The 130,050-nt window shown below is 38.3% G+C and overlaps 1 protein-coding gene across 3 annotated transcripts; it reads right to left on the bottom strand.

The window, feature by feature from the left end:
• Window positions 1-11,698: 11,698 nt before the first annotated feature.
• Window positions 11,699-111,401, bottom strand: CEP162 (centrosomal protein 162). Of its 3 annotated transcripts, none has more exons than XM_032339133.1 (27): window positions 111,133-111,399; window positions 109,983-110,098; window positions 97,671-97,785; window positions 94,242-94,388; window positions 93,702-93,885; window positions 91,495-91,559; window positions 80,948-81,063; window positions 79,412-79,442; window positions 73,112-73,231; window positions 67,818-68,009; window positions 67,154-67,235; window positions 62,014-62,296; window positions 60,842-61,100; window positions 55,912-56,024; window positions 55,436-55,663; window positions 54,764-54,904; window positions 52,613-52,725; window positions 50,804-50,909; window positions 43,760-43,886; window positions 42,416-42,579; window positions 41,555-41,659; window positions 37,712-37,924; window positions 33,802-34,454; window positions 30,121-30,262; window positions 27,530-27,628; window positions 21,976-22,110; window positions 11,699-13,623 (listed from the first exon to the last, which is right to left on the bottom strand). In XM_032339133.1, exons 2-27 carry the CDS (start codon window positions 110,037-110,039, stop codon window positions 13,423-13,425), a joined length of 4,191 nt encoding a protein of 1,396 aa, XP_032195024.1. In that variant the 5' UTR covers window positions 110,040-110,098; window positions 111,133-111,399; the 3' UTR covers window positions 11,699-13,422. The 3 variants fall into 3 exon arrangements, with proteins under 3 accessions (XP_032195024.1, XP_032195023.1, XP_032195025.1); XM_032339132.1 differs by having other exon boundaries at window positions 11,700-13,623; window positions 55,912-56,045; XM_032339134.1 differs by lacking the exons at window positions 11,699-13,623; window positions 21,976-22,110 and adding an exon at window positions 24,176-24,758 and having other exon boundaries at window positions 55,912-56,045; window positions 111,133-111,401.
• Window positions 111,402-130,050: the final 18,649 nt, after the last annotated feature.

The raw sequence follows: 130,050 nt of genomic DNA, 5'->3' as shown, positions 1-130,050 counted from the left end.
CCTGCAAGCTATTGAGTTAGCCTGGCCTGGATTTTTGGAAACTGGCAAAAGACATGAGATTCCCAGATCAGAGACAAAGAACTTCACAACAGCGCAGTCACCTGGGTGGCTCAGAAGGTTAAAGCCTCTGCTTTCGGCTCAGGTCATGATCCCAAAGTCCTGGGATTGAGCCCCACATGGGGCTCTCTGCTCCTCGGGGAGCCTGCTTCCTCCTCTCTCTCTGTCTGCCTCTCTGCCTACTTGTGATCTCTGTCAAATAAATAAATAAAATCTTTAAAAGAAAAAAAGAAAGAAAAAAAAAAGGGGGAGAAACTAGAAGAAAAAGGAGGAGCACCAATCCCAAGCAATTTTGAAATTCAACTGGGCTGACTCCATTTGGTTGCAAGTCCTGGAAATCATCCTCTGTGGCTCGTGGCTTCTCCTTGGGCCTGCAGCTCTGTCCTTGCAATTATCCTCACTCCTTCTTCCTCTTCTTCTTCTTCCTCCTCCTCCTCCTCCTCTTCTTCTTCTTCTTCTTCTTCTTTTTCCTTTTTCTTAATAAATTTTATTTTGATAATTGTAAAAAGAAAAATCAGGCAAATTAAAGTGTTCAACTATATACTCCTCATATAATAGAGATTTGTAATTCCCAGGCCCTCTAGGGGAAGGCAGGCCCAAAAAGCAAAGGGGAAGGCAACAATGCCATCACACAATTCAGTCACTCAATCAGAAGGGACTTTGGTAAGAAAGATCAGTGGGCCTCTGGACGTGATGAATGGGAGAAAAGAGCAATAGTTTTGTTACCCACAACTCAGTCCATCTTGAGGTTAACATAGATATAACGGATAGACTTTAGGGAAGAAAAAAAGGAGTTGATGCCTAGCGTGAGGAAGAAGACATAACCAGTGACTAAGGAGTAACCACAAAAAACTCTACTGTTTGTACCGCCCCTGACATGTTGAAGTGCGGGGCATAGTAGAAGACGGAGTAGAGGAAGATGAAGAGCCCAGTGGAGCCAACACTCAACACAGATGGCCACCACCAGCGGTAATCCTCCCCAGACAACTGGAAGTAGGTGAGCGCAATGGAGATGCACGCCCCAATGCTCAGCAGGATGGCGAAGACAAAGAAGAGGTTGCCATACAGAGCGTACTGTTCCCGCCCCTAGACCGTGCCAAAGAAGTTGTAGAGCTTCACAGAGAAGGCACGGGTGGTCACTGTGGAAAGTGGGTCTGGTCCACTCCCAGCCCTGGAGTGCCTGGCTCCATGGGGACTCTTCTACTCATGACTTGCCATGCTCATTTCAAGGACATCTGCCCTCACTGGTTGAGAGCAAGCATCCTTCCTTTTTCTTGAATGCATTTATCATTGAGTAGTTTATCCACCTGTTTCCTGCATGTAGAATTTTGGGGGTCTGACAGCCTTCTTTCATCTTGTCTTCTCTCTGGCCCTTAAAGCCCAGGTTGACAGTGTTCCAGCAGGTGTCATCTTCTCAACCCACTGTAAGCTTCTTCAAAAATGTCCCATGTATCTGTTGCATCAGACAGGAGGCACAGATTGCACCACAGAATCATTCCCTCTTGAGGTAAGGACATGACCTTTCATAGCTCCAAGCTATTCAGGAGCAGGCGGCTTTTGCTTTGACCAAGGGCCATTCTCTAGAGAAGGGAGCACAAGTGGGCCAATGCCCCTAGCAGCTGGGAATGACACACAGCCTAGTAAAGGAATCTGGGTGGGACACTACCAGCACCCTTACAAACAGTAACAGATGACCTCTTTGGGGCACTAAGCAGCCTCTGTGCTAACTTAATTTTTGTAATGTTCCTATGAGAATGCTCAACACAGAGGCTTAAATTTTTGATCCTGTTAAATATAAGTCAGTCTGCTCAAAAACCTGCAATGGCTTCCAGTTTCACTCCACAAAGAAGCTAGAGTTACAGTGACCTCAAAGCTTTCCACCCCCATCCCCCAGCTGATCTGATCTCATCTACTGTTCTTTTCCTGACTCACCCTGCTCCAGCCACAGTGGTCTCCCTTGAAGACATTAGACATTCATCTGTAACTGGGGGGCCTATTGCCCTAGCCGTTCTATCTGGAACATTCTCCCTCTACATATCCACCTGGCCCACTCCCTTATCTCTTGAAAGTTTCTCCTCCAGTGCCCCCTGTTTGGGGTCAAATTGTAACCCCTCCAGACCCGCCAAAATCACGTGTTGAAGTCCTAATCTCCCAAACCTGAGAATGTGACCTTATTTGGAAACAGGGTTTTGCAGATGTAATTCGTTAAGATGAGGTCATGAGGGTGGGCCCCCAGCCAATATGACTTGTGTCCTTATAAAAACAGAACATTCAGACACAGAGACACGCATAGGAGGAAGATAACGTGAAGAGAATTCGGGAGAGTGCAAGCCAAGGAGAGAGGCCTGGAGCAGATCACCCCTCACAGCCTCTAGAAGGAAGCAAGACGAATCTCTGGTGTTGAAGTCACCCACTTGTAGAACTCTGTTGGTGTCCTAGCAAAGTAAGAGCCCCCTCCTCAGCGTTCTGAATGAGGCTGACGCTGGCCACCCTTCCAGACGGGGCACCGCATTCCCCTTGTTTCTGTCCAGCACCCCCATCTCCCTGATCACACCGTTTTTCTTTCTCTACAGTATATCCAGTTTACATGGTTATCATGTCTGTGGTTCTCTGTGATCCTCCTGCTACAACATGGGCTCCGCAAGGGTAAACCAGTGCCTGAAACACAGTAGGCAGTCCATAAAAATTGGCGGGAGGGAGCGAGGGACTGTTCTGTAGATCTGCTTTACAGGCAGAACCACCAAGGCTCTGGGCAATCCCATATATTGTTCAGATGCAGAGCTGCCGAACGAGGGACCAAACTGGGTTCTAAGAAATTGAGGACCTGTGGAAGGCTTGAATGATCCCCTTCCTAATGGTTACTTTTTATCTGTTCTTTTTTTTCTGTCTCTAACTTTTGACCTCTTTATGCATTCTTTTTAACCTTCAATCTGTTTTCAATTTCAATTTTGCTTTATTTCAGGGAAACGGATGAAATCTATAAATCTATCTTTTAACTTGCTCATTTCTTCCATCTAAACATGTTTTGATTATGGATGATGTTTTATTTCTAGCATCTTATTTTGTGATTTCTATTTGCTTTGCTCTGCTTTTCTCCTCTTTTGCTTTATCTCACACAGCTGTGGTCAAGAGCGTGGGGTCTAGAAATAATCTTTTTGGGCTTGGTTCCATTACTTGATAATTAGCAAGTAATTGTGCAGTCGTAACCAGGGTACCTAACCCATTTGAGACTGTTTCCTCATATATAAAAAGGGATAGCATCCACCTAAAACTTTGTGAGCTTCAAGTGATAAAACATGGAAAGCACTTAAAATTGTGATTGGTCTGTTCTACATGTTCCATTCTGGCTCATTTGCTTTTATTCTCTCTCTTTTTAAAATTTAATTCCAGTGTAGTAGTTTTTACTCTTTTTAAATAAGTATTTTATTTTTACATTCGTTCATTTGTACATTTATTTAAAGTATTTTAGAGATTCTTCGATTTTAATGAACATACTTGATACTGAAAGTTAAAATTTGTTGTTTAAGCACTCACTGAATTAAATTTATGGATCAAGATGTGGGTCTCCATCCCAGGACCCTGGGACCATGACCTGAGCTGAAGGCAGATGCTTAATGACTGAGCTACCCTGGTGCCCTTGTTTGGCTCTTTCAAAAAAAAAAAAAATTGATCTGTTCTTTTCTCATGAGGTCCTGATTGTTTCATTACATTTACTATTATATATATATATATATATATATATATATATGTATATATATATTTATATATATATATATTTTTTAATGATTCAGTCATACTCATTTTATACTCTCTTTTAGGTTGTTTCATAACTTCAGGCTTGGGAATACTAATCACTCTGGGGTATTTTTGGATTTGCTACTTCTTGCTGCCAATTGTTTCCAGCTGTTCTCTTGTGTGTGTGTGTGTGTGTGTGTGTGTGTGTGTGTGCAGTTGCATGAGATTCCTCTCATTATTATTTTTTTTCCTATGATTGATTGTCCCACACACCCTGGTTTTATAAAAATTCTCCTAGAGAATTTTTATAAGTTTATGTTTGTGTTCCTATCCTTAAGCCCTAAGTGATTTGATCAATCTAGAATTATGTTATTTTTGAACTTTTGCTTGGGGATTTTTGCCTCTTAAATGGAGTATGAATTTGGATCCCACCTCCACATGAAGCACGGGCGTAGAGTTCAGATGTTTTCAGAGAGCCTTTGTTGTCTTAGAGACCCTGGTAGAACCGATTTCTTCATCCCTTTCCTCTGTCAGTGTATAGAGTTTCTTATCTTTCAGTGAGGGTCTCGTAAAGCAGGAAGGGGTCTCTACATCTTGTATGAAACCCTTTTTTCTGAATGGGTATTTTAACCCACTTCATGATGCACATTAAAACCCTGTCCCCCAGAGTGCTGTGGCATTAGCTCACAAACTTACCATTCTGGCTTGAAATTTCCTATTTATTTGTGCCATCTGAAAACTTCTCCTATCTTTGGTAAAATCTCTTTTCATGTCTTTGGCCCATTGTCTTAAATAGGGGTGTTTGTTTCTTTATTGACTTTTGAGAGTTCTTATGAATATAAATCCTTTATCAGATATATGAACTGCAAATAGTTTCTTTCAGCCTATAGCATGTCTTTTTCATTTGCTTGATAGTGTCTAGAAGAGCAGAAGTTCCTTATTATGATATAGTCCAATTTATCAATTCTTTTTAATACAGGTCATAGTTTTGGCGTTGTGTCAAAGAAATTGTCATCAAGTTTAAGGTCATAAATATTTAATCTTATTTCCTATAAGTTTTATAGTTTGAAGTTTTATATTAAGGTCTATGATCCATTTTGAGTTCATCTTTGTGTATGTTGTGAGGTATGGATCTAAGTTCAACTGTTTTTTTTTTTTGTATTGTTTTAAGATATGTTATTATTTCAGCACTATTTGTTGAAAAGAACCTTTCTTACTGAGTTGCCTTTGCACCTTTATTAAAAATCAGTTGTCCATGTATGTGTGTTGGCTTATTTCTGGATAGTCTTTTCTGTTGCATTGTTCTATTTGCCTATTTTATGCTAGATCATACTTCTTGATTACTGTAGCTTTATAATTAGTGTTGAAATCAGATAGTGTAAGTCCTCCAACTTTGTTCTTCTTCCTTGAAGTTGCTGTAGCTATTTGGGTCCTTTGAATTTCTATATGAAATTTGGAATCAGTTTTTGGAATTTTCTTTCTTATATCCCGTTCTGACAAAATTCACCCATTACTTAAGATACACCCTCAAAACCACATTTTCCAAAAAAAGCTTTCCAGATCCCAGGTGAAAGGAATTTCTTTTTCTTCCATACTCCACTCACACTTCATAACTCTTATCACTTTTATTCATATTTGGCTCTGTGTACTTTCCTGAAATTTCCTGCCATCTAGTAAACCCCACCAGGTCAGGAATCTTGATTTGCTCCCTCTCCCTGGTGAAAAAAGCTAGCTTTAGACTTTGCAGGAGTGAAACCCACATTAAGAGAGATCTGCAGAAGACATCTACTCATCTCCTGCATATTGTTAAGGAGTTTGACAGATTTAGAATTTTTTTTTTTAAATCATATCTTTAAGTTCTCTCAGGCTTCATTACTCCTATTGCCAGTACTGCACTTTCAAAGAACAATGGGATATTGTCTGAGAGTTGAAACATATTCTAGTTGACTTGTGATAATTATGCAGCTGTGTCTTAATCTATAGTTCACATGCTCCCTCATCATTGAACTCCTGGGTGAATGTTGTATCTTTAGGGATATCAATGATATCTTTGGCTCCTAGGTCAGCAATGCCTTGACTCAGACTTACGCTATTTCCACTGGTCCCTTCTGGCTCTCCTCTAGCCTTCCACTGCAGGGAACTTACCCTCTGAAAGCCCATTATTCTCAGGAAGAATTTTTCTAGGAGTATAATCATCTCCTTCTTATGGGGGAAATTAAGCTCAGTGATCTGGCAGTATGGGGATATATTTAGTCTGATTTTGTAGAGTCTAAAGTGTTCCATACTTATTAGGAACAAATACAATGAGGAAACTGTTTTTGTACCTAAGAAATTAGCAGCATAATTATATGAGTAGGGAAATCAGCTTTCTCATCACACTCAGGCATTACATCGCTGTGATCCTCACCTTGGAAAATGGTTTCTCCTGTGAGCAATATGAGGTTCAAATTCACACTTATGAATGGCTTTTTGGGTTTTCTCCCTTTGTCTTTCCATATTCATGACACCTGGTGAGATTATGTAAATCCTGTTTATTTGTGGCACAGCGCTAATGTTGCTTAAAGCATCATGTGTTTAAAAGGCTAGTAGACAATTTGTTAGAAGATAGAAATCCCCTTCGTTTTTTTTTCCTAAAATAGAATCTTTGCTTGTAGTTAAAGAAAATTCACATTAAAATCTGAAATACAGTGATATAAAGTTAAAACAACAACAACAATGAACTGTTAGATTCCATACACACTAGAGCAATTATTTACTTCTCAGCCTATTTCTGTGGCAGCTTTGCCATGATTCCTTCTTTATCAAAGTTCTTGAGTCATTGGTATCACTGTCATCATGGAACTGATTCCCCCAGGAGATCCTAGGAAAATAAAGAGTTGGACAGGGAGGTATGTATGTGAGTGTATGTGTGTGTATACAGTGAAAAATATAACCAGGCATCAGATGCCAAATATATGTTCAGTTTAGAGAAGAATGTGGTCTTGAAAACCTGGTGTAGTGAGCAAAGGATGTGGTGGGGGACAGGATGGTCAAATAAAAAGGAGGACATAAGCCAAGGTGTTAGCATATGCGGCATGGTTAGATTAGGAGATGGGTTTGAATGAGAGGAGTGTGGTAGGCAGAATCATGCTCTCTGCTAACCATCTCCCTGCAAGGTAGCCACCTAGGGGGCGTACATGTCCTGTACATGCCAAAAGGGACTTTGCAGATATTGTTAAGGATCCTGAAATGGAGATGGGAAGAGCATCCTGGATTGTCCAGGACCAATCTAATCTTAAGGGTCCTTAAAAGCAGAGAACGTCTCCCAGCTGAGTTTTGAGACAGTGGTAGGGAAGAACGCTCAGAGAGATGCAAGGTTCTGTGAGGATGAAGGGAGGGGGGCAAAGCTAAGGAATAGAAGTTGAAAAGGAGAATGAAAGGCTGGAAAAAGCAAGGAAACTTTTCCTCCCTCCGAGACTCCAGAAGGAATGCAGCCCTGCTGATACCTTGATTTTAGCTCAATGAGAACTGTGTTGGACCTCTGATCTACAGAATGGGAAGATGATAAATCTGTGTTGTTTTAAGCCATTAGTTTCTGGTAATTGTGGTCATTGCAGGCACAGGCAGCTAGCACAGGTAGTATTTGTGTGAGAGAATTAGTCTGGGATGGAGTGTGGAGAGGAAGGCTGGGTCAGAGTGAGGAGTGCCTTGGAGGCTTAGGGTAAGGATTCTAACATTTACATCTGAAAAACAACTGGCTGAAGCAGGAAGCAGGTATACATGCATGAAGGAGAGTTTCAGGAAGAACTATCTGGCATTGCTGTTCTGCAGGCTATTTGGATTGAGGAGAGCCCAGGGGCAGAGGCGTCAATTAAACCTCTACAAGAAAAGGAAGGAGTAAAATGGTGACCGGGTCAGTGGTGGGAGATACTGTAAGGGCCTATTTAGCCAGAGCGGCCCCACCCTGGCTGAACTGCCATTTTGTTGTAAAACTTAAATTGACCCTGCCTCCCCCTCCCCTGCCCCAGGGGAACTTATTTAAAAACCTGTCCCAGGTAAATACAAGGGTGGGTCAGGCCAGGTGGAGACATCCCATCAGCAAGAAGGGCTCATACTGTCTCCCCAGTTACCAAGGAGTATAGGCCCTGCCCTTTGGGCACCTTTTAGGCGCCAATTCTGACCAAGGTGATAGGCTGGTTCAAATGTCTACTAGGGTAAATTGTAATTAAATTGGTCACCTAGCATGACTGTGCAGCTTTCTCTGTCTGTTACAACTTCATTGGCCACCTGTGTGTGGCCAGGCCCAACCACATGGCCTTTGCTCTATAAAAGATAAACTCAAAATGGATAAAAGACCTCAACGTGAGACAGGAATCCATCAGAATCCTAGAGGAGAACATAGGCAGTAATCTCTTCGATATCAGCCACAGCAACTTCTTTCAAGATACGTCTCCAAAGGCAAAGGAAACAAAAGCGAAAATAAACTTTTGGGACTTCATCAAAATCAAAAGCTTCTGCACAGCAAAGGAAATAGTCAAGAAAACAAAAAGGCAACCCACAGAATGGGAGAAGATATTTGCAAATGACAGTACAGACAAAAGGTTGATATCCAGGATCTATAAAGAACTCCTCAAACTCAACACACACAAAACAGATAATCATATCAAAAAATGGGCAGAAGATATGAACAGACACTTCTCCAATGAAGACATACAAATGGTTATCAGACACATGAAAAAATGTTCATCATCACTAGCCATCAGGGAGATTCAAATTAAAACCACATTGAGATATCACCTTACACCAGTTAGAATGGTCAAAATTAGCAAGACAGGAAACAACATGTTTTGGAGGGGATGTGGAGAAAGGGGAACCCTCTTCCACTATTGGTGGGAATGCAAGTTGGTGCAGCCACTTTGGAGAACAGTGTGGAGATTCCTCAAGAAATTAAAAATAGAACTTCCCTATGACCCTACAATTGCACTACTGGGTATTTACCCCAAAGATACAGATATAGTGAAAAGAAGGGCCATCTCTACCTCAAAGTTTATAGCAGCAATGGCCACGGTCGCCAAACTGTGGAAAGAACCAAGATGCCCTTCAATGGACGAATGGATAAGGAAGATGTGTTCCATATATACTATGGAGTATTATGCCTCCATCGGAAAGGATGAATACCCAACTTTTGTAGCAACATGGACAGGACTGGAAGAGATTATGCTGAGTGAAATAAGTCAAGCAGAGAGAATCAATTATCATATGGTTTCACTTATTTGTGGAGCATAACAAATAGCATGGGGAGTTAGAGAGGAGAAGGGAGTTCGGATAAATTGGAAGGGGAGGTGAACCATGAGAGACTATGGACTCTGAAAAACAATCTGAGGGGTTTGAAGTGGCGGGGGGTGGGTGGGAGGTTGGGGGAACTAGGTGGTGGGTATTAGAGAGGGCACAGATTGCATGGAGCACTGGGTGTGGTGCAAAAATCATGAATACTGTTATGCTGAAATAAAAAAAAAATAAACTTATTCTTTAAACTCAAAAAAAAAAAAAAAAGTTCGTCTGGGAAGCAGGGAGGGGTTGTCCTCTCTGTAAGGGGTGGCCCCGACCAGTCTGTTTGACAGTCGGTTTGATTCTTGATGCTTGGTGCAAAATAAAACTTTGCTTGACCTTTGCTTTGTATCAGTCTCGCTCCTTTAATCACGACCCATTATTGAGGGACCCAACATTGGGGACCCAACAATATGGGAATGAAAGGAGACATTAGAATAGAAGAAGACAATAGAAACAGTTTTGAAGAAACTGGCTACAGGATGGATGACCACATGTTGAGAACTCTTCAGTACAGACTAAACGTTCCTGTCTCCTTAGAATGCGTATGTTGAAACCCAGCCCCTTGGTGTGCTGATACTAAAAGAGAGGGCCTTTGGGAGGTCATTGGGATTAGGTGAGGTGGTAAGGGTAGCGCCATCATGAATGAGATTAGGGAGCTTATAAGAAGTCCCATGAGAGCTTGCTTCTCTGTTTTCTACCTTGTGAGGATCCAAGCAGACAGACTGCTTCAGGTCAGGAAGCAAACCATCTCGTGCCCACCTTGATCTTGGACTCCCCAGCCTCCAGAACAGTGAGAAATGAGTTCATTGTTTAAGCTGCCCAGTCTTTGGTAATTTAACACACCCCAAACTGACATTTGAGAATGCTTAAAGTTTAGAACTGTCTGGGCAAAATGCTGAAACAGAGGATTGGACAGCTGGTTTCAAACATGCTAAATACTTTGAGGACAATGGGTAATTCCAGCAGGAAATGGCAATAGGGGGGCTGGCACTCAGGAGAGAGAAAAGGTGGAGAGAAGCAGGCCCAGTTGTTACCCTGTTATATCGGGAGTGGTGGAGTGTAGATCTAGGCTCAGAGCCTTAGAGGGAAGAGAGGGTTGGATTTGTAGATGAAGGTCAAGGGACAAAAGAAGGCAATTAATGTACTGATACGATGTATGAGGGACTGTGCTGCTGTGAAGGGTCTGATCCCAAACCGGGAATGAGCATCTGGTGGCTCTTATGAGGGCTCCTTGCAGGTGACCAGAATAATGAGCTTAACAGGTAAGACCTGGGCATGCAAATGTGTGGTTATTTACACTTACTGCCAGCAGCTGGGGTGAGTTAAAACCACCCACCCCACCACCAAACATGTCTCTCTACTATTTTTTGTCCCCTGCATCAGGATTTTCTAATTGTCATATCAGTACCCTGAGGTGGGGACCACTGGCAGGCCACCATTAAGGGTTCAAGTGCAGGGAAGGCTCAATGGGAGTAGCTCCACTGGGTCAGACTCCTGCTATGTTCTTGCCTCTCTGCTTTTGTGCTCCCGGGATGCTTACCTGGTACAATTGCCCTATTTTTTTTTTTTTTGTCCGCTTCTCTTGTTCCTGAATTTACTAATGATTCATTTTGTTCTGATGAAACTTAATGCTTCCCTTCCTTCTAGAGAGTAGTTTCCCCTCTGACACCACTCTTCAAACATTTAACAATCCTACAAAGTGAGTGTGGGTGGGAAATACATTTCCATTTGTATTATTTATGTGGTTGTGATTGAAGCTTTCAGCAAACCTGGAGACAAATGGACCTACTATGGTTTAGACTACAGGGGCATAAATAGACTAATTAGAGCTGGACAAGTGTTGAGAAAGAATCCATGTGCTTTTCATTTTAGACTTTTCTACAGAAACTGGAAAGGAAGGCTCTAATTCATGGGTCTGAATACCAAAATAAAATTACAGTCACTTGGGAAGTTTGGAAAATTTTCAAACTTCACTCTTCTCACCATTAATTGCTAAGGAGCTATTCAAAGCAGGATAGCGTGAATAGCTAGGTAACTGTAAAGTGTCTTTTTCTGAGATTATGTCTGTTACATCATGTTCCTGTGGATCTGACCTAATTAGTCCTTAGTAGTATGGGTGGGGAAAAGAGGTGTTTTCACCATCTTGGCATTTAGTCACAAATCTAGGATATTTGTAATACAGAATGGGACCCTAATACTGAAGCCTGTAATTCGCAAGTTTGGTGGGTTGATGTGGTTATGGTTCAGAGTAACAGATCGAATCAGAAGTCTCTCTGCTTGTCAACAGCAAGCACTTTACCCTGATAAGGTTCTTGCCCTTGGATGCAGGTGCCTTATGACATTGTTGGGGGGATGGAATTGGTAGGAAGGGACTGATAATTTTTGGAACTTCATGAAAGCCTTCCTATTCAAGGAATGCCTGGGTGGCTCAGTGGTCAGTTAAGCATCTGGGATGGAGCTCTGTGTCAGGTTCTGTGCTCAGTGGGGTGTCTGCTTCTCCCTCCTCCTCTGACCATTCCCCAGCTCTCAAGTCTTTAAAAAAAAAAAAAAAAAAAAAGCCTTCCTATTCAAGATAGCCTAAGTGCTGTCCATCTCTGTTCTCATCCTAGACCCTCAGGACAATGACTAAGGAATGGAGTATGTTTCCTGACGTTTATAGTTGTAACTAATAATTCTTATACTTAGGGATCTTTACTCTATAAACAGCAACGAACACCTGGTATGTGGCACTGCTTATTCCAAAAGAGAATACAGAATCCTCATCAAAATAGGATGTATTTTTTTGATATTAATAGAATATTTGATGTTTGTTATCAACCACCAAATATTTGGTGTTTCAGAATCAACCATGTTTGTGCTTGTAATGAATGGCTAATGGACAGTCAAAAGGGAGGGATGGGTGTAGCAATAAATTAATAGGTTTGCAGATAAAAAATACACAAAAGTACACTCAATTTAATAACCAAAATAGTTTATGTTATAACTTAAAATTCTTTCACATAAAAAATAGCTCCTTTTAATTAATGCTTTTTCCACCCTCTTAAAGGACATAAAAAATGTTGAACATTAAAACATTAATTGAATTCCTTATACTTAATTTCCACATTTCACTTTTGCTATCCATAATTTCACCAAGATCTGTTTCACCTGTCTTTTACAGTCTTTCACCCTTTATTATTATTTCAGAATTGCACTTAACAGCATATGGTCCTGAGCACTTGGAATGTGGCTAGTGCAAATCAAGTTGTGCTATAAATGTAAAACACCAGATTTTGGAGACTAAGTATGGAAAAAAATGCAGAACTCAAGTTTTATATTGCCATTTTAGATAATTGGATGATATAAATTAACCAAATTAATTTAATTTGCCTCTTATCTTTTTAAATGCGGCTATAGGAAAACTGAAAATTACATGTGCCTCATATTATACTCCTACAGGACAGCACAGGGCTAGAACGCTTAAAAACAAGGTGGCTACCGCTTGAACTTAACAATATTTTATACACAATCTGCTTTTGGAAATGGGGATTGTAAAAAAATAACAATCTGGCTACTTTCATGCATGCTTTTCATTTTTTCTAATGAACATATATTACTTTTTAAATAAAGATGTTATATTCCATTTATAATCTAAGACTTATAAAAAAGGACTAGTATTTAAGACACAGAGGCATAGAAGATTAAAACAATGAAGAAATCAAATTTCCCTATTACATGTGAAGTATATTTTGCACCTTGTATCAGGTGCAAACCTGAGGCACTCAGAGGTAAGAAGTGGCAGTCCAGGAGAACATGGAGCCTTCACTGTTTGCTGTACAAAGTTCTAATTCTTGTCAGTTACTGCAGAAGCTCTGCTACTCAGGGGACTGCCGCTGTGACTGTCCAAACCTCCATGCTCACATTCTTCTCTAAGTTTCAAGGAGAAAGAGGAGCTGTTTTTCCGGCATCAATGATTTGGAATACACACTTAGTCAAAAATGGCAGAATATGAACAATTTTTTTCTTTCCACATCGAGACCATAAGTTAAGACCCTTTACAACTAATATCACTCGTTTTAATCATCCGACACAAAGGGACTTGCCCATAAATTACTTAACATGTGCCTGGTTAATGATTTTCAGTAAAATACAGCATTGATATTTTTCCTTACTGATTTAGGGCAATTTAATGTGAAATGTTGCTTTTGCATTGTTTCCTTCCTGGACACACACTGGAACACTTGTTTTCAAAAGCCGCCTTCTGAGAGCGGCACAGTCCCATTCACCCTCCATCTTCAGGCCTTTCCAGGAGGTCCTGGGAAATGCCAGCTTCTAGTAATACTATGGTGCACTCACTCCATCCGCAAAAGCCACAGGCACAACCACCCCCTGCCGGTGCAGCTCTCGAAGAACATCTAGTATAGAGTCTAATTCTGTGCGGAACTTGTCCAATTCCCGATTCTTCAACTGGGCAAGTCTTTTCCATTTCTCAATTTCTTTGTTTTGCTCAGTTTCTACTACTTGGTGTGTTTGCTGTATTATCTGAGGGGAAAAAAAAAATTCACATTACGGTCACAGTTCACAGCGGGGATGAAGACTGAACCATCTCAAAGAGCTCGAGTGGCACAATGCTGACTATGGTGGAGGGGAGGGCGCTGGAGTGGGGAGCCTTACCTAATGGGCTCCACTGTGTCAACCAACAAGCTGGTGGGTGAAGAGGGTAAGAAGGGGGGAATTGTAATTCTGATAGGGAGTTAGGAAGCTTTAGTCTTGTTTTTTCCCCCTCTCAATCAAAACTTTAAAAGGTAGCATTTTTAAAGCATCAGAAATTTCTAATACCTTGGTATGGATCCAAACCACCCCCTGCCCCACAATATTGTTCCTCTTAAGACCAACACTTGAGGGGCAATCAAAATAGTTCTAATATACACCACACATTAAAGCAGGAGAAATGATAAATATACACACATTGTACATATGTTAACTCATCTAATCCTGCTAATACATGAGGAGGTGAATTCTATATATTTATACCCATTCAGCAGGAGGGAAATGGGGGCAGAGATTAAGTAAAAAATAATTTGCCCCAGATTCAGAAACAGCTGGTTCGAGGCAGAGTCAGCACCCTGGCCTGAGTCCCTGCTCTTAACTACCACCCTAGACCATCTTGCTCATGTGGATGAATTTTTTCAACTGTGAAATGGGGGTACCCTGTCCAGTAACTTCTAACACAGTTCTTATCATTTCAAAAGGTCTTACCCTAAGGGAAACATTAGTCACAAGTATTACAAACCACAAAAAGTTGGACATATAAAAACAACTAGATAGAGCAACAAAGCAGTGTTTCTGACTATTAAATATGTTGGACCTCTGCAAGAGAATTTTTATAAATCTCTGGTTATAGGATAATTTCATAATTCTAAAATCAAAGCATTGGAGAAATACTGTGTAAATACTTAAGGGAAACACGAAATGCTGTATGAATTTCCAATTCTAAGTTTAAACATACTTTGAAAATTATAGACATCTATTGACATTTGGCATTTAACCACTTTTTTCCAGTTATATTGCTATAACTGACAAATAACATTGTGTAAGTTGAAATTGCAAACACATACATCGTGATGCATGCAGACGCTGTGCAAAGGTTACCACGATAGTTAACATCCATCATTCACAGTTTTAAAATTTTTTCCTTGTAATGAAAACTTAAGATTTACTTTCTTAGTAACTTTCAAATATACAATAGACCTATAGACCAATGGAAGGGTTAAGAGCCAAGAAATAAATCTACGCCTTTATTATGTTAAGGTATTCCCTTTTTACCTGATTTTTTGAGTTTTCTAAAAAAAATCATGAATAGATATTGAATTTTGTCAAAAGCTCTTTCTGCATATCTATTTAAATACTCATAGGATTTGTATTTTTGTTCATTAATGTGATGCATCACATTTATTGCCTTGCGAATGTTGAACCCTCCTTATCTCCCAGGGATGACTCCCACTTAATCACAGTGTATGGGAATTTAATGTGCTGTAGAATCTGGTTTGTTAATATTTTGGAAAAATTTTGCATCTTTATCAGGGATGCTGGCCTCTAGTTTTTCTTGTAGTGTCCTTATCTGGTTTTCTTGTCAGGGTAATGCTGGCTTGTGAAAACGAGCTTGGGAGTGTCCCCTCGTTTTCTACTTATTGGAAGAGTTTGAGGAGGACTGGCATGAATTCTTTGAAAGTGTGGTAGAGGGATGCCTGCGTGGCTCAGTCTGTTGGCTGTCTGCCTTTAGCTCAGGTCATTATCTCAGGGTCCTAGGATCAAGTCCTAGGGGGACACTGGGGGACTGTGGTTTTGGTGGTGCCTCTAAAAAGTCATCATCAGGATGCTGGGTGGCTCAGTTGGTTAAGCATCTGCTTTGAGCTCAGGTAATGATCCCATGATTGAGTCATGCACTGGTCTCCTTGCTCAGTGGGGGGCCTGTTTCTCCCTTTGCCCCCCCCCCCATGCCTGTGCCCTCTCTCTAAAACAAAAAAGAAAAAAAAAAAAAGAAAAAAAAAGAAAAAAAATGTGGTACAGTAAGTCAACTGATTGGTCCTGTGGATTCTGTCTTATTAGTAATGGGTCCATTCCTATTTTCTATTTCTTAGTGATTCAGTCTTGGTAGGCTGTATGTTTCTAGCAATTTATTGGTTTCTTCTAGGCTGTCCAGTTTGTTGGCATATAGTTGCACACAGGAATTTCCTACGATCCTTTGTATTTTTCTGGTATCAGCTGTAATGTCCCCTCTTCCATTTATAAATTTAAGTCCTTGTTTGTCAATTTTATCTTTTCAAAGCATCAACTCCTAGAGTTTTGTTAATCTTTTCTATTGTCTTCCTATACTTCATTTCATTTATTTTTGTTCTAATCCTTCGTTCTTTCTTCTAACTTTGGGCTTATTTTGTTCTTTTTCTAGTTCCTGTGCTGGTAAGTAGGGTTGTTTGAGAGCTTTTTCTTGATGTAGGCATTTAACACTATAATCTTCCTTCTTAGAACTGCTTTTGCTGCTACCCATAAGTCTTGGTATGCTATGTTTCCAATCATCTCAAGATATTTTTTTGATTTCACTTTTAGTATTTTATTTGATCTGCTGGCTAAGGTATGTTGTTGAGCTTCTATGTATTTGTTAATTTTCCAGTTTTAGTATTGATTTCTAGTTTCCTATCATTGTGGTCAGAAAACATACTTGCCATGATTTCAATCTTAAATTTGCTAAGACTTATTTTATCGCCTATTATATTAGGTATCCTAGAAAATTGTGTGCCTGCAAAGAATGTGTATTTTGCTGTTGTTGGAGGGACTGTACTGTGTATGTCCATTTTGTCTATAGCACTGTTTAAAACCCACAGTTTCCCTATTGATTGTTTGGATGACCTATCCACTGATAAGCATGATGTATTAAAGTCTCCTATCAGGACCCCTGGGTTTTGTATTCTGCAACTTTACTGAATTCTTTTTAGTTCTAACAGTGTTTTTGTAAAGTCTTTAGCGTTTCTTATATATCTTATCATGTCATTTGCAAAGAGTGACAGTTTTACTTCTTTTGCAATTAAGAGACATTTTATTTCTTGACTAATGCATCCTTGTCTTTTATTTTTTTTTAAGATTTTATTTATTTATTTGACAGAGACAATAAGATCGTAAGTAGGCAGAGAGGCAGGCAAGAGAGAAGGGGGAAGGAGGCTCCCTGGTGAGCAGAGAGCCCGATGCTGGGCTCCCAGGGCCCTGAGATCTGACTGAGCCCAAGGTAAGAGGCTTAATCCACTGAACCACCCAGGCGCTCCTTGTTTGTGATCTTACAGGAAAAGCTTTCAGCTTTTCACCAATGAGTGTGGATTTTATTATGTCAAGGTACATTCCCTCTATATTTTGTTTGTTGAATTTCTATCAGGAAAAGATGTTGAATTTTGTTAAATGCTTTTTTTGCATTTATGGAGATCATCTTATGATTTTTACTCTTCATTTTATTAATGAGGTATATCACACTTATTTGTGGATGGGAAACCATCCTTGTATTTCTGGAATAAATACAACTTGATGCTGTATGATCCTCTTATAACATTGCTGAATTTGACTTAATAATTTGTTCATGATTTTTTACATCTATGTACTCGAGGGATACTGCCTTGCGTTTTCTTGCACGGTTTTGGTACCAGGGTAATGCTGGCCCTGCAAAAATAAGTTTGAAGAGTTCCCTCCTCTTTTATTGTTTGCAAATGTTTGAAAAGCACTGGTACTTATTCTTCATTACATATTTTTAGAACTCAGCAGCAAAGCCCTCTGGTCCTGAACTTTGTCAGGATGTTTTTGATTACTAATTCAATCTCCTTACTAGTAATCAGTCTTTTTCGATCTTTTATTCATGATGCCTTTTGGTAAATTTTATGTTCCTAGAAATTTATCCATTTCTCCTAGGTTGTCCAATTATTCATACCAGTCTCATCCTTTGTATTTCTGTGGTATCAGTTGTAATGTCTCCTCTTTCATTTTGATTACATTTATTTTAGTTTTCTCTCTTAAGAATTCTTGCTTAGTCTAGCTAAAGGCTTGCTAATTTTATCTTTACAAAGAATGAGCTCTTAGTCGCTTTGATCTTTTTAGTCTTTATTCCTGCTCTGATCTTTGTTATTTCCTTAATTTTGCCATCTTTGGGCTTCATTTATTCTCTAGTTCCTTGAGGTGTAAAGCTGTCTATTTGAAATCTTGTTTCTTGACACAGGCACTTAATGCTATGAACTTGCCTCTTAAAACTATTTTTGGTGCATCCCCTAAGTTTTGGTATACTGTGTTTCCATTTTCAACTGTCTCAAAATATTTTTTTTCTTTTTATTTTTTTTAAAGATTTTTTTTTTTATTCATTTATTTGACAGATTACAAGTAGGCAGAGAGGCAGGCAGAGAGAGAGAGAGAGAGGAAGGAGGCTCCCTGCCGAGCAGAGAGCCAGACGCGGACCTCGATCCCAGGACCCTGAGATCATGACCTGAGCCGAAGGCAGAGGCTTAACCCACTGAGAGCCACCCAGGCACCTTCAAAATATTTTTATATTTCTCTGTCGATTTGTTCTTCACCCTATTGGTTGTTTAATTTGGTTTCATTACATACATTTGTGAATTTTCCATTTTTTCCCTTTGTAATTGATGTCTAGTTTCATATCCCCATGTTTGGGGAAATTGGCTTGATACTTCAGTCTTCAATTTATTAAGACTTGTTTCATGACCAATATATGATCCATCCTGGAAAATGTTCCATGTGTGTTTAAAAATGTGTATTACTACTTTTGGATGGAATGTTCTGTATATGTTAATTCCATCTTACCTAATGTGTTGTTTCAGCCAATGTTTCCTTAAAAGGTTTTTTGTCTGGATGGATGTCTGAGGAGACATATCAAAAAAAAAAAAAAAAAAAAATCGCCAAGACTGATTCCAAGAGTTTACTATTTGTTTTTTGTAGTTTTATGGTTTCAGGTCTTACATTTAGGTCTTAATCCATTTAGAGGGTTTTTTTTTTTTTGTATATGGTGTAAGATAGTGGTCCAATTTCATTCTTTTGCATGCAGCCATTCAGTTTTTCTAGCACTATTTATTGAAGAGACAGTCTTATCTTCATTGTGCATTCTTGACTCCTTTATCTTAGATTAATCGACCATATTAAGCGTGGGTTTATTTCTGGGCTTTCTATTCTGTTCACTGATCTATGTTTTTCTGCTAGTCCTAGACTGTTTTCATTACTGTAGCTTTGTAGTACAGTTGGAAAACTGGGAGTGTGATACCTCCAGCTTTGGCTACTCGGGGTCCTTTGTGATTCCATATAAACTTGAGGAATATTGATTCTAGTTCTATGAAAAATGCTACTGTTGGTATCTTGATAGGGATTGCACTGAACCTGCACACTGCTTTTGGGTACTATGAACATCTGAACAATATTCTTCCAGTTCATGAGTATGGTGTATCTTTCCATTTATTGTGCCACCTTCAATTTCCTTCAACTAGGTCTTAGAATTATCAGAGTACAGGTCTGTTAACTCTTAGGTTAAATTTACTCCTACATATTCTATTCTTTTTGATGCAGTTCTAAAGTCATTGTCTTAATTTATTTTTGCTAATTTTTAGTATACAGAAATGCAACAGATGTCTGTATGCTGCTTTACTGAACTAATTTATTCTGATTTTTTGTGGAGTCTGTAGGGTTTTCAATATACTGTATCATGCTATCAGTAAATAGCAACAGTTGTACTTCCTTATCAATTTGTATGCTATTTCTTTTTTTTTTTAAGATTTTATTTATTTTTTTTCACAGACAGAGATCACAAGTAGGCAGAGAGGCAGGCAGAGAGAGAGGGGGAAGCAGGCTCCCTGCTGGGCAGAGAGCTTGATGTGGGGCTTGATCCCAGGACCCTGAGATCATGACCTGAGCCAAAGGCAGAGGCTTTAACCCACTGAGCCACCCAGGTGCCCCTGCTTTTTATTTGTCAGATTATTCTGCCTATGAATTCCAGTACTACCTGGAGTAAAAGCAGTGAGAGTGGACATCCTTGTACCGGATCATGAAAAAGCTTTGTTTTTCACCACACAGCAGCATCACGTTAGCTATGGGGTTGTTGTACGTAGCCTTTATTATGTTATGTTCCCTCTGTAGCCAGTGTGTTGAGCATTTTGATCATGAATTTATGTTGAGCTTTGTCAAATGCTTTTTTGACTGATATCTGCTGAGATTATATGATTTTTATCTTTTCCTTTGTTAATGTGGTGTCTCATGTTGAAGATGCTCAACCGTCCTTGCATCGCTGGAATAAATCCCCCCATATTGTGGTGAATGATTCTTTTAATGTAGTTTTGAATTCAGTTTGCTAATAATTTTGTTAAGGATTTTTACATCTATGTTGATTAGGGGCAGAGTCTGATTTCTTCTTTTTTTGTTGTGTCTCTGTTGTTGGTATCAGGGTAATAGTGGCTTTTTAAGAATGACTTTGAAAATATTCCCTCCTCTTCAATTTTTTTCATATTAGTTTGAAAAGGATTGGAATGAATTCTTTACAGGTGTATTCTTCCAACATTTGAAGCCATCTGTTCCTAGACTTTTCTTTCCTGGGAATTTTTCGGTTACCAATCCAATTTTGTTATTGGTAATTAGTCTGTTCAGATTTTCTATTTCTTCCTGATTCAATCGTGGGAGACTGTATATTTACAGAAATCCATTTCTTCTAGGTTGTTCAATTTGTTGGCATAGAACTTTTCACAGTAATCTTTTATAAACCTTTATATTTCTGTGGTATTAGTTTAATTCCCCCTCTTTCATTTTTGAGTGTATTTATTGAAGTCCTCTCTTATTTTCTTGATGAGTCTGTCTTTACAAGTTTATCAGTTAATGTTTATAATTCAAAGAACCACCTCTTAGAGACCAAAAAATAGAAAAGATGAATGAAACTATTTCATTTATTTTTTTTCTTGACCTTTATTACTTCCTTCTTTCTCCTACCTTGGAGCTTTGTTCTGTTTTAGTTTATTTAGGTGTGACAGATTAAGGTTTTTTTTTTTTTTTTTTTTTAAAGATTTTGTTTATTTGAGAGCAAGCAAGCACAAGTAGGTGGGGGGAGTGACAGAGGGAGAGGGAGAAGCAGATGCCCCACCGAGCAGGGAGCCCAACATGGGGCTCAATCCCAGGACCCAGAGATCATGACTGACATAAAGGCATAAAGGCTGCTTAACCGACCAAGCCACCTAGGTGCCCTGATATATTTCTTGTTTCTGTTTTGAAAGATTTCATTATTTGTCAGAGAGAGAGAAAGCACAGAGACAAGCAGGGGAAGCGGTAGGCAGGGGGACAAGCAGGCTCTCTGCCGAACAGGGAGCCTGATGTGGGGCTCCATCCCAGGACTCTGGGATCATGACTTGAGCCGAAAGCAGACACAATTGTCTGAGCCACCCAGGCACCCCTATTTCTTGTTTCTTGAGGTACTGTAGAGCTATGAAAAATTTCCCTCACAGAACTGCTTTTGTTGTGTCCAAAAGATTTTGGAATGTTGTGTTATGTGTCTCAAGGCATTTTAAAATTTCCTCTATGATTTTTCCCTTGACCTATTATTTAGTAGCATCTTGGTTAGCCTCCATGTATTTGTGGGGTTTTTTTGTTTTGTTTTGTTTGGTAATTGATTTGTAGTTTCATACCATTTTGGTTGGAAAAGATGCTTGCTTTGATTTCAATCTTACTAATATTCTGAAACTTATTTTGTGGTCTCATGTGATCTATACTAAAGCTCATTCATTTTTAATTTCTATTATCTGTAGTTGAGTAATTATGATATTACTAGTGCCGGGCATCTATTTTAAATGATTTATCTTTTAATATAATTCTACTTCTTATAAACATTTATAAAATGAATATGGACTATGGATTTCAAAGACTCATTCTTTTTAGGCAGCCATCAGTAATTAAGAACATGAGGGGCACGTGGGTGGCTCGGCTGGTTAAGCACCCGACTCTAGGTTTGGGCTCAGGTTATGATCTGTGGGTCATGAGAGCAAACCATGCATTAGGCTCCATGTTCGGCTTGGGACCTGCTTGAGATTCTTTCCCCTCCTCCCTCTTCCTCCCCTTGCTTGTGTTCTCTCTAAAATAAATAAAATCTTAGAGAAACTTGTATCATTTTTTTTTTTTAATTTGAGAGAAGATAAACCAGTCTTTTAGGCATTTGAAATTTAAAGTTTTATATGCTCTTAAGAGCTGTATTTTTATTCTTAATATCAATACACAATGAAACACTTCAGGAAGTAAGTGTTGCTAGAGATGGCAAAACTATAGCAAATGGGAGGTACTTAAAAGTGAAGAGCTATACAAATGTGTAAATATAATTTACTACTTTACCTGTTGAAGTTCCTGCTCTCTTTGTTGATGTCTCATTTCCATCTGTTTAATTTTCTTTTCTAAGCCCATGAAATGTTTCATCTCTGGGGTATGGTTTTCTCTGGCTTCTCTCAGTTCTTCTAGGAGTTTTGTAATCTAAAATTGAGGAATGAAATAAATGAAAAATTGATAAGAAAAAAAGCTTTTACCAGGTAGTTTTAAGAATATTTACTACATTTTCTTTGTATAAAATTTATCTAGAGAAGACGCTTCTAACTTTTTAGTAAGAAAAATACCTTGTGTTGTTAGGCTGAGCCAGAATTAAAACTATTATTCTAACTCTGAAGTGATCTCAAAATCCAAAAGGTTCCAGATGACTGGATCACCTCCTCCCATGTATGCCAGGCTGATTACAGCATTCATAATAAAGGTGGGCACTATCTTTGGTATATTCAGCTTTGCTAACAAAGTATCAATGTATTTAATAGGTTGATTACTTTTAGGATTAAGTAATACATTTCAAGCATCCTACACAGTATAGTACCCAACACAGAGAAAGAGTTCAACCTCTTTCTGAGATAACATACTGAATTCTTTCTGTCCTGGCTGTTATCTTAGGTCCTGAGAATACAGACATGAGAGATACAGTCCATCCTCATAGAGGTTACAGTCTAGTGTGCTACCTCCCTTTTCATACCATGGTTCACAGAGCAAAAGGTCATTTTTTCATGGTGCCAGTGAGTAAATAGAGGGGTCTGAGAGAGCTTTATTTTGGGCTTGGTGAAACAAATGTATTTTCTTTATACCACATAATTATGATAATTTACTGCTAGTATCAAAAAAACAAAATAAGGGCGCCTGGGTGGCTCAGTTGGTGTGAGTGACTGCTCAGGTCATGATCCTGGAGTCCTGGGATCGAGTCCCACATTGGGCTCCCAGCTCTGCAGAGAGTCTGCTTCTCCCTCTGACCTTCCCTCTCATGCTCTCTCTCTGTTTCTTTCAAATAAATAAAATCTTAAAGACAAAATAATAAGCAAGTGAAAAAGACTAAAATTAAAAATTCAATCATGTTTCCAGGGACACACTCAGTACCTAATAACACTGATAATGCTATAAAAAAAAAATCCAAAACACACCCCCCCGACCCCATACAATTATGTGAAAATACAAGCCAATGAAATCAGAAGCAAATCTAAATATTTAAAAATGTGGGACATCCCTAATATCACCGGTGACCAAAAAAATTTGCACACTTTAATTTGGGATGATTGGCACTGTCATATTTGTTAAATATCACTTCAACTTCTGTAAACTTTTTAATGACTGAGAAATGATTCTGAGTTTGTAATGAGACAACATTTTCATGATCTGCAGGGGACCCATTTCTGGTATTATGCTAAGTGAACTAAGTCCGAGAAAGACAAATACCATATGATCTCACTTATATGCAGAATCTTAAAACAAACAAACAAAAAACCCCCAAACTCCTAGAAAGAGAGATCAGATTTGTAGTTATCAGATGTGGACAGGAAAGGGTGGGGAAAAAGGGGAATTGGATGAAGCGATCAAAAAGGAACAAACTTCCAGTTATAAGTAACTATACTAGGAATGCAATGTACAGCATGAAGACCATTGTTAACACTGCCGCATGGTATATATACATACATACATACATACATGAGTAAATCCTAAGAGTTCTCAGTGTTAACTGTGGTAAGAAAAATCTTTTTTTTCTTAATGGATGAAAACTAAGCTTACTGTAGTAATCATTTCATTATATATATAAGTTAAATCTTTATGCTGTACCTTAAACTTATACAACAGTGTATGTCAACTATATCTCAATAAAATTGGAAAAAAATGAGAAGGTATATACTGACATGGGAATATATTTATATACACTGTTAGGTAAAAAAAATTATCCTTTAAAATCCTATATATGCAAACACACATAAACATGTATTTTACACGTGTATGCATAAGCACACACCCTCACAGTATTTGTAACTATATATGAATAAAGAAAATCTGAAAGAATAAATAGCAAAATATGCTCTGGGTAATGGGATTATGGATGATTTTATACTTTCTAATTTCTCTAATATATATTAATCTTAGTATAAAAATGTTAAATAGTCTTAAATATTTAATAAAATATATCAAAAATTATTTATAAACAAATCCATACTCACCAGGGATAGAAGTATGTAACATCAATAAAAAGAAAGCATATATTCCTAAATGAATATAATTCTTACTGTCTTACTAGTTTATTGTTTTACTGAAGTGAAAGAGGGATTCGCCCAGATCCTATTACTCAAGGTGGATTAACATGTTTTCCTACTAAAGGAGACAGACATCATGGACCACTAGCAGGAGGAGGCTCGGTTAAGGGAATTCAAATGATCCATACACAGCCCAAAGACTTCTTCCCAGAGAAGACATATGTACTGTCCCTTTATAGGCTGGTGAGTAGATAATCTTACAAACTACAAATTTCAATTCAGAATGAACCATAAAATTACTGCTATTTTTACTCCTTTAAATGACCATGACCTGCTGGAGTCTGTGTGCTTCCAACCATCCCATGTGTCTTCCTACCCTGCAACTTACTGGCTGATGCATTTCCCTGGCCACATTGCTGGGATGAACGCTAGTGCTTGTGAACACTTAATCCAGTGAGTCTAGATTCCAATTTGGTCTAGAACTGAAGGAGATACTGACCTTAGATTTAAGCCCATTGCTGCTGTCCACTGTCTGTCCTCTGGCAACGCCTGGTTTGGAGGTAGGCATGTGACTCAGTTCTGATGCAAAGAAAGTAAGCTGGGGGACCTTAGTTTATATGTTGGTTTATTTCTTTGTCCCACTCACTAGAATACAAGCCCTTTGAGGGTGATACCTTCAGGTGTTCTACTCATTTCTGTATCCCAAAAGCCTATTGATAGTGCCTGATACCTAAACACTTTTTCTAAAAGCTAAGAAGTAGACTTTATTCCATTTAATAGCTAAAGCAACCTGAGACTAAGTTTAAAAACACTAGTACACAGCTGAGGGTAATGGGTAAATATAATTCTTCCTTCTGTATGAGAAACTGGCCTTGGCTTGAATTCTCTTTCTAGCTTTGTTCTCTTGATAAAGGTACACTGCTTGTGGTAAGGCCCCAACTGGTGGAACATCATCTGGGCTTGGAGGACTTGGCATGAACTGAAATACCTGGTGGGAAGTGGTAGGTCTGGGCTCTCCTGGAGGTGGTGAGTTTTGCACTGGGCATGTCCCCGTGGGATCCACTGTGCATGACGTGTTATGAGACGCTCGTTCTTGTGGAATGTGGGGCGTTCAAGCCTGGGTGATTCCTCTAACTGCCAGATACGAGTCTTACTCCCTTGTACCCCTGTGGTCTCCAGAACAGCTCTGTGGACTGCTGTGGGAACTACTCACACCAAAGAGCAAAAGGCCTGCTGCTGCCTTGCTGTTTCCTGGTTTATATCCAGAGTACCAAGTATGACTCTAAATGTTTACATGACCTGTCACCCTAAGGCTCACTAACATTTTGAAGAATTTAAGCCCAGACCTTATCATAACCCCCCAAATTATTCCTACTATTCATTTGTAAATAGAAGCTGCTAGCTGTAGACTATTTGACACAAATTACAGTAAAAATTCTGATAATTTTTAGGAGTCACTATTCATAGTCCTTGAGTTCATATTAGGGGTCACTCTTGAATGGTTTCTAAAATTTGAATAGACTATACAGGTAAAACAAAATCCTACCGATGAAAAACTAGACCAATAAAATGCATATACTAACTGCAGAACATGGAAACAAGCAATAATAGCAGCAGGCCTCTCAGTTGTCTACGTTTAAGGAGTCTGAGATTAAGATTAAGATTCAAGTCCTTTCTCTTCAACTTCGGGGTGCAAGGAAATAAACAGATTGTTGGGAGTCAACAGTGAGTGGAAAAATAAGACCAGAAATCTATGATGAGTGCTAAAATATGAAAGATTACCTTTTTCATTATAATATTTTTAAAAAAAGATTTGAGGAAGTCATGCCTGAGTTAGGATTTTAAAGAGATGTGGTTTACCAACACTTGAGGTAGCATAGGCATGGAACAAAATGCAGAAATGAGAAAAATCTTTTCAGGTTTTGATGGTTCACCTCCCAAGGTGTTGAACTATGTTGGAAAGTTTCATTTCATTTTATTTTTTTTTTTATCTATGTTGGAAAATTTTAGATCACTGTTTTCTCTAGAGATAGAATAACAACAAAGCAGTCAAAAATAAAAACAGAATTTACTCCTGTTAAAAACTGTGTGTTGTGCTTTTTCTTGTGGTCCGAAAGAGACTGGGATTTACCCATCTTCTTAAACAACTGAGAAACTAGATGACCTGCGAAGCAACTGTTTTCAAACCCCAGCTAACAGCACTGCGGGACTGTGAGGAACAGGCAACACACCAGATGAACTCTAGGACTGCCTAGCTGGCTGCCCAGAGGCACCTTTGAAGCCAGTAGAAATAGCCTGAATAATTCTGGGAGCTCCTGCAGGGCTGGGAAAATGAATTATTCCTACCAGCCCGAGAGAAAAGTCCCTTGGAAGGCTCTCAGGAGGTTATCAGTAGTGGGAATAAATAAGCTGTTAAAACAGCTATTATAAATGTACTGCCCATTAAAAAGGTAGGCTGTCTTTATTTTATTTAAGAGATGGAGTGTTTTCAGTTTTTCAGTAAATAGGCTTCAAAATCATGTGTTGCCATCTTTGCCATTTTCAAAATAGTTTAGCTATTCTTAAACTAGGAACACTGTAACTGGACTAAAACTGACCTTTATCTTACAAACACTAGAACATACTTCCTTTTATTACTTTTCCCCAAAAGTTTACTTTAGGTGTGTGAAGTTCTGCTAAATTACTGCTTACTCAACAATGTTTATGTACATCTTAAACAATGAAAAGAATGCATATATGATGAACTACAGCCTTTCAATTAATTTATACCTAAGTGTGGAATGTTTTTACATTAATCTTTTCATAATGCCATTAGTTATATGTAAGCTCTGCTTCTATGGTTTAATAAATTCTTGAATAAAAAGTGGTGTACATGCGTCAAAGAATCCAGTTTATCTTTTTTTTTTTTTTTAAATAATTTCTAGAACCAAAAGGATTTTAGAGTAATAAAAGGGTGAGTTTCCAGAAAGATCTATTTCCTACAATATTGTCACTGGGGATCCAGCATGACTATAATGATTGCTTTATAGTATTCATACTTAATGCAGAAATGGCTTAACCATCTAGTTTTATCTCCTTTAAAAAAAAAAAAAATCCAAATACCCCTCCACTCTATTTCCTCACTGCCCAGGAAAATGTCAACATCAACTACATAAGAAACTTAATATTTGAGAGTTCCATCTGGGGAAAGCAGACTTACCGTAAACAAGTTATTGATATATTTTGACACATGATATATATTTTCAGGATATTTCTATTTGCACATTTGTTAAAAAATTTTATATAAAAGTAGTATGATTGAAATGGCTAAGAAAAGCTTATGTTAGCCCAATACTTTTGTTATTTCTTACCTCTTTCTGTAGGATTTCTTCTCGAACTTGAGAAACTGCAAGAGACTCTTGTTTACCCTGCAGCTCATTAACTTGACTTTGGAAATGTTTTAGAAGTACCTAGGGAATTATGTCAGAAGTGCTAAGTTAAGAGAGTGCTTCCCCAAACATCATTTGAAAAATGTAAGAAAACCAACTAATGTCTTTTGTTTGTACTAAAAAAAATTCCCAATATTTTAAAATTACCAAATTCTAACATGGAAATAAACTGCCACAGGAATTAAGTTCATAGATTAAGTAAGCTTATTGAATACACTCATTATTTTGTTTTCATATTTAATATAAAGCATAACACATAATACAAATTAATGGCTATATAACTGCGTGGCTTCTTTACCTCTACTTTTCTCCTGGAGGCCTGAAAAACACCTTTTTTTTTTTTTTTAAAAAAAGATTTATTTATTTATTTATTTGACAGATAGAGATCACAAGCAGGCAGAGAGGCAGGCAGAGAGAGAGGAGGAAGCAGGCTTCCCGCTGAGCAGAGAGCCCGATGCGGGGCTCGATCCCAGGACCCTGGGATCATGACCTGAGCCAAAGGCAGAGGCTTTAACCCTCTGAGCCACCCAGGTGCCCCTGAAAAACACCTTTTAAAATAAACCTCTATTATAAAGTCAAAGGGTTCTGAAGAAAGTAGCCAATATCCTCTTTATTATTTTGTGATTAAGTAGGAGAATAATTTTTAATTAAAGAGCTAATGACAAAGACAGCACAAGCCTAGTATTAGCATGAAATAAATGTCACATATTTTTGGCAAACAAGTACATGAATACTTTCATCAAGAAACTGAAAACTTGTATCTCTTAACCTCTAATGCTTTACTTTTACTGTTTTCCTCCTCAGACTATGCTGACTTCCACTTAACTCCTAATTTATAGTATTAGATTTAGAAACCCGGGAAAGTAACAGTAATGGCACTATGTATGGTGCAATGACACCACCTCATCCGCCTCTCCCAACTACACACTGATCTGCTATTACGTTTATACTGCCCACAGACAGCCTCCTCCTGTGGAGGGAGAAAGCCAGAGGAGTTATCTGCAACTGCTATATGCTGACTACCTTTGAAAAGCACTCTAAATCATTCTCCTTGATATTATTAAAATAGGCAAAATTCTTTGTTTCTGAGCTATATGAACTTAAATTATAGACCTCATTACACTTCACCCAAATCCCCCAAATACTTCAACATGCTTCTCCTTATAAGGGTATCTTCTCACAAAACTATACTAGCATTTTTAATAGCTGAAATAATGCCCAATAGTTTCATAATATCCAATATCTGGCCCTACAACCAAATAAAATTGCTCAACTGGGAAGTTTAAGTGGGCTCTACGCTGGGCAGGGCCCAAAATCATGACCCTGAGATCAAGACCTGAGCTGAGATTAAAAGCTGGATGCTTAAATGACTGAGCTACCCAGGCCCCCCTGAGTGATTTGTTTTTAATCAAGATGCTATTAAATAATTATTGATGGGAGAGGTGGTGGCAAGATAACATTTCCTGGTTTCCCCCCATATCAGCTTGTTTTTTTTAAAAATTAAAACCAAAAGAAGAGAGCACAATGGACATTTATATATCCTTCAATTTGATTTATCAACTGCTAACATTTTTGCCATATGTGCTTTCTTTTTTTGGGGGCATAACTATTCTTTTCTTTCTTTCTTTTTTTTTTCTTAAAGACTTTTATTTATTTGACAGAGATCACAAGTAGGCTGAGAGACAGGCAGGGCAGGGGTCGGGGGAAGGAGGCTCCTCGCTGAGCAGAGAGCCTAATGTGGGGCTTGATCCCAGGACCCTGGGATCATGACCTGAGTCAAAGATAAAGGCTTTAACCCACTGAGCCACCCAGGCACCCCGGGACATAACTATTCTATCTTAATGTTGTGTTTTCAATTTTCTAACACCATAGAAAATGGGCCATAAACTAGATATTCATGGATATTCCACATAGATGTACATACTAACCAAGAAGGAAGATACACTTTTTTGAAGAAACATGGACGAACTTTCAGCATACTCTGTCATAATTCTAAGAAGACTATGCTTCATAATGACTAGGGTTGTGTGTATCTCTCTGTTGATTATTTTATCCCAGTGCCTGATTGTCTATAGAGCTCGAATCATTATTTGCTTAATGAATGAAAGACCCTTGGGCAAGAAGAATGACTAGGAGAATTACTTGTCAACCAGGACTTGGGCAGAGGGAGATGGTTCAATATTCAGGTTCAAGTATTCCAGGTCTCAATCACATAATGTGATTCTATCATTCCTTCTACCATCCCTTACAACTGCCTTAGGAGAAGAACTATTTGAGAAATGTTGGGACAAAACTGAGAAACCCCTGTTTTAAGAGAGAATAATCTTAAAGTAGAATAGTTAAATGCACAGTAATGGCACTGTCTCCTACAAAAAAAAAAAAAAGATCAGGTCAATAATTTCTCATTTCTATCAAAAAGCAAAGTTAACGTATTTCTGAATTAAATAATGTTCTGTTAACAGTCCTGAAAAAAATAATTTTAAAGCCAAAGAAAGTGTGTTAAAGTCATCTACCTCTTGAGTTGCTATTTTACGATTTAGTTCAGCTACTTTGGAAGAAGAATTTTCTACTGCATTTTGGCAAAGGAGTTTCTCTACTTCCCTCTGATGAGATGCTTTGAGAGATGCAATGTGTGCTGCCGTATCTTCCTTGACTCTGCAGAGCAAATCAAAGAAAATCACGCATAAAAACAGCTCTTCAGCTCAGAGTTAGCACACAAATAACATATGAAGCCTGGAAATTAAACAAAGGGAGAGAGAGCACCAATACTGCACTCTGACAGGTGCTTTATATAAGATCGCCTGTGAGATCTTACAACCATGCCATGAGCTAATATTTACTCAATTTTATAAGGGCAAACTTGAGTTTAGGAAAGAGTTATGTCTCTAGAGTTCATTAGTAAATGCAGACCTGGGGTTTAAGCCCAGCAGAGTTGGAGCTCAAAGTCTGGGCCTTTCACTCAACCCCCAGCCTGGGGCTGTACTTTCTGGTAGAATCAAAGGTTCTAAATGTTCTGTCTGGATTAAAGCAGAGGCCTCATCCTCATATTTTATCTTTTAAGAGAAACTCAGATTTTTGCCCAGATTCTTATTTTGATAATCATAGTTCCTTTTAGGATCTCCAAAGCTTTGTCTCTAGGCAACATGTTTTTGGTCCATGCATGTGACTCCAGGGCTAGCTGCCATGTCATAAAAATGAAATAACCTTTATGGTAATTCTTTAGGACCCACAGTAACCTGCACCTAGTTTTTTTTTGCTTGTTTAGTGTGAGAGACTGATTTGTCCCTTTGACAAAAGTCACGCATTCAGAGGCAGTTTAATAAGTGGCGAAGTTCTGATAAACACTTGATACATTTCTTACAGACAAACATTCTCTCTCTTACTGGAAAAGTTATTAAAAAGTGACAGGATTTTACTCAAAGCAGATACTGGATAAATCTCAGTCGATACATATTAACGTGGCAATTCCCAAACTATAAACAAATTTATCAGTTGCTTATTTGACTTATATGAATATTTCCTCATGGAAAGGGTGTGATTAGGGTCTTCGGAAAAGCATAAAAACCTAAAGCACTTATGATATAAACAAACTAAAGTAAAAAACAACTGAACAACAACAACATAGCTAAAACAGCCTAAATCTGGGATTGGGAAAGGTTATTCCTCACTTCTCAGGCCCAGGGCTATCTGATAAGCAGGTTAACGATACCAAATTATATATAGAAAAATGCACAGGAAAAATTTCAATTTTAAATTATTTCCTGAAAAGAATATGATTCTTTTCAAATAGCTTCATTTCTAGTATCACATTCAGGACTTGAGAAACAAGGTTTTAGTTTGGAAGCATTTATGGTTGACAGGATGATTCAACCAGACACAGCTGCGAATCAATCAATATGCATTCGTCTAGGTGCTCGCTCCTTCTGCTCCTATGCCAGGTTGCAAAAGAAGGATAATCTTATATCAGTTCTCAAGGAGTTATAAGGCGGTGTACGACTAGTGCTTTCTTGGTACTTAATATAGGTACTTGGTACACAAGTTATAGAGGAGCTAGGAGCAGGGAATTTCCTGGGAGGCTCTAGGAAACAGTTTGTGAAGGAAGCAGTACTTGAAGCATGGATGAGCAAAAGGCAGCAAAGACATTGAGCAAGTCAGGCCCACAGAGAAGGTTCTGGCACCTGGGAACCCACGTAGAATAATTTAGTCTTGATACTTCAGGAAGTGGGAGTTATTAGAGGGCAGTGTAACTCAGATACAGGAATATTTAAGGAATATTAATGATTTTTAAGTGAACTGATTGGGGGAGACAGAAACGAAAATCAGGGATATTAGGGTGGGGAAGCTGTCTAGTAAACCAGGTAAGGCTACTGTCTACAGGAAGGTAGAAAGCAAAAGGACACGTATTTATAAGGAAGCACCCCATAAACTGTGAGCCCAAGAAATAAAGGAGGTAAAGCTGGACTTCGCATTGAAAAACCATGGTCATAGACAGAAATGGGAAAGTTTTGAGGAGGAGCTAGTTTATTGGTAAACATGGGATAAAATTTGAGATACTACTGATTCCGAGAGGAACAATTTGGAAAATAGTAGATTTAACATCTGTGCTCCGGGAAGAAAACAAGCCTTGAAAAGTAAATTGGAGTTATGGTTTGTAGAAGCCACAAGAATGGATGAACTTGGGAAGCCTGGGTGGCTCAGTTGGTTAAGCAGCTGCCTTTGGCTCAGGTCATGGTCCCAGCGTCCTGGGATCGAGTCCCACATCGGGCTCCTTGCTTGGCGGGGAGCCTGCTTCTCCCTCTGCCTCTGCCTGCCATTCTGTCTGCCTGTGCTCGCTCTCTCCCCTCTCTCTCTCTGGTAAATAAATAAAATCTTAAAAAAAAAAAAAAAGAATGGATGAACTTAGCAAAGGAGAAAGAACTGAGAATAAACAGAAAGCTGAAAAATGAACCCCAGTAGAAGTCTGATTTTTGAGGAAGGAGAATGAAAAGGAGCCAGAGTTAGTTAAAAGACACGGAAGAGGAGTGTTAGTCATGGAGGTTACGGGAGGAAACCCCATATTTTCAGGAAAGCCAACAATGTCCAGGAAAATGAGAACAGAGACAACATCACTGGACCAGGAAAGGTCACTACTGAGAGATGAGATTTACAAGAGTGGTGAGGAGGAGAGCCCCGGTTGAGAGGAGCTGAGGTGCAAATAAGAGGCTACTCGTGGAAAACTGGTACCGACAGAAAGGTAACTAGGACTTGGTTTGATGACAGTGAAGAAGATCTGAACATGTTAGAGGGCCTGGAGGAAAGAAAGTAGACAGTACTGAGTGATTCTGAGAAGGAAAGGGATGAGCACAAAAGTTCAAGGCATGAATGGATGTGAGCACTAGATTATTTTGAAGAGTTACTTTGGAAAAGAGGAACTTTTCCTTTTAGAATGTCAACTAGTTTTTTTTTTTAAAGACTTATTTATTTTAGAAAGAGAGAGGGAGAGAGTGACTGCATGAATGAGGGCAGGGGAAGGGGCAGAGGGAGAGAAACTCAAGCAGATTTCCCACTGAGCGAGGAACCTGACACAGGGCTCAGACCAGATTATGACCCAAGCCGAGGGAGGACGAGCTGGACGTCCAGCTACCCATCTAGGGGATTGGAATACATGCTTCTGTTTGGTCAGTGGAATGCTAATGCTGAGCTGAGGTACCCAGGTGCCCCAAGAATCTTCAGCAGACTCCATACCCAGTGCAGGCACAGGGCTCGATTTCATGACCCTGACATCATGACCTGAGCTGCAATCAAGAGTCAGACGCTTCACCAACTGAGCTACCCAGGCGACCCTGTTCAACTAGTTTTAGTAACAGCTGTTTTCTGCAGTCTGCCTAGGAGTCATCAATGATGACATTCATTTACAAGAAGGCCCCCATGGGTCAGCTTATTAACACAACCTAGATAAATGTGGAGACAGGATTTGTCAGCCTGAGGACATGGTTGGGGTTGACATGGAGATTCAGGTTTATCAGAATCTGGCTTCCAACCGGTAGAGGATCCTACTCTGAGAGAGATCTATGCTTGGCAATGTAATACAATTTCTTAAGATTTGGTAATGAATTCAGTTCAGGGTTAAAACTAATTACCAGAGGAAATACATCTTACAATTCTGATGTTTTTATCTTTGTATGTCCCCATACAATTCCAGATTCACATTTTACCTTTTCATGGAATTTTCAAATTGGTTCACTGCAGCTTCAGATTTCATCCTCAGCTCATTCCTCTCCACAGTTAATCTCTCCAGTTCATTTTTCAATCTGCAGTTTTCTTGTAAAACCTCTGAAACATGGGAGTCAGTGAAAGTATGTGGTTGGTAAAGTCTGCCATCCAGGGTTCCAGGGAATGAGTTTGCACTTCCTTTACCTGAACGTAAACCATCTTTCTTCGCCCTTTTTGCAGTCACTTCCTCTCTACCCTTAGAGCTCTGATTAGACAGCATCATCCTTCTCTCCTTTTGAAGCCTTTCCACGGTTTTTGAAAGGTCTTGTATTTCTCGCCCCTTCGCAGCCAGCTCCTCATTAAGCCTCACCAGTTTAGCTTTAGCATGAGCCTGTTCTATCTGGAATTCGATAGACTGGAAATCTTTATCCTCTTTATCATTTTTCTTGAGTTCCAATTCGGCATTTTGATGTTTAAGAGTGTCTATTTCGGCTTCAAGTTTTCTTACAGTGATTTGATGGGCGTCCTTGATGTCGTCGAGCTCCTTCTCTAGTGCTTCGGCCCTGCGGGAGCTGTCGGACTGGTTCTGCGATGCCTCCTTTAATCTGCAGGCAAGTAGCTGCTCTTGCTCCTCCAGTCTCTGTTCGTACTGAATCTGAAGACAAGAATCCTTGTTAGGTCAAAACCACTGCTAAATAGGACATTGGTTACTGAAGCCCTGCAGTCTGCTGGGTCCTCCCTATTCCTTCATTCAGACACTCACTGTGCATTCTGATGCCTCCAACTCTGAGTTCTCTGAGTCCGACACAGGTACTGAAGTCCTAATCTTGAAAGGGCATAATGTTTTATCTTCTCAGTATGTTGCATCATCTCACAATTAATATGTTTTTTTATAAACGAAAATTACATGTTTCTGTACACCCCAAAATTTATTTTAAGTATCACAACTGAACCTATTATTGTGTACCCGTCTCTGCAAACTGACAAACTACGCTTTCAGGAGAAATAGGGAAAGCAATTGGGGACACTGAAATCTTTAAGAAATAAGACATTCTCAACTTCTTAGTATCAATTTAGGAATCTCATAAGGAGTAAATCAGCTTGGATTTGTTATACTGGAGCTTCAGTATTGCAAAAACAAAAAACAAACAAACAAAAAACCTAAATAGGTTCCTCTGTGGAGGGAGGCACTACAGTTTTTGTTCATTCATTCAATGAATATTTATTGAGCTACTGCTGTGTACCAGGCTCTGTGCCAGATTCTGAAGGTAAAGAAGTGTAGCCTTCCAACAGTTCACAGCCTGGTCAGGAGAGTGACATGGCAAGTTTCACTGTCCTATGACAACTGTGGTAACGGGCCTATGAATATGTGCAACGGGGACGAGGCGCCCCAATGTGCGTGGAAGCCTGAGAAAAGGTGGGAAGACCATAGCAGAGGGAGCACTTGAGAGAGGAGTATGAATTTGGGGATAAGTGGAAGGAGGGACATTTTGGAAATAGGAAGAATACAGGTCAAGGCAATCTAATGCTTGGCGTGTACTGGGAACTGGAAATGAAAGGAAAAAGTGACAGAGTTAGAAGGGACAGGAAGGAACTGCAAAAAGAGAAAAGTCAGGGTAGGTAGATTTACATGTTAAAAATAGGCTAGAGGATTGGAATTTATGCCTCTATTTGGACAGTGGAATGCTAATATTAGTTGTAATTATTATAATAATTTATTGAATACTTGCTACCCTCCATGCAAAGCAGTAGGGCTTTACATATACTTTGCTGCTTGATTCTCCAACAGCCTACGAATTAGGGATCAATTAAGTAAAATATTTCAGCATTTGCTTTGTGTCAGGAGCCTTGCTGAATGATGGAACACAATGGTGAGTAAAGGCAGAATAGGCCCAGCCATCAGGTCTAGAAGCTAGATGGGGAGAGCGATCACTCACGATCCAATCAAAATGGCCGGAAATGTGGTAGATGCAATGGAGAAGTGCCTGGGACTAGAGTGCTGTGAGATAATTTGTCTGTCAGAGAGTCCATGAAGGTCTCATGGGGTAGCAATGCCTGGATTGAGAGCTGAAGGAGAGGAACACCTTAGCTGTGAATGAGGTAGGCAGAGCACACCAGTCAAAGGCAAGAGTCTGCCAACATGTGTGGTTACAGGAAACACGGCAAGTAGGAGAAACATGTTAGTATAACGGGACAGAAAATGCATTGTGGGAGAACACACTGGACAATGAGAGGGGTCTGGCTGTACATGGAATTATATACCATTTTTGAGGAATTTATTATTGAGGAAGTTATTGAGGGATATAAAGAAAGGTGTGTATGTGTGTAAGACAGAGGGATATGGAAATATAATATTGGCTTTCCTGTCAACAGCTGATTAGAGGATGGGGTAAAGTGAGTATGTGTAGACTAGTCAAATTACAATAGTTATTACTACTCTTTTATTAATAATAGCCGTAGAGTGACATGGTGATAAAAAGGTACAGAGGAACTGAAAGAAATTTGGGAGTCTAAGTGGCATAATTGGCACTAAGTCAGTTATTATCTTTTACATATGAAGAGAGGGAGACTGAGCTGAAGTAACTAGTGCAAAGTCATGAAGTCCTAAGGGTTAAACTGGGCCTGGAGGAAAGGCTGGTCTGTGTTTTCCATTGTACTGCATCTCTTAAAAGTACTGTCGGGTCAGAGGAACCTGATAGAAGGTCTGGCTGGAGTGAACGTTTAGGAAAACAGAAGACACTGATAGCTACAGCAATAGGCTTGCCAAGTAGCACTGGGGGGAATTCGCAACACCAGACACCCACACACCTGTGACAGCCCTACTCTCACAACTGTGCCATCTCCTCAGATTTGTGTGAGAAGAGGAGTGGAGAAAGAGATGGGTGAACCGGAGCAGAAAGCAAGGAAGGTAAGCCTGGTTGGAAACTGAGTGCTTAAAATGGAAGTCCACCTTGGAAGTCGGGAGAGTGAGAGAAGAAACAGAACCAGGCAGTGGGCTGAGAGATTTGAAAAAGAGGGCGGAATAAACCAACTTTCTTGACAGGACCTTAATTTACTAGCAGGCCGATGTACTGGATGAGGCTTTCAACCTTCTACTGTTTCTGGAATCTAATAGTCTATCGTCTGTTGCTTCTCTCAGGATAAAATCTGTGGAGAATGACATCTGCTTCCTAGAAGCAGCATGGCCTAGGATTTGAGGCCTTGGTCTATCGCTCACGAGCAGCAGCATCTTGGGCAGGACGTTCCATTGTGAACACCTCTGCTCCCGTCTGTAAAGCAAGGTAGCAATATCTGTTTCTCACCAGTGATGAAAGGATGATGCAAGATGAATTAAAATGTCTGTGAAACATCTAGCATGAATTACTGCAGAACTGTGTGCTCAACAAATTTTTAAAGTAAATGAAATATCACATCTTCTTTCATACTTGGTCATCCTAGCACTTGTAGTTTTGACTTCATTCCTCATGAAGGATCAGAAAACTCAGAGAAAATAAGACGTTTTCAACAGGCATTGCCTGCCTCCCTGTTCTACCCCACAAGACGTATTCTTCTGTCTTACGGTCTTCTCCCTTGTCTAGGGAAATTTCAAGAAAGTATTTTCAACCATGGCAATTAAAAAACAAGTTTTTATTGACTATACATCAGAGGTGTTTTACTCTGCCTTTCCATGACTTAATTCCCACTAATTCTGATATCACCAAGAGGGGACCCTGTGCTTGTTTCTCCATGCTTGAAACATAAAAAGGTGCTGAAGGAGAACAAAAGACAAGATGGTCTAGATTTCTTTTGCATCTGCTGACATTCATGGTGAAGGTTTTACAGGGAAGGATGTTTAGTGATTTGTCAAAATGAGACCTGAGAAGTGCCCAGCCCCCATGGTATTGAGATCCCGAGAGTCTAGCTGGCTCTTACCTTCATTTTCTGGAACTGTTGTTCCATGGTCCGAAGGCTTTTCTTTGCTTCTTCATCTCTGCCTTCCAAATCAGCCTCTAGTTTTTTTATCCTTTTTTCCATAAAGTCCACTGTATTTCTGTCCACTGTATCACCAGCTGCTGATGCAGCCAAAATTAAAGCAGGTAAAGAATTGGGATATCTTCTCTTTATAATTCCTTCCATTTCCTTAACCTTTTAAAATAGTTTTGCATATATGTAAGGTCACAAATATATTAAAATCAAGCAGTTCAATGTATAAATTTAGATTATGCTCTATCATTCACATCTAGCTTTCAAAGACAGGTTTATATCACATCTTAAGACTGAATCAAATGCATAAAAAATAGATTAATTTCAAATTTTATATCCTTAGATGATCTGATTTTAAAACCATACAGTATAATGTATAGTTTAGTACTGGTTAATTTACAGAAATCCTCTTACATTGATTTGAAATAGATCTTGGGACTTTCTATTGTGCTAGTAATAGCCAATCTTTCTGAGGACAAATGGTCTTTCCTTTTTTCCCCACAGACTCCTTTCGATGATCATGTTTATACTATCTATTGATTGAAAAATGACTTAAATGACATCAATGTATAGAACTTCTGCAATAAACACAAGCTTCCTAAGCACCGGCCCCTACCTGCAACAATCTCTACGTGACCTCATCCCTCCTACAGATATCCCCCTCAAAATGCAGTTTGATCTATCTTAAAGTTACTTCTTTCAGTTAGAAAGCAAAGAGGATTAATAATATTTAATGAGGTCTTCACAAAAGACAACTTTTCATTTGGTCTATTAAACAATAATATATTTTATGGTCTTTCTGTAAGAAAGAACAGTGCTAAGGCTCACAGATATTATGTATGTGCATGTGTGTATACTTGTTTTTGTTAAAGGTATTACAGTTAAGATATCTTAGAAAAATATATTAAAGCACAAAATTCTTTGTTGAGCAGTTTTCTACCCTCTGAGCATACAATACAATAAAATAGCACATGAGAGGTAGTCTAGTGCAGTGGTCAGAGCATGTCTAGAGTTAAAATTGTGCCACCCAGCTTTATGACCTCTGTCAACTCCTCCATCTAAACTTCTTTTGCCTGAGTGGTAAAGTGGGAATGACAACAATACCAATTTCATGGCACTGATATATTTAAGTGAGGATCAGTTGACATCTACCTTGGTAAAGTGCTTAGCAGAATGCCCAGCATACAGTAAGGGCTTGATAATATTGGTTTTTACTATCATCTGATCTCAGAACCCACCCTTCCTAAGGCACGGTAGGTTGCTGGTACTCAAAATTGTTTACAGATTAAATACTGTTCCTGTTTAAGTATTCAAGGATCTCATCATTTGCAAAGTTAAAAGCAAATATTTCCATTCATGAAGACTGCTTGCATATTCATATATGTACCATAAATTGAAATATATCCAGATAACAAATATTGATAATTTCATCTGCAACAATTTTCAAAACTTTGTTTTCTCTGGTATTAAAAATCGAGTTATTTGGAGTAGATCTAAGCATATAAAAGTATATACATACATATAACACACCATGTATATTGAAAAAAGAAGATCTCGATTTTTAAAAATGGTGTATATTATTTATAATTAATGTTTTCACTTAAAATTTTAAGAAATGTTTTAATCTAATTTGACTTCTTAAATGTTTATTATTTTTGGAAAATTAGATTTTATTTATATTTTCTTTAATTTTTTTCTTTTTTTTTTTTGATATGGTATGTCTTTCTTTTCTTTTTTTTAATTTCTTTCCAGCATAACAGTATTCATTGTTTTTTGCACCACACCCAGTGCTCCATGCAATCCATGCCCTCCCTAATACCCATCACCCGGTTCCCCCAACCTCCCACCCCCCACCCCTTCAAGACCCTCATGTTCTTTCTCAGAGTCCATAGTTTAATTTTGCTTTTTAATATTATTCTTTGGTAACTAATACCAGTGTGGCTCTCATACAAAGTAAACGCTTTTTAAAAATTCTCACTAAATTAAGCTATGGAATATCCCACTAAATAAAAGCATGAGTAAAAAACCACACATAATCTGAAATTTTCATTATTGCACGCATCTAACTAATCAGCCCCATTTTTACTTATGTACTATTTATAAAAGATTATTAATTATTATTAATTATGCTATAATTGATCTATTTCAGAATATGGCTCCAAAATGATTCTGAATATACTGTGATATACCTTGACTTTAAATATATGTTAAGGTTTAAAATCATTAGGATAGAAATGTTCATGGGAACAGAATAAAATCTGAAATGTATATGCAGCAAACTATACAAAATACTATAAATGAGCAATATTTTAGAAAGATATAGTTTAAAATGATAAACCAATGAACTTTTAATGAAACCATTAATAAAAGAGAAAGGTAACTTGTATAAAGTGCTATATTCCTAGTCAATATGGATCATTTCAATTCTTAATTTTGCTCTTAAGCATGTTTCAGTTTTTCACTCTCACACATTTAGTTCTACATTATTTCTCTTAAATTCATCAGGTAGAGAAGAAGTTTCTTTGGTCTTCTCTCTCACAATTCTGGATGGCTTCATCTACATTAGCTAATTTAAATCTTGAGCACTGAAAAATAGCCAAGCAATCCTAGATTACAGTTATTTCAGAATATTTGTAGCTCTATTCCTTTCTTGTCTACTGAGCCCAACTACCAAATCATACCTTTTTTTTTTTTTAAGATTTTATTTATTTATTTGACAGAGATCACAAGTAGGCAGAGAGGCAGGCAGAGAGAAAGAGGAGGAAGCAGGCTCCCTGCTGAGCAGAGAGCCTGATGTGGGGCTCGATCCCAGGACCCCGGGATCATGACCTGAGCCGAAGGCAGAGGCTTTAACCCACTGAGCCACCCAGGCACCCCAAAATCATACCTTTTAATATAAGAACAGGTCCTGTAAAAGTAACAAAGTTAATTTTTTGCTTAGTTTTCCTTCTCTCATAAAACTGGGAAAATACTCAGCCCGGTGATGACCTCACAGTTTTGTGTTTGTGATGGAATAATAGCCGTACATTTAAGGATCATGACTTGACTACAGATTCAGGCTCCCTTATGAACAGGGTTGGAAATTCTTATTTTGTTTTGATAGTGCGTTATGAAGTGTAATGCAAAACATTATGGAGTTTTAAAAACAGAAGGAGAAAGTTAATATTCCACCCCACAAAACAACTACTTCAATGAAAAAACTTTATCCTAATAAGTATCATTGTATGATTTTTGAAAAGGTCTCCCAGCTACAGACACCATGAAAAGAGCATTTCGAAGCCTGACAGTGAGCAAGAACTCAAAATTAAGGCCAGCTTTTTGGAAGGCTAAATGTTCTGTTTCCAGGGTGTTTCACAACATTTCCCAAGCTTTTCTTACATGTTTCCAACTCAAGGATCTCCTTTCCTATAATCCTTGCTCACCAAACTTTCATCAGGAGAAGGAATCCTAACTCCATACCCAGAGTTTTAAAATGCTGCTTGTTTCCAGATGTCTAACAGAGCTAGAATGCACAATAACCTTTCATCCACAGTTACCTGCAATGAGGCACAACAGCCTACACATTCTTTAGGCAGAAAGCCACAGACTACATAAAATGATTTTGTTTACTACTTTTATTTCTGTCACTTTAAATTGCATATCAAGAATTTAAAGGGCAGTTCTGTATTAAAATAAATGAATAAAACCAACAATTTTCAGGTCAATTATATTTTGTAGGAACTACTGAAACAAGAGAAACAAAAATGCACTGTATATAAAATGCCTTAATGAAAATTTGCCCTGAACACATACTTGTCGCTCTAGATCCTGAATTTTTTTGGCATCAGCTGCTTTCTCTTTTAAACGTATCTTCTGTGAAATAGATGGATTTCCAGACTCAGCTTTCAGCTTCTCAACCTATCAATAAGTAAAGAAAATGTTTAGGAGCATATTTAAAACACACCAGAGAAACCCCAGGAGAGACGCATAATGTATTCATTCACTTATTTATTAATTCCCAGATAGGGCGCTGTGCTGGAGATTTGGAGGGCAAACAAGATAAGCCTGTTTTTACAATGCTTGTACTCTGGTGGAGGAGACATATGATAAGCTAATAAAGTATATCAATGAGTAAATAAAATAACCCCAGAGAGTGACAAGTGCTAGGAAGAAAATAAAACAGAGTGACAGAATGGGAAGAAAGGTCTGAAGGGGCAGGACTGGTAGCTCCATTAGATGAGCAGATCAGAAAAGGTCTTTCTGGGGAGCAGAAACTGGAGCTGGGACTTGAATGAGAAGTGAGACATGGAAGAAACTAGGCCAAAGTAATCTAGACCAAGGCAACCCATGGAACAAGCATGGCATGTTCAAGAATCAGCGGGAGGTTTGGTGTGGCTGCAGGAGAATGACTCGTGGAGTATGATACACAGAGATAAGGCTCAAGAGGCAGGCAGGGTTCAGACGATATGCAGACATGAGGTTATGGTAGGGAGCTTAGATTTATTCTCAGTCTAATCTATAACAGCCTACACATCTAAGAGCAAACCAAAACCCAAACCAGCTATTTGCATCAGCAGTGTTTATGGTACTGACTCAATTATACTTACAAGGCTAAGAAGAACTAATGCTGAATAGGGTTCATCACAGAAATACTTTCTAAAATGATCTTACTACCTCAAGTTTGAGCTTCTCAATTTCTTCATTTGCTTCTTTAAGCCGAACTGCATCTTTATCCAGAAGCTCCTGATTTTCAGCATACCACTGTAATCTTTTTTGTAGACGACTGATTTCTTGCTTATGTGTTTCTTCTAAGATTTTTATTTCATATAATTTTTCACCTATAAGATAAAGGAACTCCTGGACTTGATTGTAATTTTCCAAAATATGGAAATAAACTAAATTACATGAAAACCAATGCCTACCTAATGAAAGCATTATGAAAAAACAAGAAAAAAAATTATCTTTGCAATGTAATATCCAGTTTAATCTATTAGTAAAGAGAGATAAAGATTGTTTTTATAGTCCAAATCCTCGAATTCATAGCAAAATTGGCTGTGTATAAATTATCATTTTCCCATTTTCATTATAAAAGCAAAGTTGTTTCTTTAAGACAATAAATATTAGATCCAAGAGATAATAAACATGAAGAAGTCCTAAAATTATATTAAAAAACTGCAATGAGAAACATTAAAGAGTGCTTAGCATGATTTTATTTAATACAATAAACATATGATGGGCACTATTATAATTCTATTTTACAGATTAGTAAAGCAAATGCAGGTAAGGGGATTTTACTGTACATATCTTACGCCGAAGATCATAATATCACAAGAGAAAGACCCTCACAAGGGCTCCTCTGATCCACTTTCTAGCCCTGGGTTCTGTCTTCCTAAACTCCACTCCATAGGTGCACACAAGAACATGCTTAAGAAACACATCCCAGAAACCTCCCTCCATCCCTTCACTTCTACCTCTTTCAATCTGTCAGACCCAGCTCAAATGCCACTCTTCCCTAAAACCCCTACGTAGTACCATAGTACCACATTTCATGTTTATTTGTAATTTTTAAAATATTAAACTTTTCTGCATTCTTATCTTTCTTTTGTCTTCCTGGTGGGGAATGTCACAATTATCTTGTGTTTTCTATAAACACAGTGCAGTGTTATTTTTCATCTGGCAAATACTTGAGAGCCTAGGTTTCAGACTCAGGGATAAAAAGGCAGACTGTGCCCTCAGGAAGGTCACAGTCTAGCTAGGGTGACAAACATGAACATGAATAAACATAAGATGCCACAAATTCAAAATAATCCTTGATTCTTTTTCCTGATCCTGCAATTATTCCTGCTAAAGCCAATCAAATCTGCATGCCTATTAATAACTAGTTTTTAAAAAATTTTTCTAAAATTACAATATACTTTAAGGAATATGATTCTGATTCCGTAAGTAATAACAGCAATTATTACTTAAAGTCAAGAACACTTACGAGTATAAAGGTAAACTTTCAGCTCAGCATTTTACCTGTTGCATAAGCAATCTGATCTTTGGCTTGGTCTCTCTCTTTCTTCATTTTTTCCAAGTCTACTTCAAGAGCTTGTTTGTCTTGCTTCAGTCTTTTGATGTCTTCCAATAAACTGTTTTTTTCTTTCTTGATGGTCACAGAAATAAAAAAGCAAAATATTTCTGGCCCCCCAAAATTGTGGTATAGGCTCTCTTTTACCCCATCCATCCTTAATTCTACATATGTATTTTTATAAATACATGTATTTTTTTTATAAATACATAATTATTTTTCCTAAATTTAGTTCTGGTGTTATCACTTTCTTCCACCCCACCAAATTACAGTATCTCCCCATAGCCTACTAGATCAATTCCAATCATCTAACTCAATACAGCCTAAAGACCTTTCAATGAACTGTTCTCACTTCTGGATTACTGCAATAACGTCCTAACCGGTGTGCCTCTTCCACTTTCAGCAGCTAGTCTATTCTCACACTAGCCAAAGAAATTTTAATTAAAAAAATACCTTAGTCTAACTGACATACAATAAATATCCTGTTAGTTTCAGGTGCACATCATAGTGACTTGATACTCATATATATTATGAAATGATCCCCATGGTAAATCTAGTTATGATCTGTCATCACACAAAGTTATTACCTTATTGACTAGATTCACTATGCTGTCCATCACGACCCTATGTCTTATTTTATAACTGGTAATTTCTCCAACCCCCATCTCCCCTGGCATCCCCCGCTTCTGGTAACCAACAGTGTTTCTGCACCTACCAGTCTGTTTTGTTTGCTCGTTTATTTCACATATAAGTGAAATCACATGGTATTTGTTCTCCTCTGACTTATCACTTAGCATGATATCTTCTAGATCCATCAATGTTGTCACAAATAGCAAGATCTCATCCTTTTTTATGGCTGAGTAATATTTGGTGTTCATCTATCAGTGGATGTTTACGTTGCTTCCATATTTTGACCAGTATAGATAATGCTGCAAGGAACACGGGCTACACGAATCTCTTCGGATTGGTGTACCCGTTTTCTTTGGATTAATACCCAGAAGTGGAATTGCTGGATCACAGTAGTTCTATTTTTGATATTTTTGAAGATCCTTCATTCTGTTTTCCACATTGGCTGCACCAATTTATATTCCCACCAACAGTATATGAGGGTTCCCTTTTCTCCACAACCTCACCAACACTTGTTATTTTTTGTCTTTTCGACCATATATGTGACAGATATGAGGTGATCTCATTGTGGCTTTGACTTGCATTTCCCTGATGATTAGAGATGTTGAGCATACTTTCATGTGTCTGTTGGCCATGTGTCTGTCTTCTTTGGGAAAATGTCTACTCATGTCCTCTGGCTATTTTTTAATCATGTTATTTGTGTTTTTGACATTAAGATATATAAATTCTTTACATATTCTAGATATTAATTCCTTAACAGATAAATCATTTACAAATATCTTCTCCAACTCTACAGACTGCCTTTTACCTTGTTAATGGCTTCCTTCACTTGTGCAAAAGCTTTTCAGTTTAATATTATCCCATTTGTTCATTTAAGATTTTGTTGCCTTTGCCTGAGGAGACTGGTCTGGGGATGGGGGGGAATGCTAAGAGCGATGTGCAAGAGCTTACTGCCTGTAGTTTCCTCTGGGAGTTTTATGGTTTCAGGTGTCATATTCAAATCTTTAATCCATTTTGGATTTTTTTTTTTTTTTGAGAGAGAGAGCATGTGCTCATGTATGTGAGCGGGGGAAGGGCAGAGGGAGACAGAGAATCCCAAGCAGGCTCCATGCCCAGTGTGAAGCCTGACTCGAGGCTCGATCTCACGACTCTGAGATTATGACCTGATCCAAGATCAAGGAATAGATGTTTAATTGACTGAGCCACCCAGGTGCCCCTTGAATTTATTTTCATATATGGTATAAGATAGTATCCCAGCTTCCCTCTTTGTTATGTATCTGTTCAATTTTCCTAACATTATGTATTGAACAGACTTTTTCCCCATTGTATATTCTTGCCTTTGTCACAGATCAATTGACCATGTGTGTCAATTGTGGGTTTTTTTTTTTTCCCACAAGCTCTCTATTTAAAGAATTGTTTTAAAGAGGTGGTGAATTTTGTTCCTCTGTCTGAAATTCTCTGGTGGCTCCCATCCCTCTCAGGGTAAATCCAAAGTCCTCACCATGAGCTTCAGTGCCCTGTAACCCAGCCCTGCTCCTGCCTCTGACCATATCTACCCTAAATCCTCCTCTTCCAACTTCATTCCAGCATGAGAGACTTCTAGCTGCTCTATGAACAGAACCAGCACATTCCCACCGCAAGGTGTTGGCATACTGTTTCTCTGCCTTCAATGCTCTGCCCCCAGATAGCCACATGGCTCACTTTTTTACTTCATCAAAATTTCTGCTCAAATGAAACCTCAGGAAGATCTTTCCTGATCCTCTTTATAAAATAACCATCCTCATCCTGACTTTCAGGTATGATGCTTTATTTTCTTGTCACAACACTCATCACCACCTGACATATGTTTACTGGAAAACAGAGATTTTATTAATCTTTGTATGAAAATTGCATAAAAACGCTTAGCACATTGAAAGCTGAATGAATGTTCAATACGCCCTACTTCATTGCCCCCAGTTCCTCCACTCAACAAAATCATGCTTATCCTTCAAAGCCTAGTTCAAAGGAAGCTATTCCTATCAGCCCCTCCTCTGTGTTCTCCAAAACTTTCACTGCACCTCTAGCACAGTGGTCATTACTTTCTGCGTCATAGGACATTGATTTGTGTACATGCTTCTTCTCTTTAACAGGCTGAGAACTCTATGGGGACCAAGACTGATTTATTACTAATACCTGTATTCTTCATGGCACTAAGCACACAGCTGGTACTCAATAAATGTTCACTGAACCAAACTCTTAATTGCTGAAGAAACTCTTGGACTCACAGCAGGACACGCAGCATAGTTAAGTTTCAAAACAAAATTCTTACACAATAAAATTCTTACAAATTCTGTTATTACTCTACCTTCTAATCCCAAATCCAGTCTTATGGAGAAAGTAAATTCACTCATAAAAGCACTTGTTATAACCGTGGTTTCTAGCCGAATCACAGATTGGACAGCATCATTTAACTGTTTAGTCTCCTGTGACTTTCTGTAGATGTCTTTTTGGGAGAGCAGTGAGTTTCACGTTTTTGAATGCTCAGTCTCTTTCTACAACTACCTTCTGCTTATTTAATTCAATCAATTTAGAGGTGCTCTCTAGTAGAGTCTTCTTCACGGAATTACAGAGTTTTAGGATTCAAAAGAACTTTTAAACATCTTGAGTTCAGTCATGCAATTGACACTTAAATAAATGTTCACTCTATGCTTGCATCTTTCCAGGGAAGTATGACTTCCTACCTGAAGAAGGCCAGTAATGTTCCGGGTCAATCTTGTGGGCACAGGACTCCAGGCTGGCAAGTACTTGTACTCCCTTGTAAGTTACCATGCAGACTTTTGGAGAGGGCCTCTGCTCGCCTCGCTGGCCTTGTCCTTACTTACCCACTTCTGCCTCAGAGATCTCTATTTCTAGAAAGTAACAGGGCCCTTCCTGGTGTAGGGGCTTATGCTTTTCTCCCGGCTGAAAGGACAAAACTTTCTCAGAGGGTCTCCTAGACCACACTGTAGACTACTTACTGCCCTGCCCTCTGCCCCAGCCACCCTTATTTGCTATTTTTATATTCTTCGAAGCACCTCTTTCTATTTGTAATTATTTCCTTTATTTACTTAATTCTCTTCCCTACTAGAATACATGTTCCTAACCAGCAGGGTCTGTGTGTGTCTTGTATACTTATTGCATTTCAATACCAGGATGAGTGCCAGGAATGTGGCAAGTACTTCATAAAGGCTGATGGAATGAAAGCTGTGCTTAACATCATTCCTCTTCCCACCTTGGGATACTAAAAAGAGTGAGCTCACGACCTGTGCTTTTGCTGTGCTTCTATCTATGCTTTATAGAGAACCAACTTGTATTTTAATACTACACTAATAAGTATTAATTTTTAAGGTACAAATTAGATTGTACACACATAAAATCAGTATGAATATTATTATACTATAGACTTCTCTCAGGATAAATTTTTGCTCTAAAATCAAACCCAGAACATCGAAGTAAATGAAAATAAAAAGTATATTTACATTATATCTTACAGTATTTGCAGAAATAAATACCTGAAGAATTTTTACTATTATCTTGACCTTTTTTTTTTTTTTTTTTAAAATTTCTTTTTAGGGCGCCTGGGTGGCTCAGTGGGTTAAGCCGCTGCCTTCGGCTCAGGTCATGATCTCAGGGTCCTGGGATCGAGTCCCACATTGGGCTCTCTGCTCAGCAGGGAGCCTGCTTCCTCCTCTCTCTCTCTGCCTGCCTCTCTGCCTACTTGTGATGTCTCTCTGTCAAATAAATAAATAAAATCTTTAAAAAAAAAAAAAATTTCTTTTTAGGTTTTTCCTGCCTTTGGTAGTGTCACCATTGGGGTCTGAGACGTAGATTTTTATCCTGAGCCTGGTCACTGGGTTTCTTGAATTTGAGAAGTCATCTCTTTTACCATTTCTGGGAAATTCTCAGCCACTACCTTTTAAAAATATTTAAATATATCTTAGCATTTCATATATCTGATATTTTCCATTTTTAGTCTATTTATATTATAGTCTATCTAGTAATCCTATTGAGGTTCTGATGCTGCTGTTTATTAAATCATCCAGTACCTGCTCATGGTGGATGATTTCTCTGGGTTTTATAATTTTGTGTTGTGAGCATATATTGTCAGTGGGTTTTTATCTGTAGGAATACTGTGTGAGCTGGGTTAAGGGTGTATACTTACTTCTAACTAAGAGCTGTTTTGCATTTGTTTCTTCTAGATACACTAGAGGTTATCAACGACTCAAGACCACAGGGCATTATCTTTTTCAGTTTGGGGATGACCAACCCTCGCAGGTAGTGTAAACTCAAATACTAAAACACACATGAAAGCAGAAGGGATGACATTTGTATTGAACAATCAGGGAAGCGCTAGCAGAGGAGACCTTCTCTCCCTCCCATCTAGTGATCAAATTAAAACAAAAAATCTTCTTGACAAATCAGCCCCATGCGAAGGTGGGTAGATGTTTTCCTAGTCTGCTGCCATACTGAAGGATACGGCCTGTTGAACTCCCACGTGTCCTGTCTCCACTTTGCTATTAAAGCTCCAGCCTGCCCGTGGCTACTGAACTGCTGGCCTGGGAGCAGATGTTTACTGGTAGGTTTTTATCCCTCCTATATTTCTGGCCTCTGGAGAGTTCCCTTACTTTCTTGAAAGCTTTTATATTATGCATTTACAAGATGTTTATTCTATTTTATCCAGCATTTTCTGATGTTTTTAGTGGAAGTTTTAGTTTCCTATCTGTCAGAAAAATATTTCAAAACAGCACTTTTAAAAGGTCGCTAATAACAATTTGAATAAAGCTAATGTTTGGGTTGAAACCACCGTCTTCTTTTTTAATTTTTTTCTTTTTAAAGATTTTATTTATTTATTTGACAGTGAGAGACACAGTGAGAGAGGGAACACAAGCAGGGGGAACGGGAGAGGGAGAAGCAGGCTTCCCGCCGAGCACGGAGCCAGATGACGGGCCTGATCCCAGGAACCTGGGAACATGACCTGAGCCAAAGGCAGGTGCCCAAAAACTGAGCCACTGTGGTTTTCCAAGCCTTCATAAAACACAGCGATACTAATTTCTCTTTTCACTTGCTATTTTTGAGGTCTACTGGCAAGGGAGTTAGGGGGAGTCCAACCATACATTCATTCTTCTAACCTATTATGCCTAACTACCTACCTAATCATGCTATACATGCATACGTGCACCTGAAGAAAGTTGCCAGAAGCTGCATTTTATATACCACAAAAGCCTACTAAACATGTTATTAAACTGGGGTATGTTTAGACTTCCATGTAACAAAACTTTATATAATTTCTTGTTAAAAAGTGGTATGTAATTGGTATTTTTCTAATTCATGCAGTCATTCAAATAGGTAAGAAGGGCTTTTTAGTCTCGTGCCAAGGTTCTTCATGGGAAGAAGTGGAGAGAATTAACTACGCTTCCACAGGGGACAAGTCTGGAAATGCAGCAGTGCTTTTGATTCTTATAATCACTGGTGAGTGCTATGAACATGTGTTTCCTGGGGACAGCGAAGACAAAAACTGCAATACATGGAACAGTTCTGCTTCAATAGAATTAACCTGCCCAAAATTCCAAAACTTTTCCCACTGGTAAATACCACTTTAGAAAATTCTAAGCCATATCCTTTATAATACGATTCAATAAAAATAAAGAAAAAAGTTATGGAGCAGCTACTGTATCTCCTATCAGTGTTTGGTACATGGGATAAAATATTTGTAGACACAGTCTGCCTTCCAGAAGTGCAGAGTAAAAAGCCAACTAACGTTTTAAGGTGAACAATCACCTTCAAAGTATTTTCCTATTTTAGCTTATATTTCCAATAAGGAATTTCTTTATATAAGGTATATGCCCTAAGTAAGGTTATGCCTCCAATATGGCTCCATGTGATGATCACTAGATGAGAGGCTGGATTATAAAGAGGATGCCACTGAAAACCAGTATTATGTCACTGTCTCTACTAAGGTCATGTGTATATTAAATGGTAATTTTATTTCTTTATTTAAAAAAAATTTTTTTTAAGATTTTACTTATTTAAGAGGGGGAGAGAGAGAGCACGCATGTGTGCATGAGTTGGGGAGGGGCATAAAGAGAGAAAGAAGCAGACTTCCCATGGAGCAGGGAGCCCAATATAGGGCTCGATCCCAGGACCCCGGGATGAAGACCCAAGACAAAGGCAGACACCTAATGGACTGAGCCACTTAGGCACCCCTAAATGCTAATTTTAGATATACCTTCATTTTTTAATGGTATGAAATTTGTAACAGATTTTACCTATTCATAAATTACAAAAAAGGATTTTTTTTTCACATGTAGAAATTTCAATAAATTATTTACTATCGTTATGCAACTTACCTGTGTCGCCCGTAGTTCTGCTAACAGATCTGTAAAATTCTGGGTTTTGGTGGGTTCTGAATCTTCAGCTACTTGAGACAGGAACCGACTTCTGTGCATCTGTTCTCTGATTTATTTTGAAATTAGAAAGATTTTTTTTTAAAACAAAGTACTTGTTTCAATGCAAAATATATAATTCTTAAAATTAAAAAAATCTAATGGACATTGCAACTATTTGAGCCACTGAAGAGAAAAAGGTTATTTACTTTAAAGATTAAAATACTAAAAGAAGTACACTCTAAGGGAGATGTTTTATCAATTTAAAGGAATCGAAACCTAACATCTTCCTTTATTTATAATATAAAGATACTTTTTAATTCTTGGAGGAAAAAATTCCCAATGTCCCAGAAAGATGTGCTGCATTCTTCCTGTGGTATTACCTCATCCCTGCCTCATTGTTCTAGATTCCTTTAGAAGAAACACAAATCACAAATGACAAACAAAACTAAACACAGTCTATTATTTGAAGTCAGAAACAATTTTTCTGGTTTTCCAGAAATATTATATAAGGAGTTTAGGAATGCATTTAAAATCATCTAATCCTAACATAAAGAAACCATCTATTTCATCATGAAAGTGCCTTTAAAGGTGCAGTTTGGAATCCAGGAATAGATCTTTTCTTTTAAACCAACATAATATGTGATATTTCAGAATACTTTGTGGCTTGAAAAGAAATCAGATATAAATGCTTTCATGCATCAGTACTGTGCAGATTATCACAACTGACTTGGAGTCATAGAGTCAAGGCCAAAGAAGCTTCTTCTAATAGCAGTCCTATCTAAGTGATTAGGTGTCTATGTGAAGGGACAGAAAACTGGTCAGCCATTTCCTAAAAGAAGATAGTACCCCAACTTGCCCATGTTTATGAGTTCAGCTTTTTCACTTAAAAAAATATGTTAAAGCTGGATGTAGTCATATCTAAACAATCTTACAGCCTGAACTCTGGTTCCTGAGTAGGTCCTGGTGCTCCCTGAGCCTGCCATGCTGAGTGCCCATTGATAACAACTCACTAGTTCTTCTCCGGAGAAATGCTCTCAGCCAAATAACAGCCTCTGCCCCCCTGGCCTAGAGGAGATCCCTCACCCACTCCTTTCCCACGGCATACCTCAGCCAGTGACTGACTAGGTTGAGAGTATAAAAAGTTGCTCCCCTTGCCCCAAACGGGACCAACTCTGTGATGCAATCTGTTTTCCTCAGCTTTCTCGTTAAGAACAGAATAAATACAGCCAGTCTCTGGCTAAGACCACGTTCCTACTTAGCTTCCTTCCCCTTATCCATTCTTGCTTCTCTTGTTCCCCTTCTCCTGAGAGTTATCCTCAGAATAACAAGAAATATTATTTAGAATAAGAAAAATAAGAAGAAATCACCTCCATAAGGATCCCTACCTCAGGCTCTACTTCTATGGAACCTGACCTACAACATTAAGTGAGAGTTGTAGGATACATGTATTTTTAGTAATATTAACCACATAGTTTCTTAGGAAATGGTTAAGCATCTCAGGCTTAATGACTCGTCAAGAGGAATACTGTGTATTCAATTTCCTAAAACTGATGTCAAACTCAAATATGAGTATGCTGAAAATACTAAAATATGTACTACTAGTCATCTAGTATTAAAAATACACTGAATATTAAACCTATAAAGTTACAAACTATAAAGAAGTGTAAAACTTTTTTCAGTTCTAAGTAATAATGTATTTTTAATGTAACAATAAAATGATTAGAAATAGTCTAAATATATTTTGATTTTACAAATTCAGAAAGGACTTACTTTAAGGAAGCTAACTCACTGAATAAATTCTGGTTTTCCTTGAACATTCGCTCCTCATTTTTCTTGTTTTGTTCTTGGAGATCTTTCACTTGATTATACAATCTTTCATTTTCCTTTTTGTAATCAGAAAATTGCATTTTAGTTAAAAGTCATTAGTACTTATATAGCTAATATATAGCTTATATAGTATATATGCTCAGAACAGATACATCCTTTACATATTTTTAAAGTCTTTTAAATTTATTCAGTTTTGAATAAGCAAAACCTTTTTAAAACTCTTTATATCATCTCAGAAGAAAACCTGTTATCTGAGAACAATTCTTTCCAAATGCTTACTTGAAAAAAAAAAAAAAAAAGTTGCAGAAATTCCCAAAGCCATAGATCCTAATATCAGTACAAACTGTTGTCCCTCATAGGAGCAAGGAGGCGAGTGGCTGTAGAAATAACCACAGCACAACTGTGTGGACCAGGGGCAGAAGGGTCCACTGTGACTGTCTGCATCCTCTTTTTTCTGATTCTAACCCAGCTCCCTGCAATAAGGTAACAGGACACAGGTAGCCACAATGGCTTGTTCCGTGCTTGTTTCTGGAACTTTCTATGAGCCGGGAGTTAGAGAACAGGTGTTTCTGAAAGTGTAAGGACAAGGCAGAGCACAGACTAGAGCCAGTTCTACACCAGCCTGGGACTAAAGAGTGACTCAAACCAATCTGTGATTAGGTGCTGTGGCTTATTAACTTTTTTATAAAATTAAGAATCTGATGAAAACGAAGGACCTTTGAGAATTTAATAAAAACTATGGACTGTCTCACCACATCTGGCCTACTGCTTGGTAAGATGGTCCGTGCTTAAATACCTGCAACGTAAGTTACACAGATATGCAAGTTTTGTGTTATATTTGTGGGAGAAGGTAGCTGGCACCCTTATGGGTCTATGAAATACTCCTTAAAAATGTGTGCTCTCAGGGTGCCTGGGTGGCACAGTTGGTTAAGCAACCAACTCTTGGTTTTGGCTCAGGTCGTGATCTTGGGGATCATGGGATCAAGCCCCAGGCTGGGCTACATACTCAGGGAGGAATCTGCTTGGGATTCTCTCTCTCTCTCCTTCTGCTGCCCTCCCCACCCCCACCCCGTGCTCTTGCTCTAACAAATAAATAAGTCTTTAAAAACCAAAAAAATAAAAATAAAAATGGGTATTCTCTACAGCAAGATCACAATGGCAGGCAAAGGATCTGGAAGGTTCTCACTAACTCTGGGGCAGTGTGCCCAACAAAATCAGTATTTCATCTATAGGAAAGTTGCAAATCACTGATAAGACAATGCTTTCTCCGGTTATCCTCAGATGATAATGCTTATTATTGACAGGCTTGATGCTTAAAAGTCAAAAGACAAAGAGGTAATGAGTGAGAAAGAGATGAGGGGAAGTCAGGGAAAAAAGGGGAGGAAACTAAGATGAAGTTTTGTGCTGGGGATTACTAAACCCGTCCTGGCTGACTGGCTGGTCAGCATCACCAAGAATCTGTCACACATGGCAAATATCTGCCTTCTGTAGGACCCACAGATTTTTCTCATCTCATTCAAATTTTTTCACTGTCAGAACATTGGCAATTAATTTCAGATTTGTGTTTTTGAATAAAATACCCAAACTAGTCAATATAATCTACTGAAAACAATTGCAGAAAACTAAAGAAAAATAGGGCAGTGTCTAAGGAATATGGCTATTAAAAATAGTAATAAGGGACATTTACTAATTGGTTACTGTGTGCCAGGTAACTAAGAGGTTGGTCTGCACTTTCTTATATTTTATTTTTTTGCGCTATCTTATTTTAATTTCATAATCATCATATGAGGCAGCTACTGTTATCACCATCCCTACTCACAGATGAGGAAACTGGCTTAGAGAGGTGAAGTGATTTGCCCAAGGCTGCAAAGCAGTGGAGGGAGGACTAACACCGGATTCTCCGAATCCAGAACCCATTCTCTTAATTACATACCCACAGATAATGTTCACACTAGTCAAATTATTACTTACTCATATTTGCCAGAATTCCTGTTACCACTACATGAGCACAGAAATATCTTAATATACCTTATTTTTTTTAATAATCAAAGGATCTCAAGAACAAATTCACAAAGTGATGAAAAATCACCATACCTGTTGATATCCTTGAAGAAGTGTCTCTTGTTCCTGTATTTCTTTTTGAATTTCCTTCAATTTTTCTTCAGTGACAGGATCAGTTGTTTCTCCAAAATGTAACCATCTTTGCTTTTTGTTTGTTTCTTCAAAGCTACTTAACTTTGAGAAAATAGAGACATTTTATTTAGGAAAGGAGATGATAAAAGTGAGAAAGGAGGAAGAAAAATGGAAACCTCAACGTGCACAGATCTAAAACTGTCCTATAACTACAATGTTATTAACACCAACTAGCTAAATCATTACAGTGTGATGTTTTGTGCTAATAGTTCTGGTGATGAGAGTAACTGAGAAATGCTACACGGTGCCATTCTCTGAATCTAGGCCTTCTATAGCAGTTCTTTCTGAAACTGTCTTCTTTGAAGGTCATAGTGAACTAAGGGATTTGCTTTCAAAAAAGACTGCTAACAGAAGAAAATTATCAAAATGAGTAAATTTAAATTTTGATTTTTTTCCCAGTGGCTTTGATTTAGGCTCTATTGTGAGGAGGCAGTCTTGGGATCCATGTTCATATTTTATATAGCAAATACATCAAGTCAAATAGCTCCAGGAACAAAGGATGACAATGCATTTGCAGTGAGTACAAGTTCTTTTTAATCAATAAAAAGAGAAATATGACAATGTATCTAGTACCTTGGCTTGAAGAATGTAATTGTCTTGGTTCAGTTTGAAGAGTTCCTTTTCCTGTTGTCTCTTTAGTTCTTCCATCTTATTTTCCAGCTCTCTCTCTTTTTCTGAGAATGTAACTTTAATTTGCTCAATTAGGGCTTGTGCACCCCTCCATTTTTCCTCTGCTTCCTGAACTCTTTTAAACATAATAAACTCGGTCTCCTTGTTCTCACCACGGTATCCTGAAGAATCCTTTAAAGGAGAAGCATTACTTCATTATAGTATATTTACATACTAGATTTGAACACAGGTGGTTAGGGAAAAAAAACCCACAATGAATAAAAATGACATGGTTAACGATGTTCTACTATATAAGGAAATCAATAAATGTTTCAGTAAGATTAGAACATCATGCTTGATGCAAAAATTTCACTATTATTTAGTTTTAATATAATAAAACAAAAAAATTAACGAATGTGATTTTGAAATTCAATACCTACATTCTGAAACTGAAGACAGTAATCCGTTTCTATAGAATCTTCGGCCTTCTTAGGAGTAGCCAGGCAACTTTCAGTTTTGGAAGCTGCTTTACCCAAAGCTGCAGGCTTGATGACTTTTGTTCCAGAAAAGATTTCTAATTATTTTAAACAATGGACAGAAGCACCACAAATGCAAACAAAGTTGAATGTGTATTCAGCAATTATGTAACAGTAAGTACTAATACAACGAGAACACTAGGATAGAAGAGGATCTGGAAATTGGCTGAGGTCTAACACTGTTAACACAGCTGCTTCACTGTGCTCAGAAGTGCTGCCATAATCAACATTTCACTCAATTTGACAGAGAAAGCTAACTGACCCAAGATTCATGTCAAATGATAAATGGAGCAACAAAACAGAAAACAAAAAAACAAAAAAAAGTAAGGAGAATGTGGACAGGGATAATTTCAGGTTCCGTAATTTTAAATAAACTCTTCTTTAAAACAGTCACAGATGGGACGCCTTCGTGGCTCAGTCGGTTAAGCGCTGCCTTCAGCTCAGGTCAGGATGCCAGAGTTGTGGAATCGAGTCCCACAACGGGTTTGGGTTCCTTGCTCAGCGGGGAGCCTACTTCTCCCTCTCCCTTTTGCCCCTTTGCTCATGTGCACGCATTCTCTCTCTCTCCCTCTCTCTCTGTCAAATAAATAAAACCTTAAAAAAAAAGTCATAGCAATAATAAGAATATCTAAGTGATGAATCAAAGAGAAGCTGATTAACTGTATGAGGCACTTTAGTTCAGATTAAGTGTGCTTTCAGAGTACACTTTTCACAAATAATGTGTTTCAAGATATGGTATCAATGGAATAATATAAATTGCATGGAAACTTTCTAACAGCTAGTCTAAATTTGACTTAAAAAATAAAATTATAGGGCGCCTGGGTGGCTCAGTGGGTTAAGCATCTGCCTTTGGCTTAGATCATGATCTCAGGGTCCTGGGATCTAGGCCCACATCAGGCTCCAGCCCCACGTTGGGCTCCAGCTCCACATCAGGTTCCCTGCTCAGTGGGGAGTCTGCTGCTCCCTCTGCCCCTCTCCCCAACTTGTGCTCTTGTGTTCACTCTCTCTCAAACAAATAAAATCTTAAAAAAAGAAGAAACTTATTAGTCCAAAAATAAGAACATAATAGCCAAAGAAAATTAATTTAAAATAAAAAGAAAAATAACCACACAGCAGATACTGCTAGTTGCCAATCTCATCCTCTTCTCTATTAATAGAAACCTCCCTATTAATCTGCTCTGGGCGGCAATGTACCAGTTGAAAATACTCATCTGCCTGGACTCTAGGCAACTGAGGGTGGCCATAAGATCAAAATTCAGGCTAATAAGATGAAAGCAAAAGTTTTGTAGGCTTCCAGAAAAGTCACAACTTTCCATAAGAAGAAGTTGAGAATTAACTGGCATGGACCTTTTACCTTTCCTCCTGACTGGGCCTGGAGGCTGAAATAGCCACCTTGTTATAATGAAGATAAAAGTGACAGATAAAGGATTTTGTAGCAGGACAGAAGGGATCTGGTTCCTTGCACAGTGGCACCAGCTCTCAACCGCCTATTCCTGTCTTCTTTCATTTTTTTATTCACTCATTCATTCATTCATTTCCCTTCTTGTTGCATGAAAGAGAGAAACTCTTGAGTAAGCCCCAGCAGCTGGCTTCTTTTTCATCTTAGTCAGTGTTGATTCCAAGTGCATCCTCTAGACTTTCTGTACACTAATCTCTATCTCACAAAGTCTGCTTGTCCGAGAACACAACCTGTGAAAAGTAACAGCCATCCCTAAGGAATTAAAATTCTGAATAAAACTAAAACTGTGCTGGGGGAATTTTATAATAAAAAGGGAGAAAAAATCATATTTAATATTCTAATGAAAAAAAGGAACTCAGTATAAAAATGGATAGTCAAGGTTTATACTGTACTTTAACATAAATTTTACTGTTTTATTTTCATTTTGGTAGTCACAAATACTGTAAAGTTTTGAAACAGGAAAAAATACTCATAATAATATTGTTGCTTTCCTCTCTCAACCTCCAAATCATGCCCCTTGTTTCTTTTCCACCCTCTGTGACATTATTTCTGTCTTCATTCTTGGTAATTTCAATACACTCACAGGGATCCCTTCAACCCTTGGCGCTTAGGTTCTTATACTTAACCCCTCTACTTCAGCTACTTACTTCTATTGTGGCCTTTTCTTTACTAGTAACACAGTCACTTCTCATCTTAGTCTTAGGCATTTACTCTCTATCAAGCCTATCTCCTATTCTATCTCCCACTTCATGCCCTTTGGTATTTGGAGTCCATCAATCCTTTAACCCAATGGCACCTCATAGATGGTTGATCCTACCCGTTTCATACCGTATTACACCCCTTGATGTCCTTCCTTCCTTATTCAACTTGAAGTCCACATACACCATTAGCTCCCTTCTTGCTCCTTTCTCAGTTCATTGCACTCATTTGGCAAAAACAACTCTTCTTGGCAAATCCAATTATACAAGTATCCAACCCCTGCAATCATGTAGCAAAATGTGGACATTCACACACACACACACACACACACACACACACACACACACACACACAATTACATTGCCTGGTATCAATTTAAATCCATAATAACTAACTTCAAGAAGACTCTGCTGTGGGCAGTCTAGTCCTCCGGGATGGCTATTTCATACCTTCTCTTCTCTCCTCTAACACTTCTACTCCATCCTCAATGCCAGCTAATGATGTTATGTTTTATTTCTCAGAGAAGATGGAAGCAATCAGAAGAAATCATCCATATTCTTTCACCATTTCTACCCACCCATCAGTATCTGCACCGATGTCTTCCTCTCTCCCATCTGCTTGCCCAGATGAATTGTCCATGCCTCTGTCCAGAGCCAATCCTTTCAATGAACACTGGATTCCACTGTAATTCCTCTACTCAAGGACATTGCTCTAGCAATTCTTCCCCTCTCACCATCATAAATCTACTGAAATATTTCCAAAATGTGTTAACATACTATTAGGCACACTATTATTTCTACCATTAAAAAAAAGTAAACAAAAAGCTTTTCTTGACTCTACTTCTTATGCTGGCTACTATCCCCATTTTTTTTTTTTTTTTTTTTTGCCTTTTACACTCTTTCCTCCTGGCCTATACTCAATTTTAAGTCTCCCATTCCCTCCAATTCTAATTTAGCCCTCCTTTTACAGCCATATAACCATGGGAACTCTCCAGTTTACTGACGACCTCCTCCATGCTAAACTCAAAGGTCAGTTCCCAGTTTCCACTTTCCTTTCTCTCTCAGCAGCAACTGATAGATAAATTTTCCCTTCTTCACTTGGCTTTCAGGATCCCACATATTCAGGTTTCTTCCAATCTCACTCTCTTTTCTTTGTAGGTCTCCTCTTCCCCCTGACTTCCTAAGGTCAGCATGCCCAGGAGTCAGGCCTCAGTTTGCTTTCCTTCTATAGCAATACTCACTCTCTTGATAACTTCTGTCGGCCCCATGACTTAAAAACCATATATATATAGAGTTTTTTTTTTTTTTTTAAAGATTTTATTTATTTCCAGAGAGTGGGAGGGAGAGAGTGAGCACACAAGTAGGGGGCGTGGCATGCAGAGGGAGAAGCAGGCTCCCCGCTGAGCAAGGAGCCTGATGTGGAACTGGATCCCAGGACTCTGGGATTATGATCTGAGCCAAAGGCAGATACTTAACCAACTGAGACACCCAGGTGTCCCCCATGTATAATAGTTTTAACAATAACTCCTAAATCAGATCTGCAGTCCACACCTCCCTCTTGAACTCCAGACTTGACTATCTAATTGGTTCCTTGTCATCTCCACTTGCATGTAGAACAGTGATTTCAAAAATAAGACAAAATAAGGCAATACAAAATGCTTTGTAGGAGAAGGAATTAGAGGTTCACAGTTTAAGAACAAGAGGAAAGGATGCCTGCATTCATCCTACTGAATCATATTCCTGTCTCTACAGAATAGAGATTATTCCTGTCTCTACCTCCTGCTGCTATTCTCCTCTACTCTGACATAAATCATAAACCAGCCTGGGCTTTCCTTTCCATCTAAGATGCACAGGCTGTTGCAGCAAACACACATACAAAGGCAGGACAGAGTCTTTAATGCCTAAAGAGTTTAAAATAGAGTCAAAGTGGTCCTGGATTTAATACTCTTAGGGAAAAGCAAGGAAAGACACTTGAAGCTAGAAATGCATTTTCCAATGAGGACAGATCTCTTCACGACAACTATCATCATATAACAATGATGAACTGGTCACCTATTAAATTTAATCACAAAGGGAAGGACAAAATGCTTCTGGCGCCACTGCTCTCCCTTCCTTACTGGAATTTAAAGGCAGCAGAAATGTCAGTCTGATCTGAACATTTCTATTGCTTTTAATAGCTGCATGGGCTTCTAAGTTGAAAAGTACCCTTTCCTACTGTCAATAAAAAATGACTGCATTAGGAAATAACAAACAGAGACACTGCGATATATTAAAAATATGCATTATGTGCTGCATAAAACATCCTGCCTGTCTCAGTCTATACTGAACTAATATCCAAATAATCTCTATAATCAACCTTCACTTGTATTCATTTGTATTCGTTTTTGAATTTGTAGTTCTCTAGAAAACACCGGATACTCCAACATCAACCAGATGAGGAAGAGTTTGATTCTCTATTCACTTCCCATACTTTATGAGTGTCATTCAGGAAAGCTCAGAGCCAATGACCAAAATCCTGTAAACAAAATCTTTCAGAATGGGATATCCTATCTAAAGATGAATTCTTTCCTATGAATAGAAAAGTTCACAGAAGGAGAGAAATAGGGAAAGTAGAGAAGTAAAGTTAAATAACACATCATACGCACAGAACTCTACTATGAGAAGAGCACATAATTACCTTTTTTCCTAGCTTGATTTGAAGTGGGAATAGATCTCAAGTTTTTGCTTTTCATAATGTCCTTTGAAGTTTTCTTTTCAAGAGTAGAGAAAGTCTTGAATGGTGAACTGGGTTGGCCATAGCCTGAGCTCCTAACTGATGAATATAATCCACTCTGGGGTTTCCTCTTAAGTAATGGAGGTGCACTTTTGGCCTTCTTGTATGGCACCTGTTTACCAGTTATAGCCCCTTCTTCTCCAGAGGTGAGTTGTCTAAAATTCTGCATAGAAAAAGTAGCAACTTTTTAGGACTTAAATAAACTTCAACTATAGCTGTAAATGAAGATTTAACAGATGACAGAAGTGATTACTAAATAATAGTTTAGTTACATAGTGATTACTAAATAATAGTTTGTAGAAGGCAAACCACTACACATTAAAATTCTCAAAGCCTAACTCATCAGAATTTTAGTATTTTGAAGCACATCTTCAAAGTCAGGAGTAAAACAAAACAAAATAATAGAACAAAATAAGCTTGCTAGAATGCAAGAAGTTTAATTACTAGAATACAGCAGAGAACAGGAAAGCATATATTTTGAAATGACGTAAAATTTTATCTTTTTTTCTCCAGAATTCTCAAGATAAAAATTTACCAATACCCTGTCGTATTCCACAAAAACCTGGAGATGTTTTATGGTAAACACGAACCTAAAACCATAAAATAAAACTAGAATATAGATCAAAGAAACTATAAATCAGAATAGATCAAGAACAGAAGAAAAAGAAATGGTGAAGTGTAACTTTCTCAACAGCTGCTAATAGCATTTATATAAAATGTCAACTTGCCTACTTTTGCAGAATATACAGTACTGGAAAGATTAATTAAAAAGCACTAGAATGATGAATAAACTTTATTTTCTTGTGCCACTCAAATTCTGGACTATGCTTATTAAAAACAAATGAAGAAAGTAAAGGATGGCTTCCAAAAGAAAGCTAATGCTATAGTGGTATTTTAAAATTTAGGGACTATGGGATGTTGTAATAAATACTGCTCACAAATATCCAGGATCTACACGGAGGTTAGTATGTAATCAGTCCCGTTAACTTAACAAGTACCAAGTACCTACTTATCAACAGTATTTATATAACTTCATTTATCAATATTTCGAATCAACTTGGATTATGAACACTTACTTTATTTATTTTGTCTTCCTGAAGCAATAGCGAAGGACCAACAGATAGTTTTTTCCTCAAAATATCAAGATACATTTTATCTATATGTTCTTCTGTAGTATTTACTCCTGGATGGCCATTTTCTATACTTTTATTTGTTGTCTTTTGTAAAACCACATTCTCTTCATTTCTGTCAAAAAATTGGTTTGCATTTCGTGGCTCTTGAGAGATAATATTTGGGTTCATCTTAAGGGGTAAAGGGCTAACAAATCCAGTTTCTTTTCTATCAGCCAGTTTCTTATAGCTATAAAACAAAACAGAATGAACCCTAGGTGACTCCTCAAATATCAGTTATATATACATATACCATACATATCACAGGTATTTACACACACAATATGTAAGAAATATATTTTAATATGTATATTATTTATATATAATATTAAATACATTTAATATTTAATATAACTATTCAAATTAGGTCATTCATGTTAAATACATTATTTGTAATTCTGGTTAGTAGAGTATACTCATATAGTGTCCTGTATCTCTTTAAATTTCAGGTAATATAATTTAATGCAGTATAAAATAAGAGATTACAATGGATGACTCTGAGACATACTTCAAAGGAATAACAAACCAAGCAAGACTGAGATTGCTTTTGTGTAAGAAGAAGTAAAAAATGAGTTTTTTTTTTTTTTAAGATTTTGTTTATTTATTTGACAGATAGAAATCACAAGTAGGCAGAGGCAGGCAGAGGGGGAGGGGAAAGCAGGCTCCCTGCTGAGCACCAAGCCTGATGTGGGCTCAATCCCAGGACCCTGAGATCATGACCTGAGCTGAAGGCAGAGGCTTAACCTACTGAGCCACCTAGGTGCCCCCAAAAATGAATTTCTAATGCACTTCATGTATTTAATCTTTTATCCACAATATCAAGTCAGCAGGAAAAACATTTTACATACTTTGAGAAGAAACTAAAGAAATAATAATATATGGCAATGAGAAATATATTATAAAGCATAAATTTCATCACAGTATAGGAAAAATTTTAAAGTAAAACAGGAAAATCACTAGTATCTTGAAATAAAATCATTTCTGTGGTTTAAAACACTTAAAATACAATGTAATATTTCAGACTATTCAATTTTTAAAATAGAGAAAATATCCCTTAAGGAAATGTTCTAAATGTGGTTAGATATCAGTAAAGTATAGGGGCTCCAAAAAAATGGTTATTATTTCCTTACTTTCTTTCTTCCTTCCTTCCTTTTTAAAGATTCTATTTATTTATCTGACAGACAGCTGGAGAGCACAAGTAAGCAGAGCAGCAGGCAAGAGAGAAGCAGGCTTCCTGACAAGCAGGGAGCCCAAAGCAGGACTCAATCCCAGGACCCTGGGATCATGACCTGAGCCGAACAGATGCTTAACCAAATGAGCCAGCCAGGTGCTCTGGATATTGAGATTTTCAAACTGAGTAATCATGGTCCATTACATCATTTAATTTTATAATTTAAAAAATTTCATTTATAAAATCAAGTTTAAGAGGCCACTATTTTCTTGTAAGATAGACTGGCTTCTTGGTAATTGTTAGACATTTCTAAAGTACTTAGAATCATCAGAAAATATAATAATTCTTTCCTTCTTCAGGTAGCAGAATCTGGCTAGAAGCTCATCAAAACTGTCTCCTGTTCTTCCTGCATACTAACTAAACTACATTTCCTGGCCTCCCTGAATCTAGCTGGGCCCAGTTACTAGTTCTTGCCTTTAGAATGCTGAATGCTGTGGTGACAAGAACCTAAGATCTGTGTCACTGGCTTAGTAGCTGGGTTTTGGATGACAAGGAAAATGATACTGGAAGCTGAAGAAGAGGCAACCTATTTTTTACAATGACAAAACATTTACCGAATGGTCACCTACAACGGTTTATAAGGCAGATCACATGGCTACTGAGTCTGAGGTATTAAGAAAAATGGCAGGAGAGTTTCTAAGTGCTAGCTACTATTGGCTACTTTTGACAAGATAGTAAAGGAAAGATATAAACTCAAGACAAAAAAGGGTCAGTTTGTAAGAAAAAAAAATCAAAGAGAACAGAGAGAGTCTAGAAACTCAGTGCCTCTGCGGTTCACTCTCTGTGAACCTAACAGTAGGATTCAGCACTGAAAGATGCTATGAAAAACCAGGATTTCCAGAGACTTCTCAGTTGAAAAGAGTGACTCAGTCCTTTGACAAATATCATATTAAAGGAATCCTCTTCACACTTAAGATTATTGTTCCCCAAAATATATAGTTAGCTGCAAATGAATTGAGAGGGGGAGGAAAAAAGGAGGACAAAAAAGCAAAGACTTTAAGCAGATCTAAAACCTCTGTCTACCAAACTGACTTTAAATGTAGTTCCTGGCACATGGGACTGACTGGAAACTAACAGATCAGAAGCCTACTAAACTTTCTTAAAGAACTGTAATGACAAAGAAACTACAACTATGTTTAAAAAACAAACAAACAAACAATAAAAGCCAGAGACTTGTTTGGGAGCCTTAAAATCATCTGCAGTAGGAAGTGGACTAAGAAAGGAACACATCCTCTATCATGCGCAGAGGGTCCCCACAAAACCCATTTCAGCTGTGGCCAAGAGTTTAAAGTGGGTTTCAAGGCTGCATTACTGACTGCTGTATTTTCCTCACATTTTTCCCTTCTGAACAGGAGTATCTGTTGCAGCTTCACTATTATATATTGGGTGGGAGTGACGAAGTAGAGAACTTACGTTTTTAATTCACTGACTAGTAGACAGCGAGAAGCCACATTCAAACCTGGTGAAGACTGTACTTCACCTGAAAATCCTGGCCTTTGAGATGGACACAGTTCTGAATGGGCCTTTGGGCTGTTTGCTTTAGGGAGGGGATAGTTGGTACTTGTGTGAAGAAGAGTAAAATGGATATTTAGCTATTAGAAGGGTAGATTCTGGTAGATTCTAGATGCCTATCAGACTCATTTATTTTTCTTTCTAAGCATACAACCAAATCCCATTTCCCAGCCTCTTGGACCCTACAAGCTAGATGTGTTGGTTCTTAACAACAGAATGTGAATAGAAGTGATATAATGCTTCTGTGTTGAGGGAGTTAAAAGGAATTTGCTATCAACTGCTTTCCTTTCTTTATCAACTGGTTGGATAAGACCAGGACAACCTTAAAATCATGTGTTGATGAGAAAGCAGCCCAGGTCCCAAATGACTATGTGGAGAAGAATCCTATCCCAACCCCATGGACACACACGGGATTATGATGTGAACAAAAAGTACATTTTTGATGTTTAGCTACTAAAATTTTAATAATCCTAGTAGTTAGGATTATATACTCAACAGTTTACTGAAGAGTTTTCAGGTATGTACACTGAAGTTTATACTATTGACATTTCTGTAATGATTGTTATGCCTTTAATGTAAGTATACTTGCTTGTTTTTAGACTTGAAACCTAAATGAAAAAATCTCTATTTAGAATTCACATTAGTAAAATGATTCCACCTATGCCAACAAAGACATAAGATGTGTAAGCAATCTCTTCATTAACACAAACACAGCCCCCAAATAGCAGTAAGTGAGGATAATCGGCCCTTTAAAACATACTAACTGGGCTCCTGGGTGGCTCAGTGGGCTAAAGCCTCTGCCTTTGGCTCAGATCATGATCCCAGGGTCCTGGGATCGAGTCCCAAATTGGGCTCTCTGCTCAGCAGGGAGCCTGCTTCTCCCTCTCTTTCTGCCTGCCTCTCTGCCTACTTGTGATCTCTGTCAAATAAATAAACAATATCTTAGAAAAAGAAAGAAAGAAACAAACAAAAATCCATACTAACTAGTGCTGCAGATCAATAGAAGAATACTAGACTCAGCATTTCAGCACATGGCCTTAGCCTAAGCCTCACTGCCTCGTTGTCTCTGTACAAACGTAGAAACAGGATGAGAAAGCACAAGTGGATTTACAAGGTGAGGATGTAGTAGAAGGAGGGACTCACACTGTGTCTGCTGAAAACACAAATGAACGAATGAACACATGAAGGAATAACAGGCTTCTCACAGAAATATTTCATGGCAATCAAAGATCTGACAGTGTAGGTTAAGCACACAGATTTCTTGTGTTTCCTGGCTAGAATCATAGGATCTTGAGCAATTTCTCTCACTTCTTTTTTTTTGGTGGGATAGGAGGAGGAGCAGAGGGAATGGGAGAGGGAATCTCAAGCAGACTTTATGCCCAGCCTGGAGCCCAACGCCAGGCTCCATCTCACCACCCTGAGATCATGACCTGAGCCAAAATCAAGAGTTGGATGCTTAACTGATTGAGCCACCCAGGCGCCCCATTTGACTTCATTAAGCCTCAGTTTTCTTATCTATGAAATGGAGATTGTAATAAAATATAGCTCACAGAGCTGCTGTGAGAGTAAATGAAACCTGCACAGAACTCTAACCCCCAGTAAGTGTGTGGTAGAAACGTTAGCTACTATCACCACCACCGCCTCCACTGCCATCTTCTGGTTCCTGGGATAGCTCCACCACTAAACTGGTTCACCCGTTTCATCACTTGAATGGTGTAGATAAAGAGGCCTGACCACTTTGTTATAAGGATCACATGATATGATGGCTGTAACACAAATGCAAAGTTACTGTGATGTGCTACTCTGTGTGCTGCAGAATGACAGTGAGGTCCCACAAGTTTCCATTAAAATGTACTGAAGCCTGCTGCTCTGGTGGCCAAAACACTTACCCGGTAATATGACGGTTGGTCAGTGACTAAGTACAAAACTCAGTGGTTTATAAAGAAGCAAATCTAGGATGCATACAGAATAAAATTCATGGTCTCTCTCACTGGTCAAATCAACTGCCCTGAGCTATTTAAAGCTGAAAGGATTTTAATTTTCAGACTACTTAAAAAAATGGCTTTTTTTTTTTTTTTAGTCACATCTATTTAAAAAACATTTTTAAAATTTTAGCACTGGAAGAATTTTGCAAACTAAGAACTACTAAGAAGAAGAGAGCACTGACTCACAGGTAGACTCATATAAGCTACTTATTAATCATTCACTAGGAAGGAATATGTAGAAGAAAACTCTAATGTCTCCAGTTAACAAAACAATAAACAAACAATGGAATGGCACAATCCATTCTATAAAACCTCATACCTGACAGGTTGTAAATCAAAACCACTGCCACCAAAAGAATCTATTCGGATAGGTTTCATCAGCTCCTCTACCGTGGGCAGATCTAAGAGGAAAAAAAGTTAAAAGAGCAATCCAAAAAATCATGTGAATTTGCTAATTTAATGTCTAATGCCACTAAGATTACATTTTTTTTCTGACAGAGTTAACAAAATGGCATATACAATAAACCCAGTTTCCCACTATAAAGTTACCTGTACCAAGAAAATCTCCTTTGATTTATATTTTGAAATATATCTATATCTATTAATGTATCTAACTATATCAGTATCAAAAATATGTGTATAGGTGTGTCCATACATGCACACATATTTGTTAAATATATTTTAGCTGATTCCAAAATACTGTTCTCTACTTAAAAAATAACTTTAGTATATACACGAGGAAAAGCATAAAATAAATGTGAAAACACTTAGGTGATTTCTGAATTTGGCCAAAGCACACTGAAGGAGGAACTGAAATTTTATCCCATATTCACAACTATAGTGAAACCACTGATTCCCAAATTCCATTTTAACAAACCCTTTAAGGTTAAATTCAGAGACTGAGAAACAGTCCCTACGGCAAACCGCACTGAAATTATACCGCACTAGAGACTGTTCGGAGAGGGTCTCAAATTAACTTTTACCAGATTCTGTAGTAGAGATGTTTTTAAGGGACTCTTCATTTTCTTGAGGATAATCTTTCACTGAACTCTTGATATTTTCCATGGCATTACTCTCAGTTCTTTGCTCATCTGCATCTCCCAAAGAATGGGCTACATGACAATAAGCCTGATGGAGAGCTTCAATGTCACTATTGCTTTGTCTGTAAGAAACACCTGTTGGAATAAATGTCATCTCTGGTATAATCATACAAATACATGAAAGATATAAAACACCAATATCATCCCTTAATGTGTCTGGAATGGAGAATGAGGCTGGTGGGACAACAGCGACATTACACAGTTAGGTATGAACCTTGCTGATATGCAGCTATAGCTTAACAGCACAAAATCAGGGCAGGCTCAATAACTCTTTAGCAAGTTGAGATGTGTCCTGACACAGGAAGAGTAAATAAACTCTGACTCCCCTAGCTATTGCCTTCTCTTCCTACCACCTATAACCAAGCCCATTACACTGGATAGAACTATACCCAAATTTCCTAAGCTGACAAAATCTTTCAAGGATTCTGTCTCCCTTACCACTACTCTCTCTCTCTCACTCTTGCCTTCTGTCTCTGCTTCCCAGTGCCACCAAGTATCCTGTAGTCTGCATTCCTTCATCTGAAATTCACTCCTCTAATTTTGTGACCCAGTATGTGTTCCAATACTCTGTAATGCTACTAAATCAAAAGCAATTTTCTAATAGTCAAATCTAGCCATCTTTAATTCTCTCCAATCCTGTGGTTCATCTCCATCTTCACTCTTCTTTTTTAAACTATTTATTTTTGAGCTCACTGATTTCATCAAGATCCTTAGCTCAACTATTACCCATATGATTGTGATACCCAAATCTATGTTTTTGTCTTTACCTCTTCTCTGAATATTAAACTTTTGAACAGACATCGATACTATTCTGTAAGTAAATAAAATCTAACATGTCCCCAACTGAATTAATTATACTCCCCAATAAAACTTGTTCTACTCTAAGTATTTTAGCTAATGGCATCACTGTTCACCTAGTCATCTAAAACAGAATACCTGATGTCATGGTTCACTCTTTCTTCCCTAATAACCTTCTCCTCCTCCCACCAAAAAATAATCTGAAGACTCTAATGACAATAATGATTTAAAAATTTATAGGTATTTTTCTTATTTGTCTTGAACCTTTCATTACTAACACTGGAATTTTCAAAATTAGAGAAAAAGATAAAAGTCACAGAAGAGTAGCAAAAAAGAGAAATGAGTTGAGTAGTCTCCTTTTCTGTTAATACCCAGGATTAATTAGTTAATGCTTAAGAATAAAATAGTAGCTATAGCCTCATCAATAAATGGCTGACTTCTCTGCCTTTTACATGACAAAGAGAGAATTCTATGTAGTTATTTAATATATTAGTACAAGTCCAAAGCTCCCTAATTTTTCTACTTTAGGGCATCCAGAAGTATCAAATCCTACACTGCACAGGCAAGGATATGGCTATGAAGCAATACTGTCCTCCTGTGAATGATCTACTCATACAGCCATAGCACAAAATGGTACCTGCCCAGGGAATAAATGAAAATAAGCAAAAGGCTGGGTCTGGCCCTCGTTTTTTCAGTCACCATCCCTTCTAATACCATAAAGCACCAAGAATTTCTAAAGGGATACCTTTTTAAAAAGATGATCTTTGATAATATATCACCTAAACTGAGGTTGCTTAGTATTTAAAGAAACATTATATATTTAAAAAAACACCACAAAACAACCATCTGATTTTTTGGTTCTTAAATGAAGTTCACATGCTGATTTGAAGACTACCAAGTGTATGTTTCAAATAGCAGGTAAACTCAATACCCCACAGCTAATGAGTATTTATAGTGTATGCCTTCAAGTTTTTTATTATATTTTCTACAATTAACAGAGGATTGTTATAAATAATAGTGAAATACTGCTTATTGAGTATTAACAATATACTAGGCATTATACATTATCGGAGTTGACCAGCACAAGGCCTCATTTAAAAGATGAGGAAACAGGCTTAGAGGCATTAATTGTCCATTGTCAAATAGCTGATAACTAGCAAAGCTGGGACTATGAGTCCAAAGCTATATATGACAATCAGATCACACTTACTATCTTCCAGTAATAACAATCAAATTATTTCAGAGTCAAGAGCATTTAAGAAATAAAGCCAGAAGGAACCCTCCTACACTGCTGGTGGGAATGCAAGCTGGTGTAGCCACTCTGGGAAACAGTATGGAGCTTCCTCAGAAAGTTGAAAATAGAGCTATGCTATGACCCAGCAATCGCACTACTGGGTATTTACCTCAAGATACAAATGTAGTGATCCAAAGGGGCACGTGCATCCGACTCTTTATAGCAGCAATGTCCACAACAGCCAAACTACAGAAAGAATCTAGATGTCTAGCAACAGAAAAATGGATAAAGAAGATGTGGTATGTATGTATGTGTGTATATGTATATGTACATATATGTACACACACACACACACACACACACAGGAATACTATGCAGCCATAAAAAACTGAAATCCTGCCATTTGCAATGATGTGGATGGAACTAGAGGATATTATGCTACACGAAATAAATCAATCAGAGAAAGACAATTATCATATAATCTCTCTGATATGAGGAATTTGAGACAAGGCAAGGGGCTGTGGGGGCTAGGGAGGGAGAAAATGAAACAAGAAGGACCAGGGAGGGAGACAAACCATAAGAGACTCTTAATCTCAAGAAACAAACTGAGGGTTGCTGGCAGTTGGGGGGAGAGGGAGACGGTGGCTGGGTGATGGACACTGGGGAGAGTATGTGCTATGGGGAGTGCTATGAATTGTGTAAGACTGATGATTCACAGACCTGTACCCCTGGGGCAAATAATACATTATATGTTAATTTTAAAAAAGGGTGGGGGAAGAAGGAGAAAAAAATAGGGCCAGAAAAACTACAGCTTTATATAACTGCTCGAATCATCTCTATAAAAGAGTTTTTTCAATATATTTTTTTTCTTATAACCTATGGCAATGGTTTTCATACTGTATTTTAATTTTACAAAATCATAGTTTCTCAGAGAAAATCATGGGTTCTACAGATGTTTGAGTGAAATTTCATTTTAAATCATGCTTTAAGGGGTGCCTGGTGGCTCAGTGGGTTAAAGCCTCTGCCTTCGGCTCTGGCCATGATCCCAGGGTCCTGAGATGGAACCCCACATTGGGCTTTCTGCTCAGCAGGGAGCCTGCTTCCCTTCCTCTCTCACTCTCTCTCTCTCTGCCTACTTGTGATCTCTGTCAAATAAATAAATAAAATATTTTTAAAACAAACAAATAAATAAATCGTGCTTTAAAACATAAAAATAGAAATTAATCTGCAACTCAACTGTGTCATTTAGGTTACTATAATATTTTGAAAACCATCAGAGTGGTAACTTCTGCCTCCTGCTTTGTTTTCACGCACATCTTTGAACGCAGCTTCTCTGACCATCCTGTATGTATATGAATTTCCTATAAATGTATCACTGATTAGAAAAGCTGGAACTCTGTATTGGTCTTTTACAAGAATTCGTGTTGGCTGACTGAAAACCGTGCACGTAGGGTGACTATCATAGCACACACGTGACGTGTACTTGAACAGCAGTAAGAGGAAGAACATGTGCTCAGCACATGCTTTCATCCCGCAAACATTCAACGGGGTAATAACAAGTAAATGAATAACATGACTTGATGGGAAAATTCTGCTGTAATTTTTTTACTTTTATAGTTACATTTTTAAATGCAAGTGGATGAAACAAGACAGTGGTGACTTGTGGAACAGCAGCGACTAGAAACAAGATCTTGAGTGGACTTTGTGGTTTTGGTCATGCTTTGTTTTTTGCTCTGGTTGCTGGTTTCATGGGTGTGTTCAGGATATGAAAATGCATCAGGCTGCACTACTGTGATACATGAACTTTCTGTGGGTATATTATACTTCAATAAAAAAGTAAGAAGAAATAAAAAATAAAATAAAAATAAAATGCAAGCAGATGTTTAGAGTTGGTTAGTGATTTATCATTTCTGCTGCTCTTTTGTTCCAAGTGTCTGGATTGGTTTAATTGACCACACTGGCCAATTGAGACCTGCAAAGCAAGCTGGTTAAAAAGTTCTCAACTATTTATGTAGTAAAGCAAGATCATTTTAATATTATACAGCAAAAATAAAATACACAAACATATCAGAAGTCTGATGGTGATACAAGAATATAACAAATGTCTAAAACTTCGGATTTTAAAAGTTTCAAAAGACCATTATGGTTCTCACCAACTTTACAAGTAAATGTAATAAATGTAAATGTTTATATTTATACTGATAAAATACCATATTTATCTACACAGAGAGTACTACATGAGATTTCATTTGGAGGTAAGGATTCCACTGCTTTAACAGATTGAAAAAGCATTATCTTAAAGATCTTTATAACCTTTTGTAAAGTCTAGACAGTCCAAGGCATTTTGGAATTTTGGAATGTGATTCTGCTTTCTCCTACATAGAGGGAACAATGGAAAAGCAAAGTCAGTCTGAAATCTCATTTCTCCTACATGTTCCAAATTTAACCAAATACTCTGGAGGGGCAGAGAAAATTAATTAATATTCACCTATAGTACTACACTATGTAGCATTTTTCATTCATTAACAAGTCTTTATTAAAAATACACTTTACTTGACCTACTAGCATTTAGTGTCACCAAGGAAAGTTCAGATTATTTAAATTGTTAATGACAGGAAAAAATGTGGGATTAAAATTTTATTGTTGGGCTGCCTGGATGGCTCAGTTAAGCATCTGACTCTTGATTTCAGCTTAAGTCATGATCTCAGGGTCTTGAGATGGAGCCCCACACTGAGCTCTGCACTGCGCACAGAGGCCGCTTAAGATTCTCTCTCTCGGGACGCCTGGGTGGCTCAGTTGGTTAAGCAGCTGCCTTCGGCTCAGGTGATGATCCCAGCGTCCTGGGATCGAGTCCCACATCGGGCCTCTTGCTCAGCAGGGAGCCTGCTTCTCCCTCTGCCTCTGCCTGCCATTCTGTCTGTCTGTGCTCGCTCTCTCCCCCTCTCTCTCTCTGATAAATAAATAAAATCTTTAAAAAAAAAAAAAAAGATTCTCTCTCTCCGTCTCCCTCAGCAGCCCCCCACCAAAAATTTTTTTTAATGTTGATATAGTGGTTATATATTATTATATATTATAGGTATTTCTCTAGAAATAAAGTCAACTAGTCTTAAATCATTACATATTTAGAGAATAGCCAGTTTTCTACCTTTACCTGTTCCTGTCATTTCATTATCAGCCATTTCTGGCAGGGCCTCTGGCTTAGCTGCTCGATCTTGTTCATCAAGGTTGACATCTGCAACAGAGTCTAAGGAATCAAGAAGCACCACTAGAATGATATGTAAAAAAAAAAAAAAAAAAAAATTAGAGGAAAAGGAGAAATTTATATGGTTCCTTCAATTTAAGACTTAAATCAAATACAAGCTATATAAAAACAACAGTAAATATTTCCAGGTAAGGAGCATATAATCATATATATGTAATAACCATGATTACATTAACATGCATAACTATGCAGATATACAGGTCAAATGAATGTACATTTACATGTGGAATGCAAAGGGCCTGTGAAAAATAACAAAAAAGAAATATTCTCCCCCCCTCAACTTTACTGAGGTATAGTTGACAATTAAAAACTGTATATATTTAAGGTATACAATTCGATGTTTTCGTATGTGTACACACTGTGAAATACTGACTACGATCAAGCTAATTAATATATCCATTATCCTACCTTTTAGTTAGGTGTCTTTTGTGTATATGTGTGGTGAGAACACACATTTCCCCTCTTAACCAAATGTCAAGTATATAATATTGTTAACTATAACCATATTGTTGTCCATTAGCTCTAAGAACTTAATTATTATCTTGTATAACTGAAACTTTGTACTCCTTAACTAACATCTCCCCAAATTCCCCTCCCCTAGTCCCTGGTAACCATCATTCTACTCTCTCGCTTCTACAAGGTTAACATTTTTAGATAACACATATGAGTGAGCTCATGCATGGGTGAACAAGATTAATACTATCTTGGTCACAACTCCTGCCATAAGTGTTCGATGACCTGAAACCTTCCTGAGCATGGCAGCCAACCAACATTCTTTCCTTTTCAACCACATCCTTAAATACACTCTTGGGGCATAGCATCCTTGATCTGCCCTAGAGATAGGACTATGACCCACATGTATTCTTAAACATTCTTCCCTTATGTGGTCCCTCAGCAGTACTCCCAGCCTCTAAGGCTATACAGAAGTCCGAAGAGAGGTGGGGTTACAGAGATCTGTACATCTTATGGTGCACAAAACGTGTTTCTACCTGTAAGTTCCCTTAATAATCCATTCATTGTCAAGCTGGACTTGTTAGCCTTTTCCTTCAGCCTTAGGACTCCTTTGGCCTTTAAAGTTTGATTTGCATATACCTTCCTTTCACAGAACAAAGCTGTATCTGTCTTTCTGCATCTGGCTTACTTCACTTAGCATGATGTCCTCCACAGTGTAATGTTATATGTACTACATTTTCTTTATCATTCATCTGTCAATGGCATTTAGTTGTATACATATCTTGGCTATTGTAAATAATACTTCAGTGAACACAGGAGTACAGATATCTCTTTGAAATATATATCCAGAAGTGGGATTACTAAATCACAAGGTAATTCCATTTTAAATTGTTTTTAGAAACCTCCATATGGTTTTCCGTAGTGGCTGCACCCATTTTACATTCCATCAACAGTGTACAAAAGTTTCCTTCTCTCCATGTCCTCACAAACATGTTTTTTTTTTTTTTTAACTTTTTGATAAAAAGCCAATCTGACAGGAAGGGGATATCTCATTTGATATGCATTTCCTGATTAGTGAAGTAAAGCATCTTTACATGTGTTTGTTGGCCAGTAGTATGTCTTCTTTTGAAAAATGTCTATTTAGGTCTTATGCTCAGTATTAATTGGGTTACCTTATCTTTGCTATTGAGTTGCATAAGTTCTTTATGTATTTTGGATATCAACTCCTTATCAGAAATACAGTTTACAAATATTTTCTCCAATCTATAGGTTGCCCTTTCACCCTTTTCATTGTTTCCTTTACTAGACAGCATTTTAGTTTGATGCAATTCCATTTGTCTATTTTTGCTTTTGTTGCCTGTGTTTTGGGGTCATATTTAAAAAATTATTCCCTACTGCAATGCCAAGAGGTTTTTCCCCTATGTTTTCTTCTAGTTATTTTACAGCTTCAGGTTTTATATTTAAGTCTTTGGTCCATCCTGGGTTTGTATGTGGGTTGAGATAAGGGTCTAACGTCATTCTTCTTCATGTGTCTCATTTTTTAATACCATATACAGGCATAACTCAGAGATACTGCACATTTAATTCCAGATCACTGAAATAAAGCAAATATTGCAATAAAGCCAGTCAGGTTTTTTTTTTTTTTTTTTTTTGGTTTCTCAGTGCATGTAAAAGCTATATTTACATTAAGGTGTTGTCTATTAGGTGTGCAATAGCATTACACCTATAATAGTATCCACACCTCAGTTTAAAAATACTTTATTGCTAAAAAATACCAACTATCACCTGAGTTTTCAGCAGGTTGTAATCTTTTTGCTGTTGGAGTCTTTCCTCAATGTTGATGGCTGCTGACGGATAAAAGTGGTGGTTGCTGAATGTGGGAGTGGCTGTAACACTTTCTTAGAGTAGGACAATGAAGCTTCTTACGTCAATTGGCTCTTCCTTTCACAAATGACTTCTCTGTAGTATTCAATGCTGCTTGATAGCATTTTACCCACAGAATTTCTTTCAAAATTGGGAGTTGCTCCTCTCAAACTTTGCTGCTTGCTTTATCAACTAAGCTTATAGAATATTCTAGATCCTCAGTTGTCATTTTAACAGTCTTCATGGAATCTTCACCAGGAGATTCCATTTCAAGAAACCATTTTCCTTGCTCATCCATAAGAGACTCATCCTTTCAAGTTTGACCATAAGGTTGCAGTAATTCAGTCCCATCTTCACACTCCATTTCTAATTTTAGTTCTCTCTCGCTATTTCTATCACATCTGCAGTTACTTCCCCCACTAAAATCTTGAACCCCTCCAAGTCATTCATGTGGGCTGGAATCAACTTCTTCCAAACTCCTGTTCATGTTGATATTTTAACGTCTTCCCGTAAATTATGAATGTTCTTAACGACATCCAGAATGGTGAATCCTTTCCAGAAGGTTTCAATTTACTTAACCCAGATCCATCAGAGGAATCATTATCTAGCACAGTGAAATAAATTTCTTAAATAATAAGACTTGAAACTCAAAATTACTCTGATCCATGGGGTGCAGCATGGATGTTGTATTATGAAACACAAGCATGAAAACAACATCACTCTCATCATACTTCTCTATGAGAACTCTTGTATGATCAAGTGTATCATGGCCTATCTCAATTTTCAACATGCCTTCCTCACTAAGCTTCATCATTTCTAACTTCTGATTTAAACCGAGAGACATGGGACTCTTCCTTTTACTCAAACACTTAGAATCACTCTTGGGTTCTTAACTGGCCTAATTTCAATATTGTTGTGTCTTGGGTAATAGGGAGGCCTGAGGAGAGGGAAAGAGATGGGGTAACAGCTGTTCAGTGGAGCAGGCAGAACACAACACTCAGAAGAGTAACATCAGAAATCACTAACCACAGATCACTATAACAAATAATGAAAAAGTCTGAAAAATCCCAAGAGTTAACCAAAATGTAACAAAGAGACATGCAGTGAGCAAATGCTGTTGGAAAAATGGCACACAGGCTGGCTTGATGCAGGGCTGCCACCAACTTTCAGTTTGTAAAAAACACAGTATCTGGGAAGCACAATAAAGCCATATGCAAGAAAACAAGGTATGCCTATATTAAGGAGACCATGCTTTCTTCATTGTATATTCTTGGCCCCCTTGTTGAAGATCAGATGACCAAAGGATGTGTATATTTATTTCTAGGCTCTCTATTCAATAGTCTCAATGGTTTCATATGTCTGTTTTTATGTCAATACCATACTGTTCTGAATACTACAACTTTGTAATATATTTTCAAATCAGGGAAGGTGATACCTCTAAGCATTGCTCTTTCTCATGCTTGCTTTGGCTATATGGAGTCTTTTGTGGTTCCCTATAAATTTTAAAATGGAATGCCACTAGGATTTTGATAGGGGTTGGGTTACCTTAGTAGACTTGTAGATCACTTTAGGTAATATGGACATTTTACCAGTATTAATTCTTCCAATTCACAAGCACAGGATGTCTTTCCATTTATCTGTGTCTTCTTCATCATTGTTACTAATTTCCATAGTAAACTCTTTCACTCCGTAAATTACACTTTCTACTGTCAATTAACAGTCTTTTTTTTTTGTTAGCTTTATTGAGGTATAATTGACAAATAAAATTTTAATATATTTAATGTGGACATGACAATTTATGTATACACTGTGGATTCCTATAACTGAGTTAATTAATGCATGTATAACCTCACTTTCTTTTTCTGGAAACACTTAAGTTCTACTCTCTTTGCAGGTGTCAATTATATAATATTTACAACTGTACTCACCAGGTTATATAGATTCTCAGACTTTATCTTATAACTGAAAGTCTGGACTTATTAACCTCCCCGATTTTCCCCACCCCTCAGTCCTGGCAACCATCATTCTACTGTTTCTGAGTTCAACTTTTGTTTTTAGATTCCACCTATTAAGTGATACCATGCAATATTCAGCTTTCTCTGTCTTGCTATTTCACTTAGCTGAATTCATGTATGTTGTTGCAAATAGCAAGATTTCCTTTAAGGCTGAATAATATTCCGTTAGTATATACATGTCATATTTCCTTTCATCCACTGACAGACATTTAGGTTGTTTCCATATGTTAGCTATTACAAATAATGCTGTAATGGGAATAGAGACATCTCTCTGAAATAATGACTTCATTTTCCTTGGAGAGATACATATATATATATTTAGAAGTGGCATTGTTGGATTATGTAATAGTTCTATTCTCAATTTCTCAAGGAGTCTTCATACTGTTTCCCATTGTGGCTATACCAGTTTGTATTTTCACCAACAGCAAACAAGAGTTCCCTTTACTCCACATTCTCACCAGCATCTTATCATTTGATAACAGCCACCTTGGCAGGTGTGAGGTGATATCTCACTGTGGTTTTTAATGGCATTTCCCTGATGATTACTGAAGTTAAGTGTTTTTATTATTTGCCTATTGGTCATTTTTGGCTATTAAGTTATAGGAGTTCCTTGTATGTTTTGGATATCAATCCTGTATTGGGTATGTAGTTTACAAATATGTTCTCTCGGTCCCCAGAATGCTTTTCATTTTGCTCACAGTGTCCCATGCTGTGCAGAAGCTTTTTAGTTTGATACAATCCCACTTGTTTATTTTGGCTTTTGTTGTCTTTGCTTTTGATGTGAAATCTAAAAAAACTGCCACCAAGACCAGTGTAAAAGAGCTAACTCCAGTTCTTCTACGAGTTGTATGGTTTTAGGTCTTATGTACAAGTGTTTAATCCATTTTGCGTTCAATTTTGTGTGTGGGGTTTAGATAGGGGTCTAGTTCCATCTTTTGCATGTGGCTATCCAGTTTTCCAAACATGAGTTATTGAAGAAACTATTCCCTTCCTGTGTGTTCTCTGTGCCATTATCAATAACTAATTGGGCATATATGCATAGGTTTATTTCTGGACTCTCCACTGATCCATGAGTCTTTTTTAAAAGCCAATACCATGGTATTTTGATTATTGTAGCTTTGTAATACATTTGAAATCAGAAGTGGGATGGCTCCAGCTTTGTTCTTTCTTTCCAAGATTGTTTTGGAAAAAAACCATCCTATTTAGGGTCTTTTGTGGTTCCCTGTGAACTTTAGGATTGTTTTCTCTACTTCTGTGAAAAATACCTTTTGAATCTGATATGGATTGCAATAAATCTGTAGATCACTTTAGGTGGTACAGACATTTTAACATTAATTCTTCCAATCAATCAGCACAGACTATCTTCTCACTTATTTGTGTGTTCAATTTCTTTTATCAATGTTTTATAGTTTCAAGTGTATATCTCTTTTACTTCCTTAATCTATTCCTAAATAATTTTATTCTTCTTCATGTTATTATAAATGGGATCACTTGCTTTCTTGTGGTTTTCTTTTCTTGAGGTGTCTTTGTCCGGTTTTGGTATCAGGGTTAATGCTGGCCTCATAGAATGAGTTTGAAGAATTCCCTCTTCTGTTTTTTGGAAGATTTTAAGAAGGACTGGTATGAATTCATCTTTGAACGTTTGATAGAATTTACCATAATGTTATCTAATCCTAATCTTTTAAAAAGCAAATATGCTTACATATCATAGGAACTAAATTCAAGACAGGCATTAAGGTATACACTGCTGAGAAAAATTGGTGGATTTTAATTCATTAGAGATATTTAAAAACAAAGAAGACAGTAACTTTTCCAGAATTATTTAGATATAACTTGGCCTTCTAATACTTACCATTAGCCAGCATGCCAGTTTTCTCTTCTTCCTAAATTAAAATAATAATACGATCTGAAACCAAAATTATGTAAAATGCCCATAACAAAAATAAAGTACAATCCAAAAACCAGTGTTTTACACCATTTTGAAAAAGTCAAGAAATGTGCTTTCTAAGTTTCTTTCATCATTTTCATTCACGAATAATTCTGTAAGACTGAGAACATAGAGAACTTCTAGAAGTTTCTTCAGAAATGTAGCAATTACCAATCCATTTAGGCCTTTAAAAACTTTCTTTAAAGTATCTAGATGCCATTTGCTCATCCACCTGGCTCAGAAATTCTATTTTTTCAACTCCAGAATAACATGGATACTTTACATAAGATTCTTGCTATTGTAACATCACTTATTTTTCTTTTATTTTTCAAAATTAATGATCAAATAGAACTTGTACTCTGTTTCTCAGCCATTTTAAGAAATAAAATTTTCAAAGAGGCAGGCCACCAAACTGCAAGATAGTTGAAATGTGTCAAAATTAAAGTTCCCTAAAAAAATTTGTAAGTTCCTTTAGAGTAAGTTTTACAATTAGTGTCACTAATGTTCTTCACTTGGATAGGCGATGTGTACATTTATACTGACATATTTTTATGTAGGTTATATTTTCTTGATATATCAAACCACTGTGACCTATTTTTCATAAAACATTTAAACTGCCATATTCCAAGTATAGGTCCCATTAAGTTTCTAAGACTAACCAGCAGATCACATTAATCTTCATGTATTTCTAAAGGTTTTCTTATTTTCCCCTCCAAACTGAGTGATGTAGAGACACCCAGTGACAAAACATCAGGTATATTTAAAAATAAGTATTTATTAATACCTGGGTAGTATTTCTTACTTCTATTTAGACACCTATGGTTTCATACATGTTTAAACATCTAGTCTTAATGTGCAGTTCCAAAAGAGACCTTACTTGTACAGATCAAGACCAACAGAGCAAACAGTAATTATCCTACTAGTTAGTTACTACTAGGTAGCTTCAAGGGTAAGTTCTCTATGGCAGGCAATATGTAGTAACATGCTTAGCCAGTCTTTGTAACAACTAAGAAAAAAGAATTGGAGTACAGCAACTGAATATGAATGGAATAATTTAATTCATAATCCTAGTCACATAAATTTCAGACAGTAATGTCACTGTTAGCATATGAGGAGGGGTATTTATTGTACTTCACAAGAACAAGATCTACCAAGGAAAGTGTAGCTTAATATACCTGTTTAAAAATTAGATTTGAGATTTCAATTAAACTTTTAATTTGTGAAACTCAAAGAAGTTACCTGCCAAGAAAATCCTTTAGAAAATCAATTGCCACATTTCACTAAGATTTACATTAAATTGGCATCCTGAATTAAGAAAATGTTTGAGTGTTAAGAGACCTAAATCTTTACAACGATGAGCAAGACAATGATGAACTCCATATTTTGGGCTCTTCATATAGTACAGTCACCTAAGGTGATGACAGAAGTTTCAAAATTGTCAAATATATAATTGACGTATACCTGTTTGGGTATATGTAGTTTTTCAGATTTGGGATTTTCCTTGGTATTAGTCTCTTCTTGAGTCGCCAAAGGTGCATCAATATCCTCCTCACCTTCAAAATCATCACTGTAATTTTCTGAAGAAAATAATTTTTAAAAAAATACAAGGATCACACTATCAAAAACGTCATATTCCAGGAAAAGATTGTTGATTTCCAAAAGGAGTCTGTATAAGAATAATTTATTGAAATATTAACATAAAGCTAAATTTAGAGGACTTTTTTTTAATTTTGTGAAGATTTTCTATTTTGTGTGAAGATTTAATGAGAATTCAATTCATAAGTCTTAGGTTTACTTCACTGTCTTATACTTTCAAATAGTTATGAGTTATAATTTTTAATCTTTTGTATCATTAACTAACTTAACATTTTTGGAGCTGTCCCCCAATTTTTTTTATCTTTAAAACAAAGCTGAATGCTTATTTTTGAAAGACAAAGTCTCAAATAACTTACTTATAAAAGGCAGTGCTTCTCTGAAATCTTGACATTCTTAAACAAAAGTTTGGATTTGCCTATTTTTTTAAAGTTGATTTTTTGGGTCTCTGTAGGTATCTCTAATGTAAGCCTGAAAGCTCTATCTCTAATCCTTCCCTCAGATAAATACTGGCTCTATATGATCTCTACTATTTTCCAATCCTGCTTACTTCTCAGATTAAATCCCAAATTATATCTCAATGACTTTATACCAGAAGGGAAAAGTGTATTTATGTTAACATGATGCCATAACACTATTTATAGGGAAGGTGGCGTAGGGGCCATCTGGCTAGGATCTCTAAGCCAATTTTTAACGTGTTGTTTATAGCCCTTAAATCAAAGGACTGATGGAGATCTGTGACCTTTTCAGAGTGGAAACCATCATTTCATAAATAAACATAATCTATATTGTATTTTAACAATTAGACAACTTTCATATAATATGATCTCTCTGATATGAGAAATATGAGAGGAAGGGCAGAGGATTTGGGGGTAAAGGAAGGAAAAAATGAAACAAGATGGGATCAGGAGGGAGACAGACTGTAAGAGACTCTTAATCTCAGGAAACAAACTGAGGGTTGCTGAGGGGCAGGAGGATAGGGAGAGGGTGGTTGGGTTATGGACATTGGGGAGGGTATATGCTACCGTGAGTGCTGTGAAATGTGTAAGCCTGATGATTCACAGACCTGTACACATGGGACAAATAATACATAATATGTTAATAAAAATAATTAAATAATAATAATTAAAAAATTAGACCATATTCAGAAACAGGATGGCCTGATAAAACAAAGACTGTACAAGGTCCTACAGAGTCTGCCCTGGAATGGCTGTCTTTTCTTAGAATGGAGGAGATTACCTGAGTGCAATTAATAATAAAAAGTCTAGGAATGAATTTGAGAGGGCTTAGAAGTTAAACAGATATTCCTAGTGACATCTACCTACAGAAACATCTCCATTTGAGTTCATGAGAAAGACAAGGTGGGCATTGTACCTTAGGTAAATAAAATCTTGGTTGGTTAACTACATCAATATCTATATTTTGAGGTTGAGAAGCTCACCTTTGTTTCTCTTCCATATGAGAAAGAACAGTTTGGGATTTTCTAAGTATTAGCAGATATAATTAGGTTCACAAAACAGTTATCAAGAAATTATGTTGTATTAGACATACTTCTAGGTGCTAGAATCAGGGATGCCTGAGTAATAGGGTAGCAGGCCCCTCCCCCAGAAGATAGGCTAGAAGACCAAGAGGCTGACAACCCAGAGGTCCCATAAAACAGGTGCATCTTGCTTGGGTTGTGGTCAATAATCTGGACTCTGTACATTCCCTCAGCCACCCCTCAACAGAATGACTAAGAGGAGGAACCCCCAACAAAGGAAGGAAAGAATCAGAGACTGTGGCCTCTGTGACAGAACTAATGGATATGAATATAACCAAGATGTCAGAAATAGACTTCAGAGTATCAACTATGAAGGAGATATGTAGGCTTGAGAAAAATATTAATGACAATACAGAATCTCTAAGGGCAAAAATGAGATCTAATTGGGCTGTACTTAAAAATGCTATGAATGAAATACAGTCTAGACTGGATACTCTTGACTGCCAGGGTAAATGAGGCAGAAGAACAAATTAGTGAGCCAGAGGATAAGATGACAGAAAAGAAGGAAACTAAGGCAGCATGGGAAAAACAAATTAAAACCCAAGGGATCAAACTGAGAGAGATTAGTGACTCAATGAAATGTTCCAATATCAGAATTATTGGGATCCCTGAGGGTAGAGAGAAAGAGGTCTAGAAGATATATTTGAGCACATTGTAGCTGAGAACTTCCCTAATCTAGGGAAGGAAATAAGAATTTGTGTCCAAGAGGCAAAGAGGACCCCTCCCAAGATAAGACTGGAGAACACACTGACGCCATGAGATATAATAGTACAATTTGCAAATCTTAGATCCAAGGAAACAATCTGGAAAGCACAGCGAGGAGCAAGAGACTTCTTACATACAGAGGGAGGAATATCAGAATAACATCAGACCTGTCTACAGAGACCTGGCAAGCCAGAAGGGGCTGCCAAGACATATTCAGGGTACTAAATGAGAATAACATGCAGCCAAAGATACTTCATCCAGCAAAGCTGTCATTCAGAATGGATGGAGAGACAAGCTGCTGCCAAGACTGGCAGAAACTGAAAGAATATGTGACCATCAAGCTGGCCCTGAAAGAAATATTAAGGGGGGGTTCTATAAAAGGAGAAAGACCCCAAGAGTGATATAGAACAGAAATGTACAGAGATGATCTATAGAAACAAAGACTTTACAGGCAACATGATGAAAATAAAATCTATCTTTTAATAATCACTCTCAATGTGAATGGCTTAAACACTCCCATGAAACAGCATAGGGTTGCAGACTGGATAAAAAGACAGGACCCATCCATATGTTATCTACAAGAGACTCCTTTGGAACCTAAAGAAACATCCAGATTGAAAGTGAAGGGATGCAGAACCATTTTTCATGCCAACGGACCTTAAAAGAAAGTTGGGTTAGCAATTCTCATATCAGACAAATTAGATTTTAAGCTAAAGACCATACTTAGAGAAACAGAAGGACACTTTATCATTCTTAAAGAGTCTATCCAACAAGAGGACCTAACAATGGTAAATATCTATGCCCCCAACATGGGAGCAGCCAACTACATAAGCCAACTCTTAACAAAACAGAGACAAATTGATAATAATACATTAATAGTAGGAGACCCCAACACTCCACTCTCAGCAACAGACAGGTCATCTAAGCAGAAAATCAACAAAGAAACAAGAGCTCTGAATAACAGACTGGACCAGATAGACCTCATAGATATACACAGAACATAACAACCTAAAACAAGAGAATACTCATACTTCTCAAACGCACATAGAACTTTCTCCAGAACAGATGACATAATGGGTTACAAATTCAGGTTGAGATTATTCCTCGCATATTGTCAGACCACAATGCTTTGAAACTGGAACTCAATCGCAAGAAAAAATTTGGAAGAAATTCAAACACTTGGAAACTAAAAGCCATCCTGCTTAAGAATGTTTGGGTCAAGCAGGAAATCAAAGAACTTAAACAATTCATGGAAACCAATTAGAACAAAAACACATCGGTCCAAAACCTATAGGATACTGCAAAGGTGGTCCTAAGGGGGAAAGAAATAGCCATCGATGCCTCACTCAAAGAAAAACCCAGAAAAATCCTGAATACACAAACTATCTTTATACCTTAAAGAATGGGAGAAAGAACAACATAAAAGCCTAAGCCAGGCAAGAGAAGAGAAATAATTAAGATTAGAGCAGAGATCAATGAATTAGAAACCAGAAATACAGTAGAGAAAATCAATGGAACTATAAGATTGATGAACCACTGGCCAGACTTACCCAAAAGAAAAGAGAAAGCACCTAAATTAATTAATAAAATTATGAATGAGAGGGGAGGGATCTATTTCTAATACCAAGGAAATAGAAACAATTACTAGAAATTATTATCAACAACTAAATGCCAATAAATTAAGCAACCTGGAAGAAATGGATGCCTTCCTGGAAACCTATAAACCACCAAGACTGAAAAAGGAAGAAACTGACCTGAACAGACCAATAACCAGTAAGGAAATTGAAGCAGTGATCAAAAACCTCCCCAAAAAACAAGAGTCCAGGACCTGATGGATTCCCTGGGGAATTCTACCAACCACTCAAAGAAGATTTAATACCCATTTTCCTAAAGCTGTTTCATAAAATAGAAATGGAAGGAAAATTTCCAAACTCATTCTATGAGGCCAGAATTACCTTGATTCCCCAAACCAGGCAAAGACTCCATCAAAAAGGAGAATTATAGACCTGTAATATGTAATTATAAACCTGTAGTATGTAATATTAGAGACCCGGTGAATATGAATGCTAAAATTCTCAACAAGATCCTAGCTATTGGATCCAACAGTACATTAAAGGGATTATCCATCATGACTAGGTAGGATTTATCCCTGAGATGCAAAGGTGGTTCAACATTCGCAAATCAATCAATGTGATAGAACACATTAATAAGAGAAGAGACAAGAACCATATGGTCCTTTCGATTGATGCAGAAAAAGCATTTGACAAAATACAGCATCCTTTCGGATTAAAACTCTTCAGAGTATAGGGATAGAGGGAATGTTCCTCAATTTCATAAAAACCATCTATGAAAAGCCCATAGCAAATATTCTCAATGGGGAAAAGCTGAGAGTCTTTCCTTCAAGATCAGGAATATGACAAGGATGCCCACTCTCACCCCTGTTGTTCAACATAGTACTAGAAGTCCTAGCAAAAGCAATCAGACAACAAAGAGAAATAAAAGGTATTCAAATACGCAAAAAAGTAGTTAAACTATCTCTTTTCACAGATGACCCCCCCCCCATTACTAGAACTCATACAGCCATTCAGTAATGTGGCAGGATACAAAATCAATGTACAGAAATCAGTTGCTTTCCTATATATTAACAATGTAACTGTAGAAAGATAAATTAGGGAATCAATTCCATTTATAATAGCACCAAAAACCATAAGATACCCTGGAATAAACCAAACCAAAGAGGTAAAGGATCTATAGTCTAGAAACTACAGAACACTTATGAAAGATATTGAAGAAGGCACAAAAAGATTGAAAAATATTCCATGCTCATGGACTGGAATAAATTTTGTTAAAATGTCTATGCTGTCCAGAGCAATCTATACTTTCAACACCATCTTGATCAAAATACTAATGGCATTTTTCAAAGTGCTGGAACAAACAATCCTGAAATTTGTATGGGACCAGAAAAGACCCCGAATTGCCAAGGAAATGCTGAAAGAGAAAAACAAAGCTGGGGGCATCATGTTGCCTGATTTCCAACTATATTACAAAGCTGTGATCACCAAGACAGCACGGTATGGCACAAAAACAAACACAAAGACCAGTGGAACAGAGTAGAAAGTCCCCCGCAACTCTATGGTCAAATAATCTTCGACAAAGCAGGAAAAAATATCCAATGGAAAAAAGTCTCTTCATCAAATGGTGCTGGGAAAATTGGACAGCTATATACAGAGGAATGAAACTCAACCATTCTTTTACACCATACACAAAGATAAAACTCTAAATGGATGAAAGACCTCAAGGTGAGACAGAAATCCATCAAAATCCTAGAGGAGAACATAGGCAATAACCTCTCTGACATCGGCCACAGCAAATTCTTCCAAAACACGTCCCCAAAGGCAAGGGAAACAAAAGGGAAAATGAACTTTTGGGATTTCATCAAGATAAAAGCTTCTGCACAGCAAAGGAAACAGTCAACAAAACAAAGAGGCAACCCATGAAATGGGAGAAGATATTTGCAAATGACACTACAGTTAAAGGGCTGATATCCAAGATCTATAAAGAATTTCTCAAACTCAACAGCCAAAGAACAGATAATCAAGTAAAAAAAAAAAAAAAAGGGCAGAAAACATGAACAGACACTTCTCCAAAGAAGACATATGAAAGGCTAACAGAAACATGAAAAAATGCTCAACAGCATTAGCCATCAGGGAAATTCAAATCAAAACCACACTGAGATACCACCTTATACCACTTAGAAACTGCCAAGGCAAGAAACAACAAATGTTGGAGAGGTTGTGAAGAAAGGGGAACCCTCTAATACTGTTGGTGGGAATGCAAATTGGTACAGCCACTTTGGAAAAGTGTGGAGGTTCCTCAAAAAGTTAAAAATAGAGCTACCCTAGGGATGCCTGGGTGGCTCAGTTGGTTAAGCGGCTGCCTTCAGCTCAGGTCATGATCCCAGGGTCCTGGGATCGAGTCCCCCATCGGGCTCCTTGCTCAGCAGGGAGCCTGCTTCTCCCTCTGCTTCTGCCTGCCTCTCTGTCTGCCTGTGCTCTCCTGTGCTCTCTCCGTCTCTGGCAAATAAATAAATAAAATCTTAAAAAAAAAAAAATAGAGCTACCCTATGACCCAGCAATTGCACTACTGGGTATTTACCCCAAAGATACAGGTGTAGTGAAAAGAAGGGCCATCTGTACCCCAATGTTCACAGCAGCAATGCCCACAATAGCCAAACTGTGGAAGGAGCTGAGATACCCTTCAACAGATGAATGGATAAAGACGATGTGGCACATATATTCCATGGAATATTACTCAGCCATCAGAAAGGATGAATACCCAACATTTGCATCAACATGGATAGAACTAAAGGAGATTATGCTAAATGAAATAAGTCAAGCAGAGAAAGCCAATTATCATATGGTATCACTTATATATGGAACATAAGGAATGTCACGGAGAACATTAGGAAAAGGAAAAGGAAGGGGGAAATGAAGGGGGGGAATCAGAAAGGGAGATTAACCATGAGGGATTGTGGACTCTGGGAAACAAACGGAGAGTTTTAGAGGGGAGGGGAGTGGGGGGGATGGGTTAGTCCTATAATGTGTATTAAGGAGGGCACATATTGCATGGAGCACTGGGTGTTATATGACAAAAATGAATCATGGAACTACATCAAAAACTAATGATGTACTATATGGTGACTAACATAACATAATAAAAAAAAAGAGTTTAGAACAGGGGCTTGTATATAATGTGTCCTATTTACAAGTGTTAGCAATTACATTTAGTAGTAACAATTGCTTTGGTTAGTATTATTAGTATTCACTTAGTATTACTGTAACTATAAGTTATAATGAGTTAAAAGTCATAAATTAGTAAGGCAAAATATTATTTCTGAATGGGAAAATCCTAATGTGCATTTTTCAATATTACATTTTGTTAACTGCATTTTGTGACTGAATAGTCAAGAGGCAAAAACTGTAACATACAAATGACCAATCCCTTCTCCAGGAATTTATCATAAATAAACAGGATTTGAAGTAATTAGGAAAAGTCATTGGTAGATACAAACAGAAAGAACACAGATGACAAATAAATGGAAATAAAATAGCATATCAGAGATTTCAGAAATATCAAGGCCAATTAAGTTTATATAAAAATCAAAGAATAAAACCACATTGAGAAGGAGGTTCTCATGTAACAAATCTCAGAGGTAATAATATGCAGGCTCTTCCACATTGTTTTGGAAGACAATGAGAGTATTAATTTGTAGTATTCCAACCATTTTGGGAGGAAGATGTTATACATTCAAGGTACTATTTCTATTATTATATTCCCTAACTTCATAACTTGAAAATGTTATTTGCATAAATAGAAGTTTTAAAAATTCAGGTAAAGTAAATAAAGGCAATATAAAAGATCTGAATGATAGATTTTGGAGATAGTTTTCATTCTTTGTTGGAAAATTTAGCTGCAATTTTAATTTAAGTATGATGCAACCTACAGGACTTTATCCTCTACGATGCTGGGTTTCAAGAACTTTGTAAATAATGAATAAACTGGACAAAATTTATGAAACAATCATTTACAGACATTGGACAACTGGCTGCACAAAACAGTGATTCCTAAGAAAAGATAAACAAGCGGTGGGTGAATTACCGGAAGGTATACAAATCCAAGAATGTTAAGCAGGGAAGGGGAGATCAGGATAGTCTCACCACGTTAAGGTGATAGAGATAAGAGAGTTCAGAAACGCTGAGGCAATTAGAAGGTACAGGTCAGTAACAGAGGAAACACTTATGTAGAAACAGAATTCTAAAGATCTGCACGGGGTCTCCCTGAGTCTTTGCTGAATACTAAGCCATATTTGTATAGTATGAGCAAATGGAAAGCTACAGGCTAGAAAATTCACAGGCTTCACACAAGGAAGTGAGACTCTGAAGTTCTAACCAGTTTGAGTGGAAAAAATCTTCATTGTTTAGTAGGCTCATTCAGTAGAAACCTCAGAAAGGCTGTGCCTTAGTACTAGTGTCAAAACTGAAATTAATTTCAAAAATGAAAGGGTACTTGAGACTTCCCCTAACAAAGCATAAGAAAAGTCTTGGAAGATCAAGCTAGCAAGGGCAATTATCATCCAGAATAATGCTTAACACTCTTTATAAGAAAAAAATAAAATCTAGACACTCAACAATACAAAAATCTACAATATCCAACACCCAATAAAAAATCATTAGACTTACAAGAGAAGCAGCATTCCACAAAAGGAGACCCACCCAGAAATGCACAAACATTGGGATCAGCAGAATAAACTAATTTTAAGAACTCTGGGGGACAGGGCGCCTGGGTGGCTCAGCGGGTTAAGCCTCTGCCTTCAGCTCAGGTCATGATCCTAGGGTCCTGGGATCGAGCCCCACATCGGGCTCTCTGCACAGAGGGGAGCCTTCTTCTTCCTCTCTCTCTGCCTGTCTCTCTGCCTACTTGTGATCTCTGTCTCTCTCTCTCTCTGTGTCAAATGAATAAATAAAATCTTAAAAAAAAAAAAAAGAACTCTGGGGGACAAAAAAGAACATGAGAAAAGATATCAAAGAAATTTAAAAAAAAAAGAAAGAAAAGGAACTTCTAGATTGAAAGAAAAAAAAAAAGACTCGATGAGTTAACAGAAGATCAATGGAAAGAAGAAGAAGATAAGTAAACTTAAGACACAGCAGTAAAAACTGAAGTGCACAGAGAAGAAAAAAGCTTTAAAAAAATCAGAGTCTTAAAAACCTACAAGACAAAAAGCCATCTAACACAATTGTAATTAGGGTCAGAGGGAAAGGGATGAAAGAAATAATACTTGAAGAATTAGTGGACAAACATTTTTCTCAATTTGATGGAAACTATATCCACAGATCAATGATGCTGAACCACCTCCAACTAGGATAAATACAAGAAAAGACACATCAAGATGCACCATCATCAAACTGCCACAAAACCAGGCTAAAAAACCATAGACACTGATTTCTGTGTGAGGGGTCAGCATCCCTAACTCCCATGTCATGCAAGGGTCAACTATTTGGAAAGTTGCTAAGACAGTAGATCTTAAAAGTTTTTATCTCAAGGAAAAAATGGTGGTTTTTTGGCACTGGTGATAGATGTTAACTAGACTTGTTGTGGTGATTTCACATGTATCAAAGCACTATGTTGTACACCTGAAAATAATACAGTGTTATATATCAGCTATACTTCAATTTAAATAATTTTTAAAATTCATTTTAAATAAGAAGTTTAAAAAAAACCTCAAATCGATGCAAAAGAATACAAAAAACTGGGGATTATAAATATGTGGATAAATATTTTCACATGAATATAAATTTTCTATCTTCCTTTAAAAATTTTTAAATAGACTATTAAAAGCAATATTAATTAAAAGATAATAGTAATAATAATACATCACTGGATTTTAAGATACATAGAAAAAATGTAAGACAAAATAGCAAAAAAGGTTGGGGAAGTTTACTGTTTTTAAGACTCATATAAAGTGGTATAATGTTATTTGAAAGTAGAATGCATTCAATAAGATAAAGATGCATGTTATGAATCATAGAGAAACTAAGGAAAAAATATACAACAAAGAGGTTTAACCAAACGAAGGGATAAAATGGAAGGTTATGAATACTCAATACAATAGACTACAGAACAAAATCAATACAACAAACCAACTGTCAATGAATTAAAAACCATACCAATGAATATATTTTTATAAAGGGTAGAAACATTTCAATTAAAAGTCAGAGATTGTTAGATTAGACCAAAAAGCAAAATCTAGCTATATGCTAACTATGAGAAAACTATTTTAAATGAAATAGAAAAACAAAGACACATTAAAAGTCAAAGGTAGAAAAAGAAATACCACTGAGCTATGCTTTAGAGATATTGGTCCTGGCTCCACAGATTTTTCTAGTCCTTTTCCTGTCTTCCTAATTGGTCTACCACCCACTCCCAACAAATGAGGTAGCAGCACACTGTCAATCATTTCTTAGCAGCTCAGACTGTAACACAGGCAGCTCACTCTACCTGACCAAAGCTCTTTCAAAGATATGATTTTCTTTTTATTTTTCTCCTATCAATGTCTTTATTAATAGTTATATTATCTTTCCAAATATGTACATTTTTAAACCAATGAAATTACCTGCCAGTTCATGTTTCGATTCATTCTCATGTTTATCTTCACTTAGATCTACATTATCTTGGTTACTGAAAAAAATTTAATTTAGTATTTAATGTTAATACATTTCCATGTAATCTTTCATGTAATTAAAAAAAAATCTCTAGCATTATATTTTTCTTCTCTAACAAAAACTAAAAATTTGGAAGTTCTAAAAAAAAAAATGTTTTGAAAATAAAGGATCCTCAAATTGTAGCTATCAAATTCATACAAAGAGGGAAAAAATGCCATATTTCTTAACTTTGGTATACAAAAATATATACAATTTTATACATAAGTGTGTGCATTTACATGTCTCAGGGCCCAGATATCCTTCCTACACTAAAAATTAGAAACTGACTACATGAGACCAGTGAAGTCTTCATGGAGCCAGAAAAAACATCAGGTTCAGCATTTACCTGTTAATAAGCAATTTAATCATGATACAGAGGCTTAATAGGAAACTTAAACCAACAAAAACTCAGAATCTTAAACTTAAACTTAAACCAACAAAAACTCAGAAAAGTAACAAAGGAAATTTCAATGATATTGGGTTAGTTCATATACTGCTTTCTTTCAAACCAAGGAATCCACCCTACTTTTTTCAGTCCATCAACCCTGTCTTTAGTGAGATTATCAGCAAATCCAAGAAGCTACAGAACTGTAATAATAATAGCAGCAAACAATATTGTATACACAATGTTATTTAGCACTCTGACTAGCCTGTCCGAAAGCAGAAATATCAGTAGTTAAGAATACTGTTAAGAAATAAAAAAAAGCTAAGAAATATTACAAAGGGGCCAAAACTTGTAGCCAACAAGCTTGTGTATACTTAATCTGTGTTGTTACCATTGGGAGAGGCAATCACTATGGGCCCTGAGTGACCCTGCATGTTCTTGTGGGGTACGCCAAGAACACAAGGCACAAACCCCTCTTTCCTAGGTTATTTCCCAGGATTGTGTTTGCAGAGAGCAACTTTGAGAGATGAGGCAGTATCTCCTTCCGGAAAAGAACCACGCTTATTTCCTCTTACTATAAAAGCAATGGATTAGGGCACCTGGGTGGCTCAGTGGGTTAAGCCTCTGCCCTCTGATCAGGTCATGATCCCGGGGTCCTGGGATTGAGCCTCGCTTCGGGATCTCTGCCCAGCACGGGGCCTGCTCCCCACCCCCCAAACCCCCCGCCTGCCTCTCTGCCTACTTGTGATCTATCAAATGAATAAATCTTAAAAAAAAAAAAAAAAAAAAAAAAAGCAATGGATTCCCCAAGCTCAGAGCTCCTCTCCTGTAAAGCAGCCCACTGCCCATGCAGACAGCCATCATGGACCCCTCACAAGCTTTGTGGAGCATAGGGGAACTGATGCAAATGAAGATAAGACTCAGATATGGTTTTTATTGTGAAAAATTAAGTCCTTTGTTTCTGACCCAGGAATCTTGTGTCTATTGTCAGCATCCATAAAATGGCAGGGTAAATCTTTAGCTTACAAACAGGGTAAAAATCTGAAACCCTACACAATTCATCCATGGTCTATAAGAAACTCAGCATCCTAAGGAGACCAGGTACTCTAATAACCAGAGGTTATGATTCTCCTCACCCTTAATTTAATTATAGTTTGGTGTTCTTAAAATCTTATTGTAATTTGGCTTCCATTTATAATTTTAAAAGGCCAAAGGTCTACTGTACTTTCAGAAGACCATCTCAGGCAACTAGTAGAGTTTTCACTATAAATGAGGTTTCCTGATAATCATCATTGTCAACTATATACAAAGGAAGGACAGAGACAAAACCTGTCTTTACTTCCTGGTTCATTCTTTCTTTTCTGTTCTTTTTTCCTCCGATTTTGTAACAGCTAACTGAACTCCCTTATTTACTTCAGCTGTGGGAAATCACTTAAGAATTACTTTCCTAGTAAAGTCTTTTTGCAGTGTGCCATTTGTCTCAGCAGCATCACAGGTATGACATTTCAGATATCTGGATGCAGAGTGGGCTCTTAAACACAAATCAACATATTCCATTCACATATAAGGGAAACCATGATCAAAATAATGAACCGAGAAAAGAGATAAAAATAAAATTTAACACTTGTTTGTTACAATATTTACCCACTGAAGCCAATGCATATACTAGTCTTTCAAAAATACAGAAAAATATAGAAGTCATTTAACGATTAGTTGATCTTATATATACATTACCTATGTAAAGCTTTAAATTGTGTAGAATCATTGGAATCCAGTTCCTTATTTAATCTTGAATAGTCAATGGAAGACGTTAAGCCTTCCTCAAGCCTGGCAAAAAATTGCTCTTTTTCTTCTTGTTCTTCTAATGTGTCCAATCCCAATCCAAGAACACTATGATTGAGTTCAGAAACTACTATCTCTAAATGAAAAGGACAAATATATTTTATTAATATGCAGAATTCTGATAATATTAATTTTAATGATGCATTTATTGATATTATTAGTAAAATTTAAAAAAATTTAAAACATACTTTAATCACTTACCCACCACATATAGACTTGTACTCATAATCAGTATGTAAGGTTATATGGCTTCCCTCAAGATCTAATTCTAAACCTTTCAGGAAAGTATTAAGAACATCTACATGCTTCAGTAAAGGAGGTTCCAAGATACAGGTTAGTTTTTGTAAAAATTTTAATTATAGTATAGTAGTTATAGTATTTAATTTAATTAAGCATAGTAATGAATCGGTCAACTCATATCCCTCACCTTACCATTTGTTTCTAAGCTGTCAATACTTAAGATGGAGGTTCCACTGCTCTGCAGAAACTGAATCCTTTCAGCAGACTCCTCTTCTACTTCCATAATAGGCTGAGAAGGCTTCTTTGCTTTCAGATAGCTTACATTTGTTTCAAGCAGTCCTAGGGATAGGATTTAAGATATAGCTGGATACTTATGTTCAGAAGACTGTTCTGACCACTATGTATTAACCAATAATGCTATTGTACTAGCTTTTCCCCCCCTTATGCTAATTTTGTGGACAGTAGCTATAAAATAAATCTGGTCTATTAAATAAGAATCCATCAGACCTAAAATTCACAAAAGAAAAATAACACTACTATTTATTTGTGCTGTATCTTAGTCAACAATCTCAGAAGTTTACATGAAACAAAATTTTAAAAATTACTTTGAAGCACAATTATTTAACACAGTACACCATGCCACTTTAAAGAGTATCTTCTGCCTTACGTGAAGGAAGAATAGAAAATCACCAGGTGAACTAGAAAAGGGAGACAACCCCAGGTAGGATGAAGACAAGGTACAATGGGTCAGTGATGGGAGGGGAGGCCACACTGGAGGATGCAAAAAGGCCAGTGAGGTTGAATCTAGAGAATGAGGGTGAGTCCAGGTGGAAATGAGCCCAGAGAAGGAGTTGATGGTCAGAGCTGGCCAGTACTCATAGCCACAGAAAGTGTTTTTCTCTTTATGCCAAAAATACCGGAAAACACTGAAACAGTTATGCAATATTCAAAATTTGTCATAGTAGCATACATTTGTTATAAAGAAGTGAAAAACGGAAAAGTTAAATTTTCACTGCGTGATATATACTAAGGTTAGAAGAGTATCGCTTTTGCTTAGAAGGAAGTCTTGTTAAGAAGTCACAAATTCTGAACTGACGGGGATTACCCTAAGTGAAATAAGTCAAGCATTGAAAGATAATCATCATATGGTTTCACTCATATGTAGGACATAGACATAGCTCAGAGGATCACAGGGGAAGGGAGGGAAAACTGAAGGGGAAGTCATCAGAGAAGGAGCCAAACCATGAGAGATTCTTTTCTCTGGGAAACACACTGAGGGTTGTAGAAAGGGAGGTGGGTGGGCGGATGGTGTAACTGGGTGATGGGTATTAAGGAGGGCACGTGATGTGATGAACAATGGGTGTTATACACAACTAATGAATCACTGAACACTACACCGAAAACTAATGATGTAATATCGGCTAACTGAATTTAAATTAAAAAGAAAGAAAAAAGAAGTCCCAAGTTCTGACTTCAGTTTCCTAATTAGTGTCCTCTCAGAAAGGATTCAAAATCTGTTTTTATGGCTTTGTGTGAATAATGGTTTTATAGATAAAATAATAACTTCCCCAGTTGCATAAAATCAAGAGATGTTATCTATAGACACCTCAAATGCAGAAGTGCACACCTCGGTTGGGGTGCTGTTATGGTACCTATGGGGGTCTCACTCTGGCTCTGAAGCTGGACTCAGGGGTGTGACCCACACTAACTGAGCTTACAAATGACCAAAACCAAGATCCGATTTAGTTATTCATAATGAAGAGTATGATCAGTAGAAGGATTAGATTGTTTCATCCTCTAGGCAGAATGTTTTATCCTTACAGCAAATGAAAGAGTAAACTGTAAGGCTAAAGTAGCTCAATGTTGATGTTTAATGGTATCTAAGATTGGTAATGCACTCCTCTCCACAAGAGGGTGTTTAATTCCCCCTCAGAAGTTTCTACACTCTTCGTGGCAGGAATCCTATCTTGTCTGTGTACTAGTGCCTGGTACGCACAACCTAACATGAACTCAGAAATGTCAGTCATTGAACCAGGGACCAGGTTATGTCCTTGGGTGGAGAAACCCTCTCCTCAGTATTTAAATGGTTACTGTCAAAGTTTGCTTCTTAAATACCCTTCTTAGAATCTTTTACTAGTCAAATCCACTCTGACTGATAAATTCTTTCTTAAAAATTGATACCTTTAGTCAGGTTACATTCAAGTGCTGGTCCTAGTCTTTCCCTTTGGGATGAGTACGCACATTCTATCTCTGATTCATGACTTTCAAGAAAGAGATTTTAATGCTAATGAAGTCTCAAATCTTTGTAAACAATTCCAATAGTACTTCATCATATAATATTCTTTTCAAGCACCAACAGGGAAAAGATTCTAAAAACAAATTCTTTGCATTCATTTCTACAACTTCGCAGCCATAAAACTTTAGCACTGTTACGTAGTTGGGGGCTTTATGAAAAAAGATACTGAATTTTTCAAGAAGGCAATTCTTATGGTTTTAACAGAGAAACAACTCCCAAATTTACTCTAACATCCATTTATTAAATACATTTATTATTTATTTACTGTTGGAGTCAGGGGATACAAACAAAAAGAAGTATTTCCTGCCCTCACAAAGCTCCCAACCTCATAAACAGCCCTGCAGGTAATGACTATCAGCACAGTGTGTACGTGCTATTAAGGTGTTTTGAAATTAAAACAAAGGAGAAAATAGTTACGCTGAAAAGGGAGCTGGAAGAGTTAGGGAAGAAGGATGAGAAAATATAGTCCAGTGGTGAGAAAGCATATACTAATGCAGAGACAGAGTCAATGATGTTTCCAGGAGGTAGGGAATAACTGAGTATGGCTGGGCACAGGAAGCTAGAAAGGAGGGTCCTAATCAGAAGATGATGCAGAGCCTCAGCTGTCACATTAAGGAACCTGGGCTTAATTTCACGGAGAAAAACAAAAGCTTTGGGGCAAATCTCCCCATCCCCACCAGGATATAGAAATCCTCTAAGTTTACAAAATGCTGCTTAATGGTCCATAAATAGTAAAGCAGTACAAACACAGGTTAACAGAAGCAGTCTGGGGTTCCTTACAGCAATATCATATACAGCAGGTATATCAAAGCAAACACTCCAGAGACTCGTCTTGCATTTGTAAAGATGTGACTAAGAACAGTTTTGGGAAAGGTATACACATATGTCAGGCAGGTTCATTAATGAGTTCTTTACCATTAAGGCAATAAATTCCTCTTTTTACTACTATTATAAACAGACTGTGATAGCAAAAATCTAAAGATCTGTTAAAATCTTTCTAATGACATTAATACACTGTCAGACTTTTTATTAAGTCATCTTAAATCAATTTACCATTATACATGACAATATAGAAATACATGTGTATTACTTATCATCTTGAGTAGATATAAAATTATCCAATGTAATATAACCTGATAATGCAGAAACATCACAGTTTCTCAATTATGTAACATTTTATATGAAAATTCAAACTTCAAAAAGTCACGCTACTAGTATTATTTTCTTTATATACATACAGTCCAAAGGCAAAATCCCAGAATTAAAAGTCTTGACTGACCCCTTGTGGTCAAATAATTTGGAATAAAAAAATTGGCAATATTTACCACCATCTTCAAAATCATCTTCAGTTATCCACCATGGCACTGCATCCTTCTTTTTCACTTCTCTTTTAGGTTGTCTAGGTGTTTTGTTTGAATTCTCAAAAGAATCATCTGAAAGCTAAATCAGATATGAGCTACTGAATTAAAATTTGAGAATCCCAGATTCTTCCCCCAGGTCACTAAAAATGTTTCTTTTAGTTCTTTCAAAGTTCAGCTATCACGAACATAAATAATATGTTAGCGATAATGTATAAATTGGTATTCTCAGAGATAATGTATAAATTGGTATTTTTAAACATATGTGGCTAAAATAACTTAAAAATTAAGTATACATCTTTGAACATCAATTTCAGAACCAGAGTTAAATAAGTAAACTAACCAGGGAGAAAACATCAACAATAACAATAAAGAAATAAAACTTATCAAGAAACTTGATCAAGAAGGGGAAAAAAAAGAAGTATGCAATCCTCTCCTAGACATTCTCTAGGGTCTAAGAAGAAATAATGATAGAGCAAAGTAAGCTAGCATCACTCTCAAAAGAGCACAAAATTCTAAAATCAGATGAACCCAGTTTCAAGTGTTTACCAAAAAAATTAGCATTTTGTCACAATGGATAATAGACTTTTAAACTTTTATTTGTCCTTTTCTACTCTTCAGCTCCCAATTTCAGTACAATCCTAAATCCACTACTCTAACCCTAACTGACCCACCGCCACTGCCACCACTCTCAGTCAGTAACCTGGCCTCTCTCTTCAGTGAGAAAATAAAGACCTTCAGTCAAAAACCACCCTCTTTTCCCTCACTCCACCATTACGTTCGCCTGTAAAGACACTGCCTTCCTCTCAGAAAAGAAATTCTTTCCTCCACGCGAAGGAAAACTTGTAGAGGGGTCAATCACTTCCCACCTTTCTAGGTTCTAGAACCCAGGTCATCCCATGTCATCTCCGTATCTGCACTCCCTCCTCTCTCCCATCCCTTCTTCCCCCAGGTCAAAACCTGCCATCTCTGTACCATCAGGCCCTAGCACAACTATGGAATGGAAGAATGAACGTTCAGGTCTACTCTACTTTTTTTTAAAAAAGCAAAGCAAAACAAAACATACAAGATCATTATTCCTACCTCCCTTTGATTCTACCTATTACTTTTCTTTTACATACCAATTTCTTGAGTATACTGCTCAACCCTTTAAAATGTGGTTCCCATCCCAAACAGCTCTCCTTTAGGTTCCAAAAGCCTCCTAAACACCACAAATAAAGGACCACTGCCAGTCATCTTCCCTGATCACATTATGGAATTTGATACTGGTGACCAACTCTTCCTGAAACTCTCTTTGACTTCACAGCATCATTTCCTCCAAGTTATACTTCAGTTCTGTGGCCTTTCCTACCCATCTGTTTTAATAGGTCTTGGTTCTTTTGCCCATTTCTTTACCCTAGACTTCCTCAGGACTCTGTGCTTGTCTATTTTATCCTCACTCTACACACTTTTCCTGAAGAAACCAACATTTATTCCATAGCTGCTATAAAGCAGGATGAATCCCTCTATGCAATTCAATCAAGATTTATTGATGGGGAAACAAGCTCAGAGAGATTAAGAAACTTGCCCCACCACTCGGCTACTGTTAGTGTTACACGACCTGGGATTCAAACCCAGATCTGAGAACACCTGTCTACTTTCCATTATACTATATAGTTCCCCAACTGAGACAATGTTGCCAAGATGCCCTTCTAAACTTCCAAGATGACTACGGACAAATTTCTACCTACCGACCACACAACTCTATCTCAATGACTTAAGACAATGTCAATTTTAAAATGTTCAAAAAGAATTCATTGTCCTACCTGACAATCAGGCAGGAAGAGGGGTAAAGGGAAGAAAAAGTATTCTTTATCTGAATTTTAGCTCCATCGCTTTCCACTCAAGTCTCTAAACTTGGGTCATCATCTTGAAATGTTCCATTTCTCTCTCCTCCCTATATCTCACCATTCACCAAATTCTAACAATCTGCCTCAGACTCAGTCTATTCCTCTGAAGCCCCATGGCCAGATAAGAATATGGAGGGATCTAGGTTTTGGGGCCAGACAGGTCGGAGTTCAAATTTTAACTTTAAAATATACTAGCTGTTGCTTAGGGAAAATTATCCTCTCTTTTCAGTTTACTCATCTGTTAAAAAAATATGCTATTTCTTAGCATGTTTAACACATGCTATGTTACTTTGCTCAATCATTATTTCTTCTTATACCCTAGAGTATGTCTAAGAGAGGATTGCATACTTCTTTTATCCTCCTTCTTGATCAAGTCATAGTACCACTGACCTTGCAAGCTTGTGACAAAGGTCAGAAAATGAAATGCAGCGTGTTCACCCTACTATTTAATACATAGTAGGTGTTTTCACTTTTGATAATCTTCACACTGCTTTCCAGATTCCTATCATTAAAAACAAAACACAAAAGCTGGTCCCCGGAGAATAACGTGCTGGTGAGCTCTTATGGAGAAACTGGAATCCTAATATACTAATACACAGCTGGTGGGAATGGAAAATGGCACAGCTACTTTAGAAACCAGTGGCTATTCCTCTAAAGGTTAAACACAGAGTTACCATATGACCCACCATTTCCACTACTAGGTATACACACAATAGAAATGAAAACAAACATCCACACAAGAACTTGTACATGACATTTCATAGCAGCATTATTTATAAATGTCAAAAAGTGAAAATAACTCACAAGTTCATCAACTGTTGTGTGGATAGACAAACAAAATGTGGTAAACCCATACAATGGAACGCTACTCAGATATAAAAAGCAATTAAGTACTGATACATGCTACCACACGGATGAACCTTATTTCAATCTATCCTGAATGGAAGAAACCAGTCACAAAAGACCACATATTGTATGATTCCATGTTTATGAAATGTCTATAATAAGCATATATTCAGAGACAGAAAGTAGATTAGTGGTGCTGAAGGCTGGAGAAGAGGGTAATTGCCAACGGGTACAGGGTTTCTTTTGAGGACAATAAAAATGTTCTCAAAGTGACTGTGATCTCAAAGTTGCATTGCTGTGAACAAAATAAAAACCATGAATTTTACACTTCACGTTTTTTTTTTTAAGTAGGCTCCACGCTGGGCCTTCCGCCTCACTCCCAACACGGGATTCGAACTCATAAACCTGAGATCAAGACCTGAACTGAGATCAAACATCAGATGCTTAACCAACTAAGCCACCCAGGCACCCCTGAACTGTACACTTCAAATCAGTGAATTGTGTGGTGTATGATAACTCAATAAAGCTTTAGGGGAAAAAAAGCCTATCCCACCAATCTCCGTGTAAACAAAGATATGTAAGACATATCATTGAACAAATTATTTGAAAAATAACTTAGCAAAATGACTAAAGAGTTAGCATGACTCTAAAATCATGGTTTTCATTATTTAAAAAAAAAAAACAAGATGCTGCCTTATCCAAATCTCTAGCATGAGATAAATTCTTTTATAGTTGAGGCTAAATATGAGAGAAAGAGTGGGAGGGAGGGATTGTGTTGAAGGGGAGGTAAATGAGAGGTGGAAGAAAAAAAAAAATTGGCCTGTACTTGTTTTTTATCTTTTATAGTGAAAATACTTCCTATAAAGTTTATTTTCAAAATGTACCCATATTTGAAATTAAAAAATCAGTTTTCAAATGGGAAGTGAAATTCTTAACCTCAGTGTCTATTACATCCAGACAATCCTTAGATGCTTTTTAAAATACTTACAACAATCCTACAAAGTTAGCATTATTTTTCCCTGTTAATGAAACTAAGGTTTTCTACTACATCATACATCTAACTCCCTTTATGAACAAGAATGTTAGTGTAATTGTTTAAAATGTGACTCTCCTGAACACTATATAAATAGGCTCTGTGAGGCCTATTTACATAAATACATAGGATATAGTGCAACCCTCTAATTTATTCATTCAGCAAGTATTTATTAAGCATTTATTAGGTACTGCAGGTATCATAATCAACATAGAGCTGTCACATCACGAATCATACATTCTTACAATGGGAGGCAGAAAACAGACCTACACAGGGAAAATAATGAACAGTGCCGAGTGCTACACAGAGAATTAAATAAATACATGGTACACAAAGAAGTCATTTGCTGGTTACATTTTTATTCAATAAAGAGAAAAAAAAACCACCTTTCTGTGGTAGTGATATTTAGGATGAGATCTTTAACGATCAGGTGACGAACAGAGAACAGAATTCTTGACAGAAGGAACAGCTCGTGCACAGTTCCTTATGTGAAATGAGCTTGGCATGTCTGAGGGAGAAAAGAGGCCACTGTAGCATAAGCAGATAAGGGGGAAGTGAGGCATAAAGTGAGTGAGGAAGACATGAGCAAAATCATCCAGGGCTGTGTAAACCATAGGAAGAAGTCTGGATTTTATTCCACTGGTAACAGGAAACCAACAGAGTGTTTTACAACGAGCAGCAATTTGATTCATGGTCCAGATCACAATGGCTGCAGTGTGGTGAAGGAATGGGGGACAGTATGTGGGAACTGTTATGTAGCCCAGGAGAGATGATGGTGCCCTGGGCTAGGATGGCAGCAGTGAACAGGGAGATGTATTCTGGAACAGAATAGATATATTCTGGATAAGAGTTGACAGAGCTTGGTGATGGACTTGTGAAAATGAATACAAGAAACCTCACTATTTAAAATACAACTGGGAGGTCAGCAGGGGAGCTCTCATACCCTATCAATTTGTCATCAACTGCAGACTCCAACAAAGAAGAGTGTCTTGCATTTTCCAACAGGAAGAAGCCTACTTTACTACCCAAGCAGGAGGAAGGAAGGTTTTTCTTCATGCCCGGCAATAGCTCTACCAATGAGAAACCATCACCACCCTGAACTCTTGCTTTCCTCCAACAGAATTTCATTCAAAGAAGACCCTCCTTACCTCCATCTTTTCTCTATAAAGTAATGTTCCTCTCCTTTGATCACAGGTCTTGCCTAGGGTTTTGCCATAGTTGCGTGTCCCAAACTGCAATTCTTTTGCCATTCCCAAATAAATGGCAAAACAACTGGCTGTTTTTTTGAGGTCGACATTACTTGGGTGATCAGAAGGGGATCTAGGGAAGACTCCAAAAACTCTGAGGCCAGTGGTTGAACAGGTGCCTGTACCCACCGAGCCCAGCGAGTTCACTGCCTCCTGAGCTTGGAGTTTGAAGGTAAGTCTTTCCTGGATCCAAGCTCTGCTCTCTTTGTGTTTTGAGTTCTCTGGCTTTACTCAGGATCTTTTTAAAAGCTTTATATATATTCTTTCTATTTTTGTGAAGGCTTTGGTCATTCTGGTGAATGCTCATGTGTTTTTCTGAACTTCTGGTATTGACTAACAGGACGCTAATCTCAAACTCTCTCAGGTCAGCCCTCCCCCTGGACCCTGGAGGGCTGTATTCCTCCTCCTGCACACTGCTGATGAAGTAGATCAACTTGGCTAAATTTAGAATTTCAATGACCACCATGGGGGGGCTTCTGATCTCCTCAAACTTACTTTTCTCAAAACCAAATTAGAAGACCATACCTCTAAAATTAAACAAACTGAACGAAATGCCTGTTTTAACTGGTACTTGGAGGCTTCCAAACAAATTTAGGACTCCAAAATTGTCTCTCTGCAAAATACCATTGCTAAATTATCTGAGGCTACTAAACAACTGCGAGAAGTCAAAAGGGTTTCTGAGTCCTCTCTCCCTCCCGGGTATTCCTTTCCTCAGGACACACAGCAGGATCAGGCCGCTCCCTGGCTGCTACCTTCCTACTTCCCCACAGCGCCACCCCCAGCCTCTCCCTACCCTTTCATTCCTCAGTCTAATCTTCTCTCTGAACGTCCCGTCTTCCCCTAACCTCTCTGATCTCCCTCCCTCTGAACCTATCAGAACCTGCCCCTTTAAAGTTAAGCCCTCTAAGGATCCATACTCCTGGACCAAAGCTGAACTACAGGCTACAGTCAAAAACTTTCCCAAAGTTATTGAGGATCCTCATAGATAAATCCTCATAGATTTGCTGAGGAATTTAGCACAGTTATTCAAACTTATCGACTATGGTTTCTCAGATTTTATATTAGTTCAGATGCTTGTTGGGGAGGGCCAGGCCTAACGCTGGATGAAACTGGTTTGACAGAAAAGTCCTGAAAGAGATTCAGAAAAACAGATCTCTGACTTTCGGTGGGAGGCTTAACACTCGCTAGAAGTCTTCACAGAACAATGACAAAATCTGTTCCTAAGCCTGATCATTCAGGCTTGCACACAAGAAAACCTGATGAACCTGTTTATGATTATTACAACTGACTTCAGATTATTTTTAAGAAAAACCCCAGTCTTCTTTAGATGTCAAATCCACACAAGTAGCCTTTACTCCCATGTTCATTAACTGGCTAAACCACATCTTTCCCTTCAAGTTAAAAGGATGGGGATGAATGGGAAACTAGGTCTGCCCCAGATTTAGTTAATATAGCGAACCTCAGCTGGCTCACACCCTAGATGACTCTAATAAAAGTAGCACCACTAAAATCCTTAATTTTCATCTACAACAAATGGAGGCCCCTAAACAAACCCCAAACCCTCCTGGATGTCTGCCATTGTTGCAAAAAACCAGGACACTGGAAAAAAGACTTATAAACTTAAGTGCTCTTACCCATCTTTCCTAATCCCCAATGACTGGGCTCTGAGAACTAACTACAGGGGCTTGTCCCAAGTCTTTCTCTCAGTCGGGTTACAGAAGTAACCCTCCATATTGGGAATGAATTTCTGTCTGTCCTCACCACCACTGGAGTGACACTCTCACTGCGCAATGCCACCACTATAAAGCAGCTCCTGCCTTAGAGAAGCAAAACCGTTCAAACAGTGAGGTTCCAGTCTCTACATCTACCCCCTTTTGTTTAGACCCTTTAAGAGATATTCAACCTTTTTCCTTAATTCTTTCACCCAGTTCACTTACTGGGCTGAGATTTCTTAGAAAAATATCACGCTGAATTTCTTTTTTCAAAAAGAGGGAAGTAATTCTAGAATTTGATAGAAGCAACCAAAATAGCAACCAAGAGATCCTTCAACATCTCTTACTTGCTCTGTCTCTGACAGTACTGGAGCTAATTCTAAGGACACTAACCATCTGTCCTTGTTGGATCAGTTACCATCCTCCTTATGGATAAAATCCTCAACTGATTTTTGGCAGAATACACAAAGCACCTCCTACTAAGATTCAAATAGACCCCTCAAAATATCTCCCTAGAATTAATTAATACCATATAAAGAAAGAAGCCCTTCAAGGCATCAAGTCCATAATAGTAGAGGATAAGGCTCAGGGACTCATTATCACCTGCACGAGTCCTTGTAACTCCTCTATTTCACCTGTAAGAAAACCCAGTAGCTGAGAACAGAAGTTTGTCCAGGACTTATCAGCAATAAGTAACATTATCTTCTGGCACACTCTTGTTCCTAACCTAGGAACCAGCTTCTATTCCTACTGAAATCAAGGTTTTCACTGTTACTGATCTTTGTGGTGCACTCCTTAGTTTTCCAATTGATAAGGCTAGCCAGTATCTTTTTTGCTTAACTTGGGAAAGAAAACAAAACATTTGGGTTTTACTAAGAGTCTTACTTCTTCCAAACCCTAAAAGCTGACTTAGATGATATAAAGTTTTCTGGAGGACCTACCATGCTTGTTAAAAGATGTAGATGACTTGCTTCTCTCCTCCCTTTCCCAAGCCTCTTCCCAGGAGGACAGCATGTAGCTGTTAAAACTTTTTGCCTTAAGGAGACAAAAAGTTTCCAGGGAAAAATTGCAGTTTGCTCACACTCAGGTTCAATATTTAAGGCATCTGATCTTGGAATGCGGGTTTGTTTGTTCACACATTTATTTATTTTTTAAGTAGGCCCCACACCTAGCATTGACCCCAACGCAGGGCTTGTACCACAACCCCGAGATCAGGACCTCAGCCAAGATCAAGAGTTGCTCAACTGACTGAGCCACTCAGGCACCCCAGAACAGGGGTTCATTTAGATACAGTTGGGCTTTGCGGTATGTTGAACTTCCCCAAACCTAAAACGAAGTGCCAGTTACAAGGTTTTCTCAGGGTAGGGGACTGCAGTCAAAAACTAGACTCCAAACGTCTTTTGTATCGCCCAACAAACCTGACCCTATTACTTGGGAAGATCAGGATGACATAGCCTTTGGCGCCTTAAAGAAAATAGCTCCTCTTTTTCCTTTCTGTATATGAAAAGGAAGGCAATGCCCTTGGAGAACTCACCCCAAAATGAGGAAACTGTTATGGACCCACAGGATAGTACAGCCAACGGCTGGGCCCTCATCACAAGGACAGCCCCTGCCTCAGAGCCATTCTTGCCACTGCCCTTTCGGATAAGACCACTACAGAAACAGTAACAGGATTCCCTTGAACCAGCCTGCCCATGACGATTTACAGATAACTCTAACCAATGTAGATTTGTCAGTTTACTGATGGGTCTTATTTAAAGGACAAAAATGGTACTGTTTTGGGTATGCAATTGCAAACTCCTTTTGAAATCATCCAGGCAGCACCTTTCCCTTTGGCTACTTTGACCCAACAAGCTGAATTATATGCTTGTGCTCCGTCTGTATCTTTGCCAAGGGTGAAACTGCAAACATCTATACTGACAGTCAGTATGCCCTTTGGGCAGCTCATGACTTTGGAATGTTATGGAAACAGCAAGGTTTCCTTACTTCTAATGGGAATAAAACTACAAATGACTTATGTACACAATTTACTAGATGTCAAACGTTTGCCAACTGTCCTGGCTATTACTAAGACCCCTGTGCATTCCAGACTTGACTCCCTGGAAGCCAAAGGAAACTACCATGTTGATGTTTCCATTAAAAACGCTGCTTTTAAAGGAACCAATAACCAAACCTCTGTCATGGTCCAAAGGGATATTGCCTCAAATGATAATCTAGAAAAACTGACAAAAAATGTCCAATAATTGGCCCCAGAGAGGGAAAAACAATATTGGAAATCAAATAATTGTTGGTTTGATAAGAAGAGAGAACTCTACCTTGAGACAAATAATAATCCAGTCCTGCCAGAGTCTCAAAAATCTCATTATTAACGACCATACATACATTAATTATTGCTCTACCGATAGGATGACAGCCTTAATCAATGCTGATAGAGAAATATTAATAAGGCCACAGAGTGCCTACTTTGCTTGCCCCAGCTGTCTAAAATACAATTCGGGAAACCCATCCACACAACCTCCCGGCATTTTAAATTGCCTAATGGACCATTCAAAGTTTGGCAAATGGATTTAATCAGCTCTCTGCCTTGAGGATATGTTTTCGTCTTGGTTTGTTTTCTCACTGATCTGAAACTTCCCCTGCAGATAGGGTACAGCCTTACCTGTAGCTAAAATCCTATTAGGAAAGATTATTCCTGCCTGAGGAAGCTCTCTCGAGCTTCACAGTGATCAGGGAACGGTCAAGTTCACAAATAAGGTCTATGCTGTTTGGCCAGTTCTACAGCACTACTGCTGTGCTTACCACCTTCAATCCTCACGGCTAGTCACACCAAAAGCACCATTAAGACTCAACTGGCAAAATTTGTGGCGACCCCTCAAGTAACAGGGCCAAAAGCCTGGCCAAAATTGGGTCCTGCTAGTAATGAGCTGCCCAAGCGAGCACACGATTGGGTCCTTCTAAGTCTGAGACCCACCTCCCACTGTAACTCATCAACTCTTAAATGCTTTGAGACACTCACAGGGCACCAGATGCACCTGGCTCCTGCCTCACATGATCCACAGCTGATAAAAGGAGATCTACTCTGGTATTATAAAGGCCTCATTGCTTCTGTTGAGAACAACCATGCTTTAGGAGATCTTCACAGCACTCTCCCGGGAGACAAAGGCCATAAGCATCCCATCTTGCAACCCAGAGATTTTATCTACTACAAAACACACTTCAAAAAGTTCTCTCTTGGGGAGCCTGGGTGGCTCAGTGGGTTAAAGCCTCTGCCTTCGGCTCGGGTCGTGATCCCAGGGTCCTGGGATCGAGCCCTGCATCAAGCTCTCTGCTCAACGGGGAGCCTGCTTCCCTCCTCTCTCTCTGCCTGCCTCTCTGCCTACTTGTGATCTCTCTCTCTCTCTGTCAAATAAATAAATAAACTAATTTAAAAAAAAAAGTTCTCTCTTCGGTCTTATGGGAGGGGCCCTACAAGGTACTGTTTACCAACCCTCGTGCCACCACATTTCAAGAAACACACTCCTGGACTCACACGTCACATCTAAAGAAAGCACTAACCCAGACTGGACCTGCACACCAACTGGTGACCTGGTGGTTTCCAGGAATGAAAGCAGACATCTGATAAAGACCACTTTCCCAAAAGGGCTGGACCAGGCTTATTGTTTGTTTCTCTTCCATGACAAATAAAGCTCTTACTTTATTTACCAGCTGCTGCAAAAGGGGGAATCTCTCTGACTGTGGGATCTGCCACCAGAAACCTCAGTCTGTCCAGAGCAATAGTGATCCTTTAGTTTACCCTACCAGTAATTTTGCTGGACGCCCAATTGACACTGCATGCCTAAACTGCTGCCCGGGTCTGTTTTATACAGTTAGAATATTAAATCCACACATACTTGTTCCCTGCCTCAATTCAACCCAACCCTAGGTGGGAGAAACAAGATCTCTTGAATACATGCATAAAACACACTGTGGAAGAGCTGATGTAAGTTGGACCATCTGTAAGCAGGCTGCCGTACCCATACATTTAGAAGACTTTTAGTATGTTGAAACATGGTATTTGAGCCTTGGCTGAATAATGGTAATGCCTCTATACCGACAAATGGGTTCATAAATACTAATACTTAGAAGGGAGCCCTGTGTGTAGCTCCCCACTACTCCGCTGTACGTGGAGGTTTTGGTAATGTCCCCCATACTTGGGCATTTAATTCATTGCCTTGATAGCTGAAGGATAAAAGGACAATGCTCTTGCTGTATTGACTCTTCTACTTTTGCTTCATGACAAACTACCAGCTTCCTACTGGTCTACCTCACTAAACCTTCATAAACATCTTAAACGAGAACCTCCAGAAGGCATACACAACTCCAGCTTTGCCTCCACAGAGAGAGCCTTTCTCCCTTCAGAGTAAGTACTAACAGACACAGCTAGAAGAGCTGGTTCAATTCTACAGCCAAAGCAATAGCAACCCAACAATGATTATTAAACTTGCTGGCTGAAGTAGTTTTGGACAATTGCATAGCTCTGCCTGCTGAGCAAGGAGGCCTCTGTGTGATAGCAGACACCACTTACTGCACATAGATAAACTCTTCTGGAAAGTAGAAACTCAACTGCACAAAATTAAGGGACAAGCACATTGACTACAACAAATTTCACATGACTTTCAATGGTCTTTTGTTCAGTTGGCTTTCTTCAGGCCAGAATCATGGTTTAGAACCATCAAACAATTTGGAACTGTCATGCCGCTTTTACTTTTCTTGTATAATAATTTTCAAGTTTTGCATCTGTTGCTTGTCACACGGATGCTAGCTCAACACTTCAAGATGATCTCCAATGCGTATGTCCTCAACAAGATATAGACTTTGGAAGGGAAATGCCTAAGAATTTCCTTTCTTAAGCTTCTTTGTTACTCAAACATGGTTCAAAATGGGTTCTAACTGCTATGCACTTTCTGACATGGGATCTGACATTGAGGAAACTGTTTCCTGGCACTGAGACACAGATGACCCAACTCTTGGTCAGCAATGCTTGGGAGGAAAGATTTGGATCAAAACAGAAATATGAAAACAAAATGAAAGGAACTACATTTAAAATACAAATAGGTGGCCAGAAGGGGGAGCTCTCATACCTTATCTATCAACTCATCCCTCAATTGCAGAACCCAGTAACAGGTGGGACCTGCATTTTCCAGCAGCGGGAAGAATGAATTTCTCCAAGCTAAGCAACTAGCTTAGCCAATACGAAAATACCACAACTCCGCCAATGAGAAACTGTGACCACCCTGAACTCTCTTTCCAACACACCTTCCTTCAAAGAAGCCCCTCCCAACTTGTCTCCTCATTTTCTCTGTAAAGTAGTGGTTCTTTTCCTTTGGTCTCAGGACTTGCCTATGGTTTTACTACAGCCTGCATGTTCTGAATTGCAATTCTTCTGTCATTCCCAAATTAACACCTTTTGCTAGTAAAATAGCTGACTACATATAAGAAGTGAAAGAGATCATTGAAAAAGGAGTTTCTGGTGACACAAATTTACAACGTAGCTTTTAAAAGGATAAACTTACCTCTTTCATGAATTGTTCAAACTCTTCATCCAGCTCTTCTTTGGAATAATGAGCCATAATCAAAAATCTTCACTTACGAAAGTAAACATCCGAAAGTATTTATAACATTGGAAACACTAAATAATGAGAAATAAATACGCTTTGAGGAAATTCACATCACCTCATAACAGCAACCAGACTTAAACCTCAGACATTTCTTTTACGATTTAGTTTATGTGCACAATTATTGACCAATAACCTTGACAAAAGATTCTAATTCATGAATAAAACTGCTTTGGAAAAGCAGCTTTCACAGTTTTCACTGTACTTAGGGACCAGAATTACATTTTCATTGTTAACATCCACTTCTTGAAGGGTGGCCTCCACGGTATTTCCTAAGCCTATGGGGTGTATGTTATTTAATATCCCTGAAACAATCAGGTCCTCTCAAGGAAACTTTCAAAAATTATATATTAGCAAGTCCAAAAGGCCATTTTCCCCCCCCAAAGCACAGGACAGAGTTCGTGCTGCCCATCATTCCGTCAGTTATCAGTCCCTGTTAATACTTTGCAAAACAGACTGCTTCTGGATAGAGACAAAATGCAATTCATTAAGATTCAAAATCTAACCAAAATAAAATTAGTGGAGTATACACATTAAAATGAATTATGTTCCTTTAGGCGAAGGAAAGTCAACAAAACTATGCATACGTGACTTGTACCGCAAAGCTCTGCCCATCCCTCTAACGAACCCAAACAACTTTAGGTCTGTCCCAGCTTCTGGGCCACACCACCTTGAGGCGGCTCAAACCGCAGCTTCAATTCCCAGAGGCGATGCGAGGGGCTGTGTGTGTGGAGACCCCTCATGGACGGTATTTTCCCCAACCTGCAGGATAACACCTCCCCGCCTCTTTAGCATTTCTGATCAGTTCAGGGTGTGTGCAGTTAAGGTCTTAGCCCCAAGATCTTGATCGGAGACGGAGCCCATCTATGGGCTCGACTTGGCGGGGTCTCGGCTCCAGGAAGCGCGGGTTTCAGAGGGGCGGAAAGACAAAGACGCACTTGAACAGTGTGTGGGCGGAGGACGGGAGTGACCCGGAACACTAAAGCCCTGGGGAGCGGGTCTAAGGACAGTCTCCGTCATGGTCCACCGAGTGGGAAGCTTCACCTACCTCAGTCTCTGAATTCCGCGCTATCCCGAAGGTCTGCGGGAGCCAACAGTTACCAGGGTAACATACCTCAGCAGCCGCGGCCCCGGATCACATGACCGGGACTGGTCACGTGGCTTGTGCCCCCACTCCCGGGACCAAATTTGGTGTCTTTTTTCCTCTACGAGAAGGTGGCGATTACCGAGGCTCCGAATAATTTGCAGGGTAAGAGCCGTCGCTGCTGCACCAACAGAGACTCCGCAGCTTTCTCCGCGCTCCGTGGAAAAGTGGATTGAGTGAGCGGGTCTCGAGGGCGGGAACACAGGCATGCTGGGTGTTGTAGGCCCAGCCCGTGGCTTCCCGGGAAATGTAGTTTAGCTCCCCTAGTCCTTGTATTTCCGCACGTCTCGTCTTTTCTCTCCCTAACTTTCTCTTGTGGTTTTGGCTCCGCTTTCTAAGCGGAAATTTTGGAAAAATTATTTTATTGGCTTCTTCCACGTGCAAACCCCTGAGAAGGCGTTGTGAGAGAAACTCAGCTCGGTGAGACAGAATTCTGTTATGAAGATAGAGGCTCAGTTCCACCATCTAGTGGGCAAAAAATTGAAAATACACATACACACCCTCAACCCGATACTTCTCTCTGAGCATCTCTTTGGTTTCCCTCTACCCCTCACTTACTCCCGGTCTATGATGGTATCTTACAATTATTTTCTTGGATTTTTCATTTTTGCGCTTTCTTCCTCTAACACACACACACGTTTCAGTTTCAGAGGACAGTATTTACGGTAGTAAAAGTAAAATGAACAACAGTTGAAAGGATTGCCACTGGCAGACACAGGTTAAGGACTTCATTATCACCAGCCTAAATTTTTCATTCAGCAAGTGTTATTGTGATACAAATGTATCCATGCCCGGAGCTGTGCCCTCAGATAAAGATCTGAATAATGGAGGTGGTTTTTTTTTTTTTTTAAAGCTACTCTTTATTGAACACATAGGTTGACAGGTGCTTCAATGAATGATTTCCTCTTAATCCTTACACTCTGCAAGTCAATTCAATTTAGCTTATGGTTTTGGTTTCTAATATGTGCTAGATGAACAAAATGATCATAATGCCTGACCTAATAGAGTCTTTGGTCTAACGGAGCCAATAGACAAATGGTCAGACAATTGCAATTGCAATTCTGTATGACAACAGCTATGATAGAAATTGGGTGTGCTTAGAAAATGTTAGAGGTGGTCTCACCACCCCACCCCCACCCAGGAGGTTAGCTAAGGCTTCCTAGAGGAAACAAAGTCTAAATTGAAACCTAAACCATCGGGTAAGTAGAAGGTAGCAAGGGTTGATGAAGAGAAGCAGTAGTCAGTCTGAAGGAATCCATGTAAAAATATGGACACGGTCTCTATGAAGTTGTTGTCCTCATTTTATAGATGAGAAAACTGAAGCAGAGAGGTTAAGTGACTTGCTTGAAGTTATAGTGGCTGAACCAGAATTCAAGACTTGTTTTCACCTCCTTTCTTACCCAGCTTCTATTATTTTATTAGTCCAAAAGCCTTCTGCAAATACTTTTAACAGCCAGCTTTGCTCCAGTGCCCTTGGAGCATGCCTACTCAATAAAACACCAGCGCTGGAGCCAGTGAATGTAGCTTGAGAAAATCACCCAACAGGTTGGACCATAACCAGTTTTCTGAGCCATCTCAACTTGTTGGAATATAAACATGAAGTTATTTTATTTTTAATGATCACTTTTTAAAACAGTGCTCTGATAAATACCTCTATCCCCTTTCTTATCACCTTAGACAAATTTTAGATTCTGTAATGTTTTTGCAATTTCTAATATATGTGCTGCCAAAGTGAGCACTTTTTAAATTTCTACGTATTAAAACTAGTCAGCATGGTTTAAAACTGAGACCTTTTAACTAATTCATAGTTGTTTCTGTATTTGGAGAGGATTGGAATGGACAGGGGGCACGACCCACTTTTTACACAAATTTTTAAAGAAGGATCCTAAGCTTTTCAAGGACTGCTGGATAAGGAGTTTGAACTGACACGGGTGTCAGGGAAACTGAAATCCCATAATGGTCTTCCAGTTAGAGTGGGGGAATATGGAGGCCAGATAAAAATTAGAGTTCTAGCCCAAGTATGTTTCACAAGGGTGTAGTAGGTCTGTGGCCTTCCCTGTGATTGTATCCCCACTCCCCAAATGAATGATTGAGATATATAACATATCCAAGTGTACTTTATAACTGGAAGAACTCACTAACTCTTGTGTTGGTTCCCTGATCTGTGGAACCATTGTGGTAGGAAGAACCAAGTAGAAGCCCCTGAAAATACCCCACCCCCATCCAAGTGAGCAAATCAAAAATAATAGTATTTCCTGGGAGGAATGGCAGGGATTAGTGTCACCACTTAAAGACTTAAAGGATGCAGGGGAAATAAACCCTGCATATCCCTCTTCAAACTTTTTGGCTTTTACAGAAAACCAGATGGCTCTTCCATGACAGTGGACTACAGGTAACTTAAGCAAGTACTGGCATCGATTTCAGCTGTCATGTCAGATATATTTGCTTAACTGAAAGAGATCAACCCAGTTCACAGCACTCAGTATGCCATTATTTATCTGGAAAATATGGTCTTTTAAATTCTCTTCAGAAAAAAAAGCGTGAAAGCAGTTGGCATGCACCTGTGTAGGACAGTAGTTCACATGCACTGTTTCCCCCACTGGCTGAACTAACTATCCTGTACTCTATCAGAATGTAATCTGGAGGACTTGTATTGACATTTCACAGAAGATCATGATGGTTTATTATACTGATGGCATCATACCAATTGTAGTTGTTGAGCAGGAAGTGAAAATTATTCTAGGTAATCTTACCTAGGCACATCCAAACCAGAAAGTAGAAGATAAAGCTCACAAAATTTTATGATACTCTCATAATGGTCCCAAAGAGTAGTTTTGGGACATGTGAGATCAAAAAGAAAAAGGTAAAGAATAAATTAATATATATCAGAACCTATCACAAAGAAAGAGGTATAGTGGGGTGCCTGGGTGGCTCAGTTGACAGAAAGCGTCTGTCTTTGGCTCAGGTCACAATCCCAGGGTCCTGGGATCGAGCCCTTCATCAGGCTCCTTGTCTGGCTCCTCTGCCTGCCACTCCTCCTGCTTGAGTTCGATCTCTCTCTCCCTCTTTCTCTCTCCCCCTCCCTCTCTTTGTGTCCATCAAATAAATAAATAAAATCTTCAAAAAAAGAGGTATAATGCTCAGTTGGCTTATTTTTATTTTAGAGACAGCATATACTGTACTAGAGAATACTGCACCAAACCATTTATTGGACTTGAAAATTACCCAGAGCAATAGAAAGGTTTGTTGCATGTGCAAGCAGTTGTACTAGCTTGCTGGAAGCTTGGGTTATGTGACCCAGCAGATTTGATGATGGCTAGAAATATCTGTGCCAACAGATGAAAGAGAAAAATACTCTGGCCTTATTCATATGTAGATTAGAGTGGCATATTGATGGCAGCCATAAATAAACTGTTGTCACCTACTGCCACACTCAGAGGTATCCCTAACAGAGTGTGGTGAAGGGAAAATCCTCCCAGTGGGAAGAGAATCCTTCAATTACTTTATCTGTAACTGGAGGTAACCTAAGGTGGAGATATACATAGAATACTGGATAGTGACAAATGCCTTGGGTTTTTGGTCAGAGACTTGATAAAGCAAGATAAACAAACAAACAAAAAAACCAGAGATGGGGCACATGGTTGGTTCAGTGGGTTCAGTGTCTGCCTTGGGCTCAGGTCATGATCTCAGGGTCCTGGGCTTGATCTCCACATTGGGATCCCCACTCAGGGGGGAGCCTGCTTCTCCCTCTCCCTCCACAACTCTCCCCTGCTCATGCTCTCTCTGTCTCTCTCTCTCAAATAAATAAATAAAATCTTTAAAAAAACCTGACAAGGAAATCTGGATAGAGAGACATGTAGATAGACCTATGGAAGGAGTGGGCCTGGGCACATGGCATGTAGACCATTGTTTCTCATGTTAATGTCCACCAAAGAGCATTCTCTGAATAGAAAACAACAGCCAAATGGGGTAGTTTGCCCTGTGGATACGAGCTACACTCTCTCTTAATCTTTAGACACACCCCTGTTTGAACAACTGGTCCATGAACAGACATTACCCCATGGCTGGAAAGAAGGCTACTTATGGGCATGATAGAGTGGGCTCCCTCTTCTAATACTACTACCACTTTCTAAGTGCCCAACCTGTCAGCAGTAGAGACTGATACTGAGTCTTTGATATGATTTCATCCATCAAGGGCACAAGTCATTTAATTTACTGGATCCCTTCTACCTGGGAAATGGCACGACTTCATCCTTGCTGGAATTTAAACCTAGTAAGGTAATGAATTTGCATTCTCTGCCAATAAAGCCTTCACCAGTGCCACTAACTCAGGGCTTACAGAATGCCTTCCTCATTGGCATGGCATTCCCCATAAGGTTACTTTTGTTCAAGGGATTAATTTTTGACAAAAGTGGTGAAACAATGGTTGCATGACTGTCGGAGGCAGGCCCCTGGCCAGGGCAGCCTCCGCCATTAAAAGATGGCACCTGGCTAGTTGCCAGGTTAGGATTGCCTCGCGAGACTAAGTGGAATGCCCAAAGAGGAAGTAAACAGCATTGATTGCTAGCGAAGTTGTTCGTTTAGGTGCACAGCCTGATTCGCTTCCTCCTGTACCCTGCTTGCTGATTGGTCATGTAAACGTATATAAGTGTGTAGACTTGCGGAAATAAAGAGAGAGAAGATACACCTGAACTGGGGCTTCTTGTCGTCCTTGCGGGTCGAGGGCGATAAATGGTGCCGAAACCCGGGAACTAAATAAAGGAATCTTGAAAGGTAATCCGCAGGAAAGCGGGGACATTAGCCACGTTCAAAAGTGGGAATTCCGTGGTAAAGCGGGGAGTAAAGGTCGACTGAAGTATATGCGTGTAAAAAGTTAATGTGCTAGTTAGTATCTTTAACGTCTGCATCTGTTGTCTGTGTGTTCATAATGGGATCTGAAGTATCTAAAGTGCGGTTGGAAGGGTCTTTAAAAGACCTGCTGAAAGCCAATGGAACTCCACTAAAAGCAAAAACTGCTCGGGCCTTTTTGAATACAGTGGAAAAGGCGGCTCCATGGTTCCTAGATGAAGGCTTGCTAAACATACCTCAATGGGACCACCTGTGATCCAGGGTTTGGCCCCTGTGAAACCTATTAATGCCTCGGGGCCATATCAACCTTTTAAGTTGCCCAGGTGCACCAATAACAGGGTATGGCCACCGGAGTGGTCTGGATGTCAGAGACCTTGCGCTCAGTTTATATCAATGAAATGCATAGCTTTACATTCACTCCACGCTTTCCTACTTATAAAAATAATACCTTTACAGGGTACAATTATTCCTTTCAAAATCCTAAGCAAGGCAATCCCTTCTCTCCCTTTGATGCATGCAGGTCTGTAACTTGCTAGGAGCATGTACTGATATCTCAACAGTGTCCATGTTAAATGGTGGCAAATTCCTCAACTGTTCTTATAAACAAAATGACTCTAGTACCTTTGAGACAACAGTTAATGTGTCTTGTCCCAATAATATTACTTATCAGCCCACTCCCATATGCGTCTCACCACCGTTCCTTTTCCTCGTAACAAATGCTAGTGAGCTGAATGATACGTTGAATTGCACTAAGAATTGCTATCTTTCCCAGTGCTGGAATGTCACGGCCTTCAAGCTGGCTGTGATTATGCATATCCCTACCCATGTTCCTATCCCAGTTTCCATTCCAGAGGACAAGTTACCGGTGGTGCTATCCAGAAAGAAGAGAGATTTTGGTATCACAGCCGCTGTTGTGACAGCATTGGCTATATCTACAGCAGCTGCCACGGCAGCAGCAGTCTCGCTTGCTGCAACTATACCGACTGTGGAAGCTGTGAACACCCTTGCAGAAGGAATGGCGGCTGCCCTTCAAACACAGACTCAGATCAATGCACATCTGCAAGCAGGAATCCTGATAGTCAACCAGAGAGTGGATTTGGTTCAAGAACAAGTGGACATATTGGGGGCCCTATTGGGACTGGGGTGTATAGCACCCTTCCCGGCAATTTGTGTAACTCCCATAGCCTATACTAATAAGAGTGACTTACAGAATGTCTCCCGACAGCTCTCCCAATACTTGCAGGGGAATTAGTCCACAGAATTCCAAAACTATACTCAGCACCTGCTACTAGGCATAACAAGGATAAATAACACCAGAGTTGAGCTTGCAACCCTCCCAGAGATAATCAAAACATTGCAAGATGTGTTAACCTTTACAAAACAATGGGCTAGCGGAATTGGTCTGATGACAATCCTCTTAGTGGGCTTGATTCTACTAGTAAGGAAACTGCAAATTTGGAGGTGACAGCAACCTAGGCAACAGCAAGCCATGGTGCAGCCCTTGTTAGCCATCGAGGCTGGAACATACCCCTAAGTGTGGCTAAGTATGCTGGATCGGTAGTCAATGATGGGTAAGATTGGTGGGGGAAATATACCAACCTAAGACAGGACGCAGATCATGGATATCTGCCGTCTGATGACGGGTAAGGATATTCCCCACCACTGACAACCTAAGACAGGCACGATCCCTGCCATAAAAGAAAAAAGGGGGAGATGTTGGAGGCAGGCCCCTGGCCAGGGCGGCCTCCGCCATTAAAAGATGGCACCTGGCTAGTTGCCAGGTTAGGATTGCCTCGTGAGACTAAATGGAATGCCCAAAGAGGAAGTAAACAGCATTGGTTGCTAGCAAAGTTGTTCATTTAGGTGCACAGCCTGATTCGCTCCCTCCTGTACCCTGCTTGCTGATTAGTCATGTAAACGTATATAAGTGTGTAGACTTGCAGAAATAAAGGGAGAGAAGATACATCTGAACCGGGGCTTCTTGTCATCCTTGCGGGTTGAGGGCAATACATGACCACATAGCTCCTCACCCAGAAGCAGATGACTTAATGCAATGGTGGAAGAGCCTGTTAAAGGCTCAGCTGAGGTTCTAGACTAGAGAAGGATAAGATAAATGGGCTGTATCAATGGCTGACCTGTGGTGCTATGTTCTTTCAGGAACCAAGGTGCTATGTTCTTTCAGGAACCAAGGGATGGAAGTATAATTGATCCCTTTCACCATTACTCCTAGTGACCCATTTTCAAAGTTTATTCCTTCTAACCCTGAAAACTTAGGCTCTTCTGGATAAGAGGTCCTGGTTTCCAAAAAGGAGAACACTTTCACTAGAAGACAAAGTAATAGAGTTCCACAGAACTTGACTATTACCTGGTCATTTGGGGGTCCTCATCCCAGAGACTGGGATCCTCATTCCTGTATCATGAAGCAAAATAAGAAGGTCTGGGTCACTCTATCAGGCAAGCAACTTGAAATCAGCTGAGATGCTGGCCAAAGATGAGAGAAATTTAACCCAAGTAGTGGAGGAGAGAGAGATGATGATTATTAACAAGACTTTGGAACCACCTGCGGCAGCAGGAAAGGGCACTAGTTCCACAGACCCTCTTGCAGAAATGGTAGCTGACGAGCACCCTCAAAGAGATTGGTGATGAACTGGAGTTAATGGAGAAAAAGGCTGGATCTGAGTAGCGCAAAAATTCTCCTGCATCAGTTACCACTTTGTCTATCACTTAAGATCCTGTCAGCCCTACCTTTTACTGAAGTCACTGTTTCTACAGCCAGTTCTTAGAGATTTTGACTCACTTTCTGCAGGTGCACCTGGAGATTGCCTCATCTCTGACCAAGGTGTGAGTCTCTTGCTTCCTTCCCTGGAACTCTGACACAGAAGTGTGGAATATCTATCGAAATGCCATACATATGCCACCTAAAAGAGGTTATGTGGTAGTCAGTGTCCATGGGGCCACCTCCACCTATGGGGAACGGAAGCCCATAGAAAAATCTTTCCCATTTTATTTCATAGATTTTATTAAAGTTTCTTAGAAGGTCTGGAATTCAGCACAGGTTGGCCATAGCCATAGTTCCCTCCCCTGCTTTTTTTTTTTTTTTCATTTTTTTTTTTTTTTAAGAAAGGGAAAGGTAGGGACTGAATGTTAAGCAGGCTCCATGCCCAGCGTGGGTCCCAGCAGGGCCTGATCTCACAATCCTGAGATCCTGGACCCAAGTCGAAATCAAGACCCAGACCTTTAACTGACTGAACCACCCAGGCTCCCCTAGTCATAGTCATTTTGATAACATATCCCTATTTTATCTTGTCCTTCTTCCTGTTTTCACTCCCTTGTTCATTAGTCTTGCTTCTGGGGTGTATTCCCAGATAAATTACCTGTGGGAAAGCCTTTTCAGGAGGAACTCAGGCCAAGACATTAATCTTACTAGCTAATTTAAGATAAATAAATCCAAATAATTCAGGTCTTAATATGCAATTATGCTTCCTTCTTCATATGTACAGAGATTTACAGAGTGATGATTTTATAAATTACCATAATCATTTCAACTTACACAAACTTTATTCACTTATATTTGAGAGCTGGTAGTCATAGTAGTAAAGTCGCTGAATCATTGAAATGTTCATTCTCCTATATAAAGTGCACATGTATTAGAGATTTACAGACTGTAAGAGGGCTTTCTTTTATGCTTTAAAGTAACACGAAATTTTTCAACAATTTTTCTACATTGTTGAATGTACATTCTCAAAGTAAATAAATAAAAAATAGACACAGATCTTCAATAACAAGGTAAACGGATTTTGTGATATTATTTCAGTTGGTATTTGTAATGTCAGTTTACACTTTCGCCATCAGAGGTCATGAAAGGACAATGTTGGACAGAAAATCAGAACTTTGTTGAAAATAAACTAGAGTTTGAAATTTGAATTGTAACCTCCTCAGGAGGTTTTTTTAAAAAGAAAAATTATGACTAAACATCATTTTGTATTTCCTTATGATCTCATAGTATTGTTTTATTAAGTTTTTTGTTTTAATGCCAATATAGTTTGTAAGGGAAGAAAAACAATTTTAAGAATAAAATGATTCGATGGGTTACAAGAACATTAGGTTATTCTTTGACTTTGGTGCTTTCAATTTTTAAAGATGTTTAAGAATAAAATTTTAAATGCAAGGTATTGATGACTATTCCTCTTGGCAATATACAATATTTAATTTCAAATGCATTTGTGGGACCTATAATTGACAAAAGTGTTCCACTTATGAAAAAGAGAAAATATATAAAATAAAAATTTAGAATGGTATGAGAATACATTTCTTGGTGAACACAGCATATTCTTCATAAAACTTAGTAAAGCATCAGAAACCTTGGATCTGAGAAGCTGGCAATGAAGAATGTCTCAGATATCTTACCGACAGTAAATTTTTAAATATCTACTATTGATCTGTTTTTTTTTTTTATCATTGGTAGCATGTGTTGATTTTAAACTTTTCTTGGTCTAGGTAAATTATTAGAAATGCAAAAAACCAATAAGTGAAAATAACCTTTTCTGGGGTTATAAAAACACACAAGTCATCAGTTGCCACTGCCCTTTTTTGGTAAAAATAATAACAAAACCTCCTTCTCAAGTGATGGTTAATATGTTTGCATTAGCCAAGTGTTAAATGTTTTAAAAAATTCTGTGGCACATGAAAGAGGTGAGTCACAAAAAGACAAATATTGTGGGATTTCCCCTATATGAAGTACCCGGGGTTGTCATTTTCATGAAGAAAGACAGTAAAATGGTGGGTTTGTGGGTTATTTAATGGGAGGAATAAATGAGTTACAGAATATAAAAATTCTGAGTGGGGGTTTGTATATCACAATGCTTAATCCATGTTAGCTATTGTGTTATTTGTGAAGCATGCCCTAGAGTACATATGGTAAACAATGATTTGATACCTATTACCATCACCATTATTATTTGTTCCATTTTTCCAATTGTCTAAAAAGACATTTTTCGTTTGTCTCCTGGAGTGTCGGGCACATCACAGCTATCAAATAACTTTTCAAAATAGTAAAAACAAAATCTGTGACTAAGACAGGAATCCATTCTTATCATGGACTCTTTGTGTCAATAGCTAAGCCTTAGTCTTCACTCATGTCCATACGATGGTCCCTCCCCTCACTTCTGTCCTTTTTTTTGAATCAGTCGTATCTTCCTGGGTTTGCTATCTAATCTTCCAGTGGCTGTCACATTCTGGAACCCTTCATGCTGCTAACATGTGCAGCCTATTCTTATGTGAAACGCTTCACTGCAAACCGTGACCATGGTGTGTGTGGTTGGGAAAGGCTGATTAGAATCTAGAGCTTCACCAATGTTTACAGCTTTTATTATTCTAATCCATGTTCTTTTTTGATAATAATAAATTCTAAGGACATTCTTTGGGATTTTCAAAAATTACTTTTAGACTTTTTGTTGTTCACACTTGCTGGACTCGGTAAATTTAGGGTCCCTCAGTTTTCACAGGAAAATAGATTCTGCTACTTGTGTAAATACAGGTGTGTTCTGTTAGTTGAGAAATGTCTTAACCTATATTTGTTTGTTTCTGGTTATGTAATCAATCTTAGAAGGAAAAAATATAAATTAATAGTTGATATGAAATGGGAGAAAATTTTGATTTTTTTTCTTAATGTTCTTTTGTGAAGAACTCCTTTATTCTGAAAGTCAAAACTCACATACCATTTTTTGTCACCATATAAATCTTATGGATGGAAAACAAGGTTTCTTTGAAAGAAAAAGAAAATATGAAGAGACTGTTTCTACAATTCCACCAAATCTTTCACCAGTGCTTCTAACAAGTTCCAAAATGAATTTCTTCTCCATCCCCTGCCTTGTTTGGCCTCTGCAGCAGGTTTTAATGAGCAATGAACTGGTTCTATGGTGAAAGCCAAATGAAGAAAAATTCTGAATAACCCACCACCTGCATTATTCCACATTCAATCACCAAGGATAACGAGAATAGAGCTAGTTCTGTATCACTACTGCCTTATTAAATGATCTACTTGACTTTGGAAAAATCGCATAAGGAGCAAAAGAACATCCAATTCAGATTTATTTCATGCTCACAGCCAAGCCTCCAGTGACATTCTGACACTTCAAGATGGAATCAAGTCCTTTTTTGCTTATATCTCAAATAGGAAAGTTTTTTTTGAATGTTTTTAAAAATTTGATTGATTGAATGTCTACTCTTTCTCTTTCTCCCACCAGATCATAAACTCTTTGAGGTTGGGTGTTGCATTATTAATTTTTGTATTATAACAATGTTTTGCACAAGTGGCATTCCATAGTTGTTGAAACTATTGGCTTTATTTCTTGGCTATTTTATTATCTGATGGTTTAAGTCATAACTTAAAAGTTTTCTGTTTTAATACATCCTGAATGGTTGTCACATGCATGGAGCTAATGGTCTCCCCACCCCACCCCACCCCACCACCCATACCACCTTCCAGTCCATCCCTGTGTTTATTAGGTAGAGAGATTGTCCTTTGGCCTGTGCAAAGGCAGACACAGCATTTTTAGGCAGAAATAATTACAGTCCCAGTATAAACATGGTGATCTATAATTGCTCTCTATAATCTCCACGACTGCAACAATAGCCAAGTGTCTAGGGCTATGCAATGAGAAGCGGGAACTGTAGAATGTCCTCTATCAGCTCAGCACTTGCTCAGTGCCAATCTACAGGTGGCCTTCCCTCCTGCGGTCTAGTAAATAGATGAGTAGGTTGCTTCTTTTACTCTGGGCGAATATTGCCTCAACTGGAGATTTCTTTCATTTTGTGTCTTAATTTTGCGGGGCTCAGAACAAATTTTAAAAATCTAAACTAATTGCTTATGGCTCAAGAATAGAGTTCCTCAGAGTTAGAATGAGGGTGACCACTGGTGGTTGCCAGCTGGATAAATTACCCACCCTAATATCTTTGGGAAGCCTGAAGAAGCTTTGCTATTTTCACCAAATTTTTCTCCTAAGTTAATGCAGCTTGAAGTTAACTCTCTTCTGCAGTTTCATTTCCTTTCTCTTACAACAATAAACACATTTAGGCTGTTCACCTACTCCGAGAGCTATTTGGAATACATAGGTAAAGATGGAGGATTTATGCTCCTTCCTCCATCACCTCCCCCCTCCCCCCAGGAAGAGAGGTGGTAATGCTTTGTTTTTCTTAAAAAAGAGAATAAAATTCATGAGATTATGACCTCCATATGTCAAGGTTGTTTCTGAGTTCTTGATACTCTTTGAAAGGAGATAAATTTGATTTACTTTTAATTGTAATTGAGTTTTTAAAATTTAAAAATGGGTAACATAGAAGCTGCAAGAAATAAAGTAGTCACATATTGACATTAACGTTAAAAAATCCTAGGTTTTAAATACATATATATATTTTTTTGTATGTACATCTAAGAAAAGGCCATAGACTGATTCAAGGGAAGGCCTCCTACGAGCGTCTCAGCTATGGTTCTAATTGTGGCGGTGGACCCTTTCTAGAGTTGGAAATGTCACCTTCACGAATATACTTGGTTTGAAGCAAAACATCTTGTGGCTTTGTTTTGACACTAGGAACATGGCAGACAAATGACCAGAGATGTCTCCCATCACAGAGATTAAGTTGGAAGGCCTGAGGAGTCCCAGCCCTCCCTGTAGCAGAGCCACAGCCCTGGGCATCTCGCTGGTGGGAGGCTGGCTGGCATGGTTAGCAGGAAATGGAATGAAAACCAATTAGGGACAGGCTACCGGGAAGGTAACATTTGAACTTGAGAAGAGAACTGTATACTTTTGGTTCAGATCAACAGTCTTGTAAGATCTGGAGAACACAACCAGAATATACTGCTAATCTGAGTTTTACATTTTTAGCTCTGGCAACTCTTTGAGAACAAAAAGCTATTTTCTTTTGTATTTCTTTCTAAATTTTGAAAAGTTCTTTGGCCTTTAAAGATTGGAATCTTGGTACAGGATAGATTTTCAAATACCAAATTTAGAATTTTTAATTTGAATTTTGTCAAATGCATATACATAGAATCTCATAGAAAAAAATCACATACACCATGCATGAAAACTATTAGGGCTAGGATGCATATTTGATTATTTTTATTTATATTTTATTATGTTTTTCTAATTACCTGAATGGGGAGTTTAGTCTTTTTTTGAAGTTCAGAAAAAGGGAAAGTACAAAGTAGTATATGAAACATGCAAGTATGCACTACCTTTATTAGCATTTTTATAATTTTTGATTGGACTTTTTTGGAGAAGAAATAAATTATCAGAGATAAAACTAAAGTTCTTTTTTTTAAAGATTTTATTTACTTTTGGGACAGAGAGCACGGGAGAGAGCACAAGTGGGGAGGAGGGCAGAGGGAGAAGTAGACTCCCTGCTGAGCAGGGAGCCCCAACTTGGGACTTGATTCCAGGACCTTGAGCTGAAAGCAGACGCTTAACTGACTGAGCCACACAGGCACCCAGAGATAAAATTAAAATTGGTTAATATCTATTTAAAATGCATTTATAATTGGAAAAGAGAATAAAGACTTTAATTTTCAGAGAAACAATTGTTAACATGGTTGCATTTCACATGTTTGTCCTTAATCCATGGGCAGTTCCTAAGGTAAGAGCTTTCTATTTTAAAAAATCCACAGAATCCTGAACAATCAAGCATTTAAGGTCATGCATAGCTTGAATGAAGAATAAGGAAGTTGTGTATTTGTAATAAAGGTTTCATGTTGTAGAAGGGGTCCGAAGTCATAATGCTTTAATAATAAAATAAATATTAAAATAGGAATGGGGTTGGGTTATGGACATTGGGGAGGGTATGTGCTATGGTGAGTGCTGTGAAGTATATAAGCCTGACGATTCACATACCTGTACCCCTGGGGCAAATAATACATTATATGTTAATAAAAATAATTAATAAAAATATAAGAATGGTAGCCATGCAGGTTGAGACTTGTAACAAAAGTTCTTCCTCCCATTGTTGTTTATTTGTATAGGTCATGGTGAATCTAGATATTTCTTCATAAGCCTAGAAACTCATGAATTATTTGATATCTTGGCATACTGGACCAAATGCAGTGACTCAAGGTAAAGACAAGAAGGCAGTTTAGAGACAGAAGTAAGGAAAAGACAAAAATACACTTTAATAGCTTAATGAAAATGCTGCTCCTGTCTTCACTGGTGGAACATACAACGGAATGCAAGCAAGACTAAATGGAGTAGAGAGTGTTTCAAAAAACTGAGTTAAAAAATTCTATCAAAATAAAGGACCACCGGACCACCGGACTGCCAAAACTTCCCAGGCACACTGATGAAAGTTGTAAGCTATACAATGAAAACATAAGTTTACATATGTATAAAAACAGTCTACCAGTGAATTTTACAAGAGAATGACTACATTTCTCCTGAATGTATATATATTTATTCCTCACACATTTTTTCCATTTTAACTGTTCGATCATTTCTCTTTCCAGTTAGTTATTCAATTTGATTTCCTTTGAGCAAGTTTGGTGGGCGTTGGTAGAATAAGGCCATGGTTTTTGCCCATGATCTCTCAAATGCCTAGGGAATAGTAGTTCTCTGCACTTCCAAGGAGCATCCAGGTGATAACCGGCAGTAGTGCTTGTTGAAGAATCTTGTTGCTTTTATGCCAGGATCTGAGTGGATACCAAGTAAAAAATCTCATCCTTGAAACAAATGAATATTATTCACAAATACTTCGTTACTTTTCAGTTATGATTAACAGTACAAAGTATGTTATCTTCTATTATGTTATTGATCAAAATTGGAATGCTTAGCAGGAGATTTATTGTCTTTAAAAATTTAGTAACTATGTTATATGCAGAAAATTATCAATTTTATTTTGTTATGATGATGCATTGTGTGATATTAAAGAGTCTGAAGAATTTTTATCCTATTTGCAATCTGAAATCTTGGGAGAGACAATGGGCTTTTTACTATATTCAGAGCACAGGGAAGACAACATAAATTTTAGGGTGAATGAGTATTAGCCAATAGGATTTGAATACTTTCAAAATTGTTTTAACTCTTCTCTATGAAATAATGGAAAACTTTTCCCACAGTGGCTATCTTACCCAGCTTACAACAGCACACATAAGCTTTGGTACAGATGCAGTCTTAGCAGTAGACTGAAGTCTGCACCATAATAAATGTTAGAACTGAGAGTGGAGTTGAGAGGTGTTGACTGAGACTGATGGCCAATGTTCATGCCAGGAGTGCCTCTTGTCTGGTAAAGTTCTAGAAACTGTCAGTTCCTGTCACTGGGCAAAAGGAAGATGGTTCCTCTGCTACTGACCGTGGAGGCCAGGGTCTTCTAGGGCTCACCCATGAACCCCAAACATTCTTCCTAGGGTAGCCACAAAAATTATTCAACAGACTTTGCTGGGGATGATTTTCTCCTGTGCACGATGCCTGGGTCTGAAGGCACAGAGACAGGAGACATAGCCCCAGGCCAAGAGGAACTCCTTATTGGCATTGGAAATTGATTTGTGAAGTAAATAATAATTATAACATCTCGTGTGTAGTGCTACAATGTGAAGTGTGGTGGACCATAGGCAAAAGAAGCACCAGCTCTCCTTGGAGGCCCCAGTTAACACTTCACCAAGGAGGTGGTATTAAACCAGGGGTAGACGGATGCTCCCTTATTAGGAAAGAGGGAACCATTATTTCAAACATTGAGAATAGTATTTTTAAAAAGGCAAGACATTCTTTTGGAGAATGTTGCATAGCTCAGGTAGCTAAAGCAGAGATTCTGCCTCTATTGATTTTTGTTGTCCAGCATCTAATTTCACTTTTCTGTTTAGAGAGAGAAAGAGTGAGTCTATGTATGTGAGTGGCAGGGGTGGGGGTGGTAGGGGCAGAGGGAGAGGGAGAGAGAGAATCTTAAGCTCCATCCCAGCACAGAGCCCGATGTGGAGCTCCATTTCACAACCTTGAGATAATGACCTGAGCCAAAATCGAGAGTCAGACACTTAACCAACTGAGCCACCCAGGCACCCCACAGCTCATTTCTCTTTTTATGGCCAAACTCTCCCTGTGCAGCTGAAAAGCCTGACTTTTGTTCCTGCAATCCTCACCCCCCCCCCCCATTTCTTGGCAAGAAATGGCTATCTAACAGACTCTGCCCCTCAGAGGGAGCAAGGAAGGGAAGCAGAAAAACAGTGGAGTGGAGAATCCTTCTGGTGTGAGTAGCATCACTGGGGCTGAAACGTCCAGGGGCAGTGGCTGTGGGGCCAGTGTTCAGAGGCAGTGTCCAGAGACAGTGGCAGTGGTGGGAGAAAGCCCAGGACCGTTGTTCTGTAGTGGCCGTAGTTAACAGTCTCAACCATCTTGCTTCTGTAGTCTGCTTTTGGCTGTGGCTTTTCGACTTAGTCTCCTTTTCTTCCTGCCTTTTCTGAATCTGGTTCTTCAATTTTCCCAAATTCTCAAATTTCCCAAAATTTCTATGAGCTACTCAAGATATCCTGTCATCAATTCCTTTTTTAAAAAATCAGCCATAGTTCTTGCAACTAACGACCCTATTTAGGTCAAGAATGTTCGTGTTTGAGTTGAGAAAGTTAGAACAGAGTGTGAAGGGTCTCATGTTATTGCTAAATATATATATTTTTTCATATTGAAGGCCAAAATAAGGGAATGATTGATCATATTTGTATTTTAGAAAATAATTCTGTTGTAGATGTTGAGATTGGTAAAGAAAAGAACGAAGACAGGAGTCCAGGTAGAAGACTCTTGTGATGGTGAAACAAGAGATCATGAAGCCTTTAAGAGAAAAAGGCAGTGATTAAGAGAGAGAGAGGAGGATTTGAGAGATTTTCCAGAAGCTAAATGTATTTGTTTGCGTGACTGATGATGTGGGGTACAGGGAGAAGTTGGTGATGGCTTTAAGTCTTCTAGCTTGGGTGAATGGATGGCTAGAGGGTGATGGGGCCATTGATTAGGTAAGCCAAAGAGGTTTTGGATACACTGAATTATTGAATTTAAGGTACAATTAGCCCATAGCCAGGTGTATATACGGAACTGAACTGCAGTAGAAAAGTGGGATGGAAAAGTATGAATGGCCTTTTAGGTGGGGAGAATAGATGAAGCATTTTTGAGAGCTACAGATAGGTGAATAGCTTGCTAAAGCAAATATCCTAGGAATATCAACAGTGACCACTCTTAAAGCTACTCTACAGCTCCTTTCATCCAATGACCAGCTATTTGTTGCATAACTTGTCATCAATTTTAGTTAACAAAAAGAGGTACTTTTTTTGTTTTGTAATTGATTTTGTTTTGTAATTTACATTTTAAAAGAAGCAGAATATTTTTTCAAGGCCATATGGCACAGAACGCTGATTTATAAAACATCTGAAACGAGAGAGACTCTGGTTGAAACAGGCACAGAGGCTAGGAGTCCCAAGACAGCCTTGAGGCACCTCTTCAGCATCTAAGGCTCCAGATAGAACACACATCTGTCTGTGTGCATACGCAGACCCCTAACAGAACACGCACACCCTCCCCCCAAAGGGTCCATCAGTCCTTACCTGGGCTTACTGATGGGTTTGCCTTGCTTCTTTTCTGCTGCTGTGGCTCCTGTTTGTCTCTGGTAGCTGCTGATGCCATGTGGAAGAGCTACACATTGCCACTGCCACCACGAAGACCCAATGTCCGCACAAAGGTAGCATCTCAGGGTATGCACAAAGTTCCCTAATCTGGGTGTCAGGACAGTGCTCGATGCCCAGCACAGGTGAGCATAAGGGCCTTTTTTCCCACACTCTGACGTGCCTTTCTCTGCATCCCAAAGCACCTTTGAACATTTCCATCTGCCCCTAGTCATGGCCTTTGGAATAAATCCTATCCACTAGACCAGATGGGAGCAGATACCCTACCATCCCTTCTATCTATACCTTCTTTCACTGAGCCTCACCCTGAAAAAAAAAAAACAAAACAACAACAACAAAAAAGACAAAAACTAATGATGCATTTTATGGTGACTAACATAACACAATTTAAAAAAAAAACAAAGAAAAAGAAATGAAGTCAAACAGATATGTTTGTTAAGTTGTGCTTATGTGTGTATGTGAATGTATGAATGTGTGTGTGGAGAAGACCTACACCATTGACATCCTGCTACACATGGAAAACAGCTTAAAAATCATTGGACGGTTTTGGAAAGAACAATGGCTTTGTCACCATACTTATCTCTCTGGATGCCCCCCCCCACCCCCAGGATTGTTAAATTACGATAGTGTTGGCAAGTACTTGGGATTGGTAGGTGCTTAGCAAAAAACTGAGAAGATGGGTCTTCTCTATTTACCTAGATAATTAAATTAGGTGTACCCAGTATATACCCTTTGAAGTGGGCTTCCACTTTCTTCTCTTTGTCTTTTTTTTTTTTTTTAAGATTTTATTTATTTATTTGACAAACAGAGAGAGAAATAGAGCACAAGCAGGGGAAGCCTGATAAGGGACTTGATCTCAGGACTCCAGGATCGTGACCTAAGCCGAAGACAGTGGCCTAACCAACTGAGCCACCCAGGCGCCCTCTTTGTGTCTTTTTCATTCAAAACTGACCTTTCCTGTATGTGTGCACATATGTGTGACAGAAGAGGTATGTCCTTACACACAGATGAGATGCTGAATATGTGAAATCATTTACTGTATGTGGGGAACTGCATCTTCTCTTTATTATGGAGAACACTGTGTGTACAAGTTCCCACTGCAAGAGGACTTGAACTGCATAGATAATTTCAAGATACTCCCAACTAACAATCTGTGAACAAGGGTGGACATACAGACACATTGTACAAAAGCATTTGTGCCTTCTGCCTCTGAAGAAATTTTTGGAACAGCATGGTTGTTGGTGCAACAAACCACAACAAGCATTTTTCAGCAAAACAAGGTTTTGGAATGAAAATAAGCATCAGGGCTATCAGCCAGGTGAAATCATGCAGATGTT

This window comes from Mustela erminea, chromosome 4 (assembly GCF_009829155.1).
Source record: "Mustela erminea isolate mMusErm1 chromosome 4, mMusErm1.Pri, whole genome shotgun sequence".
NCBI classification, from domain to species: domain Eukaryota; kingdom Metazoa; phylum Chordata; class Mammalia; order Carnivora; family Mustelidae; genus Mustela; species Mustela erminea.
The sequence above is the reverse complement of the archived record's forward strand: the minus strand, read 5'-3'. Positions and strand labels throughout refer to the sequence as shown.

Bases quoted from the DNA above. Each gene is read 5' to 3' on its own strand.
- CEP162 (XM_032339132.1), bottom strand. From the start codon at position 110,039: ATGGCTCATTATTCCAAAGAAGAGCTGGATGAAGAGTTTGAACAATTC. The intron at 81,064-91,494 runs GTAATTTCATTG...TATTTTCTTCAG, and splicing joins ATCGAAACATGAACTGGCAG to AAAATTACAGTGATGATTTT. The intron at 37,925-41,554 runs GTATGTGTTCAG...CTATTTTAAAAG, and splicing joins TTCAGGATCTAGAGCGACAA to GTTAAGGAAATGGAAGGAAT.